Source organism: Pinus tabuliformis, chromosome 8 (genome assembly GCF_031772625.1).
Source record: "Pinus tabuliformis cultivar Carrire ecotype Pingquan chromosome 8, CPIR1, whole genome shotgun sequence".
Lineage (NCBI taxonomy): Eukaryota > Viridiplantae > Streptophyta > Pinopsida > Pinales > Pinaceae > Pinus > Pinus tabuliformis.
This window is the reverse complement of record NC_142294.1, coordinates 942,859,414-943,003,592: the sequence shown is the minus strand read 5'-3', so window position 1 is coordinate 943,003,592 and position 144,179 is coordinate 942,859,414.

Genomic DNA, 144,179 nt, shown 5'->3' with positions numbered 1-144,179 from the left:
TCGATAGACCACTCGATTCCCAGGAGCATGGGATATGAAATGTTGTCATCAAAAATCTCTATCACATCAAAATTGGCCAGCGCAGTCGTTCCTTCTATATCTATGGTCACTCCATGCAATCACCCCATAGGGATAATCTTCTGTTGGTTTTACATCCTCATTTGAATCGGAGACCACTGTAGCATAAGTCTCCCCATTATTTCCCAAGTTTGTTTAGGAAAACCATTCGCATCCGACCCCAGATATAAAATAACTTGGTCCATCTCATAGTCTCCTATTTGCGTGGTGAGTCTCATCTCGCGCCCTATTCTCATCTTGTGTTTGCCAGTTTTTCTGACTATGCAGTGTCCTTCAAGAGCACCTTCCTTACCAACACACATATTTATCAGTTCTTGTAACCGTTTTACATCATTGCTATCATGCAACAGCTTCATACAAGTCTCCAAGAAAGTAGTAAGCATGGAGGGGTCAACCTCTTCAGATAACTTGTCCTGACTTCTTGAGGTAGAGGCCTCAACAAAGATTTTCTTTGCTTCCATGAATGTTTCCTTCGCATGCTTCAGATCAAACCCAACTTCTTTTTCTGGAGCCTTGTAGACCCATCCACTTTCTTCAGGTTTTTTCCCTTTATCATCACTAGTCATCATTCCACTTTGCAGCACAATATTCACATTGGGATCCTCTTCATGGGTTTCGACCCTAATCATTTGTAAATTTTGGGTAGGTTGCTAAGGCTACACCTTCTCCTACATCTTAGCTATCAATATAGGGCATTCTTCTATTGTGTGGTCAAACTGAGTACAATATTGACATGATGGGCATGTCTGGCTCGTACACTCCCATGCATAGTGTCTTGGCACTCTACAATTATAACAAATAACTTGTCCCTGACCTCTACCAAGTCCTCCTCCTCCTCGGCCTTGTCCACACACCTGATATCCTTTGCGCGATCCCCCAACACCCTAATATGGAGGTTGAGTTTCTACTTGCATTTGATACGTAGGCGTCCTGTCCATCATCAATTCATAGCTACGACAGTCACGTACATTGTGCCCACCCGATTTACATAAATTACAAAATAATTTTTGTGGTGTTTGTACAAACTTTTGTAGCAAATGAATATTATCTGTAACATGTTTTCCAGCCACCTAACAAATAGCACACCATAGTGTGGGCCCTGTACTTGGTCTTGCTGAAGCTTCCTGCCTCAGAGGCATTGGCCATCCTCCTGTAATATAATTTACGAAGAGAGGGAAATTATTTTTATCATGCCCCTAGGTTTTACATTTGAGGCACCAAACTTCTTCGTGCACCTTCGTCTGAGCTAATTTTTCCTTTTTCAAGCTCCGTAATTCCAAGCAGAGATTCTGCGATTTCGCGTGAATCTGTTGAAATCCCAAAGTAGCATCTTGAATAAGTGTTTCATGCAATCTCATCACAATTTATAGGGCTGCCACCTGGGTCCCTATCTTTTGCTACGATAAAACAACCCTTAGGTGGGGCAGGAGCGAGGCTAAAAACTGTTCGCGGTGCTGACTATCGGGAAAATTCATATTATCTTCACGGATCTAGCACTTCAATCTTTGATCTAATACCCTGGGCGTTTCTTTGGGCATCATCATGCTTTCCTTGAATCCAATGACTGATTGTGATTCAGACTTGGGATTACCAAATTATTTGTTTAGAGCGATCTGAGTGTCTACTAATGATGCCAACGGTTATCGGTGTAGTACTTAATGTACCATGTCAGCGCGCGATCCTGTAGAGAGGTAACCAACTGTGCCTTCTTTATATTATCATCCATAATTTGTTGTGTTGTCAATATAGCCTTTGCACCAAACCAAAATTGATCTGGATCCTCACTTCCCAAGCCTTTGAAAACTAACAACTTCATCGTATTCGACATGTTGACCAGTAGTGGTGGAGGTGGCAGTGTGGGCAAAGGTGTATGTTGTGGAGGTGAAGGTGGAGGTGGTGTGGATGGATGAGGTATTTGCGGAAAACCTTGCCTTGTTAACTAGACAATGCTCTATGGTGAAGCTTGTGTTTCTCCCTCGTCGTCACTCAGATGAGGCTCGATCAACGGGCTATATTCAGGGCATATTCTCCCTCTATCCCTGAAGAACTTTCCACTTAACGTAGCTCCAAACATCAAGGTAATGGCATAACTTGCTTTTCACACAAGAGCATCTTAATTCAAGTATTCAAAGATCTCAATTACTTACCTCACGGTCCTTTAAAGAAGTGTTTCTCTGCCTCACTGTAACTAACTAAGGTGTTGACTGCGAACTCTATAACAAATCCTCCGATGACTCGATCAAGCCAGTGTTCAATTGCGTTCGTGATCTTATCTTCAAAAGTTTCCAATCTTCGCACGAGATCCAGATTCCATGCTATCAGATCATCAAGCCTCCACCTTCCTTGGCCATCTTCCAATTTGGAAATCCACTCGTATAGTTCAATCAAGATGGAGCAAAAGAAGATCTCATGTATTTCTGTGTATAAATATCTATCCAACCATTGTTGTTTTGTCAGGTGTGGATTTTTGTTTTTCTACACCACGAATTCCAACCACTTCTCAATTTATTTCTTTGTCATATTCCAGTGATGCGACATCATACATCTCTTTATGCGGAGACAAATCCTGACAACAGAACCATTTGTTGGCTTAGTGGGTCCTAACCTAGGTTCAGAGTTAAATGTGCCAAACAAATCCTTACACTACTCGCCCTTTCGGCATCAATCCGTGGAGTGCGGACTGAAGTCTCACCCGAAGTAGTATGGGGGGATGCTAGAACCAAGTTTTCGCACCCAGAGATCAACATGATGTCGTTTTGCAACCTAAATTTTCCTTCGCGTAGATCGATAAGCCCTTATGGATTATCAATGGAAATTTCTTTAATCAGCCTGTAGACTCCGCCAAGGTCTACGACTGGATTTTTTGGATCCTGAACAGGTGAATTAACTACTTACGCACATCGAAGATTATTATTAAACCAATATTTACTTAGATATTCTTAAGTGTTTGATAACTCTAACATACAATGATATAATATCTGCATAAACCCTTAACATCAATTGCATTCATATAACAATATAGATCGAGTAAAGTCGTGCATCAATACAACATTATTTCATAAACCCATCATTCATCATAGCATAAAGCGCATTCATACATAACAAAAGTAAATAGATGAAACATAGGAATTTATGTAAAAATATTCTTTATTGATATTTAGTTAATGCTTACAGACTCAATACTTCCCTGCACAGTCAGCTGTAGGGGTTTGTAGGCCTAGCTGTGGACTCTATTGTAGGCCTCTGCGCACACAGCTATAGAGCCTTCCATATTACTCTCTGCACTAATTCTCTAGACTCTTTTCATAGACCAAACTCCTTACTTGCCTTAGACATCCCTAAGACACACCTATTTATACAATCCCATGGTCTGCAGATCATGGGTAGATCTTCAAAAAGCCGACTTAACTTACATAAAGAAGGGTAAAACCATTTTTACTCTTTAATTATCTATGTGCTCTGCGACCACAATTTGCAGAGACTTTACATCTTTATACAATAAAACTTGGGATTTTTCCCCAAAACTTGACCCAGGGGACCCCATCCCAACAACAATGTTGGCCACATGGGATACTACAAGAAGTAAATCAATTCTTATGCCCAGATCACTGTGTCAATGGAGAAATTGGTAAATAAGGATACAACTCTCTTTTGGGATGAGCAATGCCAACAAAGTCTCGATGTGTTAAAAGAAAAGATGGTGAATGAGCCCATCTTAGTGTTTCTAGATTGGACGAAAGAGTTCCATGTGCATGTATATGCCTCATGTATTGCACTAGGTGAAGTATTGACCTAGCCGGGTGAGGGTGATATTGATAATCAAATAGAATTTGCAATTACGAAACTATCAAAAGCTGAAAAGAACTATTCCACTACAAAGCGTGAAGATATGGCTATTGTCTACGCGCTTGCAAAAGTTTCGACATTATTTGTTGCGTGCACATTTCAAAATATACATAGATCACTCCACTCTCAAATACCTGGTCAATAATCCTGTGTTGCAGGGGAAGATTTGTAGGTGGTTGTTGTTTCAGGAATATGATTTTAAAGTGATTGTGAAGCCCGGACGGTTGAATGTGGAACCATATCACCTAAGTTGAATCAAGATAGGTGAGGAACCAACCAATTTGGAAGAATGATTTCCAGATGCATGTTGCAGATGATCATTTTGTAGATGTAATTCAGTTTCTGACTAATGTAACAGCTCCGAAAGGATATTGTAATCAATAGAAGAAGGAACTGGTAGTCCGCAATACTGATTTTTTTGTTATAGAGGGACATTTGTATAAGATGGGAACTAATGAAATATTGTGCAGATATGTTCCAGAGTTTGAGCACGCTAGTATCCTCGTCGAGGCACATGGAAGAGTGGCGGGGGGACATTATGCAGGGAGAGCGACCGTGCAGAAGATTCTGCGTACAAGGTTATGGTGGTCGACAATGCATAAAGATTCTAAGGCATTTTGTAAAGCACGTGATGCTTGTCAAAGGATAGGAAAGCCTTCGCATAGAGATGAATTGCCCCTAAAACCCTCAAGTTTTGCTACAAGTATTTGGAAAATGGGAAATTGACTTTGTAGGTCCGATACAACCAATAGGAAGGAAGACATGTGCATGGTACATTATTACTGCAATGGAGTACTTAACTAGATGGGCAGAAGCATAGTTGGTGAAGGATTGTACTACTGCTAATGCTGCGAATTTCCTATTTGAGTATGTCTTAAGGCAGTTTGGGTGCCCTAAAGTATTGATGAGTGATAGGGGTATGCATTTCCTAAACGAAACAATCACCGCGATGCTCAAAGAATTCCAGGTATACCATCATAAGAGTACGCCCTATCACCCCCAAGCCAATAGTATAGTGGAAGCATTCAATAAGATTTTAGAGAATGCGTGGACAAAGGTTTGTAATGCGAAGAGAAATGATTAGGATGTATGCATCCTAGTGGTTCTATGGGCATACAAGACGACATGCAAGAAGTTGATAGGACAAACCCCATTCAGATTGGTCTATGGGATCAAGGCAGTGATTCCTGTGGAATATATTTTTCCAACCTTGCGCACTGCAACTTTGACAGAGATGATAGATCGCGAGACCTTGGAGGAACATCTCATGTAGTTGATGGAGTTTGAAGAAGACCGATTTCTTGCAGGATTTCACCAACAAGTGCAAAAGGAACATGAGAAGGATTGACATGATAGGCATATTAAGCTACACACATTTAAGATGAACGATTTGGTTATGCTCTATGATAGTAAGTTCACAAAGTTTTCAGGTAAATTTCAAATGCACTGGTTGGGACCCTATGCAGTTAAGGAAATCACGGATGGTGGCACAATTCAGCTCGTGAAGCTAAATGGTGAATTGTTACCGGGAAGGGTGAATGGAAGTTGATTGAAGCTGTATACAGGGGATCCTACCCCTACGCAATTACTATATGGTAGTAGGACAGTCTTAGCATTCTAGGCAGCTGCAAGGGGGAGAAGGACTATAAAATACACTACTCGATGAAGAAGAACCCGCAGTATGGAGGCTGCGCGATGGATGAAAAGCTACGATAGGAGATACTGCGATAGATGAAGCTGTGACAAAAGATGCTGCGATGGAAAAGCTACACCATTGGGGTTGGTGCCACCCAGCCAGGTCCAAAACTAGCCGTTGAAGTCACTGTTCATGATTGGATAGCAAAAATTCCGTTAGGAGGAGCTGGTAGGTGACATTTATGACAAAAATATTTGGAGATCTGCAGCCAAAGAGGCATTTATGATCATAAAATGGAGGGAATGGTAAGATTTGAATTCAAAATCACCTATAAATTTAGCAGGTTGGTTTGCTGAAGTACACTTTTCCTTCTAAGAATTGTGTATGAGCTCTATTGTCTTTGCTCTATGAATCGTCAGAATTGGGAGAATTTCATTGCAAGCCTGACCTTTGCAAAACTACCTGAGGAGAACCAGAAGCTTATCCTTGAACAAATCTTTGATCCAATAAGTTCCGAAGCCACTATCTCTCAAGAAGAAGCCCCTGAAGTTGTGTCCATGGAAGCTACGCCCTCTATGCCTATGAAACCGAGGTCGCATAGGCCAAAGAAATCAGCTTCCTAGGAGAAGGAAAAGAAATCACAATCTGTACTGGTGAGGCAGTCACCAAGAAAAAAACTGGAGGTTCGACAAAAAGAGAGGGAAGACAAGGCAAAGTAGCCAGAGGAACCAGTGGATTTGGAATCAAAGGAACTCCACAACAGAGTTGAGGAATTAGATGTTGAGGAGGGTAAGCCTATCACAAGGCTCCCAGCCTATAACCCTCCATGGAAAGGGAAAGCAAAGGTAACCAAAGACCCAGATTTGGGAAAATTCATGGTCTCTATTCCACTATTACTAGAAGAAGTAGTTTTTTAAGGCATGCTCTTAGCATGTATCCCGGTGTTAGAGATGGAGGATTGGGATCTCACCGACCACGATAAATTCCATCACTTTTCCACCAATAAATACATGACCAATATTTACTATGAAGAGACTGGGGTCACAAGGCTAGAACCGATGAAATGGGTAAAAGGCGTCGAGTAGGCTAAATTGTTGTATATGCCATGTGTGCCACACGTCCATCAATCAATTATCAATACTTTTTGTGTGTGTCTGTCGTTGGGAAAAGTATCTATTCAGAACACCCCTATCCCACTCTAAGGTGTGACAGTGCCTTAGCAACAAACAAGGAAAACTGCTTGAGTATTCTTCTTTATGAAATGTAAATGAAGAGGAAGGATGTAACTAACTTGTGTCTTTCGCTAGTTTGTTGATCCAATCGCTCTTCCCTTTGTTCGCTTCCCGCTGCCTGCTCCCTTACTGGCCCAGTTTCACTAAATTCCTGCAAGATCACAAAAGAGAGAAACTACACGAAGATATAGATTTACATTCATAAAAAGCTCAGGATCAGATTAAGCTAAACATGCAAATATAACAAAACATCACTGATATACAAGCATGTAGAAGAAACTCAAATAGTTTTATTGATATGATAAGAAAGTCCAAGAGGAGATACAACCAAGTGAGTCCTGATCCAGCATCTACCTCCCAGCAAAGGAATCCCTTCCTCACCTCCAACAAAGCATAAATCACCCAATGTACTAATCTCAATCTCAAACCAACAACAATTCTCTGCAAAGTACAAAATTCCAGCCTCCGGATCTCTGGGATGAGGGATCCATATATAGATGTAAGCAGAGAGGATGAGTCAGCTTATGTTTTGACTTGTGGCTTCTCTCTATCAGTTCTTGCTTCCACTTGGAGGCTGAGAGCCTCTTACTCATCCTTGGTCGAACTCAGTGAGGCAAGTGTCATTGAGGAAGATTCTGGAAGCTTCCATTGTCTGTAGACCTCGCAGAATGACACTGCCATTTGGCATTTCCCGCTCAGCGCACCCTGGTAGTGCATTTAGGTGTGTTGCAATGCACCTAGCTAGTGTACTGGGGTGCTTTGCAACGCAGGCAGCTAGTGGAGCACTTGAATTGATCCTGATTTGACTGTTTCTGAGTAGTTTTTGGTGGAGAACTTCTGGGAGAAGCTGTCATTGGTTGACCTTGTTCCTTTAGGGGCAGGAACAACACTTTTAGGGACTTTTGATCCCTTGGATTATGGACATTTCATGCTTAGAGCTGTAAGGCACAAAAATGTCTATAACAGTTGCCCCCTAAAGTATGAGGCCGTTTATCGGGTGAAATGCTTTATTAGGAGGATCCGAAGTTCTTTCAATGTTGGGTGGAGACCTGTAATAAGAAACAATACAATACATTATTTTCATACTATTTTCATGATCTAGCTGAGGCGGGCATTCCCATGCTCAGCTTTATAAATTCATTTTTATGTACACAAGACAGGCAATCGTCTGATGGTAGACTGATCATTCTGATGAAGTCATCATCCTTTTGGTAGGATGATTATCTGTTCTGCAATGCTGTACATGTCAATGTCTTTATTTTTCTTGAATATATATCGCAGCCCGGATGGATGAAACCAGATCTGGGGTCTTCAATCTCGTCCGATCTTCACTATGAGTACAAGTCGATCCATGTGAGAAATGTTTTGAAGTCGAACATGGAAAGACATCGCTTGATTACCAGTCAATGATGTAAACTATTAACAAGCGCGAGAGGAATCACCGATAATGATAATGACCCTCAAGGTACTGCAGTACAATTCACGTGGTGTGAATAAAGGACTTGGCGTCGAACACCACGCAAAATCTTTCGGTCGAAGGTCATTGATGTATACCTGTCGCCGGAAGTGAGAAACTTGCCATTGAGGCATGCAAGCTTCAAAGTACTGAATGGGGTGTTCCTAGATCAACTTCTTGGATAATGAGCTGATGTCGACAAGAAGCGATCCGTCAAAGGAGGGCCTTGATGAATCCCACATCAATGACACGGAACGGAGCAAATGATTTTGATGGAGGTGAAAACGATCTGATGATATATGGTTCAGGGTGGCGGTCATGAAAAAATGAAGTATAATGTATGGTAGTGGATGGGACACGGGTGACTTCTCTGGATGACTTCTCTTGAACATGTCGGCGACACTTATGTGATGGACTGGTAGCATTTACCCCTAAGGTGGATGGTATGGCGAGACCATGGTGATGTGGCTGGTGAATGAAACAACCCAACCCGACTCAGGCACGGAGTGGAAGTGTCATGTTCAAGAGCGACTTGCTACCAATAAAGGTTCTGTGAGTTTCTTCCCAATTTTTCCCCAGTCATTGTTGACCAGTACCTCTTTATTTTTGTCAAGCTTGAGGAGGATAACATATGCTTGTTCTATAATTTGCCCTTCGGGCAAACCCATCTCTATGTTTTAACGAGCCTAGTGATAGTGAAACTCGTTCTCGTCTAAAGACAAGTTTGTCGCTATTAATGTTTTTAACGAGTCTAACGACAAAGATAACTCGGTCCTTTTCATTTTTAGAGAGTCTGAAAAGGTACATAAAGTTAACTCCGAAATTCCTTTTTCGTCATCTAATCCCTTAAGTCCGAAAAAGTATAAAACAATACAGAAGGGATGAATTTTCGATAGTTTTAACGAGCCGAACAAAACAAGCGCTCGATCTTTTTGTGCAATAATCCCTCAGGTCCAAAAAGATTAAAATCTAGAGGAGGGATAGCACTTCCAGTCGCTTTAACGAGCTGGAAGGCCAAAACTTGGCAATCTTTTCATATTTTATGAGTCAGATGAAAAGAGCTTAAAGAAGACTCGTCTTTTGAGGAACGAGTGATAAAACGGGTAGCAGTTGATTCCAGGTAAGGGTTGGAATTTTCCAATCACGGCAGTGTCACAAGGATGGCTAGTGAAATCACTCTTCGCATCTGTTCCTCAAAATGGGTAAACAATCAAATGGAGGTGAATGATCGGCCAATGGAAAAGTGGAGGTGACGGTGCAAACAGGACCAAGGCTTTAATGGCTGATAACGTTACATTCACGGTGGTTATTTACCGGAGGATAGTTCATTTTTTAATGAGCTTAAACGCGGATTGAAACACTTGCTCGATCTTATGTTTATTTTTTAACGAGCATGAACTATGTGCTAAAACTGCTCGATTAATCCAGTCATATGATAAGAATGTCTCATGTAAGATGCCATTTTTTATGGAGCTTGTGCCTTACAAAGCTCTGCCCTGCATCCTTTCGTTATGCAAGTTCGGAAACGACTAATCCTACGAGTTTAAAGGGTTAGCCTACAGGTTTAAAGGGAGGACCTAAAAATTTTAAAAATAAATAGTCACCCCTTGCTTGCACTCCAAAAGGTTTGCATGCCCCCAGGTATAAAATACGATTTCAAGGTTACCCCTCAATTTGCAGACAAAACATTTGTTCTATCAGGAAAGGCCTACCTCTTTCAGGTTACCAAAGATTGTTCTATTAATCTTTCAAACAAAACACTTCTTCGGCGATGTCTACCGAGATAAACAAAGGTGAGTGACAACGAGCGCCACACACATAACTTTGACAAGAGAATCTTATTCTAGAATAACCCCTCTTCCAATCACGGACGGGGTACAGACTAGTCATATTCTCCTGCGGAAACCTACCCTGTACCCGAAGTTTTCCTGCCGAAGCAGACTAGGACGCATGCCCCCTAGGTTCCAGTCATATCCCTCCGAATTACTCGCGCTCATCGGGAGGACGAACCATGGGTTGAGACATTTCTTGCGTGAAGAGACCATTTAGGGATGGTATATGACTATTTGCGATGCGTGATCCGGGAAATGAAAGCTGGTCCACGAGCCTGACCACTCTTCCTTCGTGCGGAAAACACATTACTCTAAAGAGTGAGGAGACGATGGCTCCCATGCAATAAATATAGTCTCATCCAAGGAGTAGGTTATAATCCAAGGGTCCTTGAACGACCATCACATTCATTTGAACAGTCTTCCCTTTCAATGTTATGGGCACATTGGGAAGGATCCCTAAAGGTCGACTGGTTCCTTTATCAAAACCTGTCAAATTTCTCAACTCAGGCAAAAGCGATGGTGAACCAAGCGCTTTCCAAACAGTAGAGGAAAGGATACTCACAGAAGCCCCCTCATCTATGATGGTACCAGCCATGACCATTCTATATATTTGGACGATAATTCTGAATGGTATGCTTGCTGGTAAACGGGGTCTGCCTAGCTGATTCCAGTCGAAGGAGACAACTAGGTTGCTTGGAGGTGGGACCGAGTAGACGGCTGGGTACGGCTCTGACGAACTTCCTTCCTGCGATAAAGGAATGGGTAGGTTGCCCCCGTGTTCATCGGAGTCTGTGTTGATGAAGAGAATTTGGATCTTGTCATCCTTGTTCTCTTCAGTGACTGTGTCATTCGAAGATAAATCCTCTGAAGGCAAGACCGGGTCAACTGTCGCCTCGAACTTTTGACTTTCGTCGGGTATGGATTCAGCTGGTTCATCTTCAATGACCGACGCTTCAGTTGACCACTTGAGCGGGCTAGCTAGATTCTCAACTAACGAAGGACTCGACAAGAGTTTTTTATATCCAGGAGGAAGTCGTAACGGTGAAACCAGAAGATCATCCAAAACTCTTTTAGCTTCGTCTAAGAAGGGACAATGGTGGATGGCGTGATTGCCTTCGCACAGTTTACAGGGAGATCTAGTTCTCCCTTTTTGTCCTGGGACTTCACTTTTGCTAGTTGACGGTGTGCTTTCAACATGGCTATCAGAGGTTGACGCCACCGGATTGTGCAAATGGGGAGACCAGTCCCTTAGTATCCGAGGGATGCAGGGACAATCTCTGTGAAAGTGGTCTCCCTTGAAAATGACACATGGCGATTTAGGCCTAGTTAGTGCAGTGTGTGGATTTTCGTTAGATGACACTCGTTTGCCCCCAGTCGCTTTTGGCTCCTTCTTCTTCTTCTCTTTATTCTTCTTTTCCTTCTTCTCCTTAGGAACTTGACTTCTGGCTTTGCCAGCCCCATCAAGTGAAGAGGAAGGAGGAGAGGAAGAATTAGAGGAGGTAGAAGGTTGGTGGGTAACTCTGGACTGGTCTAACTGCTGATTCGATTGTTCAGGAATAATGGTGTTCTGAACGACATTGGTTGAGAAGAGCCAGACCGGCAAGCCAATTGTCAGTCCTGGAAGTGACAATGTGGCCATATGGGGCGCACCAACATCTACCCAAGAGGAGAAGGGACTAGGATTTCCACCAAGGGGAATTCCTTGGTTGGTAGGCTCCATTTTCTCAACCTAAAGATCAACACAGGAAAAAGGGTATGAATATTCCATTTAAAATAAATTTTAACGACGCTTGGACACAACTTGCTTTTTCAATTTTAAAGAGTCGAGAAAAAGCAAAAGATGACTCTAGTCTCCTTCGATTTTTAATGAGCCTGAAGTGACAAGTGCTCAGATGGAACTTTTCCGTTAAGGAGTCTGAAAAGGAACGAAAGGGACTGATCTGGAGTTCTAGGTAGAGGGTGTGCCAAACCAATCGCAAAACCGCAGAATACTTTTTAAGGTACGGGTAGTCAATCTTCTCGAATGCTGTGTTCAATGCATTGCGATCAGTAGGGCGGCCGACACGGCTTCCTATGGATAAAGGTTTTATGCCTATAGGGGTCTCCCAATATATACTCGACGGTACGTGGGAGCACAATCCGTACTGGCACTTATCGTCTCTCAGGAGGAATCACCCAACCATCAGTGAGGCCGACAGTCACCAGGTTTTACGACGCCGGAACACGTCTCTAGCCTAGACCTCTATGTTGTGCGTTAAGTTATAAAGCGTTGTTAAGTTCATTCAATTTATTTTAGGTTGATCTTTCTTAAAAGTTTGCCTTTTTGGATCACCACGAGATGTAGATGAAATTCCTAAATGCAATCTAAAGATGATAAGCAAGCATTTATCTCTTTTCAACAATGAAAATCCTAGCTACAAGGGGAAAAGAAAGACACAATCTTTTCTCAAAGAGCAAAGAGCACACTGTAAATGCATTTTTCCTAAATCAAACCATACAAACTATCAATATGCAAATGCACAAATGCATGTATTTGTTTTCACTTTCTTAATATTGATGCCTAAAAAGAAAGTTGTTGTACAAATTTGAATTCGATTTCAAGTGAAAAACACAAACAAGCTTCTTTTCGAAATCAAAAAGACGATTACGACACTTTATGATTTTGAAGTAAACACTTGTTTCGACACTAGAAATTCACAAATTCAAACCAAAAGACAAAAGTAAAAGCGCAATCAACTGTCAACAGCAAACAAATTTACTCCTAAGATCAAAACGACACTTACGGCAGGTCTAGATCTAAGGGCGACAGTATGACTAGTCTACTTTTGTAATGGGAAACTGCAAATGATGTAACAAATACACAAAAAAAAATACAGTTTATTTTTGCACAACTGAGGCGGAATTAAGGCAAAGAAAAGGGGTTTTCAGATAGGTACACACACTGATAACAGGCTGCAAAAATCAGAGATAAAACTGAACAAAATGAAACAAAGAACCACAGCTGCACAGGGCAAAGGCTGATCAGTGCACCTGTTGCACAGAGAAACTGAATTGCAGCGCAGGTAGCCCTCTCGGGACCTGCGTTGAAATGCAGAACCTATTCACAGAGCCGTTGAAATGCAGAACCTCTTCACAGAGCCTGCGCTGAAGTAGAAACGAGAATTTTCTCTGGGTTCTAGGTCACGGTTTGCAGTTTAATCTATGGTTTTTGGCCGGATAAAAGCTATCAGTAAGGTACAATTCGAGGGATGATTTAAAGGAGGAATAAGAGCTATCACAAAGGGCAATTAGAGCATTTGTGGATCAGCTGTTCAGATCATAAACAGGCCCAGTGAGTGGACTAGGGTGGCAGATCTCTACTTTGCATTTGTAAATGGCAAATGCAGTTCGATTCGCCACTCCTTAGTTTATGAGAAGAACAACAATAGAAACACAAATAAACTAACTAGATACGATCCCCAGTGGATTCGCCATTCTGTCATTGGGAAAAGTATCTATTCAGAATGCCCCTATCCCACTCTAAGGTGTGACAGTGCCTTAGCAACAAACAAGGAAAACTACTTGAGTATTCTTCTTTATGAAATGTAAATGAAGAGGAAGGATGTAACTAACCTGTGTCTTTCGCTAGTTTGTTGATCCAATCGCTCTTCCCTTTGTTCGCTTCCCGCTGCCTGCTCCCTTACTGACCCAGTTTCACTAAATTCCTGCAAGATCACAGAAGAGAGAAACTACACGAAGATATAGATTTACATTCATAAAAAGCTCAAGATCAGATTAAGCTAAACATGCAAATATAAAAAAACATCACTGATATACAAGAATGTAGAAGAAACTCAAATAGTTTTATTGATATGATAAGAAAGTCCAAGAGGAGATACAACCAAGTGAGTCCCGATCTAGCATCTACCTCCCAGCAAAGGAATCCCTTCCTCACCTCCAACAAAGCATAAATCACCCAATGTACTAATCTCAATCTCAAACCAACAGCAATTCTCTGCAAAGTACAAAATTCCAGCCTCCGGATCTCTGGGATGAGGGATCCATATATAGATGTAAGCAGAGAGGATGAGTCATCTTATGTTTTGACTTGTGGCTTCTCTCTGTCAGTTCTTGCTTCCACTTGGAGGATGAGAACCTCTTACTCATCCTTGGTCGAACTCAGTGAGGCAAGTGTCATTGAGGAAGATTCTGGAAGCTTCCATTGTCTGTACACCTCGCGGAATGACACTGCCATTTGGAATTTCTCGCTCAGCGCACCCTGGTAGTGCATTTAGGTGCGTTGCAACGCACCTAGCTAGTGTACTGGGGTGCTTTGCAACGCAGGCAGCTAGTGGAGCACTTGAATTGATCCTGATTTGACTGTTTCTGAGTAGTTTTTGGTGGAGAACTTCTGGGAGAAGCTGTCATTGGTTGACCTTGTTCCTTTAGGGGCAGGAACAACACTTTTAGGGGCTTTGGATCCCTTGGATTATCGACATTTCATGCTTAGAGCTGTAAGGCACAAAAATTTCTATAATATTGTCAGTTTCTCGCGCTGGTGCGTGATGGGTGTTTATGGTTAGGCGAACACATCCCCATAATAGATATGTTGATTCATCGAATTAAGAAGTTTCCCTATAAAGGGGTGGACCCCACCAAGGAGTTTGGAGGCAAGAAAAAAGAGAAGGAGCTTGCGGATAGGATGAAAATTGAGTTTGGGCTAGTCAAGAAGTCACACGGGTACTCCATCTGCTCAATTACAAATGAAGCAGTGAAGTTTTCCACTTAGATTTTGGCCAGGAAAATCATGATAAAATGTCACGCAGACAAGGTTCCGACACTAGTAATTTTGTTGGTTGAACAATGCGTAAAGGGGGTGCAGTACAACTAGGCACAGTACCTTTGCAAGGAGTTCTTAACAGACTACCGTGAAGCATAGGAGGATAGCAAGGCATTTCAATATTCCTGGATCCTATTGTTGATTGTATTAGTCACATAGCGACTACTAGAGGATACCCAGCTCCCTTTGCAAGAAGAATATTTATCGAAGGTAGCGAAGTTTTCTTTGTTATGGGTGATGAAGGATCTAGAGAGGATCATGGAGTCCAAAGTTTTCTGGATATTAGTCGAGATGGACCTCCGCACAGTGATAAGTTAGAGGTTAAGGTTGTCTCCAACCTTATTTGAGCAGTTGAGAGCCTTTGTGAAATTTAAGGCCAAGTTTTACAATGTATCCATCTGCACAAGGTGAGTCCCTAAGAAGATTTGGCATAAGTTGCCATATTTAGTTATGGAGGACGATGTGCAGGAAATCATGGGACTATGGCCAGCAGAGTGGGGGGAGCCCACAGACCTTGGCACATGAACCAGTAAAGGAGGATAGAGCTCCTCTATGTAGACAACAACTGAGCAGAAGAAGAAAGAAGTAGAAGGAGTAGCACGCGAGAAGGCCACTCAAAAGAAGAAAGACATTTCTGCTAAGGCAACTGCTGAAAAAGAGTGTACCAAGAAAGAGCGTACTGAGAAAAAGCGCGCCGAAAAAATGGACATAGTAGAAGTTGAAGCCTCGACTTTCTAGCATAATGAAGAGCAAGAGAAGTCCGAGCAGGAAGGAGGTGGGGGTGACACACAGACCACTCCCTTCAGGCTATCAAAGTGACAAAAGAAGACAACTGTTGGACCAAGTAAAAAGAACAAATCAGACAAGCAAGTGCGCATTGACCCAATGGTCCTCACAGAAGGGGAACTTGATGAAATTGGGGATAAGGTCAGAGACACGAAGACAGAGTTGTGGACTCAAATTGAGAAGCATTACATGCAGACACTAGGGAGCATCTAGAAGGATCCACGCGAGTTACAGATCCAGACAGGTAGAATTCAGGTGAGTGTTGGAAAAGTGACTGGGGTTCAACTGAGCCTGCAATAAGAAAGCATGAGCACCATGGAACCAGAATGGACTTTGGACCTCAGAGTCATTTCCCTTCTAGAAGGAACATTGCACATGGATTTAGAGGAAGACAACACCTAGCTTAGAAGGGTCAAAGGCATGGGTATGAATTTAACTGTGCTACCACTTCAGACCCTCCACGTGCTTCATCAAGGGGTCTCAGATGAGCTTCAGATAAGAGAATAACACGCGCTCTCATTGATAAGCGAATTTAAAACAAAAAATGAAGAGATCTTCGCGAGAAGGTTTAGGCTCTTAAGGAAAAAGAACAGCTTCCAGCGTGAAGCTAGAGCCTAGAACCAAGAATCACACAAGCGTGTAATGCATTACTGGAGATTCACATTCTAGAGGATGTGACCACAACAACAAAGGTTTAGAAATTTCCCATAATAGTACAAAAATCTAAGGAGAAGGTAGGTAGAGTTACTTTTTATTTTCAGGTGAAGATCTTGTAGCGGAAATTAAAACTACACCCGACTACTCTGCCAGAGGTTAGGGAGCAATGCGGCGCAGCCATCAGGGAAAATATGGATACCTTGGATAGTGCAGTAACAAGTTGCAATTATATATTTGAACATGCAATGGAGTTATGGACAACTTTGCAGGAGGAATCTAACTTGCAGAGATTGGGTATAGAGGTTAGAGAGGTGCAGCAAAAAGTCTATGAGATTAGGGCGAACAAGTTGACTCCAATCTAGTGCTTCATGCGCATATAGGAACTGAAGGTGCTACATGCACAAGTTGAGGAGCTGCAGCACAAAGAAAAATTTTTGAAGGTTCAACTTCAACCATGGGCAAAGGAAGTAAGCCATGTTACTCTAGCTATCCAAGAGAAGTTGAAGACATTCCAAAAGACACAGAGGACCATGCACCTCGTAATGGAGGGGCCAACTACAGAGAAGCTGGTTGAAGAAGTGAAGCAGGACGCAGTATAGAGCATAACAGACCTTGAAGTATTGAAGATGGAGTTCAACGAACTCCACCACAAACTGAAGAATCCAGCCGAGTGAGTCGAGGGCGAGTCACCATATTTGTGTTGGGGGCCTATTGGGATAAGGTCCCTAGGGTAAATTTTTTATAGTTTTTGTAAAAGAATGTAAAGTCTCTGTGAAATGAGGAAACAGAGTGCGAAGCTAAGTAGGAGTCAAAGGGGCATTATCCCCTTGTATGGATAGGTGTTAGGTCAGTTTTGAGACTCACCCATGGTCCGTGGGCCATGTTCTTGTAATGAAAAGGCTATATAAAGAGGATTCATAGTGAGTCTAAGGGGATAACTTTTGATAAAGAATCATTGTAAGGGAATGGTGCTAAGGTAGGAAAAGTCTGTTTCCTGTACTTAGGTGAAAAGGGAATGCTCCTGCAGCTGAGTGCGTGAAGACCTTGGTAAGTCTACAATTGAGTGTGTGGGCCCCTACAGATGAGTGCGCAAGGAGGAAAGAGTCTGTAATTGAATGCTAAATCTAATAAGGTCTATTTTGTATTGAATCTATTGCATCTGTGCCTTGTTCCTTATTTTTGTTCAAGTCTATGCATCTTCATTCAATGATATGTTTTCTATGAATTAAAGTGTATTTGTCACACAAAACTGTGGGATCTATAATATTTATGCATGATAATGTTAATTAACTAACTTCACGAAGTATTAAATAGATCTATTGTAATTAACTATTTGGAAAAGGGTAGATCTATGCGAAGTCAGATCTAGGGATACAATTTGTTGTGAGAAAGTAGTGAAACTGTACCTTTTATGCAAGTGAAGTGCGATTGTGTACCTTCACGAAGACTTGAAGGTCATTTTGATAGATTTGTAGTAGTTGATAGTCGGAAGGAATAGATTTGCATGAAGGCATATCTAAGCTAAAGGACCTTAGGAAAACCATCGTACAGGCCTCTGGATGTAGAAAACGGGTTCTAGCATCCCCCAATACTGCTTCGGGTGAGAGTGTAGCCTACACTACGCATGTTGTTGCCGAAAGGGCCAGCAGTTAGGGATTTGTTGGTTGGAGTGAATCACTCTGAATATGGGTTAGGCCCCCTTAAGCTAATAGGGAGAGCCCTTGAATGTTGACGGGTCCAACAATATCAACATTATTGGTGCTAGAAGGATGAAAACCATATTTTTATGGCTTATAACCTCACCAACCCTCACCATACATATTCCTATCAAGGAAACAATATTCTCAACACCTCCCTTGCTCATATTCCTGAAGTTGGAGGATCTTCTTAGCCTGGCCTTAAACAAACTTGTGAAATATCTTATGAGCACATATGGGCTGCCTGATCTATAACATGTAAGTTTGCAAAGGTTATTAGACTAATTTCCAAAGTACACAATCTGCCTTATTTTCCTACCAGAGTAATGGTTTCTATGGTCGAATATCTAGTTCTCACCACCCTTGAAGAACTAGCATAGACTACAAAAAGTGTAGAGAAACTAGAGCAACCTCCATATTTTAATGGAGGTGACATAGAAAATGTTGTACTCTTAGACGATACTTTCCATCGGTTAGGTAGTGAAGAATAAGAAGAAGAGGAAGATCCACCAGAATCTAACAAAGAGGAGGAGCACATAGACGGAGATATGGAAGACCAAGATTTGGATTGGATGACTCATGTCCCACTTTCATTTTCGGGTGTGTTAGGCAAGATACCGAGTCACTCAAAGAAGTTATTAACAAAGTATGACCCTGAAAAAGTAGTGAAGGTGGAGAACCACTTGGACATCTTCTACCTACATTTGCAAATGCTAGAGGTATGTTTTTTGATGACAAAACTCCTGCCATGTTGTTAAGAGAGATGGGAAATATTAAGATGGAGCACAAAGAGAAAGTGAAATATTTCAATTAGAGGTTTAAATGCATATTGAAAATGTTTCTTACAGGTATGAAACCTGATGAATTCATTCTATCGATTATTATACTTCTGCCTTACCTACAAGCATCGCACAATTCATGAAGAGAACTGCGAAAGTGACTCTTGTAGAGAATTATGAAGAAGTAATCGAAATTGAAAAGGACTTGTGTGCAATTGGAGTCATCATTGATGATGAATTGTCAAAGGAATCCAAAGGCACAGGAAAAAGGTCTTTGGCATTTGTAAGCAAGGCCAAGGAAAAGAAAGCTTCCAATCTTGATAGCTTCACCTGCACTATCAAGTCTCTGTCCAATGAGTTGGCAGAGTTAAAACAAAGGTCAAGTGAGACAACTGTAAGCAGTAAGCCTCCTAGATTCAACGTTTTGAGAAGCACTGCCAACTTCGGCAGTAGCAACAACCATCTGACCAAGTTTGCACAAAGCTCGAATGTTGTGTTGAATTTTGAGAGTATGGGCATCGACCAATATTGTTGATTTCATCAAGAGTATCATTCAGAAAAAAATTCCCACAATGTAACGAAAACATGAACACTCTAGTTTCACATATTATTGATACAATAATTTCTAATGAGCATACTGATCCAACAGAAGAGAAGGAAGAAAGTGATGCATCTTAAGAAACTACGAGTGGTGGGCACATAGTGAATACACTTAGTTGTGTTTACACAGTTGAAAATAAAAGTTTTGTAGAATAGCAACTGAGTGAGGACCCAACCCAAAAGCAAAAAAATCGATGCAACTTGAGAAGCCAAGGGCCAGTCTCTGAGTAAGAGTTGATGAGGTAGAAATTGAAAGAGCAGTTTCTAGGGAAGATCACACCACCTGTCAACTCAACCCAGAACACTCAACGCAAGTATGGAAATGTGGCTACAACAAAAAGTACTTCCGCAAATAGAAAAAGACATTCCACCATTCTAGAAGAAGAAGATAAGGTTACTCCTCCAGACATTTCGACAATGTCTCCCACACTTGATTATAACATTTTTAATGACGTGAAAAAAGCTCACACCAACATATCACTCTTTGAACTTACAAGGATCGTGAGCTAGTGGTAACTGCTTGTTCATGGTCTTGAACAACCTACCTCAGGTAACAATGCTTCTTCGCAGAAGGGATTTGAATATGGTAAGTCTTTTGGTCCCTTGGAATCTATGCTTAATGCTTTAACATTGGATGAAAATACACTCTTCCCTCCATTTTTTTTTTATTTGAAAATTTTAAATACAATGTACACAATTACTTAGTTTATTTTGGTGCATTTGTAAATGTAATGCCCCTATTTGTAGAAAATAAAATTAATGCAAAATGGGATAAGATAGATGCACATATTATTTAGCTAGAGAAGACCTTTGTCCATACTATAGGGGAACTAAAAAATGTGCTTATCCACTGATCATACAATCAACAAGTTCACTAGTATATAAATATACTAATTATGGACATCCTGGAAGAATATGGTGTATTCCTGAGCAGAGACTGTTCCAACAAAATACAAGGTTATTTTGCTACAGACTAGTCACATTTATGGCTTCCGTACAAGGAAGAAATAACCAAATACAGATGAACTCAAACCTTACATGAATCATATTGTTACGCCCTTCGAGGGAAAACAGGAACCAGTTGCTTTCACATATCTAATACTTGGAAATTTCTTTCTAGAAACTAATCTGGGGTGCTATCTTGCCCAACCATCCCTAGTCCCACCTGACACACAGTTGGATCTCCTTCCTAGTCCAACTTGCACAAATGACTTATGTACACTAGATAGTAATAGTAGTAGTAGTACTAATGTAGGGCCTAGCTCTTGTACATATGATGTTTTGATTCTGTACTTTGATGGTTCAAAGATGCAGGAGAGATATAGAGCTGGTTGTGTTTTAGTAGAACCATGATAGAGGAAAAACATGATCTCAAGCCACATGGAATTCAAGTGCACAAACAACATGAAATAATATGAAGCAAGCATATTGGGTTTACAAAAGGCCATTAACCTCAATGTTGGAGTTCTCAAAGCAGTAGGTGACTCTGGAATCGTCGTATGATGGGTACACAATACTATTCACTATGTGTCACCTCATATGAAAGGTTATCAACAAGAGGTATGGAATTTGATTTCTCATTTCCAATATTTTAATATTATATCTGTTCCTAGAATGTGTAATGTAACTAAGGATGGATTAGCAAATGTTGTTTCTAGGTTATCACGCTTAGGTACGAGTTTTCATTTGAAATTATTTATAAGCCTTCTATCCCTGAGAATATCACTAATGTATGTGGTTTCAATGATGACCAACAGATACTGCACTTTATGGAAAACATTGTTGTATTCAAATATGCAACTATCAATGAAGACGAGTGCAGAAAGGTGTTTCAAGATGAAGCCCATGTAAATAAATAAAACCCCATGCCGAAGGGAATGGTATCATTGGAACATATGTATGATTTGCAGAATCACTTTTGAGGGTCAGTCAATGAAAAAATCCATAGTTCAATGCTGTCGTATGAACAAATAAATCTTGTAACAGAAAAGGATCCGAAGTTTGTCAATCTCGGTACTTGCTTCACACCACAAGAACAACAAGATTTCATCCGCATATTCAAGAATTACCAAGATGTTTTCATGTGGACATATGATGAGCTCACAACTTATGACACGTGAATAATCCATCATGTTATCCCAATCAAGGAAGGGTCCAACCCTTTTCAAAAAAGTTGTGAAAGGTGCATCCGACACTTGAGCCCCTGATTCAAAAAGAGTTGAGGGAGTTACTAGATGTTCAGATCATATACAAAGTGTGACATTCAACCTGGGTATCTAATAAATTCCTAGTAAGTAAGAAGTCTGGGGAAATCCACTTGTGTGTTGATTTCTGAAACTTGAATCATGCCTTGGAAAAATATAACTTCCATATGCCATCTATGGAACATATACTATAGACAATATCATGGTTAGATATGTTCTCCTTGCTCGAAAATTATTTAGGTTAAAACCAGGTTTTGGTCTCAGAACCTGACAAACTAAAAAAAAATTCTAAACCAAGTGGGGCATGTTCACATTCTGAAGAATGCCATTTGGGCTAGTCAACGCAAGTGCTACATTTCAACGTGCAAAGGACATCACATTTCGTAGATTGATCAGGTAGAGCATAGTGGTGTATCTCGATAATTTCATAGTGTTCTATAAGAAAAGATATGATCACTCACGTCATTTGAAGAAAATCTTCGAGGAATGTCGGAAGTATGGGATATCTTTTAATCCCCAGAAATTTATTTTGCAGTGTCAAAGGGTAATCTCTTAGGCCACATTATCGCAAAAAGTGGGATTAAAGTAGACCCTGAGAGGGTTAGAGCTATCACACAGATTCCCTTCCTAGCGAATAAGAAATCCATGCAGTCCTTCTTGGGAAAGATTAATTTTCTCCACAAGTTCATATACGATTATGCTAATAGCGTGAAACCTATGCAGGAGATGGTAAAGAATAATACATTATACAAGAGGGACAAAATGGAAAAGGATGCATCTTCTCGTATCAAGTAAGCTATCACAGAAGCACAAACCTTCTACAACAAAGATTTCAAGATTTTTTTTTTTTGCTCTACACTTTTGCTTCTAATATTTCTAATGTCGTTGTTATCACATAAAAAGTACGTTAAAAATAACGAGTCGTCAATATCTTTCATGAGTGCCAGCCTACAGGGACATGAAAATAACTATTCCTCCATTGATATGTAGGCATATGCAATCTACAAAGAGGTAAATCACTTTCAACCCTCCCTCTTGAAGAATCATTGTATTATCTTTGTTCCCAACAGTCATATTGTTGTTTGTTCAACAAGAGCTGGGTGAGAGAAGAGTGAACTAGATGATGGGTCTGCAAGAGTATAAATTAGAATTCAAACCAGTTCACATGGTCAAGGGCCACAATCTATTTCATCTAGTGGTAGAAGCAGTGGATGAAAAAGAAAAATATCCATCTGGATGGGTACAAGAAATCAAAATGTACAATGTTGAGTGGGCTTACCCCACTATTATCACAAAATATTGGTACATGGATGTGCGGCAGTATATTGAGTATTACATAATTCCATCACACTTATCCGCATGACAGAAGAGGGTAATGAGACTAAAATTAGTATCTTATCAGTTGGTGCATGGGGTGCTTTTTGGAAAGAACCATAATGGAGTACTGCTCAGGTGCTTGGAAGCGCATGCTCAGAGAAAGTATTACGTGATCTCCACGATGGAACACCTCAGGGAAACTTTGTGGATGACAAAAAATGCATAAAATTATGTGGGATAGTTTCTATTGGACCACATTATTCAAATATGCTCACGCCTATGCCCGCAAGTGTCTAGTTTGTCAAAAGTGTCTAGGCTAAAACATGATGTCAGCCACCCTGTTGTAGCCTATTATAGTGGAAGAACCATTTCAACAATGGGGCCTAGATGTTATTGGTGAGATATTTCCACACTCACCAAATTAGTACCACTACATTCTCACTGTTACATATTACTTCACACCATGGGCAGAAGCAGTTCCACTAAAGCAAGTGAATGATTAAGAAGTCATCAACTTCCTTAAGTAGAATACCATTTATAGGTTCGACGTTCCGACTTCACTTGTTTTTTACAATGAAACATACTTTTCATTGTTAAGATTATATGATTTTTCATTAGAAAATGGAATTGTATTGAAACATTCAACTAATTACTATTCACAGGGGAATGGTCTTGCTGAGTCTACAAATAAGAACCTTATTCGTATCATCAAGAAGACCATTTTCTCTTAACAAAGGAATTGGAACTTTGCTTTGGTGAATGCCTTATGGGTTCACCAAGTCACACCAAAACCTTATCTTAATACAACTCCTTACTTCTCGGTGTACATAAAAGAGGCCATCCTACCCCAAAACATATATTTTTCTGCCCTTCAACTTTCACAAGAATCCCAAGGAAAACCATGCTTATTGGATCAACGTAGGATAAACACCCTTCACAAGTTGTAGGAAGAAAGACAAAAAGAAAAAGAAAAAAAATTATTTTCACCAGAACCGTATCAAGAGGTGGTTTGACAAGAAGTATGCAGGGAAGAATGAATTTGGTGTGGGTGACTTAACCTTAAAGTGGGACAAATCCCATGAGGACAAAGGAAAACATGTTCAGTACCAATCCCTGTGGATTTGACCATTCACTATACACGAAAATCTTGGACAACACACATATCATATTGAATCACTAGACATGAAGATTTAATCTCTTCCTGTCAATGGCCAAGTCTTAAATCAATATTTTCAATGATGATCCATTGTTGTGCCCTACCCTATGTACATAGTTTCTTGTTTGTTTGTTTGTTTGGTCTTGTTCTTGTTTTCATTTTTTAAATAAAAATCATGTGTGAACATGTTTCCCAATTTCTTTGTGTGGTTGAGTTGAAAAGAGTCTTGTGACACTAGAAAATTTGGCTAAACTTTAATTCTCCCTTCTTTGTGTTGGTTATATACTTTTGGTCGATGATGTTCTAATAGAAAATATATCTGTCCATAAGGAGAGTTTTGTGTTGAACCATGACAACAATATCTATTTTGAAAGCCTTATGCCCGTAATCAGTTCATTATGTTTCAAATTTTTGACACTTATCCAATCAGTAGAGGAGGAAAATGGGAAAAACTTAAACGATCAAACCTAAATTATAGGTCTCTATATGCTTCTTTGAAGGAAAAACCTCTCCTACTCTCAATAATTCAGGATCCCTCTTCTACCCATAAAATGAATAAGTTCTCATGCACAATCCTATTTAAATATATAAATAAAGGCGAAAGAAGAGAAAGGCTTCCTATGCAAAGAGGTGAAGAAAGCAACTCCATCGGGGTACTTTCTTGGATCGCTAGCAGTGGATAAATGTTTGTGTTCATGTAGTGAATCCGTCGGGCTAATGTCCAGGCCTACTAGAAGCAGAGCAACACTAGAGATGAAAAATACACTCTAAAAATATAAATCTCGCAAATTACATTACCCTTTCCAATTCGAAACATTGTGATATTTTTGAATCTTATGATTGTGTTCAAACTGAGAAGGCACAAAGGGGACCATGTTTATCCATGAGGTAAGTGGGGAAGCCAAAGTAATCTACATGATGAATCAATACTCCATGAAGAACTAAGACCATGCACAGAAGAGTCAAGCAAGAGAGAGAACCTGGAATTCTACGAGTGTGCTGCCAAGATTTGTTGTTGCTACAACACCCTCCAAAATTTTGGCTTGCACCAAATTTTAGATCCTACCTTGGTCTTGCATATTGTTGTTGCAAACATTGAAATCTATTGTATGTGTTTCCTCTAAGTGTTTTGGTCCCTTTTGCAAGAGAAGAAAAATGTCATATTTTCGCATGTTAAGTGTCGAACAATATATATGAGATTGTTTTAGTGGTTTCAAGGGGTTACCCTTGTGTAGTTGAGTTTATCTTACCATGTAAACATTTGTCACACTCATTTCAAAAGTCAAAAGCATTTCGTAAGAGTGTCATCACGATTGTTGCAAAATGTCTCTTTTGTGTCACACTTATCGTAAGTCGCCGCACTTAGGGAGGTATGCTGTTAAAGTGTCATGGATGATCTATGTTGTTATTTGGTCAAGTTTTCTAAGTGTGTGATCACAGTCTACTCCTATCATTGTCCACATCAGCTCCATTAATCCCACACTTAGTTAAATTATGAATTCTATCTGACGAAGAAACTTAGCCTCATTCGACCCTCCTGAACTATACATTATGTAGTCTCATCCCTCTAGCTACAACCCTTCCTCTTGATGATACACAATGCATAGTTCCTTCCTCCTAGGACTACACACTGTGCAATTTTAGTTCTTGAGCTCATACCCTAGCCTCCAAAACTGAGCAAATCATCCCTCCAGCCTGGCCTCAACTACACATTGCACAGTATCAAACCTCAAGCCTAGTCCCTGAGCCCCTCAACTGTGTAATTGTTTAGTCACCCAACCTCCTCTACCTTCCAGAACTACATAGTAGGTTGAATCAATGCTCAAGCCCTCAACCTGTCTCACTGAGCTCCTAAACTATGCAATTTTCTTCCTCGGTCTAGTCTAAACTATGCATTGCATTATATCAAGACTCAAGCTTCACCCTTGACTACTTGAGATGCACAATTGTGTAGTCACTAAACCTCTCCCTCATCCCGACACCAAGTTCTGACTCAGTTAGTGGATCAACATGCAACATCTTAGACTAGGGGTTTATCAAACTGACGTTGTCTTGTCATGAGTGAATTGTAGATGTTGGTACTCTATCATACCATGATAGGATGATGAAGAAGGAGATGGAGGAGGGAAACATGCTTGAAGACATATTTTTAGATTACTATGCAAGCTGATCAATCAAGAGAAAGCAAAATGACAGTAGTTTGCGATCATAGATCAAGACCTGATATCACTAAAGACTCCTTACCTCTAAGCCATATGGAGGTGGAAAAAAAAGAATTCCCAAGAAGACACATATCAAGGAGCAACAAGAATGTCTTGACATTTCCATCTCATCAAGAAGTCCATGTCAATAGTGTCATGTCATGTCATGTCATGAGTTTTCATATGCCACATCATGTGGATTATGTAATTTATTGTTTGAAAATGTATTTTAAAGTGGAAGTCCAAAGGACACATACAAAATATGAAGATTCATTTAAAGTTTAAAAGTCATAGGAAGTCAAACAGTCACGAGGGTAGTCAAATTGTTACAAGGGAGGTGAAGCATCATCCCAAAGGTTATATATACACCCTCATTGTATGAGAAAATGACTTTTCACCTTGGCTCCTCCCGCAAGGCATTAGAGAGAAAAGTTAGTTTGTTTGAGGAGCAAGTTATGGCTCCAACACTCCACTATTGGAGCTAGTGAAGTTCGGTGTATACTTGTGTCTTGGGATTTTTACTTAATATATGAATCTTGATGGCTAACACGTTCTTCATCAATGGATTATGAATGTTTGTAGCATTGTTTTGTGAATGTTTATGATTCATGTTTGTTTCCACTTGTACTAAAGTAATTGAACTATTTTTATTATTTTAGTGCTATCATATTGAGAATGTGTTGTAATAGTTGCAATTCCCATCACACCTTCATGGACTATTCCGCTGGATGTTAGACAAATATATCTCATTGTGTGTGTTTCTACCAAAGTGGTACTCTTACCCCTCTCTTATAGGCTCACTTCCTTTTCCCTCCACAGTAGAAGAACCTTGACACACCTACAACTGAACACTCACCAGGCACACTCAATTGCTTTTGAAGGCACACATGCATTCCTCTCTCTTGCTATTAGTTAGAGCCAAGGAAAATATTTAAGAAATTGGCAACCGAGCCATATTCTGGATGGGGCTCCTATCCCAAATAGTGTGAGCTATAATTGGGACCACATATCTGGGAGACCCCTTAAATGTTGGCGGGTCCAACACTGTCAACAGGATGCTAATACACATATATGCATTAAAAAGAAGCAACTATAAAAACAACTATTTGTTGTCACAATAGGAAATATGTTTGAGAAACTTAGGGGAGCCTATGTATTCTACAAGATATATATGAGGTCAAAGAATCATCAATTAATGATTTATGAAGATATCCACAAAGTTGTTTTTGGACAACACAAGGACACCACAAGGTTGTATTTATGACTTTCAGACTGACAAATGCACCGACAATGTTTAAAGTTTCCATTTGATTCATTGCACAAAAATTGATTTATTTGCCATCAGTGGATGCCAGATTAATTTTTCCACCCATTGCTTCTTGTTTGACCATTCTAAAGTTTCTTTTTTTGTCTATGATTTTTCCCGATGATTTAAAAATTCATTAAGTTACTTAGGAAAAAACATTGTTGTTGTTTGACCTCAATCAGCCTGTGCCTAACCTATTTTATTATTATTATAGATATAAGGTATTTTCTCAAAAAAACTTGGAAAAAAGTTTGAAACATTAATGTTTCAAGTTATTTTTTTGTCTTAAAGGAAATATCCTTTATATAAAATTGAAAATAGGTGAGGCACAGGGTGACTGAGGTCAAACAACAACACTGTTTTTTTTCTAAGTTAATGAAATTCTAAACCATTGGGGAAAATCATAGTGGTTCCTTTACATGCCTTACCTTCAAGTAAGGCGAGGTCTTTGTAATTTGGGTCTGAACACAAGAAGAAACCTTAAAAGTGTTGAAGACAAATTAAAAAATGCTCTCATTATGTCACTAACTAATTTTAGGAAACCATTTGAGATTTTAGTTGATGCAAGTTTGGTAATGAGTGTCCTTCTTAAGGGAGAGGGGATATTGGTTTTCTACCATTCCAATTTTTTTTCAAGTGGAATCTTGAACTATCATCCATCACAAAATTTTATGCACTCCTAGAAGCACTTTCTAATTGGCAAGGAAACAATCATCGATAATGTTTTTCAACCTCTTCAATATTTGTACACACAAAGCAAGCTTCAAAAAACAAATCACTTGAAATGGAAAAGGGTCTTGAAAATTTTTCATTTGGCTATCAAATATAATAATGGATTCACCTATTAATATAATAGATATACTTCTATACATCCAATGAAAAAAATCATAAGTCTGGGTCTTATCATGAAACCTAATCCATTCAAACATGGATTATTCCAAAAATAATATGAAGAGTATGAAGAGCTTCTATTACCGAAAAATGTAACCTAGGTCTTGGTTCCTTTAAAGGTTTATGGTATGGAAATGCCTAAGAAGCATGTGGAAAAAATTTCATGTAAAAAGTCATCTATGAGAAGGAGCATGGACATATTTTTATGGGGCCCATCAAGGTGAGCCCTCTACATGATAAGTTGTAGGTATAATTCATGTGAATGATTCACATAGTTTAAAATTTAAAGCTGGTCTCAGATGGGGTCCAACAATTTTTCTGAATTGATGGTTGTTAGGTTATTTCTCATCCTTTGAGTAGAAAAAGTGATCACCAATTTTTTTTTTTGTTATTGTATGGTGGTCATAAAGTGGATGAGGGGCATCACCCATATGGAAAATTATCTTTTAAGGTCTATTTTTGAAAAGATATAAATTTTCAAAGAAAGCTTTAATTCAGGTTCATTTTTGTCATGTTTACAAGGAAATAAATGAAGAATCAAATGGTCTCTCTAACACAGGTTTGAAGCTAGACACAAGTTCACGTGATCAAATTTTTGAATATTTCCATTCATATTTTTTCTTATATGGGTTCATAAAAGCTTTGTATCATACTATTTTATGCTGCTTAAGATCCCTAAGACAATATCTATTTGAAGGTTTTCTTTAGCTCTGTATAGAACAACATATAAGATTTGTCCAGGACAAGATTAATCAACAAAGAGACCTTCCCACACATTTATGTTGCTCTTGGTACGATTTTGGTCATTGTACCCATTTAAAGTGAAAAATACATATGCTATTTTAGATGCATCCTTATGGGATTCATGTTTGTATGTTTTGGGGTTGTACAATCCTATGTGATCTATTGAAAAAGGTAAGAAATTAAAACAAGCTTCCAAGAACTTTTGAGAAATAAAGAATCATTTAGAAGTATCACAAGTTCTATCAACTTAAAGAATACAAGACTATTCAAATCAACCAACATGCAAATTTGCAATCCTGATTTCATTGGTCATAAAATCACTATGGGTTTATGGCAATAATTAGCTAATATTTGAATTCAATGGGTAAATATGGACAAGTTTGGTACAATATATAAGAAAAATAAAGTAGTGAGTCTAAAACTGCTAACGGAGATCTAAAACTACACAAATGACAAATATGGCCACACATGAACATCAAAATACCTATGCAAAAGCCTAACAATATGCTCTTGAATGAGTCTGAAGCACTTCTCAATATGAAAACAAAACTCTTGTGGAACTGTAAGAGTAATAACAAGTTTTATCTAGCAACCAAAGGTTTTGAGGTGCATGGATGGGATACCAATGTTGATAGGATAATTAAGGGCCCTTTGTGAGGTAATCTACACACCACAAGCTTGATATTTCAAAATAAATGAGATTTTACTCAAGTTGGGTGTTTCCAAGGTTTGTATAGATTTTAATCTTTGGTTTTTTTATATATATGATCCATGAATCATGATCCTCTTAGGCATCCCTGGAAGGCATGTTGCTTGTCACCCTCAATGGCTCATGTACCACTTTAGTTTCCACATCGAGAGTTTCTATTCCATATGTTAAACTTTAGATCTTAGTTTATATCTTATTTCCATGTTTTTTACATAAGAGAAACCTTACACATTCCCACAATATATTTGGTACTACTGTACATTGCAGTCCCATTAACATATTTGTGCTCATTCATTGGACACTATTAAAATTATATTATCTTATCCTATTTATGTATATGATTTAATCATTGCAGGAAGTTATCAATAACATATATTGTGGTATGAAAAGAGTTTTACAAGAGGGAAATTTGAGTTTTAGAGGTCACTATTGAAATCTTACTTTAACAATGGAGGTACACTTTGAGGATCCTAAAAATATGTCAAAACACAAAAGGACACAGCAATCTTGATTTAGTTTGAGTTGAATTGATTGGTGGTAATCATTATGATGAAGCCACTAGCAAAGGGGAATATCCAGACATTGCAAGATTATATTGGTTCAATGGAAAAAACATTCCTCACAAAGAGGGATTGTAATTTTTCACCTTAATTCTCCAAACTTGTTCTACATTCACATTCAACTGGATGAGTGCTTGGTGTAGGAGTTAATTCTTATTTACTTTATTGAGAATTCACCATGAGTAACTAGTTCTCACTAGAGATAGGGAAAACTTGGATGGGAAAGGGTTCATGCACAAGGGCGTTGTGTTGAAACAAGATAATACTAACTAGTTTTGGTCCTTGGAACTACTTGGACTAGGAGAGGATACTCATTTCATAAAAATATGTAATGTTGCATAAAAATACAAGTGGGTGAGTTGGCACTTGTGGGTGGATTAAAATATGTGATTTTTCATAAAAATATGTGGAGAGGGTGAGTTGGAAACTGTGAGCATATTTCTACTTACTTGGCACATGTAGAGTGCTCAACTAATGGACCCATTATCCATTTGTATACCTAGTCAAAGATTAGGGTTTTACCTTATTTGTAACTCACTCCTCTTACTATATAAAATGAAGGAGAAGCACATCAATTCATGAAAATATTTGTTTTCTTAAAGAAAGCAAAAGAATACTAAATAGAAAAGAGGTATAATAGCCAACAATTTTTATTCGCTTTGTTTACTTCATGAGTTTGGGAGACACTATCGGTTTTGCATTGTAAGCTTGGGAGACACTGATTTGTTGTTTAAGTTTTGCATTTGCAACTTCAAAATTGTTATTTTGACGTAATGTAGTCATATTTTATTGTCTAATAGAAGCATATGCGTTTGTGGTCCCAAATTTGGCTTGTAGATATACTTTTATGGAATTAATTTTTTGGTTTTTTAGTAAACAACCAAGTTTATGCTGCACTAATTGATCATGATTTAATTTTTATTTTCAAATCTGATTGATGTTGGGCTAGAGTTGAGCAAATTCAATTTTTAGTTAAATTTTTTGTATTGGATGTAGCCCTAGTGGTTGTTGAAATTATCTAACAATTTAATATGTGGTGTCTACACTCTTGAACATTCCATGAAGAGTTTTGTTCACTGCATATCTAAAATTATGGTAGTTGTTTCTAGCAAAATCAATTTCCGCATTAGAATTGAAACATCTATAGTACATACCCATGATCTTATGAGGCGAGAAGTTTAACAACAGTTACTATGGAGAATGAAGTTTTAAAAATGTTTATAAATATGAAATATAAACAACTACACATTTATTCAGTTTTCATTTCTAAATTCTTTTTTCTCAAAGTACCGCTTTGCCTAAGATATCTATTTATGTCATCAATTTTATAAAAAAAAAATCAGTATTTAGTAAATTTCAATTATTTCTTAGTATCTTAGCTAAAAACTAACATGTCAATATCCAATTTAAACACATGAAACAAAAGCATACATATATGAGAAATAATTCCATCATGTCTATGTAATCAATATTATATTAAATAATACTTTGAATAGGGTGTTAGGGAGGTTGTCCAAGGAGGGTGGCCTAGGTCGACAAGGGCCCTTCATGTGGTGTAGTTAAGGACAAGAAGCACCAACCAAAGTACAAAGGTAAATGCTGGAAGGGATGCAAGTGTTATTTATGCAACCATCCCCATACTATCCCATTAATATAAGCATTTGGAATTAGACATTTCCAATGCAGACATTCACTATGGCCATGATGGAAGTAAGTCCTTTGGGTCTCATTACACAAGTTAAATGAGCGGAGTCATGAAATTGTGGAAGCTTGGTTTGAGATTTGGATTTGTGCTACCATTAGAATATGGATGGTCACCAGGGCCAGGGGATAAAAGTAATCCCCTCTACGAAACTATGGCTCTCAATTTTTGGTTAATAGACCCATCCCAAGGGATCTTATGCTAAGTTTTAGGGTTAGTGGTGCATACCTTGTTCAAAGCTTTTTCCTTGTCAGCAACGTTAGTGGTGTTTTGTGCATTGTGACCAGGGGCTTGGTTCTAAATTCATTTCTTGTGCATTGTGACCAAGGGTTTGGTTTTCATTTTATCTCTTCAAAATTGTGATTGAGGCTTTGGAACTCATGGCTTTGATATTGCATTTGTTACTCCTTTAACAAAGCTCAATCCCTTTGTCCTATTGATTTGAGAGTGGCCAGATAGGGTGACCATGTAAGTGTAAGCAAGTTGGAATTTTGGGACAAGGGGAAGTCCAAGGAAGAAATAAGTTGAGCCTTGCAAAGGTTGTTGCAGAATCCCATCATGTTCACTTCTCTGAGAAGGCTAAACAAAATGTGAAAACAATAGAGGAACATGTAAGGAAGAAACACTAATAGAATTCAAGTGCAAGCATTGTTGAAAATCTAATAGCCTAGATCCCCACCTCAGTCACTCCAAAAGTTAAGATTCCAAATATGTGAAAATTCTAGAGTTATGTTGGCAAGTAAAGGGGCTAGGGGCGTTTTCAATTGAAAGTAGATGTAATAAGAGTTATGAAATTTTGTGAAGGCTAGACAATCTTGAACAAAAACATGAGAATAAGTAATCTCATATTCATAACAAGTATGACAACCTGGTCACTGCTATCTAGGGTTGAAAATCTTGTGACTAAGATGCCCAAAAGGTGGAGATGGAGACTACGGTTGGCAAGGTTGGGAGTGCTCTAGATGAAGAACTGCACTAGCACAACTTCCACCCTACAAGATGAAGACACCCACCAGTCATTATAGACTCGAAGGAAAAATCAAACTCCTATGCTCCAATTTGTTCATATTTTTCATTAGTTTTTATCTCTTTGATGTTAGCTATAAACATTACAAGGTCTTTATCATTCAGTTCACAACTAGTAAGTATCTCTTCCTCATGATATAGATATATTTTAAATTGTTATTATCTCTTTTTGAATGTTGCATGATGGATTCTTGGAAAACTTGCATATAACATTGGATTTATTTTGTGAGTACATTTTAATATAGAAGTAGCTAAATTATGAAAAAATCTCTCTCTCTCTCTCTCTCTCTCTCTCTCTCTCTAAGAGAGAGAGAGAGAGAGAGAGAGACAGAGAGAGAGAGAAAGATAGAGAGAGAGTGTGAGAGAAAACACTGACATGATACCACTGATTGAGGGAAGTTCAATTAAATACACAACACACCTAATATTTAGTGATGAAGATATATTAAATAAATATGTATAGTAAAAACAAACAAACAAAATCATATGAAGTTATTTCCCTATAACTAAGGATCGAGAATAAATGTTGTCTAGCAAGCCCAAATATGGTCTAATTTGAAAGCTTAAGCCATAATATTTGAAATAAGAACATATGCGCTTGCAAAATATGAGATGTTGCAACCTACAAACCAAGCTATCCCTTCCCTGTAGAAATAAAAATAGATATGTTTTATTTATGTTGAAAGCTATAAATAGGAAACTTGAAACAAATATTGTCAATCTAATATTACCAAAGAGCACTCAAAGGGCTCATGTTCCCTCTCGGGATAAAGTAACTGCAGCAACATATTCCTAATCAGGAGTGTTTCTTAGATATGAACTACTATAGAATTTCAATTGGAAGAATGTGATCCCAATTGGCAACATTTTCAGGAAAGAAAACCCTAGAGAATTTTAGGAGAGAAATTTGCTCCCTGAAGCACTCATGTGTTCTCCCAGGTCAACTCTATGTATGGAATAACTTTCTCCAATGGATTTTTTGGGAAGGAGTATCCCCCACTCATGCTTCCTTGTAACATTTTATTCAATACAAATTTCGTAATATCACCACCGATGATTCACAATTTTATGTCTTTGATGTTCTTATGCCAAAAAAATTATTGATGTAGATATTCAACACTAGAACATCAAGTACTGGTCATTGTCAAAACATTTATATTTTTTTTGGTAGATATAATTGGGGCTTTCAGAGTTATTCCTTCCAAGAAAAGAAAAAAATTGGTTACATTCAATTAATAAAATGGTGAATTTCACCCCCCTCGGTGATCTCTCTTGGAAAGCCTGTGAAAATGTAAAGTAAATGTGAGTACTAGATATCATGCTCAAGTAACTCGTGGCCCCGTGTTGGAGGGTGGTTTATTTCACCTAGGGGTTATAGTGGTAGCGCTTGGAATTGACCCTTTGTTACGCAAGTACAAGCTCATCCCAATTGTCGATTCCTTTAGAAAATAAAAAAAAATGATGAATTTGACTGCAAATTTCAAACGTGGCTACCAATCTTTTTGGAGGAAAGGAATTTAGAATATATAGTGATGGAAATTTTCACTTTTTATGGCTTGTTAAGTGACTTTGTGATCACAAAATAATTTGTATTTTTGGAGCAAAATTGACTTACAATAAGTACATACTTTGTAGGAGTGATCAAACGAAAAGATTTTTCTAACACATTCCCAATCAGGAAATGATTAAATAAAGCTTCTTGAGTTCAAAATAGATACTCAAAGGGCTTAAATTGATAGAAATAACCTAATAATTTCTTAGTTACTATGGGATATAAATAACCTTGATAAAAGAAAGAATACATAATTCCAAAATGTATAAGGATTCTACGCTTATTTTAATATATATTTAGTACAAAGGTGCCCATTCTTTGTAAAAACATCCAAGCAAAATATTAGCATAATGTATATACACAGATTTCATTAAACTAAACACATGACATAATGATTTTTTCCAAGAGGAAGCATGCAATCTTTCAAGGTATTTGATAGAATCATCTATAGTAAAAATGTGCTCCACACACATGGTTTGGAAAAAGTTGTAAAGGACAAATTTGTAGACTTCCATCTTGAATTGACAAACTTTCGACATACATATACAAGTACACACAACATCTTGATATTAAAAAAGGATTATTAAGATTTGGAAGAGAGGTGTGAAACTATGTGTATCTAAGGCTGATGTTATCTTCATTAAAGACAATTGAAAGTAAGATAAAAAGAGAATCTAATATGATATGCCAATTATTATCTACCTCAATGGTAACAATACATACATGCACAACTACAAAACATTACAATTTTTTTAGCGATATACCCTGCCAGAGTTAAGACGACAGAAAAAATCCCCTGCTTCGCAGAGGATTACATAGAACTACAAAAGGCTTGCTGAAAATGTAGCAAACAAGGTCTTCTGGCTTGTGCCTTATCCAGTGAAGACCTCGATTTTTATTTCTCTCAATATGAGTGTGATCTCATGCGCTAGACTTCAATTAGAGTTAGTTATTTCCAGTTTACTGGAATAATCATCAAGTTAGCATGCGTAGAGTGACAACTTTAGTTAAGTGTAGTCTTCATCAGTTTGACTACAGTATTGGGTGGCATCTATAATTTAGGTGGAAAGAGTTGGGAATTTGGTGATTGATTAAGGGAAGAATGAGTTATGACTCCATTCATGATTGGAGAGAGAACCAGTTCAAACCAGTTAAATTTTCAATACAACTCAAGTTCTAAATTTGGAACAGGGTCTCCTTGCATGTTCGAATTGGGTCTATAAAGGAAGAAAAAGGCACAAGGAAAATCAAAGGTTTTTTTTTCGCAAAGGATTGTGACAAGACAAGAACTCACGAGATTGTGAGAGAGAGCATTGATTGTGGAGAGCACAATGTTGAAGAATGTTTAGCTATGGTCGGTCTTCATAATTATCATTGTACTTGAGAAGAAAAAAAAATTGTTTCTAGCATGTTCTTCATGCTTTTGATTTGGTCAAAATGTGTTATTATTTTATTTTTGTTTTCAATTGGCTCCACAAGTACCAATTCAGATCACAAGATGACTAGTTGGCTTGCCTTGAAACTCACTCACACGGATCACATGATGGCCAATTGGCCTGCCTTAAAACTCTCTCATTCAAATGACATGATCACTAGTTGGCTTTCTTAGAAACACATTCATTCATATCACATGATGGATATATAGAGAGGTTAATTCACTCCCCTTTTCATGCTATTGGAACACACATACCTTACTAGTCGGCTCTCCTATGTGAAGTGATCCAAGATCTATAGATTTTCTCATTACATTTATTGTATGAAATTAGTGATTCGAGATCTTCTCATTATAATTATGAAATCAAGTCAGGTTTGAGATATTTTCATTATACTTATGATATGGAGTCATAGGTTTGAGATCTGCACATTATACTTATGATATGAAGTCATAGGTTCAATATCTACTCATTATCATTGAGATTTGAAGTTCGATATTTGAGATATGCTTATTATTATTGAGATCTAAAGTCTAGTATGTTATACATTTGTGTATGGGTGGTTTGTAAGTGTTGGAATTGATGTCAAACAATGGTCATCATGATGATTTGGTGTTTGGAGGAATCCCATGGCTGGTTGAGTGCTTTGTAGAAAATCATCACAGTAGCAAGATTATTGAAGAAGCCAGAAATTGATGATTATAGTCATGGACCAAATGGAATTCCATGGTAGCTACATGATTCTTGTAGAGAATCATAAGAGTAGTAGGCTTACTATAGAAGCCATAAAATGAACACCATGATGGTTAAGATTTAAGTTGTCCAAGAATGACGTAGAAGATTCAAGGAGAAAAGTGTTGTAGAGGGTTTGCAACCATCTCACAGGTATCAAATAGACTCAAAGCCTACATCAGACCCTATCTAGTGCAAAGATATCTCAATGAGGTTTCCAAGCATATGCAGAAGTTCAAAAATGGATTCCTGGATCAAAATATATGGTTTTCTAATGATCAGTGATGTAAAGCCTTCAGAAGGAAGGAATATTGGAATATTGAAGGGTCGGGATATCGAGGTATCGACATATTGAAGATCTGGATAACAGAACATTGAAGGATTGGTGCAGGTGGCATACCATAGATCAACACATCATAATATCGGAAAGTGGAACCTTGGGATATTAGAACCCTGAAGATCAAGACATCAAGACATCAGAATATCAAAATAACAAAGGTTCGTGACATCGGGATATTGAAAATTATTAACTGTGGTATTCTAAGAAGTTGCGATATCCAGCAGTTCCAATAACATTAAAAAGTGACAAGTGTTGACAAAGAAGATTAAAAAAGGATTTTGTTGCAAAAACAAGGGTTGACGGGTCCTCTTCTCTCTCCTCAAGTAGGACACATGGCATCATGAGATGGTTCTGATAAGCTACATTGCCATACGATGTTAGCATGACATTGCATTACGACATGAAACGTGGCAGACTGATTCAATGATATTGGGTGTCCTTATGTGCTATATCCAGGCGATACATGCCATCACTATAGAGATCCCATGTGGAGTGATGATGTCATATCGAAAGATGAAGATCTCAGAACTCTGGAACAAAGGGTTATGGAAAATTTCTAATGAAGGGGGTTTGCGATATTGTGTTGGCTCTTGGCCATGTAAATCTAAAGGACCAAGGGTGCAAAGTAGTAGAAAAGGAAGATTGTTCCCCAACAGGAAAAAGATGCCTTAGCACCTGAAAGTTAAGCTGCAAGTCACAACACTCGGTCTCATGGAGGAGAAATGCTCAAGGAACTCAACATCAGAAGAGCTAAAGACACTAGGACTAAGGAGCATTGTAGCATTACACCACTGTGAAATTTTTATATGGGGATTCTCTAATAAGGAAGTACAGTGAAAAGGATGTATGGGTCAGCAGTTGTGAAATTGAATGTAGGTATAGAGGAGTTGGTAGTTTAAAATAGGCTAAACCTGCAAAAGACTTTGTAACAAGAAATCAAGGACAACATTTGTAGAAGAGATGAATTCAAGAGAATGAACGAAGCAGTCAACTACTTCATGTGCATGAATGATTGTACTAAATGAGAAAAAAGTGGTCACCTCTAATATCTTTCAAAGATTTGTGGAGCGATAAATGAAATTGTTACTCTAGGAGGAGTGTGTAGGCCACCTAAGAATTAATTTCTCAGCACAAGAGCTCTAAGCAATCAGATTATGAAGAACTGCAAGGTCCATCTATGTCTTGGGTACTGTGACAAGAAAATATCAGAAAATGAAAGAGTGGCAAGGAAATCCATGCCTATGTATATATGTGTAGCTAAAGGAAAGAGTGGAAAGACTCCCTTGCGTAGAGTGCCTCAGTGGAACAAAACCATCACCAACAGTGGAAAATGTGGGGGGAATTGAGAATATGTGTGCGAGTGTTGTGCTGTGAAAGTGTGCATCGAAATAGAGAGGTTGAGACATTTGGGAGGACACTCTGTAATACAATAGCAAGAGTACCAAGAGGGAAGAGTGAAGAATTTCAAGGGTGGTGCTTAAGAGAAGTAAATGAAGAGCCTTTGACAGAGAAGGCAGAGTGCAAAGGAGGTGTTGTAGGGAGTAACAAGAGGAGACCTACTACAAGTGATAACAGAAAGCAGAGCACAGAAGTCAAATCCACAAATAATGATGGTTGGTATTTCACTTCTATAACTATATGCCTCTATTTTCAGTGTGAAAATTGTATGAAATAGTAAAGTAGTGGCAAGAGCAGGTTGGTGCCTTCATAATAAAGATGCCAGTGCCTCTAGGAAAGTTGGTGCTTTCTAACTAAAGGGGGTCGGTGCCTCCTGTGATTGGGTGCTCACAAACAAACATATGTAATTAAGTGGGTGCTTAACTTACATCATAAAAAAACAACAAATTGGTGGTTTTTTCCCTCTAGTTTCCACATGAAAAATATTGTGTCAAATGTGTGTTGCTCATGTGATTGTTGTTTGAACATGTGTGTCTGAAATATTGTTGGTTCACTATTTTTGTGAATGAATTCTCTCAAAAGTTAGATATATTAATTAGGGATTATAAGAATAATAAGAAAAGGAAATTGAATTCCTTAATTACTGATTCACCCCCCTTCTCAGCAATTCCTTATTTCAACAATTCGTATCAAAGCCAAGTTCCTTCAACAACAGTCTAATCATTGGAAAGTAGATCTATAAGGAATTATGTCTAGGCAAGAGAGTCAAGAAACTTACTCAAGTAGAATACCAGTCTTTGATGAGACCAACTATGCCTTTTGGAAAGTGAGAATGGAAGCGTACCTTATGTCCTTGGGAGTAGATGTTTGGACTTCAGTACTAGTAGACTACAATGTCTGTGAGATTCCTCCCACTAATGAAGATGGTAAAATATTATATGGGAACAATGCTAAAGCCAATAACGTTATTATCTTTGGCCTTAGACAATCAGAACTTGTAAAAGTTATGCATTCTAAGTCTGCTAAGGAAGTGTGGGTAAAGCTTAACCAAAGTCATGAAGGAGATGACAAAGTTAAACAAGTGAAACTTCAGACTTTTAGAATGAGGTTCGAAAGCTTGAGAATGATTGAGAATGAAAGCATAGAAAAATACTTCCTTAGATTTGATGAAGTAACTAATATGATTAGAGGACTTGGCGAGGAATTCAAGGAATAGATGATTGTTTAGAAAATATTAATATCTCTACCCATGAGATTTAACGCCAAAATTTGATCTATTAAGGAAATTGCTAATTTAAAGGATCTCAACATGGATCAAATACATGGTACTCTCACAACCTATGAGATGAGAGTAGGAATAGAAAATTTTGAATCAAAGGAAGCAACATTCAAAGTATCCAGAAAAGGAAAGGAGCAGAAAGATCACCAAGATTGCTCTAGATGTGAATCTAATCAAGAGTTGGCTCAACTAGCCATAAAAAAGAAGTGTGGCTCTAGAAAATGTAAAGGGAAGTTGTCCTTTAAGTGTTTTGACTGTGGAATAGTTTGACATTTCTCTTCCAAATTCCCTTATAAAGAAAAGGCTGAAAGGGAAGAGGATCTTAAATTTGGAAATAAGTCTCAGACACATTAGAAGAAAATATATTATATGAAAAAGGGTTTCTACTCCAAAGAGGATAACTCAATACTAGAATTAGACTGTGAAGACTCATCGAATAATGAGTCAGATAAGTATATTCTTATGGCCTTCAAAGCAGACTCCAAGAAACAAGGTACTATGGACTCTGAAGAGGAAGAAGAATAAGGAGTGGTGGACCTTGAAGGGGAACTTTTTCAGTGCCCTCGATGAGTTAAAGAAAAAAAGGAAGAAGAATAAGCAACTGAAGGAATAGTTACAATGTGCAAAGGAAGGTCTGAATAACTCTGATAATGAGGATTTTTCCTATCAACAAGAAAAGCTTGAAGAAGCTATCAAGAGAAAAGACAATCTAGTTCTTCTATTGGAATAAAAACAAGGAAACCGTGAGAGACTCGAAGAGGAGAACAAGTAGTTGAAACAAGAGCTTCTCAAGTTAAAAAGAAAAACAATCTCACAAATATGCAAAGATGATATTCTGTATTTGAAAGTTAAATTGGAGGAGGCTTAACAAAAAGAAGAGGTTCTCCAATATCTAATCCAAGAGTAGGAAGATAATTGTTAGAGTCTTGAAGCAGGGGTTGTCTCTCTGAGGACTGATCTTGAGAAAGCAATGATCACGAAAGGCTTAAATGAAAATTTTTCTTAAGGGACAAGGAGAATAGATAAAATCCTAAATAGTCAAAGGCCCTCAGGAGTCAAAACTAGTCTGGGATACTCTAAAACACAAGAATATTCTATGGGGAAGAAAAAATTCATCTCCACACGATTCTAAGAACCACAAAGCCATGAGAAAAAGCTTCATGAAAGAAATAATGAAGACAAAAGAGAAGAAGGGAAAAGAGGAGATTGTCAATGGAGAATGAACTAACCAGTCAAACGATTAAGGTATTTTCCTGCACAATATCATAATCCTTTCAATATTAGGCATGTGTATTTGTTTTATGGTCACTCTTATAAGTGTCATATATTTGGACATAAATCTATTGATTGTAGAAGGATCGAATTTGAAAGAGATGAGAATATGAAATATAATACACATCAAATTTCTAAATCTCAAAAATCCTCTCTTAGAAATCAAAATGTTTTTTCTCCCTTTGCTAAGTGAAGTAGAATGATTCAAATGTAATAATTTTGGGCACAAAGCCAGTGAGTGCAGTTGCAGGTTTGAATACCTGTCTAAGTCCCAAAATGTCAGACATACAACTATCCAAAAGGATAAAGGGAGCTGGAAATTAAAGACTAAAAAGAGCATGCAATGTGGTCTTTCCTTATCAACTCATAATCAAGAAAACAAATGGTATGTGGATAGTGGTGGATCCAAACATATGACTGAGGAAAAAAAAGTTGTCTCTTAACGAAAAGGATAGAGGAAGCAACGTCACTTTTGGAAACAATGCTCCAACAAGAATCAAGGGTAAAGGTGTAGTTAGTCTTGATAAAAAAACATAAGCACAAAATGTGCTATATGTAGAAGGTCTGAAGCAAAATATGCTTAGTGTTAGCCAAATGTGTGATAATTGTTATGATGTGACCGTTTGATCTAAAGACTATGATATCCGCAACATAAAGAATGTAAAAATGGTGGGAAAAGAAATCAAAACCTATAATAATCTATATGTGTTTGACGATTCCACGGCTAAATTCTATTTAAGCAAAACAAGTGAAGCATGGTTGTGACACAATAGTCTTGGGAATATGAATTTTTATTGTCTGATAAAAGTAAGATAGATGGGAGTAGTGAGAGGATTACTAAGACTATCAAAGCCCGATAACACAATCTGCAAGTGATGTTATTTTGGCAAACAAACTAGGACTCATTTCAAATAGAAAGAATTATCCTCATATAGAGCTCTGGAGCTCATTCACACAGATATTTGTGGCCCATCTAGAGCAAGAACCTCAAAAGGAGAGAGGTAATTCATGTTTCTCATTAATGATTTTAGTAGGGATACTTGGATTTTCCTCCTTAAAGATAAATCATAAGTGTTCAAGAATTTCAAGAATTTTAAAGCTCAAGTAGAAAATGAGAAAAACATAAAGATAAAATTCTTAAGATTAGACAGAGGGGGAGAGTACACCTCAAGAGAATTTTAGGAATTCTGTGAAGAGAATGACATTTGGAGGCAGTACTCTGTGGCTCAAACTCCTTAGAAAAATGGAGTAGTAGAGGAGGAAGAACATAAAAATTCAAGAAATGGCCAGAGAAATGTTAGATGAAGCAGGAGTGTCTCACAACTTTTGGGGAGAAGCAGTCCAGGGAACAATATATCTGTCAAATAGAACACAACTTAGACCTAATAGTAATAAAAACTCCCTATGAGTTGTGGAAGGGAAAACCTACATCAATTAACACCTAAAAGTGTTTGGAAGCAAGTGCTTCATTAAAAGGAATGAAAAGAATCTTGGGAAGTTTTATTAACATGCTGATGGAGGGATATTTCTCAGGTACTCTATTCGAAGCAAATAATATACATGTTACAACAAGTGGACAAGGAATATTGAGGATTGCATCAACGTAGTAGTAGATGAAGGAGGTTGACAACTGGAATCCTCTAAAAGTAATATGAACTCAGATGATGATGAAAGCTCGAATTTTAGGTATGTTGATCTTAATGAAACAAATTTAGACAATGAAGGTGAGGAAGCAGGCATGTCTTCAAGGCAAAAGATACCCTCTAGGTATGTACATAAGGAACATCCTAAGATTCATATTCTTGTGGATCAAAGACATGGTGTCCAAACCAGAAGGAAACTTGTGGGTAGTAAAAGTTATGTGAATTTGGCTATGTTATCACAGATAAAACCCAAGAACCTCTGTAAAGCAAGTGAAGATAAGTTCTAGGTGCAAGCTATGAATGAAGAACTTGAATAGATTGAAAAGAATGATACTGGGGAGCTTGTTCCAAGGTTGAGAGAGAAAAATGTTATTGGAACCAAATGGGTTTTCAAGGATAAACTAAATGAACAAGGTCAAGTAATCAAGAACAAAGCTCAATTGGTCTGCAAAGGGTATGCCCAAATAGAAGGGGTAGATTTCAAAGAAACATTTTCACCAGTAGCTCAATTGGAAGCTATAAGGAGCTTTATTGATCTTGCCATAAATAATAATATCAAGGTATATCAAATGGATTTGAAGTTTGCGTTTCGTAATGGAGGTTTAGAAGAAGAAGTTTAAATTGAGCAATGAGAAGGATTCTACTCACCTACGATGAAGGGCACATATGCAAACCAAAAAAGGCCATGTATTGATTAAAACAAGACCCTAGAGCTTGGTACTAAAGGCTGGATAGGCCCTTCAGCAACAAGGTTTTAAGAAAGGTACAATGGGCAGTAACATTTTTGTAAAATCTGAAGGTGACCATGTATTGATAGTAGTTGTGTATGTGGATGATATAATATTTGGCAGTGATATGGAATAGTTGGGGCATCAATTTGCGAAATGTATGCAAAAAGAGTTTGAAATGTCCATGATCGGAGAATTTTTCTTCTTCCTAGGTCTGCATATTACCCAGTCTCCATAAGGAGTGTTTATATCCCAATCTAAATATCTCAAGGAAATGTTGAAAATTTTTGGAATAGAATATTGCAAACCAGTCAGCACGCCCATGACTACAGGCTGCAATTTGTGCAAAGAAGATGAAACATCACCAGTAAATCAGACTGCATACAGGTCAATGATAGGAAGCTTACTGTATCTGACAGCTTCAAGCTAGACATCATGCAAGCAGTAGAAATTATGGCTAGATTTCAGGCCTTTCCAGAAGAGAGTCATCTTATTGTTGTCAAGGGGGTTTTCAAATATATTCAAGGTACAAAATAATATGGATTGTGGTATGCTAAGAGTGAAGATTTCAATTGAAGGCCTACACGGATGCAGATTGGGCTGGAAGCCTAGATGACAGGAAAAGTACTTCTGGTGCAACCTTCTTCCTAGGAAGATGCTTGGTGTCGTGTGTCAGCAAGAAATAGGCCTCCATTTCTCTATCAACTGTTGAAGTAGAGTATATTTCTTCTTCTACCTATTGTACGCATATTCTATGGATGAAGAAAACCTTGAAAGATAGACAAGTAGATTTGAATGATCCCATTCCAATAATGTATGACAACACAAGCGCAATTAACATCTCCAAAAATCCATTCATGCATTCAAAGACTAAGCATATTCCTATCAAGTTCCATTTCATGAGGGAATAGGTTGCAACCAACACTGTCAGACTTGAATATGTATCCACTAAAGAGAAAATTACAGATATCTTTACCAAGCCACTTGCAAGAGAACCATTTGAATATCTCAGGTAGAAAATAGGAGTTGTGGCTCCTCCTTCCAAATGACTTCATTTTGGTAGGAGGTGGTAGCTACTCATCATGTGGAACTCATGAAAAATTAGACTGTAATGGTTCATGGGGAGTTCTTGAGAATTATTCTTTGCCACTGATGTCAAAGGGGGAGAAGGTTGGCATGAGAGTAGACCATGCTTTTCCTGAGGGGGAGCTTATGGTGTTGCAATCAATGCCAAAGGGTGAGATTGTTGGACATTTGTATACGGGTGGTTGTGTAAGTGTTGGCATTGACATCAAACAATCGTCATCATAGTGATTAGGTGTTTGGGAGGAATCCCATGGTTGTTGGAGTCCTTTGTAGAAAATCATCACCGTAGTAGGCTTACTAAAGAAGCCATAAAATGATAACCATGGTGGTTGAGAGTTCAGTTGTCCAAGAACGAAGTAGAAGAGTCAAGGAGAAAAGTGTTGTAGATATTTTGCAACCATCTCATAGGTATCAAATAGACTCAAAGCATACATCAGACCCTATCCAATGCAAAGAGATCTGGAAGAGGTTTCAAACCATATGCGGAAGTTCAAAAATGGATTCCTAGATCAAAATATGTGCTCTGCTAAAGATAATGGATATGAAGCCTTAGGAAGGAAGGAATATCATAATATCGAAGGTTCGGGATATGGCAGTATCAAAATATCGGAGATCTGGATTTAAAAAAAAAAAAAAAAAAAAAATCAAAGTATTGGTGAAGGTGGCACACTGGAGATCGACACGTAAACACATTGGAATATTAGAGAGTGGAACCTTGGGATATCAGAAACCCAAAGACCGAGACATCGAGACATCGAAATATCAGAATATCAGAGGTCCACGACATCGAGATATCGAAACTTCTTAACTGTGGTATTCCAAGAAGTTGCGATATCCAGTAGTTTCGATAGCATTAAAATGTTAGATCTGAGACTTTTGTGATCCATAATGTAGATATCAGTCTTTCAGATTAATCACATCATTAGGATTTGATTGATTTTTGAACCAACTAATGTGGATGAACCACATTAGTTGGTTCGAAACGTTGAGAAAATCCTAACAATGTGATTAATTCGAAAGACTGATATCTACATTATGGATCACAAAAGTCTCATATCTAACATTATCACCCTATATGGAAGGGAAATGGTAGACAAGGCACCTTGTCCTGAGGATGAACCACATTAGTTGGTTCGAAACATCAACCAAATCCTAATAATTTGATTAATTCGAAAGACTAATATCAACATTAAAAAGTGTCGAGTGTTTCCAAAGAAGATTAACAAAGGATTCTATTGCAAAAACAAGGGTTGGCGGGTCCTCTTCTCTCTCCTCCAGCAGGACACATGGGAACATGAGATGGTTTCAATAAGCTACAGTGTCATATGATGTCAGCATGATGTTGCAGTAGGATAAGACACATGGTACGTTGATTAAATGATATTAGATGTCCTAATGTGCCAGATCAAAGTGACACATGTCAACGCTATAAATATGCCACATGGAGTGATGATGTCATATCGAAAGATGAAGACCTCGGAAATCTAAAATAGAGGTTTATGGGAAAGTTCTGATGGAGGGAGTTTCTGATATTATGTTGGCTCTTGGTCGTGTAAATCCAAAGGACTAAGGGCAGAGAGAAGTAGAAAAGTAAGATTGGTCCCCGGCAGGAAAAAAAACACCTTAGAACCTAAAAGCTAAACTATAGGTCAAAACACTGGGTTTCATGGAGGAGAAATTCTCAAGGAGCTCAGCATCAAAAGAGATAAAGACAATGGGACTGAGAAGTATTGTAACATTACACCACTGTGAAATTTTTATATGGAGTTTCTCCGATAAGGAAGTACAGTGAGTTAAAGGATGTATGGGTCTACAGCTGTGAAATTGAATGTAGGTATAGATGAGTTGGTATTTTGAAAAAGGCTAAACCTGTCGAAGACTCTATAACATGAAATCGAGGACAACATTTGTATCATAGATGAATTCCAAAGAATGAAGGTAGCAGTCGATTGCTTCACGTGAATGAATGGTTGTGCTAAATGAGAATAAAGTGGTCACCTTTGATATATGTCAAATATCTATGGATAGATAAATGAAATTGGGACTCTCGGAGGAGTGTGCAGGTCTCCTAAGAATTAAGTTCTCAACACAGGAGCTCTACGCAGTGAGACTATGAAGAATTGTAAGGTCCATCTCTATCTTGGGTACTATGACAAGAAACTATTAGAAGATGCAAGAGTGGAAAGGGAATCCATGCCTAAGTACATATGGGTAGCTAAAGGAATGAATGGAAAGTCTTCTCAGTGGAATAAAACCATCACCGACAATGGAAAAGGTGGGGGAAATTGAGCATATGTGTGCGAGCACTATGTTGTGAGAGTGTGCATCGAAACAGAGAGGTTGAGGCACCTAGGAGGACACTCTCTAATGCATTAGCAAGAGCAGTGAGAGGAAAGAGTGAAGAGTTGCAAGGGTGGTGTTGAAGAGAATTCAGTGAAGAGCCCTTGATAGAGAAGGCAAAGCACAAGTGAAGTGTTTTTGTGCGCAGCAAGAGAAGCCTTGATGTAAGTGAGCACAGAAGGCAGAGTGCATAAGTCAAATCTATGAAAAACCATAGTTGATATGTCATGTGTATAACTGTATTCCTTTGTTTTCACTTTGAAAACTATATGAATTAGTAAAGTAGTGGAAAGAGCAGGTTGGTGCTTTCATACTGAAGAGGTCGGTGCCTCTAGGAAAGCTAGTGCTTGCTAACCAAAGGGGGTCGGTGCCTCCTATGAGTGGGTGGTCACAAGCAAACAGATGTAATTAAGTGGATTCTTAACTTACATCATAAAAAAACAAAAAATTGGTGGTCTTTTCCTATGGGTTTCCATGTGAAAAACATTGTCTCAAATATGTGTTGCTCATGTGATTGTTGTTTGAACATTGGCATCTAAAATATTGTTGGTTCACTGTTTTTGTGAATGAATTCTCTCACAATTTAAATAATATAAGTAGGTACTGTAAGCATAATAATAAAAATAAAAAGAGTTTCTTAATTATTGATTCACCCCCCCAGGCAATTCCTTATTTCAACATAGTATTTGAGATATAAAAGATAGTTTATGAACCAGCTCACAAAAAGATAGAAATGATAGATCAAAGAATTCAAAATCAACCTCTATGAGGGGGAAACCTCCTTTAAATTACACAGATGAACAATTCTTAGATGATACAAATGAATAAACCTCCTTTATATATATAGGAGTCTAAGGGGTCATAATATAATCAATGCCGACATAACAATAATAATATAAAGGCACAATAATAACAATAGTGGGCTTCTATGGGGCACACTAATAACAATATGTGGACAATAGGGGCACAATAATAACAATAAGGGCTACAATGACAATAGTAATGGGTGAATCACTAGTATTATAGGGACCTAACATTCCTCTATCCTTCAAAAAAGTGTTGTACTTAATGCTTGAGTAGTTCTGGATGCTTCTGTATAAAATTCTCATCCTCCCATGTGGAATCTTCTGTGGGTAAGTTCTTCCATTTGATGAGATACTCTGAAATTGATCGATTTCGTAGCTGTCAAGTCCTTGTTTCTGTGACTGATTCAGGTTCAAATATGATTTTTCCTTCCTCGTCAAGTTCTAAAAATATTGTGTGAACTGGGAGCTTGTCACCTCTAACCTTCTTTAAACATGAAACATGGAAAAATGGGTGCACTCAGGAAGTTGCAAGAAGCTCCAATTTGTATGCCATAGTACCAATATTTTGCAACACCCTGTATGGACCATAGTACTTTGGTGATAATTTATTATCCTTCTTAGGTTTCATGAGGGACATTTGTTTATATGGTTGTAGCCATATGAATACCTAGTCACTTACATCAAAACTTCTTTTGCTGCGATGTTGATCTTCCTGTTGTTTCATTCTATTCGATGCTAAAGTGAGGTTATCCTTTAAGAGTTGGAGAACTTGTTGTTGATGCTCGATGTGATATTCCACTACTTGAACCTTATAATTTTCTCTTAAATATGATGTGATGGATGGTGGATGATATCCATAAAGTGCCATAAATGGGGTCATTTTTGCTACAATATGGAAGGAAGTGTTATACCACCATTCAGCCAGAGGAAAGCATTTGACTCATTATATTTTTTTATCAAAGAAAAAGCAATAGATATATCCTTCCAAACATTTGTTTAATATCTTAGTTTGCCCATTAGATTGAGGATGATAAGATGATACATGAGCTAACTAAGTATCGAGAAAAGAAAATAATTCTGTCCAAAAATTTCTACTGAAAATGGGATCTCTGTCGCTTACAATAATCTTTGGGTTTCCATGTAGAATTTGAATTGTTTCCATAAATACAGTATAAATTGTACTATCTTTAAATGGATGAGATAATGCACAAAAGTGTGCATACTTGGTAAGTCTGTCAACTACCACCATGATGACAATATTTCCTTTGGACTTTGGTAAACCTGTGATAAAATCCATTGAAACCTCCTCCCAACATTGGCCTGGAATGGATAAAGGTTGTAATAGACCTAGGGTCTTAATTGTTTCAACTTTATTTTGTTGGCAAGCCAAACATTCTGCCACAAATGTTTGAGTATTTGATTTAAGGCCATCCCAAAAAATTCCTTCTTAACCCTGTGGTAAGTTTTTAAAAATCCTGAGTGCCCTCCTAAGGGAGAAGTGTGAAATTACATCAGAATCTTTTGTTTGAGTTGGGAATTCTTAAATAGGTATAAGTGATCTTTGTACCATAACAAATCATTTTTCTAGCTAAATGTATCAGATGCACTAGGATCTTGTTGTAACTTTTGAATGAGTGGTCACACTTCTTCGTCATTCTTCCATTCATCCCTTTCTTCATTTATCCAATCTAATTGGATAATAGAAATGGTGCACAAAAATGTTTCCACATCCTCCTCCTTTCTTGAGAGTGCATCTGCCACAACATTTTGCTTCCCTTTTTTATAGATGATTTCAAAGTCATAACCCAACATCTTTGTGACCCATTTTTTCTACTCTTTTGAATATAATCTTTGTTCTAAAAAATATTTAAGACTATAATGATCTATTTTTACCTTGAAGTGTCTTCCCACTAGGTAGGGTCACCATTTCTTAAGTGCATGTAGTATTGCCGACATTTCCTTCTCATAAATATTTGTGTGTAAATATTCTCCTTTGATTGGAAGACTTTAGAAAGCAATGGGTATTTCTTCTTGCACTAAAATAACACCAATTCCATTTCCTGAGGAATCACATTCCACAATAAATTTTTTTGTGAAGTCTGGTGTAGCTAAGAACAGTGCTTGGCACATTGCCTCTTTAAGATGTTCAAAGGCCTTTGTTGCTTTTTGACACCATGAAATTGCATCTTTCTTCAATAATGTTGTTGGAGGTGCTGCTATTATCCCATAATTCTTAACAAACTTGCAATAATACCCCGTCAACCTGAGAAATACTTGCATATGCTTTATGGATGTGGGGATTTTCCATTCCTTAATGGGTTTAATTTTGCTAGGGTATACCTTAACATCTTCATGAGATACAATATGACCAAAATATTCCACCTCTTATACTCCAAAGAAACATTTGGATATTTTTGCATATAATTGTTTCTCCTCCAATAGTTTGAGCACCTTGTCAACATGTTGAACATGATCCTTCCAAGACTTGCTGTAGATTAGTATATCATTAAAAAATACTAACACAAATTTTCTAAGGAAGGGTTTTCATCAAACCTTGAAATGTAGAAGGTGCATTGGTAAGGCCAAAATGCATGACCAAAAATTCATAATGACCCTCATGAGTTCTAAATGTTATTTTTGGAATGTCTTCAGCCTTTATTCTGATTTGATGATATCCTAAATGAAGATCCAACTTGGTGAAATAAATTGATCCATGAAATTCATCCAATAATTCATCAATCATAGGAATGGGAAATTTATCTTTAATAGTGATCTTATTAATCTCCCAATAATTCGAACACATGCGCCATGAACCATCCTTCTTGTGCACCAATACTACTGGAGCGGAGAAAGAACTTTGACTAGGTTGAATTATACCAGCCTTTAGAATTTTTGCAACCATACATTCAATTTCACTATTCTGGGCATAGGGATGTCTGTAAGGCCTACTGTTTGGAGGAACACTTCCTGGAATCAAATGAATAGCATGATCATGATCACAAATAGGTGGGAGGCCTTTGGGAGTATCAAATACCTTGGAATGATTGTCCAAGACTTTTTGGAGATCTAGAGAAATAGATGATTTTGATGTGGGAACCTCTAGCGAACATAATTGTGAAATTACACCTCATTGTTCTTTCTTTAGAAGATTTTTCATTCTGTTAGAGCTGATTACCTTTCCTGGATTCCCTGTGATACCCCTTAATTCAACTTCATTTCCTTCCAAACAAACTTTCATGAAAAGTTATTGAAAATTAAAAGCTATTGTACCCAAGGATTGTAGCCATTGGACTCCTAGTAAAACATCAGCACCAGCCATTGGAATGGAAAGCATTGGGCTATTCAATACATATTCTCCCATGGATAGCTTGATATTATGGAACTTTCTAGAGAAATTTATGGTTCCTCCACTTGCAACCATCACTTGACACTCTGGTGCTGGATATAGGAAGCAATTCAACTCCTTGGCTATCTTATGATGAATAAAATTATTGGTACTACCCGAAGCAATCAACACTATTACATTTTTCTTCTTGATATGTCCTTCTATCTTGTTAGTTTGAGGAGTACTAATTCCAGCCAATGCATTACAAGATATGGTCATATTCATTTATTCTTTCTCTAGGGTTTCTTCCTGGTGTATATCCTCTTCTTTTGATGTTTCTTGTTTCTTTTCTTCCTCCTCTTCAAAATTTATGTAAAATAATTTCTTCTCAGTGCACTTATGACCTTTAGTGTATTTTCTATCACAACTATAACAAAGCCCTTTTGTTATTTTTTCTTCCAATTGTTGTGGTGTCAACTAGGTTGTGGAAGGATAGGGGCAACAATACTTCCATATTTTTAGTTGTGAGTGGTAGGATTCCTAGTTGCCATAATTTTGCTTTCCATTTTTCTTGCCAACCTGAATGCCTTCTCCAATGAATCAAGTTCCCAAAGGCGAACCTCATGTTGGATGTTATCCTTTAAAGTCCCTATGAACACATCAATCCTATGCTCCTCTGGAATATCTTTTACCCTTATATTCAATTTTTGGATGTCCTCAATGTGCTCCATCATTGGCCCCTTTTGTTTGAGATTTATCAATTGTCTAAAAAACGTGTTGCTTTTTGTATCCTCATAATGTGCTATCATTTCTTCTGTAAAAATTGCCCAAGTGACAATTTGTTTACGAGAGAAAAGCCATCGATACCATACAAATTGATTTGGTTCCAAATATAAAGTTTCAATGCGTACCTTTTGTGTGTTTTGCACATTATGAAGATCGAAATGTTGCTCCATCTATAGTATCCATGTTATGGGATCCTTGCCATCAAACTTCCTCATATCGATCTTTGGAACATGGTGGGTCTTCAATCCAATGTTAGAGTCTATGTAATCATGATTAACATTTCTTTTGTTCTCATCATGAGTTTCCTTTACTACCCTTTCACCATTAGTAAACATTTCTTGTAGCAACTTTGTCAAATTTGTCTTCAAATCGTCCATTTTGTCTTCCATCTTAGCTTCTACGTCATTCATCTTAGCTTCTATTCCATCCATATTATATTCCATGCCTTTCTTTAAACCATCCATCTTAGCTTTTGCTACTTTTTGTGAGAGTGAATTTTGTTGCACCTGGTCTCATAATTTTGATATATCATGTTGTATTTCTTCCTCTTCTTCATGGGTCATGCTAGAGCTTTCAGGTTTCTTACTAGGTGTTTCCATTTTTTTTCTTCAGGGCATCAATTAATGATAATTATGCTTCACTGTGCCCTTTGAATTCCTTCAAACTAATTTTTCAAACCAAATTTATGAAAAAAAAACTACACACCTTTTTTCACTTTGTAGGAGCTCGATATTGAATTTGATGTGTTTCTGAAATTTCAGATCTTCAAGGTCTGAAATTGTGCAATGTTTTAGCCCTTTGAGTCCTCTCACAACTAGTCTGATCAAAATTGAACTCTCCAAGAAAGAGTTATGCCCAATCTCCCAAGATGATCGGATTATACACTTTTTCAGTAGAGTGAACTTTTACGAAGTTCCACGTGTCACTGTTTCAACATTCGGACCTGAAAACGATGCACATAAAACTACAATCTGTCCCCTTTCTGTAATGTCTTACAAAATTTCAATTTGATGCTCAGAGGGAAAGTTATGACGAGTTTCCTAAGGTCACCTGTTTGGGAGTAATTCGAGAGCCTGCAAAAACTCTAACTTCCTTAGATCATATATCCAAAAATATAGTGAGCCAAGATTTGAAATCGGTGCGAGGATCATCAGGATTTGGCTCAAATGGGTTTTTTTTAGCATATAAAATGTCGCCGAAGAGAATTTATAGTGATTACTTGTTTGGAGAAGTGAAACCCTAGAATCCAAACCTCTGATACCAAATGTTATGAGCCAGCTCACAAAAAGATAGAAAAGATAGATCAATGAATTCAAAATCAGCCTATTCGAGGGGGAAACCTACTTTACATTACACAAATGAACAATTCTTGGATGATACAAATGAAACCTCCTTTCTATATATAGGAGTCTAAGGGGTCACAAAATAATCAAATCTGACATAACAATAATAATATAAAGGTACAACAATAATAATATTGGGCTTCTATGGGTCACACTAATAACAATATGGCGACAATAGGGGCACAATAATGACAATAAGGGCTACAATGACAATAGTAATGGGGGAATCCCTAGTATTATAGGGACCTGACATGATTATTATCATCGAGACCTCAAGTTTGGTATTGGAGATCTTCTTATTATTATTGTGATCTGAATTTTGGTGTACAATATCTGCTTATTATTATAGTGATCAAAGGTTTGGGTCTGATATCTAAGTCTACATCGGAGTTCTAATATGACAATATTTTGTGATATGATGAGAGGATCAACCTCTCCTTTCTGAAAATTGTTGTACATTCAGTTCTGGAGACTTAACACTTGTGGAAGCCTTCTTGGGTCAGTATAATATTTGTCTTGATGTATCATTCAAAGATCTCTCTAAGAAAGATTTGGTTGGGTTTTCCCCCTTGTGGGGCTTTACCCTAGTCTTTGACCTAATTATGGTGTCTCTTGTTATTGTGCATTGTGATCTCTTCTTTCTCCTTACCTTTCATTTAATTTATGAAGTGACGAAGTGAATTAAATTGTAAAGAAGACCTAAGGCATTCACACGCAATTCCCAGTAGTTCAGAAATTCTCTTCCACTTGGTTTCTCAACACACGGGAATTGTGTCCTAAGAAAGAGGAGGCACAAGTGTGCTAGAATTTAGGAGATCTATTTGTGTGTAGTATTGAGGAGCTGGATCCTAAGAAATAAGAGGCTTCTAGTGCGCAGAAGAAAGCAGGCTTTTTAGAGTAAGTTAAGGAGGAAACAAAAGGATTAATTGTGTGCAAGAATCGAGATCAAGAAGTGATCAAGGAAAGGAAATTTCAACTATATCAGCTAATGTTTGTGTGACAAGCAAGGCTTTTCTTTTTCAAGAGAGAGATAGAGATTTCTTTGTAATAGATCCTAGTGCTCAAGAAAAATCACTAAAATAGCCACATCAAGAAAGCAAGTTTTCCTTGTTGTGTTTCCTGAGAAAAATTGGTCATTTTTGTGAATGTGTTTTTATATCTCTGGAATTTTTATTCTGGTAATTATATGTTAATAAATTTTGTGTCTTGGTGAAAGGAAAAGTAGTTTTCAAATTGTTCATTCAAGCAGTTGCAAAATTTTCATGGAAAATTAAGAAGGCTACATTGCATTGCCTCTCAACCTAAATCATAAATATAGTGAACAAACATAATCGTGCTAAAAATAAGTGATATAATTCAAAGGTAGGCCGTATGATTACCATTGATGTAGAATTATTCAAAGTATTATAAATATCCACTAAATAGGTTGCAGGAGCAAACATTTGACACAAATAGGTACGGTATCATGTGTACTTTTAATAGAAAATAAAAAAACAAACATTGGAAGTCTATCATAATAAAATTTACTTCTTGAAAGCAAGCATTTATAGAAGATGGTGAACGAGTCCACAAATCATCCTCCTTTCAAGTAAAATTGAAAAGTTCAAATTTGTAACAGAATTCTAATAAAATATTTGTTGTTCAAGTAAAACTAAGTAGATCACTCAAACTGGTTTTCATGGCAATGTGGATCAAGCCACTCTCTAGGGGAACCTATTGATTTCATTTTCGGGCATACATGGTCTTTCAAACTTACAAAAAGTGAATGAATGAATGCATATGTATTAAATTCAAACTAGATGGATTTATGCTTGCTCAACTAGTGGCATGGGTGATAAACTATGCATAAGTAGAAAATAAAATGAAACTGTAATAGAGATCCAAAAAGAACCAATTTTATTTCCTTGATCGAATTTAAGAAAATATGGGAAATTATGGTTCTAATGTCACGTGTTGAGGAGAATATTTTAAGTCCTCTATCTCTGTTGCATCTATTTTTGAAGTACCAGACTTCTCCATTTTTAGGCAGAGTATCTCAAACCCATCAACATCTATACACACAAATCACTATGACCAATGTTACAACAGTTAATGTAGAGAAACCCAACTAGATTTTTAGAAATGCAAAGAAAATACACCACTTGGTGTTGTTTCCATACATTCAATAATGCTTCCAATTTGCAAGAGTTCAAATTTTATGAGGAACACAATGAACTGATGGGATATGCCAATTCATTGGCCTTTCGCTCCCCAATCCCTCGACCCAAAAGATATTAACCATTATAATATTTTTTATTGCCCCCAATATAATGAAAATATGAATGCAAGAGTCTAGAGATTCTAGCATGGAAAAGATGCCAATCAGTAAGGAATCATTTTGATAGAGCTATTCATAAAAATAAATCTAAAGCACAATATTCATTGAGGGCTAATTTGCACAAACCCCTAAACTAATATATGTTTTGAATGCAATTACTATCATTTTACACATGGTTATATTATTCTTGTTTGTTAAGGGAAAATTTCATTGGACCTCATTAGTTTTTACAAATTTTGGTACCTTCTTAAAGAAAATTTAATGTATCCACATTTAACTAATTATCTGAAAACTAGTTTAAGCTAACTCAAAAAAATTGACACATGCACAACAAAATTCAGAATATATCAAAAAATGGAAAAATTAAAAAGAAAATGTGCATCCCCGTTCATTCATTTCTTTTAAACCCGACTTAAATAAACTCGGAAAAAATCAGCGCACATCAACCCTTATACTGCGTGAATGTGAAGAGTAAAATAGGGAAATTTTCAACCCCATTCATTCATCCAAAATGGAAAAAAAGTTATTTTTTTTGTCCCCCATTCATTCATCCAAAGTTACCAACATATTTAGCCAATAAAAACACTACAATCGTTAAAAAAATATATGAATCAAAGAAAACATTTGCATGCAAACTATACACAATCTCCTTTGAACATATTGATATTCAACTTGATGATATCAATATTCATTGAACTTGAGAAAACTATATTTATTCAATCATTTTGAGTTGGAAATATTGAGAGGTCCAACTTAACTTCATGCTTATCAGGAACACATTCTCAACAATCTCCACTTCTACAATTCATATTCGAAAATTCAATCATCTAGATTCAACCTCTTGGAAATTTTCAGATTCAATGGGCAGGGACATTTTTCCAGTCATCCCTAAAAAATGCCAATGAGTGAATCTTGACCTAACTATACTAGTATGGGTGTAGTTGCACTTTGACAAGTAGGTATGGATGTGGGTAAACCATGGTTAAACATAAGAAGAGTACCTATGCTAATGGTATACCCAAACATTAAAAAAAATTCACAAACACTCAAAATTGAAAGTAAAATGTATACAAATACAGACCAAAAAATGAAAGTAGAAGGTGCAAAAAGGATTAAGGTAGATACCCCATTCATTGTATTCTAATGTTCAACCATTGAAGAAGGTTGGATTGAGTTTGTAGTATCCATGGGTTGTTAAATCTCATAGAATTGGAATGTGTAAGGGCGTTCTCCCACCCAATAAGAAAAAAATCATCCTTTCTTCTCACTTAAGAAGATGACGAATAAACCTTCTCCAACCCCATTCACTAAATTTAGTTTCTACATTGCTCGCTTCTCATATACGAATGAGGAATACCCAAATATAATTTGTTTTATTGGTCATCCAACTCAAGCCCAAATGCATCCAACTGACACTAGGGATGATTTCTGACCCTAAATGAGGGAATGACTTACTAAGTTTAATTTTATTATTTATTTTTATTTTCTTAATGAGAGGTTTTTTTTTTCAAAGGGAAAGAGAAAAAAACTTTTTAGATAGAGGTTGGTTGTTTTAAAAAATATTTAAGCAAGCTTCCTACCTTCAAAGTATGCAAATATATAATTGTATTGTAGAAAATATTTAATATTTAGGATAATTTGTAAAGGAGTAATTTTATTTAATAAGCGTTAACTTATTTTATTTCTTAAATGTAATAAATATAATTAAAGATAATTATAAGTATTATAGTTGCATTTATCAATTCTTATTTAAAATTTCAAAATATTGAAAATAAAGTGTATGATTTAATAACTAAAGTTTAATATAATAGTTAAATTGTTTAACATTAGTCTAGATTCATTTTAACTCTAGATCTAGCAGGCGCAAAGAGGGATCAAATCTCTTTTGCACTTAAAAAAATGTTCGCACCTTGAGAGATTTGATCCCTCATCCAGAATTAAGATGGATCTAGGATGGCTTAATTTCTTAAATATATGATATGGAAAATAATATTTTAGTAATTTTTAAAACATTCTCCACCAAAAAAAGCAACATTTACAAATTTTGATTTTTCACCCAACTTTACCAAAGTACACATTTAGCTAGATTCTTTCACCCAATGATGAGATTACCCAACGTTATGAAAGGACACGTTTACTTGGATTCTTTTATTAGGGATGGAATTTGATGGGTAAATTTCCCAGGGTGATTTTCCCATAAAATACAAATATAAAATTTCCCCACCTGTCAAGATTTTGTGATAAAATGATCGAGACTAGCATTAGAGTGGCAAAAACTATCAAATTTGACGAATGCTTCAGATATGAAATTCCTACATAGGCTATATTCTACATGAATACCATGGAAAAATATTGGGTTCTATATTGTATAAAATTGTTATAATTTTAGCATTATAGATGGATTTATAAACCCCTTTAAGGGGGTTTTTGAATCCATCTACCTAAATTTTAACATTACGGCTGGAATTAGAGGGGGTCTCTAAATTTTAACACTACTGTAGATGGATTCAAAGACCCCTTTGTCTCTAAATTTTAACACTGCAAATGTATTCAAATCCCCACTTATAAGGGCCTCCGAATCCATCTACAATGTTAAAATTTAGTGAAATTCAATACTTCGGTATCAAAATTAAAATTTTCCATTTCAGGAGTGACGCAATTTAAAATGGCTAGCATAAATGACTAATTCATATACTTATTGTACTTGTTAGTTGGTCATATTTTTATTCATGGACTATAATAGTCATTTATGTTAGTCATTTTAAAATTTTTCACTTATTATCATGTCATATATTTTAGTCCTTGACTAAAATATCATTTAAGTTAGTCTCTCTTATTTGGGTCACTTATTATCTAGTCGTATATTTTGTCCCTAGAATAAATTAATAATTTTTAGTTAGGTTACTTAAAAAATTTAGTAGTAATTCACTTGAAATAACTGCATTGACTAACTTTTTTAGTCTTGTAGTCACTAATCTCTCATTTTGTACTGATTTTTTATACATGCTTTGATAGGATTTCCCCTATTGAAAGTTGGTATATTAATATTTATTTTAACCCAAATATTTATCTTATGGTCATAAATAAAATATGCTGACATATTCTCATTGTCTCCTCTACATCAATGGATGGAATTCCAAGTATAATCTAGCTTACATCACTAAATCTATATTTACCTTTTCACATTCACCTAATACAATTATGAAATTATGATACAATTATCAAATAAAATATTACATTATGTGAATACATAAGTTTATAAAATGAATGGTTGTGCTAGAACCATCGATTTTAAAAGGGGGGAATGATGATGATCGACATATACCAACCACCTTTATTGATGTGGTTGTGCTAGTATATCAAGTAATTCTTAACACTTCCAAGATTATGGGTTTCAGTTTTTTTGGCTCTTTCATTGGCCCATGTATTCATTGTTGTGGGTATGTTTTCTTCACCTCTAGGATTTTTTTGCTAAGATGGGAATTACATATGGTATTTAAGCCAACAACAACACTAGGGCCTATTCCACCTGCATGCTCACCAATAGATTTATGTTTGCATGCAATTTTCAAATGTGGTAAAGAAATTTACAAGCCAAACATGCAACATTCTCTTCTTAATTGTATTAATAATTGCAATTCTAAGTGTAATTTGGTTTCTTTGCAAGAGAATGGTTATGTTCATATCTATAGGGGAGTGTAAAATTTGAGATAAAAATTATTCCAAAGAATAACCCACAAACCACGCCATTTCCTATTTCTTCTCATGCTAAATGTTCATATAGTTTTAATTCTTATATGGATGTGACAAATTGTTTTGTTCATGAATGTGTTGAAGTAATTGCAATTGATGAAATACACTAGCATGGATATGGATAAACACAACTTGAGGATATCGACTCTATATTTTTAACATTCCACTGTATAGGAGACATAGGACCATTCTCACTACATGTTTCTCTTCAAAGGGATGAAGTTTGGATGAATTTTGAACTCACATATATAAATGCATCACTAAAAAACTATTGTATAGCAAGTGCTGGATCAAAATAACTATGTAAATTTTTTTGAGTCATAACATTGAGTAATTAATGTGTGTCTTGTATCCTTTGAAAAGGTAGTATTCACTGGTTTTCATGTAAAAATATCCTTAATATAGTTATATGATGAATGTGTCCATATAGTTGTGCCTCATATCATAGATTATAGTTAATTCCATAAACGTGCAACCTTCAGGTCACCATGTTTATATAATGTAACCAGTATCTTGTTGGAATGAATTCCACATAATTTGAATTTTAACTATCTTCTTGTAACAACTAGTCTTGCTTCCTTTTACCTTGTTTGGCTCATTACTTTCTTGCATTTATTATTATTATATTTAAATTTCATTCCTACACTCATACTTACCATACCCATAAATGTATTGGTGAGAACACTAAATTCTTATTGACTGATTTATAAACTTTTGGTATTGTTAACTTCAAGACCTCATAGAATCAATGCCATTGTGATTTATTGTGGGAATATTGTTCATCAAAATTTTGAATGTGATGTATGGGAATATAAAAAAAGACTATATATGTCTTATATTTCTAGAACATATATGAATAATAGTCTAAGTTGTTGTCTAGAATTGTAGAGGGGATATATCTTAATGATTTATGTTACCTCAATGGGGAAATTCTTGGAGTTGTCCCTTTTATATTGTTGTTGGATTGTTAACCACTTATACATATGGAAGGGTTCCTCCTCAAGACCTTAGCAGATGACCAATGGTTGCAATGGAAAATTGTAGTTTTAACCCCGTACAGAAATTACCTGCATACGAATTCTAAAAAACAGAAAATAAATAATGCGAGAGCAAAACAAATAAAACACATATACACAAATATTTCCCTTGGATCCCAAAACCAGGACTACCAGCTTGATTTTTCATTAGGTTCCTTTCAATGTTATAATACATATTTATACATGCCGAAGCATCCAATAACATGGACCGAAAACCATCTCATCCAATACCATAGACTGAAAACCATCTCGTCCAAAAAACATGTGCGAAAATCATGCACAAAACCATAGGTGGGTCTGCCCAACCTAACATAGGGTCCAAAACCAAAATTTTCTGGGGCGCTGCCCTGGACCCCATAAAGTGGGGTTACGGGTGCCCCTCAAAACCCCTGTTAACTACGTGGAAAGAATATAACACAACCCAACATTATCCTACTTGTTTTTTTCTTTCCACAGGGGGCCACAAGAGAGCTTAGTCATTTTTCCAGCCTTGAAATGCCCATCGTCTCTCTACACCAAGAGAACTTCTCAGAGCTCACAGATTTTGTCCATGCATCTGCAGTATTCTTCAAAGTGTCCACCTTTACTAGCAACACCTTTTTGTCTTCTATCATATCCCTCACAAAGTGATACTGAACATCAATTTTCTTTGTCTTTGAATGATATGTGGGGTTCTTTGCCAAGAAAATTGCACTTTGGCTGTCACAGTCTATCCTTATAGCTTCCTGTACTAACCCCATACTTGAACACAATCTCTGCAACCAAACTGCTTCCTTGCTTGCATGAGTGGTTGACATGTATTCTGCCTCTGTAGTTGACAGTGCCACTACAGATTGTTTCTTACTCATCCAACTGACTGCACCTCCAAATAGGTTAAACACATACCCACTTGTAGATCTTCTCTGATCCAGATCTCTAGCCCAGTCTGCATCAACAAAGCCATGAATATCCAACACTCTGTCCAATCCTGGTCTTCCTTGGTAGCACAAACCATAATCACTAGTGCCACGTAAATACCTGAAAACCCGCTTCACTAATGTCCAGTGCTCCTTCCTTGGTTTTGACATAAACCTACTCAATACTCCCACTGCATGTGCAATGTCTGGTCTAGTACAGACCATTGCATACATCAGGCTACCGACTGCACTTGCATATGGAACACGGGACATGCTCGCTTCCTCTTCTTGTGTCTTGGGACACTGTTTAGCAAATAACCTCACACCTACAGGAATAGGAACCTTCACCGGTTTACTATCCTGCATATTAAACCTCTGTAATATTGTCTCGACATACTTCCTCTGGTTTAACCATAGATTCCTCTTTGCCTGATCTCTTTTAATTTCCATGCCCAAAATATAGTTTGCAGCACCAAGATCTTTCATGTCGAATTTGGAGGACAATTGGGTCTTCAAATCCTGGATAACTTCTTTATCATTTCCAACCAACAACATATTATCCACATACAATACCAGGTAAATAACATGGTCACCAATTAATTTAAAATACACACAGTGATTTGCTTTGCTTCTGGTGAAGGCAAGTCCCTGTATAAATGTATCAAATTTCTAATACCACATCCTTGGTGACCGTTTTAACCCATATAGAGACTTCTTTAACTTACATACCAATTCTTTCTTACCCTTCACCGCAAAGCCTTCAGGTTGCTTAATGTAGATCTCCTCTTCCAGATCCCCTGAAGAAATTTTGTCTTTACATCCATCTGTTCTACCGCAAAATCAAAAGCAATAGCAACAGATAAAAGTAATCTAATAGAAGTTACCTTGGCAACAGGAGAAAAAATATCACCAAAATCAATTCCCGGCACATGGGAATAACCTTTTTCTACCAATCGAGATTTGTATTTCTCCACTTTTCCTTCTGCATTTGTCTTCTTTTTGAACACCCATTTGCTACCAATGGGTTTCCTTCCAGCCGACAACTCCACCAGATCCCAAGCCTCATTTTTGTGCAAAGATGCCATTTCATCAACCATGGCCTCTTTCCAGAGTTTTCCATCCTCTGAATCCACTACTTCCTTCATAGTTCTGGGATCATCATCAGTAACAAACAAAGCAAAATTTGAACAAAAAGCAGATGGACTATACCTTTTTGGATGCCTTCTTTCTCGAACTAATCTTCTCACGACCGGAGTTTGTGGCTCTTCATCTTCTAATTCCTCCTCTGCTGTAGAGTCTAATTCTTCCTCCTTTAGCTCAAACTCTATTTTCTCAGGTTCCTTTGGTTGGACTTCATGTTTAATAACATATTTCACCTCTTTGAACACCACATCTTGGTTGTACATAACCTTCCTTGTTACTGGGTTCCAAAGCTTATAACCCTTTAAACCATCTTTATACCCAATAAAGATGTACTTTTCAGATTTACTATCCAACTTTGTTCTTTTCTCCTTTGGAACATGTACATATGCATCACATCCAAATACCCTCAGATGTGAAAGAGAGGGTTTCTTACCAATCCATACCTCTTGTGGATTCTTATCCTCCAATGGTGATGAAGGTGACCTGTTGACCAGGTAACATGCAATATCCACCACCTCTGCCTAGAATTCATGTCCTAACCCGGCACCCCTGAGCATGCTTCTTGCCCTTTCCCTCAACATCTTGTTCATTCTTTCTGCAGCTCCATTTTGCTGAGGTGTATATGGAGTAGTCTTCTTCCGTGCTATACCACACTTCTTGCAGAATTCTTCAAATTCCTTACTGTAAAACTCTCCACCATTATCTGTCCTCAACACTTTTATCTTCTTCTCTGTCTGGTTTTCCACTAGAGCCTTAAATTCTTTAAACCTATCAAAGACTTCAAATTTCTTCTTAAGGAAATATATCCATGTATTCCTTGAGAAGTCATTTATAAATGATACATAGTACACAAACTTACCCAGTGATGGAACCTTCACAGGTCCAAACAAATCATTGTGCACAAGCTCTAATATATGTTTCGCCCTCTTACCACCAGAGGGGAAACTCACCCAACTCTGCGTTCCGTATACACAATTTTCACAAAAATCAAAATCAAGAGAGCTATTACTCATACCTTCTACCATATCTTTACCATGAAGTATTCAAAGGCCCTTCTCTCCAATATGTCCAAGCCTTTGATGCCACAACATGGTCTTTTCTCCAGAGACCACTAGATTTTCTGCTCCACTTTCAGGAACCACGGAACTATTGCACCCATCAACAACAGTGATACCTTGCAGCTTGTACAGAGTTCCAATCCGAACTCTGGTGGGCTCCAGTATTGTAGCAACAATGCTACAACTCCTGGGGCTTCCTGTCTCTTAATTTTATCAACCTGGTAGTTCGTACAAACTTGGAAGCGGCGGTGCTATATGCACAAGTACTAGCTCTTGTTGCAGCTGTCACTTGGTCAGCTGGCACAAGTCCGCTAGGGCTCAAGCCAACTTCTATAGGCTCTCAGAAGAAGCTTGCTAATTGATGGACGAAAGCTAATCTCAAAGGAAAGCTACTTTACTTGACAAAAATGAACTAAAAGCAAATCAAAGCATGTAAACCTAGGAAACCCTAATTCTACCAACTAGTCCTACTGATGCAAGAATGAGAATGCAAACTACGAGAAGAGATGCCATTACTTCTAGGAAGGTAAAATTCATGTTTCTACGTTATCACTATCTGAAGAAAACATCTTTTTGTATTTTTGACTAAGTTGTTGAAATTAGCATGCATGTGCTTCTAACTAGTTTTCCACTGTGCAGGGATGGATCAAGGGATGAAATGCTTTGGGAAAGGTTGGGATGGTACAGAGAGGGTCTAAGGGATACCTGACATTCTCTCTGAGAGTTTCACAAAGTTTGGATGACATGCAACCGTGTTTATGAACTTCTACAGGAAGTCTGCAGGGGTTTCTACAGGATAGTCCTGTAGGTCTTCTACAGGATGTTCTGTAATTCTTCTACAGGATGTGCTGTAAGTGGAAGTTTGAGGATGGATGGTTGATGGAAGATGCATGGATGGTTGATGGAAGATGCATGGATGGTTATGGAGGTAGGATGGGGGTCTGAAGTGATCCAGGGGCTGATGGATGGAGTGGTGAGATGATGTGGAAGGCTGACTTGGCTTGAAGGTAGTTGAGACAACAATGGAGAAGAAGGTAAGGTTACTTGGCAAAAGAGAAGATGGGAGATGAGGGAACAGACTTGGTGATAGAGGAGCTGATCTAAACGAGGCTCAGATGAACAAGGAGGTGATGAAGATGATAGAGATGCCCTGCACAATGCTCATTTAAATGAATCAATGAATTCTTGCAAACAAACCAAGTCCTAGCTAACTTAATCTAATTGTCAATGAAATAAATGAATAGCAGCTTTGTTTGGAAGGAGAACCATGTACTTCACGTGAGAAAGAGCATTCCAAAAGATCTAAATGCATAACAAACTCCTACCAATCGATTCTAAGCATAAAAAGCTACGTTACCCATCAAAACCAACTACCATAACAAAGCAAGATCTAAAGAGCAGATTTTTATTTCAAGAACGTAGCAAACACATAAATATACACAAGGGAGGTACTGGGCGCTTGAGATGGGCCCAACCCCAAGAGCTACAGCCTCCCAAGAGCGATTTAGAGCTGGTGCAAAGCTGGATCCATATTTATTAATCAAGAAATGAAAAGTACATCAAAACTGTCCATAAGGAGAGCTTGAGAATGAGCTGAAAGCAAAGCTAATCCATGGCCTAAAAATCGAACTACAAGCTAGCTAACTAATGTCTAAAACAAAATGACTAACTAGTTACAAAAATGACTACCCACTAGCTACCAAAAATGACCAACCACTAGCTACCAAAAATGACCAACCACTAGCTAACCCAAATGAGGGCCCAAGCCTTCTTATTTATACAATTTGAGGACCCAACAATCCTCCTAAAAGTTAGGGACTTGGCTGCCCAAGACTTGGAGTTAACAGCAGTCCAACTTGACTGGCTTGGCTGCCCTTGAGCTCATGGATTTGGTGGCCTTTGAACTCCGAGCTGATGGTGGAGAATTCGAGGTAAGGGTCCATAAATGAGGGGGACACCTTCCTACAAATCCTCTAGCTTGTTCTCCCACGAATTTGGCTGCCAAGTGCTCATTAAGACCTTCAATTTTGTCTCCAAGTTGACCAACAAGGCTACACAAAGCACCCATTAGACTTGTTGGCATAATGACTAACCAAATTCACTCTATTAACATAAAAATAATCAAAAACATGCAATAAACAAATGAGAATGGTGGATTAAGTCAAATTAGGAGGTTGAATGAGCCCAAATAATTGTACATTTTTGGGGCTCATCAAACTCCCCGCATCAATACCAGTGCTCCCTGAACCATCTTGCAGGTATCCTTCTCAAACACTGTTTTTACACCTGCATCATCTAGCTTACTAATAGAAATTAGATTTCTGGCTAATGCAGGAATATGCAGAACACCCGGAAGTGTTCTAACCCTTCCACCTTGCAGCTTCAACTTTACTTTTCCATGACCAATGATTCTAGCCTTCCTTTCATCCCCCAAGAAGACATCACCACCATCATATTTCTCATACTCACAGAACCACTCTCTATGGGGAGTGAAGTGAAAGGATGCACCTGACTCAATCAACCATGCCTCATGATCTACATGTGTACTTAAAGAAGCCAAGTACACATCCCCACCTTCATCTGAGGTGGTTTTCGCCTCTGCAGAAAGAGCCTCATCAGATCCCTTTCCTTTGTCAGGAGCTTTAGATTTACAGTCCCTTTTGAAGTGGCCTTCCTTTCTGTATTTCCAACACACCACCTTTATAGGTTTTCCTGGAGATTTAGATCTCCCTCTAGATTTATATCTCCCACTGGATGAATTATTTTTGTTTTTGTTTTGGGACCGTCCTCATACAGACAAGGCATCACCATTTTGGCTCTCCATATTTTTCCATCTCTTCTCCTCCGTCAGCAAGGTTGAGACTATTTCATCAAACTGTAAGGCAATTGCATTGCCACCTATTGCAATAACCAGACTATCCCATGAATCTGGTAGAGAACACAACAAACCGATGCACTTATCTTCTTTTGAAATTTTAATATCAACAGATGCTAACAGACTTACCATAGTATTAAATGCGTTCATATGCTCTGTCACCGAGTCTCCATCTTTCATCCTCAGGTTATACAGCTTTTTCCGCAGGAACAGTTTATTCACCAGAGACTTAGATTGGTACAAAGTCCCTAACTTGTCCCACAAAGCCTTTCCTGTAGCTTCCCCTGATACATTCAGTAATACTAAATCTGAGACACACAATCGTATTGTGCTCTTTGCCTTCCGATCCAACTTCTTCCATTCTTCATCAGACACTCCCGTTGGTTTAGTACCCGGATCTACCATGATCCACCGATCTTTATCCACCAACAAATCCTCCATCTTGATTTTCCACAACTCAAAACTCTAACCATTAAATTTATCGATCTCTATCTTTCCACTGCTTGCCATCTTCTTTCACCACCAGAATCAATCTCACAGATCTCCCACTGAACAGGGTCTACCACAGGTCCGAGCGAAACCCCTCAGCAACAAAGGCGTCCCCTTGAATCCAAATCTGCTCTGATACCAAATGTAGGTTTTAACCCTATATAGAAATTACCTGCATACAAATTCTAAAACACAGAAAATAAATAATGTGAGAGAAAAACACATAAAACACATATACACATAGATTTCCCCTGGATCCCAAAACTGGGACTACCAACTCAATTTTTCATTATGTTCATTTCAATGTTATAATACATATTTATACATGCCGAAGAATCCAATACCATGGACCGAAAACCATCGCATCCAATACCATGGACCAAAAACCATCGTGTCCCAAAAACATGTGCAAAAATCATGCACAAAACCATAGGTGGGTCTGCCCAACCTAACATAGGGTCCAAAACCAAAATTTTTGGGGGTGTTGCCCCGAACCCCATAAAGTGGGGTTACGGGTGCCCCTCAAACCCCCTGTTAACTACGTGGAAAGAATTTAACACAACCCAACAAAAATTACAATTTAGCTTAAAATATTTTGTACTTCTAGGTATCATTAGTTAATGGGATAGCGAATTTTTCCCCAAGGTCCCTTACAGATTTTTAAACTGAATTCACATAAATTTGTATCAAATAGATTCATAGTTGGGGTCAAATAACTAACATAAAATGCCTTTTTCTTTCAATATAACATTTTGTTTCACTTCACAAGTTGTCAACATCTAGTTTCTTCAACTCATACATTAATTCATCTCAGTGTCAAGAAATTTATATTCGCTAGGAAAAGATGCTTAGCAAACTTCATGCACTCATATAACCATGTTCAATAGATGTCCTCATCAACTCATATATATTTGCAAAATTGTTTTGAAATTACGTTATTACTATGAAGCTATATTGTAGATAGTAGATCAATAGTAGCATGTATTGTTAATTATCATACTAGAATAAGAAGTAAACACCCACATTCAAGTTGTAGGAATAGCATTCATTTTGTGGACATTATTTTGAATCTCTAGTATAATCTAGTTACACTTCATAGAAAATACCTAGCAATATTCTATTTTTGGAGTGGCTGTTGTTCATTCTACCAAAAAATAGAGCATTCATAAAAAAAAGTAGCATTCTAGTTTTCTATCTCGTGGATATTCACCAAGTTACATGTTTTAGAATAAGTTGCAAAAAAACAAAGAAAATATCATACAAAAATTCAAATGACAGTGACCATAGCTTGATTTAATCAATTATTTCCATAGGTAAAGAAAATATTCTTGGAGTTGGACCACTTCTTATTTTGTAATCTTGCATGTGCTTTCATCCATATCTAGTCCAATCTTTGAGAGGGAGTTTCCTTTAGTGTTATCATGGAGATAGAAATGTGCAAAGGAAATGTTAGTGAAATCTGATTTTAGGAGACAATTTTTGATATAAAAGGAGAACAGTATAATTTTGAACATGAGAAATTCCCCTCATCCATTGATAATAGTCATTGAGTCCCCATATACATGTAACGATTATATTCCTTGCTCTATTTCCATCTAAAGTATTAGTTTTAGAGAAAAACATTGAGCATAATTATTTGTTTCTTATCCAACGTTGGTGGAAATATGAAAGGTCAGAGAAGAATCCACATTTAAAATACCTCCAACTCCTCCTATAGAGGGGGATTTCTATGCTTCCCCATCATAAAATGACCAAGAACAACAGGTATCAATGTCATCTTATGTTTGTAAAAATTGAGGTGAATTTTCTTGAGGAGTCTTCATGTTGTGTACAATATCTAGGCTGTTAATAACATATCTAATCAACAAGGTAATTTTGTCGTAAAAAAGGAGTGGTTCCTTTCTAGACGTATACCCCAGGATACTAAGAGGGGAAGTGCCTTGTATTTAGGAGAAATGTTGGATTGTAGCTATATTTTTAGATTTTCCTCAATTGAATTTGCTTTCCAAGAGAAGGTTTATCCTTCCATTGTATTTATTTCCCTCCATAGAGATTTTGAGAAAGAAAAATATATGGAGAGATGATAACTTGTTTTAGAGTCCAGCCTGCAAATAGGAGATATGATTAGCCGTTGGAAATACATTTTTCTATAGGATATCCCAAGTAGGGGCCTTATTTTTAAGAATAATCCACATGAACAAAATGGATTTTCGAGGATAATTTAACTTTCGTAGTTTTTTCCTCCACCAAGGAAGGTTATTGGGGTTCAAAAGGTCCATAAGTATTAGGTACCCAAACCTTGATGAATATGTCCCCTTGGGTTTAGGGACCAAACAAGATTGTCATTTTAATATGAGAGGCAAAGGAAAATTTCAAGGCTCGAGCATAGGATTTCCATGCCTCAATGATGTCACCTTCAAGGATAATGTCCTCTGTTGTGGCCAAATTTGGATTTCCCCATTGATCTAGGCTAATTGCAACATGATTTAATGTGAACCATACTCTCCCATTGAAACTATTTGTTAAGGGCATCGACAATCTAAACCTGTTTTAATTTTCTATACATGGATACATCCCTATATTAACTTTTATTCAATTCCAAATTTTCCAATAGACGTGTTCCCTAACAACATGGAAAATTTTAGTGATTTCCTTCTAGATGATTGACTGATCCTTGGAGAAATGTTTGTGAGTTAGATCCAATCTAAGAGTGAAACTGGAATGATATCTTTATGATGAATTACCTAAGCCTATAAACCTCCCCCCCCTAGGAGCTTCCATAATACTTTTATGGTGGTATCTTAGGAGAAATAGAATAGGTTTTATAGCTCCCATCCTCCATAGTCATTTGGTGTGGTGAATTTTTTCCATGAGGCAAGGGAAATGCATGCTTGTCATCTCTTCCTTGTGCAAAGGAAGTGTGTGATAGAATTATGAATTATCTAAATTATTCCTTTTGGGATCCAAGATAAGGAGGCCCAAAAAACCTAGATAACTACCAGAACTTCCTTACATAGGAATAGTTTGTCTACCCTCGAGAGCTAGTAGTTGCACTAGATTTTGATGTGTTTTTCAATATTTTCCAACGTCCATTTCCAATCAGATTTGAGATAATTGATAATATTTAGAAGACACAACATATATTTCAATCTTGTAGACAATGATAAAATAGAGGTAGATTATATATTTTAAACAATGGATTTGAGACCATTTGAGATCCTCTATCCAAGTAAAGATTATTTTTCCATATTAATTTTCATTCTAGTGGCCTTAAAAAATTCTTTAGTAATTCATGTAGAGAAATAAGGTGGGGAAGGTTCCCTTCAGAGAAGATTGGAATATCATCTATGGATTTAAGATGCGTGAGGTAGCAGTCTGGAGAAATTATGATCTCCCTAAAGCCTCCTCTCAATTTTACATTCAAAATTATCTTGTTGAGGCCTTTTCATACTAGAAGAAAGAGGAGGGAAGGTAATGGGATATCCTATGTTAGTGCTTTTTTTGAGTGAAAAAAGGGTATGCTTCTCCATTAACTAGGATGGAAAATGAGGAAGAATTTATGTAGTTCCAGGTAACAAATTCATGACAAAAACTGAGATGCACCAACAAGAGTCTGAGGTATAGCCATTTTACTTTATCAAATGATTTCAATAGGTCCCCTTTGTATATTATTTCTTTTTGTTTCCTTTTGTGTATAGAGTGTAACCATTCCTAGGCAAGGTCAATAGCTTCATGAAATTTTCAATTCTTCAGGAATCCAAATTGCTCACTTGAAATGTGGTATGATAGAATCTCATTTAGTCTTAGAGAAATGAGTTTTGAGATGATTTTTTATATGGAATTACATAAGGATATCATACAAAATATATCAAAGGGGGAAGGGGAGTTTGATTGAGGAATTAAAGTGATGAAATTAAAATTTAATGGAGCTAGAATCTGAGGTGGATTTGGAGTATTATACCGCAACAAGGAGGTCATCTGTAGTGAACTTTAAACATGCAACGTAAAATTCAATTGGAAGGCCATCTAGAACTAGGCTATTCACTTTTTGAAAGTTTTGAATAACTATGGAGATTTCTTTTGTGACCTCTACCATCAATTAGGAATTCCCATATTGATTGTTGAAATAAGGGAAAAGGGATGCCACTTTTAGGATATATTAAATATAGGCTTGATGAGGGGAAGAGTAATGTCCCAGAAGTAATTACAACCTTCCTTATAAATATCCTTAAGATAAATGGAATATGAGTCATCTGACCTTTTTATTTCCAAACTTGTATTTATGAATTTGCAATTCTATGGAAATAATTTGTATTCCCATCACCCTCTTTTAACCAAATGGCTATGCTTTTCATAGTCCACTCTTCCTTCTCTAGCACAAGTTCCTTCCTTTTTATTTGCAATTCCTTCATCTATATTTTCCTTTCCAAAGTAATATGGGAAGAAGGAATTTTCTCATAATATAGATGGAGTTTTAATTCAATGTTGACCAAGGTTTTTGAGTTATCTTTATATTAATGTTTTTCCCATTTGATGATCAAATCTTTTTCTAGTTTCATATTTTGTTGGAATTATGAGGGGAGAATCAAGGTAGGATGTGGAAATGTCATTTATCATGGAGGGATGCTCTATCCAGGCCCAATTAAGCTTGAAAGGGGACAATTTTTTTGATGGAAAAGGATCAATTCAAAGCAATATAGGAGAGTGATTAGAAACTCCCCTAAACAACAAAAATTTGATTTATTGGAACTCCAAATTCATCCAATATTCAGAGATGAGAAAATAATTAATTATCTTTGCAATGTGATCCTAACCAACTCCATTATTTGATCAAGTAGGAACTAATTTGGGAGGCATGATGTCCAATATCCTTAGGTTTTTCATGATATTCAGAAAAAGTGAATAAGTGGGATTGTTCGGGTCGAGGGGCCCCAAATTTCCATTGCTCCCAAAGATAAATTTAAATCCCCTCCCAATATGAATCTGCTTAAGTCCAGAAGATGTAGCTTATTGAACTCGTTCTAGTATGCCCGACGATCAACAAAAGGTCTATATATGTTGATGCAAATAAGGGGTTTGAAAAGATATATTGATTAGAGGTCAATGGGTAGGACATAATTGAATGGCTAGGTTAAAGATAGTATGCACAAATTTGTATCCCAACTTGTAATGAGACCTCTAGTTCTACCTGATACATTAATAGTTAGGAAATCCAAAGTTGAGAGGAAATATTTTAGGAAGGAGCGAGCCTTCAAGCCCTCATCCATAGTTTCTTGTAGGAAGCTAATTTCTAGAGAGTGAATGATAACTAGGCATTGGATAGCTTGTTTTTTTGAAGGGTTCACTATGCCATTGTAGTTGAGGGAAAGGATTTTCATTTGGGAAGGGAAGCAAGAAATAGGTCTCTAAGGTCCTGTATAATGGGATTTTCTTTCTTATATTTTATTTAAAAATGAGAAATACATTGAGCTATAGATAGAGAGGATTTCCCACCTCCTCTTCATGCTTTCGTAATGCCTCTAGGGGGTGCCCCTAGTCCACCATCAAGTTTTTGGGTGGAAAATTTTAAATAAGTCCAATGAGGTAGATGAGAGGGGGAAACATATGAGCAGGTATTGTACCCAAGGGGGGGTGGGTGTAGGGGGCACCAGATGGAAGGGAGGGGGGAAGCACAACCATAGAGTAGAGTGAGGACACAACAATGTCCAGGGGTGAATCCAGAGGAGGGGAACATCACACAAATAGAAGCTTTTTAGGGAGAGGAGAAATGGGCTCACCGACAATGGGATTTTGAATATCAGTAGAAAGGGACAAGGGACGAGAGATAAAAAAAAAATAGAAGATAATATATTTACGATAAAACTATAGGTTAGAAGGGATTCTGAGAGCTAGTTTCATACCTTTGGAGGAATGGCCTTCTAGATATGAAGTAGATAAGGCTCCAACATCAGTGGTATCCATTCTACAAGGGTCTTGTGAGCTTTGAGTTTATATAGGAGGAGCAAGCACATATTTTCCCATGTGAATCGTCAATCCAGGAGTTGAAGTAGTGGGAGAAGCATTGGTCTTGACCTGTAGTTTTGGAGGAGAGACTGAGAAAAAATGATATTTCCTGACCTAGTGCTTTGAGATTCTCTCAAATGTATATTCCTTACTAATACTTTTATGTGCATGAAAACAAGAACATTTGTAGGCCACTCCTTCGTAGTCCAAACTCTGTTGGTGTTTTTAGTCTCGAGTTGATAGAAATTGAAGTCGAAAACCATTTTGTCATATTCAGACCCACCAATATTATAGCCATTCCAATATAACCAGTAGACATATAGGAGTAGTATGTGTCATAGAAAAATCCAAGGGTATTTTCTATTTATTTTAAAACATCCACTAACCAAAATGTTAGGGGGAGACTAGGAAGCCTTACCTAGATAGGCATGATGACCTATTTTTCTAAATTAACACTAAAATCAACCATCCGGGGTTTTATATAGAGGCCTAATATCCATAGAAACAATGAAATTATAGTATTTTATTTACATATGTCTCCTCACAAATGAGTCAAACCATTCATCCATTTTCTAGGATTATGCAGTTTGGAGGGTATTTCAAGAAGGGCTCAAAATCTTACATTCAAGTAGCAGTTGTGCATTGCAAAGATGATATTGCCAATCTAGGGGGAGTGAAGGTCCTCATCCCTATTGCAACTAAAATCAAGATGCCATTTCTAGAATAAAACCTTACTAGAGAAACCCAATAATTCTTTGGAGTCATGTTATGTTGACCAAGTGTGTGTGTGTGTGTTGGAATCAATTATGTTACATTGACCTAGTGTGTGTGTTTGTGTGTTGGAATCAATTATGTTATGTTATTAATAGTATAATTGCATTCCAGGCACCAAACTAAATAAAACTAGCATTATATCAAATTATTTCAATAGTAGGACTAGTAGGCTGGCATTATGTATACTAATCTAACTAAACCTAGCATTATTTCAAATTATTTCAGCATTAGGATCATCTCTTGTGGCTTTGCATTTTGAATATGAATACAATATAAATTATTTCTTCCTCAAAAATTTATTTATTGTAAGAATCCCTTCATACTTGTGACATTTTTCTTGGTTTTCTATATGTTTGGCTATATGGAGTTTATGAATCTTGATCTTAGAACTTGTATCTTCAACACCTAATGTACCTAGTTTACATCCTAGTCAATGCCAATATGCTATAACATATTTGTAGTTGCTCAGATTTGTTTAGTGTTTATTGGTCAGAGAAAGTTATATATCGTTTTTCCTTTGAAGTTTAGACATTTCTAAATATTTGTATATTAGAACAATTAACAATTATGGTACATGCAAAATTTTAAATATGCAGGAGGTTAAATTTAGTTTGAACTTGGAAACAAATTTGACTGCATTGTTAGATATCTTTAAAATGACAAGACATGTTATTTATCATCATAAAAGGATGGTTCTAAGGGATTTTAATAATCAATATACGGTAATAACTATGGATCTAGAATACAAGTATAGATACATTGTGTAACATTTAGAAGCTCTTCCTCTAGATTTTAGATATTAAAAAATTGTTTTAACCAAATAGATGACCATCCTAGCAAATTCCCTATGAAACACTTACCAAGCATATGGAAAAATCCTTGGATAATTTGGTGTTTCATTATTTAGTACCAATAGTGACAATATAGGGAATTTATAAGTAAATCAGTTGCAAATAAATATGTTTACTATCATGGAAATCGTTATCTTTAGTCATATATTCATCACAACAAGAATATTGTTTGATACTGTTGATGATGCTGGAAATCCATCAACCAAGGGGGTCTCCCCAATGTGAAGTCCCAATTAGACCTCACACCATATGGATTAGGAGCCCCATATAGAGTATCGACCTGACTACCATGTATCCTTATATATTTTCCTTGGCTACAAAGTTAAAAATGTGAGAGTAATACACAGGTATTTTTAGATCAGCAAGTGAGTATGTCTTGCGAAATGTTTGGTTGCAGAAAGTATTAAGGTCCTTCTACCAAAAGGGAAGAGGAGAGTTGTCCCTTTAAAGACAAGTAATAGTACTAATATAGAAAATGAACATGATAATATACATATGAATGAATCGTTGATCAACTAGCGAAATAGTTCACAAGGAAGCAATGATTTTTAAAGAAAATACAACATGTCTTAAATAATATAAATACCAAAGCCTCCGAAATAGTTCAATTTCCTTAGTATATATGAAAAAAACATACATAAAAAACATTCAAAGAATTGTTTTACAATATTCATGAAACCGTGTTGGCTCAACAAGCTTCTAAATTAAGTAAAGTTCCAAGCTACACCAAGACAATGAACCCTACTAGATCCAATAGTGGAGCATTAGAGGAGTCACTTTCTCCTAAAAAATGACTATCTTCCTCTCTAATGGTTGGTATGAGGAGCCAAGGTGAAAATTCCTTGACATGAGCAATGAGGGTGTATATATAACAAATGGGTGATCATTCACCTCCCTTGCGACTCTTGGACTACCTTCATGACTGTTTGACTTCTGTATGAACTCTCGACTTCCTACCTGAAGTTTCACATTACATGGGTGACTCTTGGCCTTACAATTTACATTACATTTTCCAATATAGAATTCAAATATTCCAAAAAATGATGTGGCACATGATGACTTGACAATTTGACAAGACATGACATGACATTGACGATAGGGACTGCATGATGACATGGAAATGTCAAGCCATTCTTGTTGTTGTTATATTTAAGTCTTCTTGAGAGATGGTTCATGCTATTCTTCTTCCTCCTTGATCTAGCTTTAAATTTAGGAGTATTCAATGTTGTCTTGATTTTTGATGTTTTGTTGTCCTATCATGTTCATTCATCTTCTCTCCTGATGATCATCTCATCTCTTCAACTCGACAGTTATCTTCTAACATGGTATCCTTATCTGTTTCCTCCATCGTCACCTTTTCATGATAAGATAGGGTACCTACAAATTAAAACCACTCATAAAATGCAGACATAAGTCTAAAAAATCCAAATCTAACATGTTTCATGAAATCACTTGTTAGAACTAGAACTAGGTGATTAACATAGGGATTACATACTTCCAAAGGCCAAGGTTTGGGATTGAGGCTTGAGACTGTGTAATGTGTAGTTCAAGATGACTAGGGTCAAAGGATTGTGTAGTTGAGGGGCTCAAGAGATCAAGGTTGATGATTGAGGCTTGAGGTTTCCCAATGCACAATTATGGAAGAACAAACCTATGGAAATGTGTAGTTGAGGGACTCAGGAGGTCAATATTGAGGCTTGAGACTTGAAGTTTACCAATGTGTAGTTTTGAGAGGCTAGGTTAGGTGATTACGTAGTCGAGGGGCTCAAGAGCTCAAGGTTGAGGCTTGAAGCTTGGAGTTTCCCAATGCACATTTATGGAAGGAGAACAAGCTAGGATATTACGTAGTTTAGGGGTTTAAGGGATCAAGCTTAAGGCTTGAAGTTTCCCAATGTGTATTCCTAGAGGGAGAAAAATATGATAGATTGTGTATTTGTGTAGTTCAAGGAGTGACATTGGAGGCTTGATGCTTGACACTGCACAATGTGTAGTTGAGGCTGACTTGGAAGTAATGATTGCATAGTTATGGAGCTCAAGGGCCAAGTCTGGGCACTGTGACTGTCTAGTGAATAGTTCCAAGAGGCAAGGTGAGGGATTCAGGGCTGAGACTATGCAATGTGCAGTTCAGGAGGGATGAGTGAGGTCAAGTTTCACGGGATTGGATTTTATGGATGAGGCTAAGTGTGGAATCAATGAGACCAAAGTGAAGAAGGATAAAACTTGAGCATGATAAAACACTTACAACAGTTGAAGACACAACATTGATCACTCAAAATATATGAACAACATACTTCCCTCAATGCGACGACTTCCCCAAGTGCAACACTAAATATACACTTTGTGACGACAGTGACGACACTTGTGCGATGATGCATAAAATTTTGGGAATGAGTGTACAACATTCCTACATAACTAGAGGGACTCATCAACACAAAATTTACCCTTTGAAATAGGCCAAAACTCCAATTTACACAATAAGTGACACTTCCCATGCCAAAAGACAACATTTTCTATATGAAGAAAAAAGTACAAATGACACTTAGGATATGTAAACAACGGTGAAAGAAACACATTCAAGAGAAAATATAACATGAAAATGAAAATAATTATGGTGAAATAAATCGAAAGCGATAGTCAAAAACATGAAAGCAGTAATCACGAAAGCAAAGGTGCATAAAAGAGATAGTTTGAAAAACTCACCAAAATAGAAGTACAAATGCAACCATAATTGAGATCCTGCCAATGAAAGCAGAAATAGACTGTCGACATAGGTTGATCATTACATAAGCATGGTCTTGATTGAATTTTCTATTATTTTTCAAGCTTATGTAAAATATTGCATTCATGAACTTGTTGCAGACTGAGCATGTGTGACAAGGTGACTTTGACACTTACAATCAAAGAAGAGAGCTGAAAGACTTAACAAAGCATCAATCGACCAATAATTTACTACGAAATGAATGATTGCAAGATCCACAATAGGCTCCAAAATTCAAGTGTAGGAAAAATTTGGGAGGGTGTTTATCTCTACAAGAACACTTGGAAACACACTAGTAAAACTCCAACTTCTCTGCCTTGGTAAATATTTATGTAGGGTCTAGTTCTTTAAGGAGTATTGATGCATCATTTGGATCACTAGAGCTTCCTCACTTACTCAGTATGTAAATGTGGTACCATTCATTCCTTATCGTTTGAACACAAAAATAAGACCAACGATTTCGTAACGTTTCAAGAGAGGAGAAGGGTAATGTAGCATCTGAGCTATATATTTTTGGAGTATATTTTTTCATGTCTGGTGTTGCTTCACCTTTGGAAGGCCTGGAAAGCACCCCAACAGTGTCATTTTAGGAACAAAAATATCACTTTTATACCAATGATCTTAGATAGTACCTTGACGGAGATGCTTGCTTCACCTCCCTGTGAAAGAAACTTTTATCTCCTTTCACTCTTTATTATGTATTTTGTATATAGGACTATGCATAGACACTTATTCATTTCATAGGCGGAAGAGGGATCCTGACTTATTGATAGTATAAGAGATTTTTTCCTTTAGAGAAGAATTTGCAATACCTCTAATATTGGTTTGATCGTTTATATTTTCCCCTTGTCCTTCTCTACTTGATTGGATTAGCATGGAAAACACTGAAATTTAGATAACCAATCACAGGGATGAGGTTTATAGAATAAACATGGATATCATGAATCAACACAGAAATTTCCTCATGCAAGGATTACATTTTCCATCAGAGCATAATCGACCAAAGGATGACCAGGAAAAAGAAGAAGGACTAAAGGTTAGCCACATTGTGAAGTATTATTAAACAAAATATGAAAGAAGAGACAAGACACAATAAGAGAACCAAAATCAAAAGGATAAAATAAATGGAGGCTAAATAGAGAATATGATGCAAGCCAAAAGCTAGAAAATGAGTGAGGGTGAGTGCAAAAAGGGGGAAACTAAAGTGTAGCTAGACCTACTCCTAACCTAACTAGATAGAAAATTAGAGTCAAGTGCAATGAAACTTCCAGTGAAGTCAACGTAGTTGTTCTCAACTTGCAATAAAAAAGATACGACCAATTAAAAATGATACAAAGAAATGTGCAACATAAAATATAATATCTTGAAGAACTTGCATAACAAATAGAAGGTATTTCCCATCGGCATAAATATGTGTCACAACCACTACTTCTAACTAGTTCACATTCTTATCTTTTTGACAAAAACCATAGTTAAACAAACCTCATAAGATTATTGCGAACATATCTTCATCTACATTGTACTTCTTAGCAAGCATAAGGAAAGATCAAAACTTGTTATTTGCGATAGAGATTTACAAGTAGGATTGATGCAATCATTTAATGATTGGATCATAAAATTCAAAATAGTCCTCTTGATAACCCTAAAATGTTTGAAAAGGTGAATTTCCAATTATAATCACGGGATCAAGATGAGAATCTTGTAAGGGAAAAATGAGTCTGATAATATTCAGAAGGATTGTCAAGATACTGGGGGCCTGACATAATCATTAGTGAAGGATGGAGTGCCTCAAATTCTTGACAAGTACCCAAATAGTGAGATAAACCATACAGATTATTCAATGTAAAACAAATTTCATCGAATATACTTGTGGTAAAATGATAAAGTGAATAATTGTTAACATTATGATCAGATGGACTATTTGTGGCATGAGACGTTTGATTAGAAGATAAAAAAGATAGATCAGTTTGAACAACTTCACAAATGAATTGAATGATAGAATCATATTTTTCGCGAGTTGAATGTAAAAAACCATTTTCTTATAACTAGTTACACATTACACTAGCATCATAATCATCCAAAGAAGTGAAAAGGAATGCGAGTATAGAAAACACATGGAACTATTGAGGATACAATGAGTGAAGAAGAATTTGATTCGCCAGATAACTCATGCATTCACTAGCACTCAAGAGGATTTCAGGTGCAAAGACGAAAAAATATCAACAATATAAAATTCACAAGAAAAAACGGGAGCTAACTATTCTAAAATGCATCTGATGGAAATTATTACTTTGGCCAAAGATAATTTTTTAAATGATACACTTCGCAGTTCCATCATTCCATGAGATACACACTCTAAACCTGAGTTAAGTACAAGAGCTTTGCATGGGTATGAATCAACTGAAATAGAACCTTGAATCCGATGAGAGTTTGAATCTTGAAAGTTAGAAAGACTAAATCTGAAATACCAAACTTCTTCCAAGAAGGAACTCACATCCAGTGAAACCACAAAAACAAAATAATTTTTTGATAAAACCATATCTGAATTAGTTTGGGGATCTTACCAGAGTTGCAAGATCCTAACATAACCATCAATGGGAGTTGAAGTGCCTAGATTACTTAACAAGTCCCATAACTTTCAAGGATACTAAAATCACATTTTGAAGATTGAATTAGATCATGCATGGTATGTGGGTAGCTACTACCAATAATTTCAATAGGATTACTATTAATTAGATAACAACCATTTCTATCACTGATTTGACCAAATTTTATAACTTTGACAACCATATTACTCAAGTCGAAATATTCTTCTAATTGAAAATCTAGAGATATATGAATCGAATAAATTTCATGAGAAAGATGATTTGAAGAGTTATCTTCATGCAAAACAAGAGATGATACGGGATGGAAAGGATACTCAATGATTTGATTATTTTCTCTTTCATTATGGAAAAACTCACTACCTTATGTCAATTCAGAAGTAAACTCATCTAATGAAGAAATTGAATAGCATGGAGTATCTTCATTGCATGTATATGCATCACAAACAAGAGAGAATAAGATATAGTGGGATGAAGAGGAAGTTTCAATAAGAACATTTTATTTTATTGGATCAAATTCCAAATCTAATTCTATCAAATCAACATCTTATAGAGGAACTAAAATATTATTTGGTGCACTTGGGAATTCGTCATCGCATACATTGACGAATCCATCATCATCATCATGATTGTTTCCCAAGACTAAAAATATGAACAAACTGTTTTCATTTGATTCACTACAAATATTACAAGATTAAAAATCATTCAATAATGTAAGAGCATCATCTTGACATGGGGGAATTTGAAAAAGAGAGGAAATATAGAAATAATTTTCACCTTCCTTCTCCTCTACATGCGAAATGTGACTACCTTGCACGTGTTTATTTCTTGGATTTGGAAGAGACTAATTAGGTAGATTGAGGGACAAGGGGTCATGAGAAAGAGATAGTAGAAGATGACAAGTATCCAAATCACATTCAAGATTTAAATTCTAACTAATAATATCATATTGAGGAATGGAGAAACTAGTATTAACCATAGGATTCATGAACCATTCTGTGATTTTCTACATGGGATCTAAATCATGAAAAGTGAAAGGAGGATGAGAACATGGATTAGGAATTTGATTTGCAAATTTCCCAACTTTATGATCATCACAAGAAGGCACCCACATCAGAACCGAAGGAGGAGAACAAGGAACAAAAGGAATAGCAGGTCCCTCCTCTAAAATTAGGGGCATGGCTGATAAGATTTGGGGAAGGAGAAACATCAAGAGGTTTAGATCCACCGTGTAAAGAAATATGAAACAAACGTTCAAAAGTTTGTTTAAATAAATCCCAATCCATGTCTTCTTCAGGAAATTCATAATAGAGGTGAAGGAATTGATTAGAAAAATCCTCAATTGATTCATTATTATTCATTCTTATTTGATTAATCCTTTTATAAACATGTCGATAATCATACATATCAAATACGAAATGAAGTTCCTTGATGAGGTGTCCAAGATAATGAATGGAAGCAAGTGGTAGAGTATGACACCATCAGCTAACTCAGCCTTCAAGTGTGAGGCAGTAAAGAATAAAAGCCACATATTCATAGTCAATTTTGTAGTATTCACAGAACTGAAGGAAAAGAGATGCATGCTCAACAATGGATGTATCACCCTCACCATCAAACTTGAGTTGAGACAAGTCATAAAGAGGCTCATTGGGGATTGGAAGTTCACCAAGGGATAGGTTAAAAAAACAACCAGGGAGTACAATATGAGGATGATCCATATAAGATAAGAGATTCAAAACAAAATCAACGAGCACAACTTCTCATCTCGCCCTCCTTCTAGCACCATTTTTTTTACGGTGCTGGAAATCCATCAATCAAGGGGGCCTTCGTGATGTTAAGTACCAATTAGACCTCATACCATTTGGAGTAGGAGCTCCATCCGAAGTATCAACCTAGCTGAAATGGATTGTTATAGAGTTTCATTTTCTATAAATTTTAGTGCAAGAGAGTAACACACAAGTATTTTAATATCAACAAGTGAGTATGCCTTGTGAAATGTTCAACTGCGAAAAGTATCAAGATCCTTCTACCGAAGGAGAGAGGAGAGTGGGCTCTTTAAAGAAAATTAATAGTACTAATCTATAAAATCTACACGGTCATATACATATTAATGAATCATTGATCAACTAATGAAATAGTTCACAAGGAAGCAACGATTGTTAAATAAAATAAAACACACCTTCAACAAGATAAGTACCAAATCCACCAAAATAATTCAATTTCCTTAATACAGATGAAAACGACATACATCACAAAAATTCAAGAATAGTATTACAATATTCATGACATATGCATGAAATCATGTTGGGTCAATGAGATTCTGAATTAAGCAAAATTTCCAAGATACATCTAGACAGTGAACACCACTAGCCCCAATAGTGGAGCATTAGAGGAGTCGCTTGCTTCTCCACAACAACTATCTTCCTCTCTAATGGTTGGTAGGAGGAGCCAAGGTTAAAATTCCTTTACATGAGCAATGAGGGCGTACATATAATAAATGGGTGATCATTCACCTCCCTTGTGACTCTTGGACTACCCTCATGGTTGTTTGAATTCTATGTGACCTTTCAACTTCCTACATGACTTTTCACATTACATGGGTGACTCTTGGACTTCCAGTTCACTTTAAAGTTTCCAATATAAAATTTACATATTCCATAAAATGATGTGGAACATGATGAAATCACTCTTTTACAAGACATGAAAAGACATTGATGACATGGACTACATGATGACATGGCAATGTCAAGCCATTTTTGTTGCTGTTATCTTTGAGTCTTCTTGAGAGATGGTTCATGTTCGTCTTCTTCCTCCTTCATCTGGATTGAAAGTAAGGAGTCTTCAATTTGATATTGATTTTTTATTTTCTATTGTACTATGGTGTTACTTCGTCTTCTCGCCTCATGATCATCTTATGTCTTAAGCTCCATAGGTATCTTGTAGCATGGTCTCCTTCTCCTTTTCCTCCATCATCACCCTGTCATGATAAGATAGAGTGCCTGCAACTGAAAACCACTCATGAAAAGCCGACATCAGTCTAAAAATTCATAATCTAACATGTTTCATGAAAGAACTTGTTAGATATGGAACTGGGTGAGTGATTGAGTGATTGAATTAGGGATTGTGTAGTTCCAAAGGCTAAGGTATGGTACTGAGGCTTGAGACTATGCAATGTGCAGTTTAGGATGACCAGGGTCAAAGGATTGTGTAGTTGAAGGGATCAAGAGCTCAATGTTGAGGCTTGAGCCTTGAGGTTTCCCAATGCATAGTTATGGAGGGCCAAAATTAAGGAACTGTGTAGTTGAGGGATGCATGAGTTCAAGCTTGAGGATTGAGACTTGAAGTTCCCCAATGCGTAGTTCTTAGAGGTCAGGCTAGGTGATGATCCGGATCTTGGGGGGAGGCCCCCAAGATCTAAAAAATTGAAATGGATCTTGGGGGGAAGGTCCCCAAGATTTGAAAAATTGAAATGCTAGAAAGAAAATGAGAGAACACATAGTAAATAAAACCAGAAAGAATTTTTTTATTAAAACGAAGAATAACTGCAAAAGCTACATTGTGGCGGACAAAATGTCCTTTTACAAAATGCGACTTGTTACTTATAGTACTTTTCAGTTACAATACCATGGTCAATTCCATGGGTGAGTGAATACCATGGGTGGATGTCACAATACCACAGGTCAATTTCATGGGTGAATGAATACCATGGGTGGATGTCACTTACAATACCATGGGTGAATGAATACCATGGGTGGATAAATATCATGGGTGGATGCCACTTACAATACCATGGGTAAATTCCATGGGTGGATGAACACCATGGGTTGATGCCATTTTCCATTTGAATCATTCCTCCCTCCTTAAGAAGCAATGGTCCCCATTGCGTGAAGTTCCCTCCTATGAAGCCTTTGTTGAATATGAAGAGCCACTGAAGAGAACGGATTTATGTGGTTAACCCACAACCATGATGAATGAAGGTCTGAGGATAGATATACCATGTAATGCTTGTGACCAACTGTGATACTGACAGTGTGCAGCCTAGCAAATGGACTTCGATGAAGTGTGGACTTGTTGATGACCCATAACCATGATGAACGAAGATCTGATGATAGAGATACCCTATAATGCTTGTGACCAACTGTGATACTAACAATGTCTGGCCTAGCAAATGGAGTTCGATGAAGTGTGGGTTTGTGGATGACCCATAACCATGACAAATGAATATCTGAGGATAGAGATACCCTATAATGCTTGTGACCAACTGTGATGCTAACAATGCGCGGCCTAGAAAATGGACTTCGATGACAAGAATTTTGTGCGGTTGACCCATAACTATAGTGTTGGTTGTTGATGAAGTAGAAGGTGCTTACATAGCCTGAGGTGGGAGGGAACTTCTCCAAAGAACCCAAGCCGTATGATGCTATGATGAAATTGATGAATGTGAAGCAGGTGCCTACTAAATCGGAGTGGGAGGGCATGTCTCCAAAGGGAACTTGTTCTAAATGTTTCTCCTGAGTTAAAATGGACATAACTTGGTCAATATAACTCAGAATATCTATTATAACCTGTTTCTGGAAATAGAAGGATCATTTTACATCTTCCCATGTGTTGGAAATCCTTATCCTCACACTTTAGAATCTCATATTCTTGTTGCAATTTTTTCCACCGTCACAAAAGTTCTGAAAAAATAGTTGATTTTAAATCAGCGATATCTCCCACATTTGAACTCTGATTTGACCCATTTTTTTTTGAAATTGAATGATTTCTCAATAGGATCTCAGATCTACAATCTGTTTTCTGAAATTCTGCACAAAAAACTTGAAAAAATTATAGGAGATTCGTCGTCCACCAGTTGTCGTCAAGAAAAAAACTCTACAACATAGCTGATTTTAAATCAGCGATATCTCCCTCATCCAGACTCCGATTTGGTCGGTTTTTTTTTTGGTATTTTTTCGAAAGGAATCTAGATCTGTTATTTTTTTTTTATAAATATTGCACCAAAAATTTCAAATCTGATCTACAAACTCGCCACCCAAAAAAAAAAATCCTACAAAAAAATGAAAAAAGAAAAATTGTTCTTGCTTGGCCCAAGAAAGTGCTTTTTGGAGGTTGCATCACGTGCCTGAATTTTATTGAATATTTTTGCAAAAATTTGAAATTGAAATATGCATGAAAACCTCATTCGCATGGAATTGTAACCTGCTCGGATACCACTGATCCGTATCTTGGGGGGAGGCCCCCAAGGTCTAAAAAATTGAAATGGATCTTGGGGGGAGGCCCCCAAGATCTGAAAAATTGCAATGCCAGAAAGAAAATGAGAGAACACACAATAAATAAAAACACAAAGAATTTTTTTATTAAAATGGAGAATAACTGTAAAAGCTACATTGTGGCGGACAAACTGCACTTTTACAAAATGCGACTTGTTACTTATAGTATTTTCCACTTACAATACCATGGGTCAATTCCATGGGTGAATGAATACCATGGGTGGATGTCACAATACCACGGGTCAATTCCATGGGTGAATGAATACCATGGGTGGATGTCAAAATACCATGGGAAAATACCATGGATGAATGAATACCATGGGTGGATGTCACTTACAATGCCATGGGTGGATAAATATCATGGGTGGATGCCACTTACAATACCATGGGTAAATTCCATGGGTGGATGAATACTGTGGGTTGATGCCATTTTCCATTCAGATCAGGTGATTTAATAGTTGAGGGGTTCAAGAGCTCAAGGTTGAGGCTTAAGGCTTGGAGTTTCCCAATGCATAGTTATGGAAGGAGAAAAAGAATGGAGATTGCATAGTTGAGGGGTTAAAGGTCTCAAGCTTGAGACTTGAGGCTTGAAGTTTCTCAATACTCATTCCTAGAGGGAGAAAAATATCATAGATTATGCAGTTCAAGGAGTCAAGCTGGAGGCTTGATGCTTGACATTGTGTAATGCATAGTAGAGGCTGACTGGGAAGAAAGATTATGCAGTTATGGAGCTCAAGGGTCCAGGCTAGGCATTGTGACTATGCAATGTGCATTTCAAAGAGGTAAGTTTAAGGATTGAGGGCTAAGACTGTGCAATGCACAATTCAAGAGGGTTGAGTGAGGTCAAGTTGTCTGGGAGTGGATTTTCCAGATGAGGCAATGTGTGGAATCAATGAGACCAAAGTGAACAAGGATAAAAATTGAGCATGATTACACACTTAGAAAAATTTAATACAAGACATTGATCACTCATAATACATAAACAACATAGTTCACTCAATGTGACAACTTTCCCCAAGTGCGACACTAAAGCTACACTTTGCAACGATAGTGAGGACACTTGTGCGACAGTGCATAAAACTTTGAGAATGAGTGTAAAACATGTCTACATGACTAGAGGGACTCATCAACACCAAATTCACCCTTTGAAACAAGCCAAAACTCCACTTTACATGATAAGCGACACTTCCCATTCCAAAAATGGCATTTTCTATATGAAGAGAAAAGTGTGAATGAAACTTACGATATGTGAACCATGGTGAAAGAAAGACATGCTAGAGAAAAGATAACATGAAAATGACACTAATTATGGTGAAATAAAATGAAAGAAACAATCGAAAAGATGAAAGCAACACTCGTGAAAGAAAAGGTGCGCGAAAGTAACAGTTTGAAAAACTCATTAAAATAGAAGTACAAACATAGCCAGAAATGAGAGATTGTCATTGAAAGCATGCACTAACTATCAACATAGGTTGATCATTGCATAAGCATGGTCTTGATGGACTATGCTATGCCTATTCAAGCTTGCGTAAAATAATGCGCTCATGAACTTGTTACGGACTTGTTAATTTTTCTTAGGGCTATATTGTTCTTTGCTTTGATAATTGCATTTGTTCCTTAACACATTACATTCACCCCATAACATCATAGCATTATTCAAAATTGCATCATTATTCAACAGCATATGTAAGTATAGAAAGAAAAACATCATCATCATTAATGCAACAAAACATAAAGGAACAATAGAATAAAAGCATTCAGACATAAAGACACCAGGATTGGTCGAAGACCATGGAAAAACCCCACAAGGGGAAACCCTTCCGAATTCTTATTCTTATTAGATTTTCATCAAATGATTCAAAAAAAGAGATTGCAATGATCCATATCTTTATCTATGCAAATATCCAAAAAAAAACTACAACATTCATGAAATGAACCCAACAATGCTTATACTCAAAATCCTGATTTTGAAGCCTGTAATGAACTATCATTGTGTGCGGTTAACGACCGAACATTGCAATCACTGAGTGAAATATTTGGACAACTAAAATTCCATCATTTAGGTCCCAGTCACATGGAGGAGGAAAAATGCGTGCGACTATGAATATTCTAGTAACTCTCTGGAGCATACAAGCAAGCGATTATACTCTACAACCTAGACTGTGAAACTATAACTCCCAGTCTCATGGATGAAGATTTGTTCATGCGACTTGGACGCTCCAATTGCACATATGAGATTTTGTGTGAGTGATTTTGGTCAAATTATTTCCATGATGTGCGAATGATTGAGGCCCAAAACCCTAAAATTGAGATGTGAGCTTCAGACCCTACAATTTCACCTCAGAGCGAACCCATTCCTCCGCGAACCTGCCTCACACCTGTGCGAGCCAAAAAAATGAAAGAGAATAGAAGAATGTCTCATGATGATATCCAATTGAGGTAGAGGTCACTTGCATTTATAACCTTCTATTGTAGCGGCTACAACCACCCTCCAAAATTTTTCCTTAGCTTCATTTTGGAGCCTCCCTACCAACCATCCTAGCTACATGTCTTGCACTATCAAGTACATAGGCTTCATTGGTTTTTCAGTAGACTTCTAGCCTATGCATGATAGTTTTCTTCACTCCCCTCATAGGCTACCACTCCAGACTTGGGCTAGTTACTGGTTGAGCATCTCCCTCAGAAAATTGCACAATTCTGGAGGGGAACCAACCTTCCCCCCAGAAATTGCGCAAATGTGTTGGGCAACCTACTGGGCTCAGAAATTGTGCAATGCAGTGAGACAGTCTTCCTTGGGAAAATTGCACAATTTGGCTCAGCACTGCATCTTAGCCTAAAAATTGTGAAAATCAGTTGGATAGAATGTTGAGCTCCAAAATTGTGCAGAACAATCATATAGGCTTCCTTGGAAAAACTATGTAATCAGGTCAACAATGTAGCTCAGCCTAGAAATTGCAATTTTAGGTAGCAGTCACCTGCTCCTCCCAGAAATTGTGCAATCCCTCTGGGACAACCAACCAATATCCTCCCAGAAATTGTGTAATCCCTTTGGACAACCAACCAAGTTCCTCCCAGAAATTGCAAAATTATGGGCAACAGTCACCTTCTCCTCCCAAAAATTTTGCAATCCCTCTGGGACAGCCAGTCTAGTTCCTCTCAGAAACTATGCAAATCCCTCTCTCAGTCAAGTAGGCTATCGTATGTGCCTTCAGGTTGACCGGTTCCCTTCGTGGCTAAGAAAAACTGATTTGCATGCATGGGTTGTTGTTCCCGAAATAGAAAAAAGGTAGCATGCAAAAAGCATCCCTATATTTAGGGATCTATTTTTAGCAGTTGGAGGTTACATGCATAGATCATTTTAGAAACCTCTCGCCAAGTGTCGCTTTTTCCTATATTTGTGGCATGCACGTCATAGCCTCAATCTTATCAAAACTCATCAACCAGACACTCCAGAGCTCATTCCTCACATCGAACTTGCAGCTCTGACACCCCACATTACATCCAAAAATCTTCAATACTTTTAGCTTAGTTTTTTTAGGGTAAGTCTACTTTTCATGTCATGCATTGTGTTTCTATCACTTTTTGTGTTTTGCTTTGTGTGAGTAATATCTACTTTATTTTAGTGAGTGCTTGCTATCGTTTTGATATATGTTAGCTTATAGAAGGAAATTTTCAGTTTTCATTCACATCTCACTGTTGTTGCATTTATGGAAGTGAAGGCTCTACCTTCCCTCTAGAAATTGGGCAAGTCTAGCCTAGCATTGACTTCGGGGCTTGCATTGCACAATTCAGGGAGGCAATGCCTTGTTGGCCCTAGATATCACGCAATGCACTTTGCTGGTTTGCACGTCACTATTGACCGAAATTGCGCATTGCGCAGTTTTAGTCCTCAGTAGGCCAGGCTGGAATTTGCATTGTGTAGTTCTAGTAGGCAGTTAGCCTCCTGATAGCCTAGGTTGTGCCTTGAGTAGTTTTGCTAGTCAGTCTCCCAGCCTCCTGGTGGAAATTGCGCAATCTTCACAGGCAGTCCCACAGGTATGTTGCATATCAGTTCTCCAGTTTGTTTTGGTTTTCAACTGACAGATTGATGTCATGAGTGTTTCTATGTCTCCTGGTATCACAAGTGTTTGTCTCCCTATCATAAGTAACACAGGTACAATGGCTTCCAGGAGAGCAGAGTCAAAGACACTGTTCAGAGCACAACTGGGGATGCAATCAATAAAGTGTCTATGAACTTGCCTATATATGAAGACATCAAGTTTTTCATGGAAAAGGATATCAAGATGAAATAGCAACAATGTCACAACAAGTAACACCTTCAACAGTAGGAGAAGGTAGCACACCTGCATGCGGCAAATGTAAGAAGAAGGTTTTTGATAGCGCAGAGGTGAAACACAGTTGCAAGCTAAAGTAAATCCACTTGTGATGAAAGCAGCTTTGCAGATTGAGGCTATGAGGCAATGGTGTGACAAGAGGATCATGTGAAGGTAGAGAGATAAATAGAGAAGGAGTTGCAGGTGTTGAAGGAGCAACTCAAAGAAGAACAAGAGCTACACCGAAAAAAGAAAGAGTTGCAGTGGGAATAGGTACAACAGGAGGCACAACATGCACAGATTAATGAAACTATGCTTATACATGTTATGGACCCATCCAACAATTGGCATGGAGAAGACAGGATGAGAAGTGTTGACGATTGCATGCAAGGGTATTCAAGAGCATGGATGTCATTATGTGCATGCATGCGATCCCACCCATTTGGCACACTCAATGAGGCGAAGACAAGAAGAAAGTTCGACTGGAGATAAACATGTATTTCGAAAAGTTGATGTGCATGGTCACCATAACACACTTGGAGATTAGTACAGACACTATGCATCAGTATTTTGCTGGTCCAGATGCACTCAAGATGTTGATGTGCATGTTATCAGACAAGGTTGATAGAGGAGCCATATCAGTGTACTCGGATGCAACAGAGGTAAGAGTTGACTTTCAACAATATGTCACATTTGAGTGCATGGAAACCATCATGGATGAACAATATTGGAATCCATTTGCCACCATTGATCATCACAAGCATGTCGAAGAGTTGGTCTTCCCACAACTGTTCAAGTCTTAGTGATGTCCTGCATGGATTTCTCAAGCCTATTTTGTCTCACATGGGTACATGTGAAGATTGTATGTAATGTCTTGTCAAGTGGAAGTTTAAGTGTCAATAGCTGAATGTAACAGTCATAGAGTAGTTGAAGAGTCATGAGGGTAGATGAATAGTCAACAAAGGGGAATGTCAAGGGTCACCCCGCCCTTTGCTATATATAGTACCTCATAACTCATTGTAGAGGCTTTTGGTCATCCAAGCTTTCGATAGGAGTTTCTTAGAGAAAGCTTGGAGAGTATTGTAACGAGCCTTGTCTTCTCCAAAATGTAGATCTAGTACATCTCTTTGGAGGAGTAGGTGGCAATGACAATAACATTCTACTATCGGAACTAGTGGTTCGTCATGGTTGTACTGTATGATTGGAACTCTCACTTCTTAATATAACAGAGCCAACACATTTCATGCATATGTTGTATTGTATTTCAATTATCTTTCTTACTCTAAATGATATATGTATATGTTTTCTTACACATGTGTGTATAAACTCTTTATGTATATGTATGAATTAATCTTACTGAAATGTGTTGTTGGTTTAACCATCACTTTGGATTATCAGCTTACTTTCCTTCCAGTTTGTGATGCATCCTTTCTCATGTGTTCGCTTCTTAACAATGTGCTTTCACAAGTTTCCAAGGGGCACACTCACCTCACTCTCCGTGTGATAGAACCATTCATACACCTTCCTTAGCTTGTTGCGCATGTCACACCCTTGCTACCAACAGGGACATATTACTTGCCTTAGTGCACAACCACGGTCAAGGAAATACCGTACGACCCACTGCTGGGACTCCTACACGAAATGATCTGAGGTCTAGTTGGGAGTTCTTACCGGGGAGATCCCCTGACATGTTGGCAGGTCCAGCACCATCAACATTTTGGTGCTAGAAGGAGGGCCAGATGACATGTTGAGTCCTCATCATCTATTTTGAATCTTCGCACATCTATCATGGAGTTTGTTATAGTTCGTCCTCTGAAATGTCTATCCAATAGACATATCTTTCACATTGAGAGGGAGTTCTGGAATCACTTGTCACAAATAACGTATGAAAGTGAAGGTGAAGTGGCCTATCCTGAGCACTTGAATGACTTCCATGCACTCATGGAGGGCATGGAAGATTTTAATGAAACAGAGGTTTGTTCGCCGCTCGCACACACACTTCACGAACACATATTGTAATGGTGTGGCACGCTACCTCATAACTCTGTGCAATCATTCAATCAGTTCAGTGATCTAATCAAATCTGTTTTCCACCATTTTGATCCTGAAGTACTCAATAAAAAATTGTTAAAACAATGGAAGGCCCCACACAAATCATCTATGGAGTTTTCGAAGCGCTACCATCTATTCATGTTTGAAGCCCCGAAAAGTTAGATGAAATTTTAGTATCTGATGGATAGATTTGAATATTTCCTCATCAAATTTGTCAATCCCAAGAAGAATTTCAAGATCGAACCCCGCTCAGCACACTCCGGTGATGGAGCTAAGCAACCATAGGTGGACATGGTCACTGTCACAAGTGATTTTTCATCGTCCTCTCGTCAAACATCTCCACCAGTGTAGATTGATGTGGGAGAACATGCACACACATTCGTTCAACTGTCACATCCTCCCAACATCACTTCTCACAATTTTTGCATAGATTTGGTTGCGAATCCCATGGGTTGTCACATATATTTCGTACCTCAACCTCCCTCTTCATATTCTAATGATCCTCCAGATTGCACTGTCTTGTGTTCTTTCATTCGGACTCTACAACTATTGCAAAAAAGGATCAAGCCATTGACGGAGTTGGTGTTGCACAACCAACCTACGTTGTTATTCATGAAGAGTATGACTGGGAGCTTAAGCATCAACCCTCGGTGAAGGATGACTCGCTTCTGTCAGAGCCTCCTCCATTCTTTCCTGATATATTTGGTGATTCTTCCATCCTTGATTTCACATGTGCATCTCAATCTACAAATGGACCCATTGTTGATCATTCATAGAACACACGGATGCCAGTCCATTATCTAACAACAGAGAGGATAAATCACTCATTAAGCATCTACATGATTATTCATCTACTTTTTCCAGGAACGCAGAGGGTGAACATTCTTGCTTCTCATCCACCCCTCTATGTGATTCATTGAATCATGAGGATGCTGAAAAAAATAGTGACTTTTCTGATCTTGGTTGTCGTGATCTCTCTACTTCTTCATCCGATCACGATGTTGATTCAATTATTCTTAATATGTCTAAGACATTGGTCTACGATGATCTATCTGTCGATGAAGTCGAAACCCCGTAGACTATTGAGGCGCTTTAGCTCGAGCTAATGGTTATGTTAGGCCCTCGCTATCTTGAGGTTGGTTTCACTTCCGATCATGAAATTCTTCAAAAATGCAAGGCTCCTCATCACTCATCTATATGCAATGAAGAACAATCTAACACTGAGATTTTACTTCCTCCACTCGAACTACACGATCCCTTCACTCATGCATTGGAGGAATCTTACACAGCAAGCGCGTGTGCATGACACAAATTGTCTTTATTTCTTTCATTTGCTTGCATGTCATAGTCAAGAGTGTGCGTATGATTAACATCTACACATAGTGTCACACATCACCATTGTAAGTCCATGGACCACATGTCATGCACTTGCACTCACTTATGTTCTATGGACGAATTTAAACCCAAAGTGTGTTTGGCTCCACTATTAGATCTTTCATGTTTGCTAGTTCACACAGTTGTCTTGTTCGTGAACCATGCCTTCACCAACATGGGTCGAACAATGTGCCAGTTGCTACATTGGAAGTATCACTTCACATGAGAAGACCCATGCACCATTATCTTAGGAGTAGGAGTAGTGTTTGCTTTTGGTTTGTTTGCTTGCATGCATGTTTACTTCTTACTTTTCATGTTGTTTTCTTGCATTCTTGTTCACTTACTTTCTTTATACGCATTTAATTCTGCTTCTACTTTGTTTTGTGTTTGTTTGCTTGTTTACATTCATAGGTTAGTTTCGCATGAAACTGTGTGCGACTCTTGAAACAAGCTGGGTAAAGTACAAGAGGACTTGTGTAGTTATCATAATTGATTATATGTTGTCCTGCCTCTACATGAAGAACTTTTTGTCTTCAGCCCATGATGCATCAATGGAAAATACATATTGTTCGAAGTGAACCTTGGTGAAAATAAAACATTTGTGCACTAACTAGTGTCACCTGCTCTAGTCAATTGTTTTTGGGTTAATCTGTGTCAGCTCAGTCAAGTAGAGTAAGGTGAGGTGGAAAACCTTAACAAGCACATCAGAGGTATGTATAAACTACTTCTCTAAAGTAACAATCTCTTCTTCTCACAATAAGTCGAGATCCCTCTTCTGCCTCAGAAATGAATAAGTGTTATGCACAGTTACGAAAAATGAAAAATGAAAAAAATTAAAATGTGATTTTTTTTGAAAAAATGAAAATGAATAAGGTGAAAGAAGAGAAAATATTCCTGCACATAGAGGTGATGCAAGTAGCTCCACCGGGGTACCGACCAGGCTCGCTGGCAGTGGAGCAATGCTTGTGTTCCTGCGTGACTCCATTGGGATACTGTCTGGGCCTGCTGGCAGTAGAGCAACACTAGAGATGAAACTAAAACTTTGACGACCATACTGCTTATGCACCAATATACCCCTCATCCCTAATTGAAACAACTGTGTTGCATTATATTTGAATGTGTGTCGACCGACCAAGAGCTTGGCAGATGCTACATCTTATAATCAAGAAAGTGTGGAAACCAAGACGAACGAAGAAATGAACAACACTTCCGGAGGTGTTAGACTTTCTTTTCACAAACAAGGTCCATTCAGAGAGTTGGATTTCTACCAGTGTGTCGCCGAGTGTTGTAGAGACTATAACCACCCTCCAAAATTTTCCCTTAGCTTCGTTTTGGAGCCTCCCTACCAACCATCCTAACATCATGTCTTACACTATTAGGTACATAGGCTTCATTGGATTTTCAGCAGCTTGCCAACCTATGCATGATAGTTTGCTTCAATCCCCTCATAGGCCACCACTTCGGACTCGGGCTAGTTGCTAGCTGAGTATCTCCTTGAAAAAATTGTGCAATTGTAGAGGGGAACCAACCTTCCCTCTAGAAATTGCACAAATCCATTGGGCAGCTTGCTGGGCTAAAAAATTGCTCAATGGAGTCAGACAGTCTTCCTTGGGAAAATTGCATAATGTAGCCCAACACTGCATCTCAGCCAGGAATTGTGAAAATCAACTAGATACACAGCTGAGCTCCAAAATTGTGTAGAACAGTCAGTTTTCCTTGGAAAAACTATGCAATATGGCTAGTATTGCAGCTCATCCCAGAAATTGTGCAATTCTGGGCAGCAGTCATCTGGTCCTCCTAGAAATTGTACAATCCTTCTAGGATAGCCAACCAAGATCCTCCTAAAAATTGTGCAATTCTGGATAGTATTCACCTACTCCTCCAAAAAATTGCGCAATCCATCTCGAACAACCAACCCAGTTCCTCTCAGAATCTGCGCAAATCCCTCTCTCAGTCAAACAGGCTGTCGCATGTGCCTTCATGTTGACCGGTTCCCTCCAGAACCAAGAAAAAATAATTTGCATGCATGGGCTTCTCTTCTTGAAATAGAGAAAGGTAGCATGCAAAAGGCATCCCTAGATTTAGGGATCTATTTTAGCAGTTGGAGGTTACATGCATAGATCATTTTAGAAACCTCTTGCCAAGTGTTGTTTTTTCCTATATTTGTGGCATGCGTGTCATAACCTAGATCTTATCAAAACTCATCAACTGGACATTGTAGAGATCATTCCTCACATCGACCTTGCAGCTCTAACATACCACATTGCATCCACGAGTCTTCAGCACTTTCAGCTTAGTTGTTTCAGGGTAAGTCAGATTTTCATGTCTTGTGTTTTGTTTCTATCGCTTTTTGTGTTTCGCTTTGTGTGAGTGTTGTCTTCTTGATTTCAGTGAGCGTTTACTGTCATTTTGATATATGTTATCTTGTAGAAGCATCATTTCAGTTTGCGTTCACTTCTCACTGTTGTCGCATCCATGACACTATTTTTGCACCGACGATCATCGTTGTGGTGACTCGCTTCACACACGTGCATGCTTTCCTATCTTCGGAATCATGCACTTACTATTTTCATGCATGATCATTCAATCTTGTTTACACTCAGTATCACCATGCATTCAGACTTCTCATGTTTTCAGTCGCCCGTTGGTGAGTATGGGCTGCCTTAGCCTAGACCTTGCCTTACCTGGATAACATTGTGCATTTTTGGAAGTGAAGGCTCTACCTTCTCTCCATAAATTGTGCAAGTCTGGCCCAACACTAACCTCCAGGCTTGCATTGCACAATTATTGGAGGCAATTCCTTGTTGGCCCCAAAAATTGCACAATGCAGTTTGCTGGTTTGCATGTCATTGTTGAATGAAATTGCGCATTTGGCATTTTTAGTCCTCAGCAGGCCATGATGGACTATTCATTTCATATTTCCAATAGTCAATCCACCTTTAGACAGCCTAGACTTTGCCTTGCATAGTTTGGTAGTCAGTTTCCCAAACTCCCGGTGGAAATTACACAATATTCATAGGAAGTCACACACGTATGTTGCATGTTAGTCCTCCAACTTTTTTTGGTTTTCAACTAACAGATTACTTGTCATCAGTGTTGCTATGTCTCTAGGTATCACATGTGTTAGTCTGCCTCTCAGTAGCAACACAGGTACAATGGCTTCCTGGAGAGCATATTTGAAGACACCGTTCAGAGAACAACTGGGGATGTAGTCGATCAAGTGTCTATGAACTTGCCTATCTATGAAGACATCAATTTGTTCATGGACAAGCATATCAATATGAAATTGCAACAGCATCACAGTGAGTAGTACCATCAATAGTATAAGGAATCACACCTGCATGCAACAAATGCAAGAGGAAGGTTGTTGACATCGCAGAGATGGAACAAAGTTACAAGCTCAAGCAGATCCACTTGTGATGAAAGGAGCTTTGGAGATTGAGGCTATGAGGTGACGGTGGGACAAGAGGATTTCTTGAAGGCAGAGAGAGAAACAAAGAAGGAGTTGTAGCTGATGAAGTAGAAACTCAAAGAAGAACAAGAGCTACACCGACAAGAGAAAGAGTTGCAGTGGGAACAGGCACAACAGCAAGCGCAACATGCACAGATTAATGAAACTACACCCATACAAGTTATGGACCTATCCAACATCTGGCATGGAGTAGACGATGTGAGTAGTACTATTGATTGCATGCAAGGGTATTCAGGAGCATGGATGTCATTATGTGCACGCATTCAATCCCACCTATTTGGCACACTCACCAAGGTGAAGAAAAGAAGCAAGTCCGACTGTAGTTGAACATGTATTTTGATAAGTTGATGTGCATGGTCACCAACGCACACTTAGAGATTAGCACAAACACTATGCATTAGCATGTTGCTAGTCCAACTGCACTCAAGACAAAGATGTGCATGATATCAGATGAGTTGGATAGAGGATCCATATCAGTGTACCTGGATGCAACGGAGGCAAGAGTTCACTTTCAACAGGATGTCACCTTTGAGCACACGGACACCATCATGGACGACCAAGCTTGGCATCAGTCTACCACCATCGATCATTGCAAGGATGTCGAAGAGTTGGTCTTCCCACAATTGTCTGAGTCTTAGTGATGTCTTGCATGGCTTGCTCAACCCTATTTTGTCTCACATGGGTACATGTGCAGATTGTATGTAACGTCTTGTCAAGTGGAAGTTCAAGTGTCAATAGCTGAATGTAACAGTCATAGAGTAGTTGAAGAGTCATGAGGGTAGATGAACAGTCAACAAAGGGGAATGTCAAGGGTCACCCCACCCTTTGCTATATATAGTACCTCATAACTCATTGTAGAGGCTTTTGGTCAACCAAGAATTTGATAGGAGTATCTTAGAGAAAAATTGGAGAGTATTGTAATGAGCCTTGGCTTCTCCATATTGCAGAGCTAGTACATCTCATTTGAGGAGCATGTAGCAGTGATTGTAACGTTTTGCTATCAGAACTACTGGTCAGTCATGGATGTACTATATGATTGGAACTCTCACTTCTTAATATAATAGATCCAACACGTTTCATGCATATGTTGTATTGTATTTCATCTATCTTGTTTAATGTAAATGATATATGTATATTTTTTCTTACACATGTGTGTATAGACTCTTTCTATATATGTATGTATGAATCTTACTGAAATTTGTTGTTGGTTTAACCATCACTTTGGATTGTCAGTTTTCTTGCCTTCTAGTTTGTGATGCATCCTTGCTCGTGTGTTCCCTTCTTAACCACGTTCTTTCATAAGTTTCCAAGGGGCACACTCATCTCACTCTTCATGTGATAGAACCATTCATACACCTTCCTTGGCTTGCTATGCATGTCACACCCTTGCTACCAATAGGGGCATATTACTTGCCTCTGTGTGCAACCACGGTCAAGGTGATACCATACGACCCACTGTTGGGATTCCTAACACCAAACAATTTGAGGTCTAGTTGGGAATTCTTATGGAGGAGATCCCCTGACATGTTGGCAGGTCCAGTACCATCAACACCTTCCAAGGGTGTCCAATTTTCTTTAGGGCTGACCTTATCAAATATGCACATGTGGGATTTTCTTCATAAGTAAACTTCCCTTATCTTATTTGGGTGATATTTAGGTTGATTTTGGTCCCTCCAAAAATATGAATTCAATGCAATAATTATCTCCATCAAATGAGTTGTCCAAAGTGGAATTTGACTGCAGTTGCATATTTTAACACTCCCTCTCAACTAGGGAGAATTCCACCTACATTATGTCACATGTATCCTGTCATAAATCATATGCAATCACAAGTATCTCATCATCACTTATCATCATTGTTCATCTTAATTCATCTCTTTCTTATTCCTGTTTTACTCTTGATTGTCCCTACTGATATGATGAACATTCTCGAATCTAAAGGAAGTATAATTTGTTATCAGAGGGGATCTTATTCTAGAACCCTCTATTCATTGAGAAGCCACTTCTACCACTCGAAATCACATCAGCGGGGAGTCAATTATATGACCCGCATTATCTTTAGAGAGCATATCATTAGGGATCACATCTCAACTTAGAATGACATTGGGAAGCACATCTCGAATCTCATGGGGGAGCTATACATATACAACCCCATATCGAGTAATAGGATATCCAAACACAAAGGAGATCACATCTCAACCCTGGAATGACATCGGGGAGCTTATTCTCAACCTGGAAATACATAGGGGTGAAAATATCAATCCAATCCTATTTCCTATTGAGCTTCTCATCGATGGATCTAAGAATCCATGTGGTAGAACACCTACATTATAATCCAATCTTGGATGAGATACTCGACTTACAAAGAGGTAAGGATCACATGCCTCCAATCCTCCTCAATCTGTTGGCTAGACAGGGAGGGACAATCCCAACAAGATCTGCTTGTGGGTATGATGCCAACTAGGGTATACTCTGCAACAACCAAGGTGGGGGAAATACCTAACTTGTAAAAGTGGACAAGGATCACACACATCCCACGTGTTAAAAATATGGGTGATGCTAATCTAAACTTATGCATGAAAACAACAAAATATAGATACAAACATAAAAACCAAGATGCAATATGAATAAAACTTCATTTCATTAATATCAAAGAACTGAAATATGCTTATATACAGAATGGAAATAAACTAGCTCTAATGATGGTAGCTTATCTTTGAGAAGAAATGTGGTGGATACATGCCTCTGAATTATGTTACATTGAGGATTGAAGGTCTCTTTATTATTGAGAAATAATGGAAAACCCTAAACATCCAAAACTTTAACCCTAGGAGATGAAGCACCAAAACTTTGGGCCCCTTTGGGTTAAGCTAGTACATCAAATTCCTAGCATTGTAACTTGGGAATACGATCTCCATTTGACATGAATGATTCCTTGTTAAAAGGATCCATCCAAAGACTACAACTTTCAGCTACAAAACAATGTTGTTTAGGGCCTCAAAACAACTCCAGAAGTTCAGGACTCGAGAAACTACCAAAAATTAGTAAATTGTGCTACAATTAAGGAAACTGAAAGAACTGAAAGAAAAAATGGTTAGGGTCCAAGTAGAATAGGTAGGTGGCCACCAATATCCACCTAGATTAGTCCTCCCCATTTAGGAAGCAATGGTCCCCATTGCATTGAGTGCCTCCATGAGATGGGGAAACTTTTGCTGAACTTGGTCCCTGGTGAGCCACTTGCCTTGGTGCAGGAGTTCGCCAGCTTTGAAAACCCGATACAGTTGGATATTTTGCTGGTGAGTGTTCTTGATATGTGTTTCCATGATCCTATCAATTGTGGTCTACTCCATGCAACTTGGATTGATATATGTTGGTGTTAACTTCTTAGAAATGTTTTATGTGTCCAACAATGGGGGAAAGTATGGCCGCAACCAGTCCACATTGAATACTGGGTGTAGGACAAGGAATGGTGGAATGTTAAGCTCAAAGTAATTGTCCCTTATAGCCTTAGTGATGGTGTAAGGCCCATATCAGAGTAGGCAAAGCTTGCGGTAGGCCCCAACAAGGTGCTACTTCTGCAAATGTAACCAAACTTTGTCGCCCACCTAAGACTTTTATGACACCCAATGTTGGTCATGACGTTGTTTGTACTTAGAATTTGCTCTATCTAATATGTCATATACTGGCTGGTAGATTTGCTGAATGTGCTAAATGAATCTATTATCTTTGTCAGCTTTAGACTGGACGTGAGCCGAATCTTTGTAAGTAGTTGCAAGTGGTATGGAAACATCAACGGGACATAGTGGTTGGAATCCCAGTCCCACCTGAAAGGGGCTGTGGCTATTTGAGATGTGGAGAGCTCTATTGTAGTTGTGATAGACATAGGGGAGGATTTCATCCCATGTGCATGGATTCTTTGAGTTGTACATGTGAAAGATATGCACAATCATCCTATTGAAGACCTTTGTCTGGCCATCAGTTTGGGATAGAACATCGTGGACTTAGTGAGCTTGGTATTTATCAATGACTAGAGGCTTGACCTGAATGCACTTAGGAACCTGCTATCCCAATATGAGATAATGGATTGTGGGATCCCAAAGTGTACCCACACTCATTCAAAGAAGAGTTTGGCAGTGACTTCTTCTGTGATACTCTTCTTGCAAACCTCCATAATGGCCATCTAAGAGACTATCGACGACTACAAAAACACAATAATTTCCATGATTGGTAGAAGAAAGGCCTAACATCTAATCCATGGAGATGGATTCCCAAGGCCGGCTAGGAGTAGGAAAAGGAGTATACATGCCTTGCTTCTTGATTGTAGGTTTGGAAATGGAGCAGGCAATGCAGGATCTAATTTACTTCCCAACATCCTGTCAAAGGTTTGGCCAATATCAATACAAATACATATGTAGTGCTACCATTGTCTTTTCTATCTCAAAATGTCTAGTGACTCAACTGTAGTGTGCCTCCCAAATCATATTGGCACACTCGCTTAAAGGAAAAAATAGGTGTCCCAAGTGGCATAATAGCACATCCTAGAGGTGAAAGTTTGGAACTTGCTTACCTTCCAGGAACATCTGATATGTGGTGCCAAATTTTGGATCACTCTTGCAAATATATGTCCTTTCCTATGTCTTATGTCCCCAAGAGTCAAGCACAATGGTCAAAACCATGGCCGCCGATCGATTAACGTAGTATGCAAAATTATTGGTGATTCCCTTCTTGTACTTAATGTTCAAATGGAATCATTGCAGTTATGTGGACCATATCTGATGATGATCATTCTACAACTTTCCTTCTATCCGTATGAACTACAAGGGTCATTGGTCTGTGTGGGTGACTATTTCATTCCCCATAATGTAATGCTTTCATTATCGGTAGACCTCCACAATGGAATACTTCTCTTTGTCATAGGTGGTATACTCTTGGACAGCTTCTGAAAGTGTCTCATTGTGATATGCCACTGGATGCCCCTATTGAGTAATAACTGCACCAATAGCATAGTCATAGACATTTGTCTCAATATCAAATGATTGTTGTAGGATTGGTAATGTGAGCACTGGTGCAGAGCAGAGGCAATGCTTCAACTTAGAAAATGCCTTTTGTTTGGATTCAGACCAAAATAACTTTTCTTTCGCTCCACCCTTGGTGACTTGAATAAAATTCCAAGTGATATAAGAGAACCCCAACATGACCCTGCGATAGAAATTAGTAAGACCCATAAATCCATGGAGCTCTGTTAGAGTGGTTGGGGTTGACCAATCCTGAAAAAATTGTATCTTGGATGGGTCCACATGGAAACCCAACTACTTCAATGATTTACCCTAGATATTGAACCTCGATTATACCAAAAGTGCATTTCTCCAAATTTTCACACAATTTGTGTTGTCACAGGCTTTGGAGGACATGCCAAATATGGTGGAGGCGTTCTTCCCAACTCTGGATGAAGATTAGGATGTCATCCAAATACACTACCATGAATGAGTTTATGAGGGGCTACAAGATGTCATCCATCATCCTCATGAAGGTTGTAGGGGAATTTGTTAACCCAAACGAAATGACCAGCCATTCAAAAGGGCCCTCCTTAGATTTGAAGGCAATCTTCCACACATTGGGGGGTTCGATTGGTACTTGTTGATAACTAGACTTCAAGTCAATCTTGATGAAATATTTTCTCCCATTGAGCTATTCCAAAAGGTCATCAATCCGTGGGATTGGATACCTATTCCAAACAATGATCTTATTGAGTGCCTAATAGTCAATACAACTCCAAGTGCCGTCTGTTTTCTGTACCAACAACATTAGGCTCCCATAGGGTGATGAAATTGTCTTGATGTGCCCTTTCTACAAGAGCGTTTGAATATTATTCTTGATTTCATCATTTTATAGAATAGAGCATCGATAAATTGAGCCATTGGGTAGTGACACGCTCAGGGTCAGATCAATGGAGTGCTTGACCTAACAATGTAGGGGTGCCCCTGTGGGTGAGGTGAATATGTCCCTGTATTCCTCCACAAACTTGTCCATTTGTTGTTATCATGTGGAGGATCCCTTCTTGGAGGTCATGGATGTGGCCAAAATCATATTCTTACCCTGAGGGTGAATCATAAGGAAGAAAAATTTTCAGGTATGGGAAATGATCTTATTGCATTGCTTCGTAGAGATTAAAGAGATGGTGGTAGGAGGTGCTACCTATGGTATCTTGTGTAACTTATTTCCAAAAGAAATAATAAATGTGTAAGGCCTAGAATCATACACAACATGACACTTCCACAAGTATGGTTGGCCTAATAATACATCAAAAACTTCAAGAGGAGCAACATCACACTATACCTCATATGTGAAGGGCTTGATGTTGTAGGGAAGGTGGCACTGCTAGCTGACACAGAGATCTTGTCCTTGGTGAAGCCACCCAATGGTGTATGACTGCGGGTGTGGTGTGGTTAGTGGGCCCAACTACTTCATGATATCTACTAATATGAGGTTATTTTAGATTCTGTTTCCGACAATGAACTGCAACGGAGAAGCCTTCACACACATCTGTGAGTGGAAGAGTCGCTCCCACTCCTTTGGATCTTGGGGCTCAATATTCTAGATCTTAGTGGTGGAAACACTGGAACTAGGTTCCACATCAATAATATGCTTCCCTTTGTCATTCCCCTTGTAGAGTTCTAACTCAAAGTCAGAACATGCATCTGATTCGAAAGATTCCAGCTTGCCCACGAGTGACTACTTGTCTTGACACTCACTTGTGTTGTGAGTAGGGCTCTTATGGAACTCACAACATTTCCCTATGCCCTTCTTCGTCTTCGTGTTGTTGTTATTTTCTTTTGGCTTCGACGGGTTTTCCTAGGTCACTTCGCCTTGGCTTTGTCCTTTCTTTTGCAGTTTGGGGGTACCCTTCCATTATTTTGGATTCACAGACCCAAAGTCTCGCTTATTTTTTTTAATTTCTACTCGATCTTGACAATGTATTGATAGGCGATGCCAAGCGAGGAGATGTCTACAAAATCCATCTCATCCTAGTTATATTAGTGTAGACAACCACAGTACTTGAGTACCAAATTCCGCTCAGATTCATTGATACCCAACTTCATGCGAAGGGTATGAACAAATATTTATGAGCTCTGGCATGTCTTGGTCCCTTCCCTACCACAATGTGGTCTAGTTTATGTATTTATATTCATAGCTCTCAACAAGGTAATATTGTTCCTTGATGACAGCGTCTCGAAAAGAATTCCAAGTGGGTGCGGCTGAAAATAGTGAGGGGTCCCTCTCATCCATTTGCTCACAGTAGGTTTCCCACCAGTCCTTGACATGGGAGATAACTTCGAGGAGTGCAAAAGTAATATTTTACTCATTGGAAAATTCATGAACCGAAAAATACCCTTCCAACAAATTTAACCATATATCTATGACATTTGTATCTATCTGGCCTTCACATATGGGAATGTAAAAGTTGTCTTGTACCTTAAAGGAAGTGGCACCTCTAGAGTGGTTGTTGGATGAAGATGCATCATGTTTGGGTAGTTGTCGAAGGATTTGGGCAAAGTTATCATCATTGCATTCCTATGTCACTCAAGGGTTTCCTTGAGAAATATCTTGAAAGTATCTCCTTCTCCCTTGTCTTTATTTTCTTCCACCATGGGAGGCCGTCGGGTTTTGCTAGGCTGGTATTGTAAAGGTTCAACCATTTCAAGCCCTAATTCCTTATACCTTGACCTCGTTGGGTACATGCAAAGAAAAAAAGAGAAAGAACAGATTGCTCTGATACCACTGATCTTGACTTATGCAAGAACACAATAGAATACATATACAAACATAAACACCGAGATGTAGCAAAAATAAAATTTAATTTCATTAATATCAAAGAAATTAAATATTCTTACATGAAAAATGAAAATAAACTAGCTCAGACGATGGTAGCTTATCTTTGATAAGGGATGTGGCATCTACATGTCTATGAACTGTGTTACAATGAGGCTCAAAGGCCTATTTATTATTGATAAACAATGTAAAACCCTAAACATCCAAAACCCTAACCCTAGGAGATGAAGCACCAAAACTATGGGCCTCATTGGGGTGATTTGGTACATCAACTTCCCAAGGTCATAACTTGGGAATACAATCTCTGTTTGACATGCATGATACCTTATTATAAGGATCTATCCGAGTACTACAAATTTTTATTGCGAATGTTTGTCAAATTGACATGCTTTTTTATTTTCCAAAAAAACATCGTTTAGGGCCTCAAAATGACTCTGGAAGTTGAGGACCCAAAAAAATGCCAAAAATAGTAAACTGTTCTACAATTAGGGAAACTAAAAAAACTGGAATAAACAATGGCGAGGGTGCAAGTAGAATAGGTGGGTGGCCACCAACATCCACCTGGATCAGATACCCTATTGTCCAAAGATTCATCAACCCTAGGAGCCCTCCATCTCAATTGCACACCTTGGGAGCTCAACAGGGAGGAAGAGTTGACTCAGTGTCCTCGATCAATGACGCTCTTTGTAGATCAACAATATATCACCTTGCTCATATTTGGTAATCATCATGTCTCAATATCAACTGTCTCTTGTTCATATAGGAAATCAAATAAAATATCATATTAGAACATAAATAATCATATATATCACAAAAAGGATACCATAGTCATCGTCCCTCTCAAGGAGGTGCCAATCACATGCCTAAGCTTTTCTCATACATCAAAACTGTCTTAATATATGAAAGTATTTCAGTCCCATCTATATATGGGATTCTCTTCCAATCGAATTCCAATTTTTTGCATCGCAGTGTATCCATATCATAGCTAGAACTTTCTCAAACATCTCTCCAAAAAGCTTCTTCATCCTGCCTCATAGTTAGTCATGCCAACAACCATCGTACTCAACCTCAGTCATGTTTAAAGTTATGGAACTCTCATCCAAAACATCATGGAAGAATTTATATGCACTCATCTCATCAATAATGATCCAAATCATTATCAATACATCCAATTAGTCACATATCATAGGAAAATATTTAATCCCATGCAAATATCTTGAAGGGGACTCGGTGGCAAGTCAATGTGTATGAAGCAACTCAATCATGAATCGACTGAAGTTATATATATATATATATATATATATATATATATATATATGAACGAATTTTCAAAAATAGACTATCAGTTGCCAAGTCAAGTTCAACAACATATCTTCACAACTTATTGAAATTCAATTAGAGTGTCCAAGGATTTGCATTTCCACTTCTTTAATAGCTTCACAATATAGATTTTATTTATCCAACTTCATAATTCAATTTATCATGCCATGATTCATTATTTTGATCTTCATAAGCCATCTCCCTCTTAATTAGATAGTCATAGGCTCATTATTTGTCAATAGTAGACTGTCATCATATAAAACCAAAACCAAAAAGAAAATTATACCTTGGAACACTTCTAAAGTAGAGGTTTGGATCAACACATCATCCTGGCTTCACCAAATAACTGTCAATGTGGACACATCAATATGGAGGAGCTTTCTTCATGCAATGCTCTCTGCAAACATAAGACTTTTCCAACCCAGTTTAGTCTTACATAAATCAATATTGTACAATCAAATCAACTAAGTCAGCTTACCAAAGTTTATATTCCAGATCATAACTAATATCAAAATCATCAATATCATAATATCATATTCTTTAGACTAGGTGATGGGTATAACTCTCATCAAGTCATGACTTCATCTATTAATATTCCAACAAGTTGTCATTAATTATCAAACCAAGATTCATCAAGTCATCCTCATGATCATAATATAAGTCACTAGATGCAAATACATATACTAATAATAGGTTCCATCCATTTATTTTGATATTACTTCACATTGAATCACAACTGGCGATACTTCAATCATTGTGCTAAAAACCATTATCGAATACCAATATTAGTCACTGAAATTCACTATGCCAATATAATATTGTTATCAAGGAAAATCATTAGTCATTAAATCAAATCAAATTTCTAAGTCATTATCATGTCAAAACTCCAAACACTACTCATCTATATCAATCAACCAAATCTAGTCAAACTCTTGTAGCACAAATTTCAATGGTTAAATCAAAATGACATATCTATATGCATATCTTGGTCATGTGCAAACACAAGTTCAATTTACATATTCATATTATAGTAAACATTCAAATGTACCTACTCATATAATTTTTTGTTATCTGCTTCATGTCTATAGAATTTACATCCTTTAGATGAACATCTGATTTCATGCACAAATCTTCAATTTTGTGTCTTGCAGGCATAGTCGCTCCCATAGGCCTTCTTTTGTGCAATTTGGGAGACTATAGTCACACCCTTGACCTTACTTCCATGCGTTTGAGAGGATACAATCACACCTGTAAGCTTGAATTTGTGTGTCTGAGGCTTAGAGTAAGGGAAAAGTCTCTCTTCTTAGGTCAGAACTTTGTTGCAGACCAACAATATCACATATTAATCTATTCATGACCATAAATCATATTTTAACCGTAAATAATCTTCTATCATATAGTAAAAATGATAATAAGAGTAAGGATATTATAGAGATATTCTCCCTCTAAATGGGAATCCACTTCAGTCATCTATATTCATGCCGTCAACCTATCTATAATGATATCATTCATTAGTAGATCTGTTAGATCATAAAGTCGGACTATATCACATATTCATCATGGTCATATATGTTAGCATCAACTAATTCACCATTACATCATGACATAAATATTTCATCAAGGGTTAGTGTCAAACAACTAATAGGAGCATACTTCAAAAGTCATGATCACAAAAACACATCAAAACATAACCATGGTCGACAAAATATCTTGAATATCAATATCATTGTTATACTTTCTGTCATCATGGCTACGATGCTTTTCACGAACAATATCAATAGTGTCAAGTACCATATACTAGAATCAAAGGTGCTAGCCTTCTTTATGGGATCAAGATATTCAAAATGATAGATGTTAGCCAAACATCAATTGTACCAATACATTAGAAATCAATATTTCCAAATTGCTCCATAGAGTCAAGAAATTCATTATGTCTAAAAGGTAAGATATTTTTTCAATACCAAGTGCATCATTTCATCATAAGAATCATGAATCCAAATCACTTTCATATGCATGCAAGAGACATTTGAGAAGGAGATATGCTCATCATACCTTAGGACTTACCTTGCCATCGATATTGCAGTTGAAACATAACATTAAAACAATATACCATGCATACCTTGTAGTATTCAAATACCTATGCACCTTCTTATTTTACATAGGCAACTTGTATTACTTCGTCACCTTTTCATCAAGTGCCTATTTACCTTTTCCAATGCTAGTTCTTCTCTTCTTTCCCTAGCCATGATCCTCAAGAATGATCTACTTATAATATCTCATCGAGAAGTTAGAAGCATCCACATACTCAAATATAGAATGTAGGAAGTATAAGTAATAATCAAAAAAATAATCAAGTCCATAAGTCAAAAGTAAAGATATAAAATAGTATCATAAGTCAGAAAGTACTTATGTTAAATGAGAGGTGATAATCTCCTTCTTGAACCAGCCTTCAAGAGCCATCATTATCCATTAATCAACTTCATCATCAACCAAACCTAAACATCATAAAATTTGACACAAGTTCTTGAACTTTGATCTTTCTAGGGTTTCTAGATTTTGTATCTCACATCATTTTCATAAACTAGGGTTTCTCTCAAACCCTAATAGACAAATTGCCTAAGGTATTCTTCAAACCCTATAATTATTTTAGGTCTCCACCATCCTCTTCTTGTATCCATCAATGGTGTCATCATAGGGGTGATATCTATGACTGTTTTTCAACCTACCTTTGATATCATGTTAATTTTTCTTAGGGCTATATTTTTCTTTGCTTTGATAATTGCATTTCTTCATTAACACATTAAATTCACCCCATAACATCATAACATTTTTCATATTTACATAACTATTCAGAAACATATGCAATTATATAGAAATAACAATATAATCATCATCAATGCAGAAAAACATTAAGGAACAATAGAAGAAAATCAGTCACACATAGAGACACCAGGATTTGTTGGAGACCACGTAAAAATCCCAAAAGGGGGAAAACCATTCCAAATTATTCTTCTTATTAGATTGTCATCAAATGATTCATAAAAACAGAGTACAATGATCCATATCTTCATCTGTGCAACTATCCATGAAAAAAAAATACAACATTCATGAAATGAAGCCAACAATGCTTTTACTCAAAATTATGATTTTGAAGCCTACAATGAACTATCAATGTATATGGTCAATTTTCGAACACTACGATCATTGAGTGAAATATACAGACAATTGAAATTCCATCATTTAGGTTCCAGTCACATGGAGGAGAGTCATGCATGTGATTAGGAAGCTTCCATTTTCTCTCTGGAGCCTACACGCGAGCGACTATAGTCTGTAACCGAGATTTTGAAACCCTAATTCCCAGTCGCATGGATGGAGAGTTTTTCGTGTGATTGGAAGGCTCTAGTTGCACTGATGAGCTTCTATGTGACTGAATTTGGTTGAATTATTCCTGTGGTGTGCCAGCTACTGAGGCCCAAAACCATAAAAAGGAGATCCAAGCTTTGGAGCCTGCAATTTCACCTTGAAGTGAACCCATTCCTTCGTGGACCTGCTTCAGACATGTGCGAGCCAAAACCAAGAAAGAGAATAGAACAATGTCTCATGATGATATCCAAATGAGGTAAAGGTCACTTGTATTTATAACCTTCTAGGGGTGTCCAATTTCTTTAGGTCCGACCTTATCAAATATGCACATGTGGACTTTTCTTCATAAGTACACTTTCCCTTATATGATTTGAGTGATCTTTAGGTAAGTTTTGGTTCTCTCGAAAAGAGGAATTCAATGAAATCACTATATTCATCAAATGAGCTATCCAAAGTGGAATTTTACCGCATTTTCATATTTTAATAGAACTGAGCATGTGTGAGTAGGTGACTTCAACACTTACAATCCAAGAAGAGAGCTCAAAGACTTAACCAAGTATCAAAATTCCAAGAAGTGACTTAAGAACAACCGATTGCAAGATCCACGGTAGGTTCCAAAATTCAAGTGTAGGAAAAATTTGGGAGGGTGTTTGTCATAGAGACAAAAAATACTTAAAAGCTTATGTAAAATTCTACTGAAAGCTAGTAAGGTTCTCATGGTGAACTCTTTACAAATATTAGGAGTGATCTTTGAAACTAGTGAATGAATCTATAGATTTGACATATTTAAGTTTTGTTTGTGATAGTTTCCATAAGTTGTTTGAACATGTATGCGATGTTTTCTTCTTGAAACTAATCACATGTGCTCTTATAATCAACAAGAATTATGTGGGAAATTGTAATTTCATGCTTGAATATGTTGGAAACTTCAATGTGGTAGCTTGTTAATTCGAATTTTAATTAACCTTAATACTTTCTTGTTAAATTTTATTATTATTATTGTGTTTATTTATTAGATCCTTATCATCAAACAAATATCAAGAGAAAACCAATAAAGATAGTGGATGCAAATATTAGGCTCCCAACCAGGGAAAAATACCTCTATGGCGAAAACCCAGAAAACTCTTCTCTTCTTATAGAATATGATTCAAATGAGACAATAAAGACCTAAACCCTAGGCCAAGTCCTCTTCCAAGTACTAAGTAAACATTTCCAACATAATCCAATCACCACAACTCAACCATGCATCCACCATCTTTTAGTTGTAATTTCGACCATAACTTCAACCCTATGATTTTGTCACACAACTACTACAGAAACCCTAATACAACTTATTCAAGAGATCCTTATTGGAGAAAGACAAATCCTATCAAGGTTAATGAGATAAAAAAAAAGTATTTCCTCTCCTAACAACTTGATACAACAACCTGTCCTACTGCAACTTGGACCTGCAATTTTAGCCTCCTTTTTAGCTACAAAACCCTTAGAATTTTGCACGTGTGATAGAGATAGAGCCCAAAAACAAGTTTTTCCTTGAATTCTTGGATTCCTCTTTCCCTCTAGACCTTCGCTCCTCCTTCATTGCCGCTTCTAGCCTTAGATCAAACTTCCTCCCTTGAGATTTAACTTGTGAGTGAGTGAGTTCCAAATGAGATCGAATATGTTCCTTTATATAGCCTTTCCAATGGGTCGAATTCCCTCCTTTAGCCTGAATTGAACCTATCAATGTTGACTTGTACTTTGGGGGTTTCTAGGACTTTCTAGACTCAAAATACATTATTTTGCAAGATATATTTTTCCTAAAAGGGTCTTATAAACATTATGTTGACTCTCTTGACTCGTGATAATAAATCCTATGACCTAAAAATCCATAGAAGCATGCAGAACATAGCTTTTCCTAGAAGATCATCAATAAAGAGCATGAAACCCATGGTTTAGAATAATACATTTTTTCTTTCATTTGTTTTGTTACATAATATACATATTGAAATGAGTACAACAACAATTATGAAGATAAAAACTAGTTACTTTCCAACACTCCCTCTTAACTAGGAATGTATTGATAATTGTACAAACAATACAACATTATTCTCAGAGTGAAGAGTTTTCATAAGAAGTTTCGTATTAATAAGCCAACTGTAAGCATCAACATTATGACCAACACTATCTTTGAGGCCTGACTAGACAAACTCATCTTCATTCAAGAACATTATGCTGGGAGGCTTTACATGTGATACCACACTGCCTCTACAAAGCACATACCCCATCCAAATGTTAACTAGGTATGTCCTTTTACGCTTATGCTTATCTTGGATTTCTAATCCCAAATCCTCGAAGAATATTGGTCCTCTTCGACCACTCTTATGTTCGATACCTATCCCATCCTCAAAGAGTGTTAGTACCTTTCCTTTCTTGGATTTTCCATCTTCACGGAAACCACATATTCTTATCCAATCCTCCACCATTCTCTCTTCATTACCTTTACTTAAATTTATGGTTTTTATTCCTAGTCAAGTGCATGCTACATGAATAAGAGAAATCAAAAGTGATGTTCATTATCACTCCCTCTCAACCAAAGAGGAAATCCCTATTCCTTTTTTGATTGGGGAATAGACTATTTCTCCTATTCAAGGAGACTCCTTTACTCCCTCTCAAATATAGAGGAAATTACAAACTTCCTTTCAATTTTGTAAGTCAACACCACAAGTCTTATAGCTTATTTCTATAATAGTATTAGCTATTTGTTTTATATAGCTGCATGGATCCATCTTTCCTTTGCGTCTCTTGTATCAAAATTGCTTTCTTTCGAGGTATCATGGAGCCATCTTATTTCTTATGACAGTTTATGGGTTATCTATGTTTCCCATCACTTTCATATTTTCATCATCAAAGAAGGAATTATATTGAGCCTTTCCAAACTTCAATCTAATTATAGCCTCCTCATGAAAAGGATCTTCGTGTTGTTGTATGAACTTGTCCTTCAAGTTATCTTCTCACACTGATACCTTTCAATCCCAAGATGAAAAACAACTTGAATTCATGATTTCTCAATATCATATGTTGATCTTTACCTCAACATTCTTCATATATTTATACAATAGCCTTCTAGGTAGAAAAGAAATATGTAACCCGATAAACAAAAATAATCATTGATACTAGAGTTACCTCATCATGATGACCTTATCATCAACATCCTCATGTTCTATCTCCACACGATTCTTCCTTCATGCATCAGAGTGCCCAAGCATAAAACTTGATTACCATTTACAATTTTCTTCTGGAGACTATAGTGGATGTCGATCATTATTCTATATAATCTAGGTGAGAAAGTCTTAATCTTTTAGAGTAAGTAAAATTATTTTGTAAGAATCATATAACCATATGAACAATTCATTGAGCATATTTTATGACCAACTTATTTCAAGAGTTAATTAAAATGTGCATTTTTATGCTTTCATTTAATCATCTAGCTAGATTCCCTCTAATGATCTTGCAACTTGACCAGTAGCATTCTTCTATCCCTTGAGTGTATTATTTCCATGCTACATGTAGTGTATCCTCACCTTCTCATAATTCTTCCTCCAAGAACCTTCCAAAATGGTAGTTCTTATAGGATCATGATGATCCAACTTAGAAAAATGACTACCTCTATAATATTAGAGAATTCCTGAATCAATAATAATATGCACAATGGTCCAACTTTAAAGAATAGATGATATATAAAAAACAATAGACTCTAAATATGATCTCACATGTTTCTATCTATGATGCCATACAAAATCATAATTATTCTAGAGTTAAACAACAATGTATACTATCCTAAAGGAAAGACCAACTTCACAAGGAACTTGACAGAGAGGATGCATTTTTCAATAGTAAATATATTTGACATCTTCTACCTGGAGCTTCTTCTCGGGTTCTCCCATTCATTTAGTTATGTGAGCCTCACTTATTTCCTTTATTTTGTTTTTCTACTGCCTTGGAAAATCCCTCTTAAAGTTTCCATATTCATTACACTTAAAGAATTGAACCTTGGAAGTATCTTTCTTCTTGTAATTCCAAAAATTTCCCTTCTTTAGATTATTTCTTGCAATAAAAGATTGAAATTGTTCATCTGATCCAATGTCATATTTTGCCTTGATCCTCGTTTCTTCCAAGATACACTAAGCCCACAATTCATCAAAAGTAGTTGAATATTTCTTGGAGTAGATGTGTTACACAGCATTTTGTCACTGTCCCTGTACTCCTCGTTCCATGATCCTGGAGGACCTCTACAGTGAACCCTGCATGCTTCTCCTTCATGAAGAAACTCCCATTGTGTCCCTCTTCATGAGCAGAATAATTCCCTTTTCCATCATTTCCCAAAAAATCTTCTGTTTTTCCTACTTTACAATACTAGTGCTAATGACCCTTGTTCTCCTCGCGCCAATATGCAGGGATTAGAACTATCCCTAGTGTCGACCGGAGTGATTGAGCCTTGTTCCAGTTGTGCCGATCCTCTTTTGGAAAGTTTTTAAAATAAGGAGCCGAAGCTTCCAGCTCTAGAAGCTTCGTAACAGAAGTCTGGTAAATGGTTGAGCTGGATGGAGTTGAGGATGCCAGTTTGGGCTCCTTTCCCCTATAAGAATGGAACCACCTCAAGAGATAATACCTTATCCCATGAGAAGAGGAACCATCTCCCATCCATTCATGCTATATAAACCTCCATTTTTCCCAAGCACAATCTAGTGTTAATGTTGGTGTGATAGTGCTAATTAAGTCTGGAGTAAACAACAAGCTATTCATAGTTGTAGCTCTCTAGTTGTATGCGAGGAAGAAGTGTGAATTTGGTTTAGTGTGAAGACTAAAGGGAAGAGACTTAAAAATATCATTCTTGAGGCCATCATGGAATGCTAACGGAAGTGTGTGGGAACCTGGTTTTGTCAGAGGAGAACAACAACGTCAATTGTAATCTCTTCTTGATTTAATATATATGCAACTACTGATTGATTTCATACAAAATGTGTCATCCCACATGTTTATGGCTTAATGATTCTTGACTTGTTAAGTAGGTTGAATTACAATTTGTCTATTATCATGGTTGTTGTTTGCTATTTTTTACTTGTTTCAGGTGTTCAAATAAGGAAACGGGAGATCACTGGAGCGAGCAAGCAAGGCCATCACCAAACGGGATAAGCGTACTAAGAGGTAGGCCCTCTTAATTGGTTATAACCTAAGGAAATCTTCCATAGAATGTATTTTTTGTGGCTAGACCAACTATCAGGCTAAAGGAATTGTTTGTGTCTTCACTTAGAATTTTACTTCACCACAAATTGGCAACTCTGCTGGGGATCCAATCCTTCTATTTGTTTTCTTGGAATTTCATGGTTTTGTGTGAACTTTTCTAGTTTCGCCATTTCCCTTTAGTTTTTTTTGCTTTTCTTTGCTTACTACTCCGGGTTTGAAATTCATAGTAGTAAGTCTGGTCCCAACTTTTGAAAAAAAATATTTTTTTCTTTGCATTCTCGCTCTATGCGCTTATTTCGCTGACAATCGCGTCGATCAGCGTGATATGCTGAGAAACAGTCGCGCCGACCCCCTTCTGGTGCTTGTTTCTAGTTAGGAAATCATGTTGATGCCTGTAAGTAAAGATTAGGGTTCCCCCCAGATCTTGGCCAGTGTTTTTTGCTCTCATGATTTCTACCTTGTAAGCTATTTAGACCGTCTTTTCCCTAACTAGAAAGTTGCTTTCATTTGATTTATTTGCTTGTTGATTTTTCTTCTTGTCGCTTGATTTCTTGGGTCATTAGATGGTTAATGGCACTAGGGCATCTAGGTTATCATCCATTCAGCTGATTATGAACTCAGTGAGTCAAGTCGTTGGTGCATTTATTCCTTGCATTTCATTTATGGTGCTCTACGACTTTGACCTCCATTACACAAGTTTGAAAAGTTTCATTTTCTTGTCTAAACATCTCTTTTCTGGTATAGATCACATTTCTTGTCCTGTTTTTGGTAAATTAGTTGTGTCATTAGTTTGAAAGAGATTCTCTTTTTGTGTTTTTCATTTGCTTGAGGATCGATTGTCTCGAAACTTTTTCATTGAAGCGTTTTATGAGAAATTCATTTTTTCATTTCATGAAAAGTACAAAATTCTATTTTGCTGCATCAATATGTTACAGTAGTTAGCATCATTGAAGACTATCATTGCATTGGCATTTGAAAAGAAAAATAATTCTATTTGCTTTTGAAAGGACTATTCGAGTGTACTTATTAGGAAATTATGAATTGGAATGTAATTTTCATTGGTTTATTTTCTCGAAAAGTGAAGTAGTGAAAAATAATTTTGCTTTCGGTTGCTTGGTTGTTTGAATTTGATTGTGTTTCCTACCCTCTCTAGTGTAAACAATTCATCGAATTGAAAGGATCTTATCTCATTTAGCTACATTTAGGATTTTTTTAGTCGCATCGCTAAGGCCTGAAAACTAAGACATAATTCAATAAACTTTAAAATGAACTCAATTAACCTAAGGCACATTTGAAACCTAATGATCACATCTAGAAGGTCTATGCTAGAGATGTGTTTTGATGTCTTTAAACCTAGTAGCTGTCATTAGCTTCAGCACTAGACAACGCTAGTACGGACTTCTGCTCCCTGTACCATCGAGTATATAACGGGAGACCTCTCTAGGCTGCAATCCTTTATCCATAGGAAGTCGAGTGTGCCGCCTTGAAAACATGATACACTGAACACAACATTCAGGGAGATTGCCTACCTGTACTTCTTGGTTCGCCAGGAGGTATTCTGTAGTTCACGGTTGCTTGGTAATACTTTTTACCTAGATCATCCATAGTAGTCATTTGATCTTTCTGACTCATTAAACTTAAAATATCATTCAAGTGCTTGTCCTTTCGAGCTCGTTTCCAATCGAAAGTGATATATTCACCTTTGTTTCTTTCTCGACTCTTAAAACATGGAACAGAACCAGTCTATTTATGCATCTTAAAAAAATGTTGCCCACAATCTTATAACATCCTGTTAGTCTTTTCTAGACTAAATTGTGACTTTTCCCTAAAGTACATTTTCAAGCCTTGAAATTTATCTCTCTTTTCCTGTTAACTAAGACAAGTTGACCGTGGTTGAACCATCTGGTTCACCTAGTTCCTCTTCCTCTCCTCCATCTGAAAGATTGTCTGAGGAGCCTTTTCCTAAATTACCAGAGTCACTCGAGGACCAAGTCATTGAACTCGGAATCATTCTGAGCATTCAACCTTTGTCATCTCATCCTCCACCTACTTTAGATACTGGGTCAGCTATTGATATTGACCTAGAATCCTCGGACATTCCCATCCAGACTCCTTAGAGTTTGCCGACTACTGATGGTCAACTTGGATTGGTTATATGTCCTCTGAATCCTTTGTTCGACCCTGTTGTGATATCACCGTAGCATACATACGGTCCATATGATCAACTGGGTGTTCCTTTGGAATTATCCCCTCGTACATCTTTGATCATTCATCATTGTTTTTTCCTAGCTATGGAACCCGAAGGCGACGCTCTAGTTACCTCTTCAAATGAATTAGAAGTTTCTACTCCACACATTGTCAAAGAGGTGGAACATCAATTTCCTCTTGAAGGTTTCCCCTATACGGGGATCATTCCTGGCAGTGTGTATTGGGATCTTCCACCTAACTATGTGACTTTAGCACAATTGGTCTCAAGTACACCTAATGCCTCATCAATTTATCACAACCCTGTTTGGGCCTTTGGAACCATGCCTACTACAGGTCCATTCATTGTGAACCCAACCTCCCAATAGGACATTACCTCAGTCCTGCTGCAACCCACCATTCTAAACCCTCTTGTCTCGTCCATTCTAGTCACCCGTCCGGTTTAGTTAATAGTCTCGAAGAATGTTACTATCAATCCTTTGATCCCTCCAGTAAGTGGACAAGCTGTGCCACCACCTGTGGGGAAAATCTGAGTGTTTCCATGATGTCAGGCACAACCAATGTGAGTAGCTCATAGGCTCACATGGTTGGGATGAACCAACCTTCTTCTAGTGTTATCCAAAACCCTGCTGGTCCTGTCGGATTGAGCAATGTCCAGTACCAACAGGTCCAAAATCCCATTGGTCCGTCTGGGTCAAGAAATTTCCAGTATCAAAAGCCTTATGAGGCTCAGGTTTAGTACCAAGCTCCTTATGTTCCATATGGTTCTCAAGGAATGGTCAATACGCCCTCTGTCCTTCAGTCTGGACAGTATGTTCAGCCTGGTTCATCCACTTTTCATGGTGGCTATGGCCAGATACACTTTGGAAATTTCCCAGGAACTGTTCAAGTACCCTTATAGTAGTAAGGACAGCCTCTGCAGCAACAAGGGAAACCTTTGTTGCAGCAAGGGTCGTCCGCGCAACAGGAGGGGTAGATGATACCGCAGCAAGGACCACTGCAATAACCGCAAGGGAAACCCTCGGAACAGTTGCAGCAAACCATGCAGCAGTAGATGCAATACACTCTGCAAACCTCCCAGCCTATGTCTTCACAAGGCCAACCTCTGCAGCCGAAGGGACAACCTTTGCAGGCACAAGGTCAATCCTTGCAGCAGTAGAGCCAACCCGAGCAGTAACAAACCTTATATACATATCAATAGGGTCACACCTTGCAAGGACAAGGCCAAAGTCAAGTCTTGCAACAGTAGGCCCAAAATACTAATGTCCTGGGGCAACAGGTACATAATCCTTTTGTCCAAGGGTAGCTTGTCCAAGGGCAACAAGTGCAAAATCCTTATGTCCAAGGACAGCAGATCCAAAATCCTCTTATTCAGGGGCAACAAGTTCAAAACCCATATGTTCAGGGACAACAGGTGAAATATCCATATGTCCAAGGTCAATAGGCTCAACAACATCTTAACCCGTATGTTTCTTATCAACAACCTATGAATTAGCAGTTCCAAGGTGTTCAAGGTAAAAATCCTCCCTATGGCTAAGGTAACCTAGAGTGGGGGAAGAATCAAATGCCATATGGCCAAAACCCTCCTTTATGGGGCCAAAATCAATAGGGATGGGCTCCTTCGGTTGGACCCACTTATCGACCTCCAGTTCCTTTCAATACTCAATTGTCATTCTTGGCCATACTAGAGTTGCCAGATGTGTCTCAACTCATGAATGATCCAATTCTTCATTCGTCATACTGGCCTCCAGTTCCGTCCAAGATCCCGAGCGATTTTCCTAAGTTCGATGGAAAAGCGAAAGAAGATCCTCAAGCCCATGTGATGACATATCACCTCTGGTGCTCTTCAAATTCCTACGTTGATGGTTCTATTCGTCTTTGTCTTTTCCAACGAACCCTCACAGGTGTTGTAGCCAAGCGGTACATCGAGCTCCCTCAAAGTAATTACCATGACTTCAACTCTTTAGCCATGGCTTTCCTCACACATTTCCAGTTGTTGGTCACTATGAAACTGGCACCTATTTTCTTACATCGTTTAAGCAAGTATTGCGATACACATCTCCGATCACATCCATGAATGGAGACGTAGATGTCGCCTGATCAAATTTTAGATTGTTCATCAGTTGCTTACCGAATGGTTTACCAAGTCATTCGTCACTCCAATTGCTCATGATATAGCTATGGGTGGATGTGTTAACGAAGAACAAGCCATTGCTCATGCCTAGTACTTAGATCTCGTTTATTCTTAGTCTGGCACTTTGTATGAGTTATTACCCGATGCTCCATGGCCATCATCTGATCCAACGACATCAAAGTCACAAGCTACACCTCCTGTTGATGGAGTAATTGGTTCAGTGTCCCATACCCCTACCAAATATTCTTCCAAACAGAAGTCTGTCTCAAATACTATTTCCAATAATTCCTCCAAGAATCCATTTGGCACTGGTAAAACCTCAGAGGTCCACGTTGTCCAGTCTACCATAGAAAACAAATCCTTGAAAGGTAAGAAGAAAGGAAAAGGCAAGGGTAAAGCTGATGCCCCAAACAGGGTCCTCCCAAGTCGCCTACTAGTGATTCTTCACAATAGAACTACGTATCCATGCCTCATTTTCGAGGAGGATCACTATACTAAGGATTTTCCTTGATGGTCTGAAGTTAGTCGTTTGTTCAAAGGGACCCCATTTGTCTTGAAATATTCATTTCCATCTCAACAGACTCAAATGGTAGACCAACCTCAATCATCTGCTTCCTTAGGATCTCAAGTGTTCATGATGAGTACGCCTATTAATGTGGCTACTAGATCAAAATATTATCAAACTCCTGCTCTAATAGCCAGGAAAGAGAAAGAGGCCACCTCTTCTTCTTGTGCCCCGAGTTCTAGCCCTCTTCATATTGAGTGCCCTAACCTTGATTCTGCCATTCGACCACCTTCTCTAGGTTTTCTAAGGAAATCCTCGTACAATCCCAACGCTCAAGCCACTTAGCACTATAATATTGTTGATGATTTGGCTCAAGCTCCATCAGCTTTGTATGCTCTTGAGGTACTCCAAAGTTGTCTATCTCATCAGAAATCTTTGTTGTCGGCTATTGGGGGCATTGATCCTACCGATTCCAATTTGATATGTTTTGATCTAGAAAACCACGTTCCACGCCTCCCTCATCAAATTTCCTTTCTCATTTAGGTAATCATCAATGAGAAGAACATTCATAGGACCATCATCAATGAAGGTGCTTCTACCTGCATCATGTCAGTTGCTTGTTGGAAGGAAATTGGTTCTACTACTTTGAACCAATCCCCTAAGACTTTGGAAGCTTTTGACTGGTACAATTCGTGACCTTCCGGTGTCTTACCCAACCTTTCCATTACTTTGGAGGGCAAGACAGTACACATCGAGGTAGAGATTGTTGACGCTAATCTCAATTATAATCTTCTATTCGAATGGAGCTGGACCCATGCCATGCATGCTATAGCCTCCTCCCTATTCCGCGTGATTCGTTTTCCCCATCAAGGGAAGATCATCACAGTCGACCAACTGTCCTTCTTTGCCTCTTCCTCCTCGAATAGAAATGCTTTTTATGTCAAGCACACTGGAGCTCCTTATGAGCATGTGGGGGAAGGTATTTTTAAAGATTCTTCCTTGATAGGAATTTTTTCGCTCCCACGTCCTTATGTTTCTTTTGTCAACATGATCGCGATCAAATCTGATCCTTGGGTCATACCTTCACCAGATCTTGTTGATACTTGGGGTGAGCTTATGGTACTTAGTCTCGCTGAAATAAGTTACGTGGAAATTTTTTTAGCCTCAAGTTCCGTATGCTCTGATTTTCCTGTTGCAAGAACTTCTCTCGATACGCATTCTCAATCCCCATGTCTTGGTGCTTCAGAATCTCCTGATCCCTTAGTCGAGACTTTTCTTGTTGACGAGAGTATCATGGAAGTGATGTCTCTCGAGGAACCACCTTGGAATGAAACTCATCATCATTCCTTGTACCTGCCTCATCTGATGGTCATGTCTACTCGTCTCGAGGATTTCTCTTCTCAGTTTCCTTTCCTCCCACTTTTGGCACTTATCCTTACTTATGAAGTATGGTCAAAAGGAAATTTGGGTAATATTACCCAAACGATGCCAATTGATATTTCCGTCAAGCCTCGTATCATTGAAAATGTTCATGTCAGGGTAACTTGTTCTCGGATGAGATCAAGATCCATACTCGTCTATTTCAAGAATTTCGTGATGTGTTTGCATGGTCATATGAAGAAATGCCTAGCATTGATCCTAGCATCGTTGTGCACGAAATACCAACTTATCCTCACGCAAAGCCCATTCGCCAACGGCTCTGCCCATTGCATGCTAAGAAAGCGGTTGTTATCAAGGGTGAAGTCGAAAAAATTCTCAAATCTAGATTCATTTATCCGATCCCTCTCACAAATTGGGCGTCAAATATTGTCCGTGTTTGCGTCGATTATCATGATCTCAATCATGCCTGTCCTAAGGATAACTACCCCACTCCCTTCATTGATCAGATCATTGATGAATGTGCTAGGAGTGAAATCTTTTCCTTTATGGACAGTTTTTCTGGTTACAACCAGATTAACATTGCACTGGCTGATCAAGAAAAGATAGCATTTATCTGTCCGTGGGGTACTTTCGCGCACAAAAAGCTCCCTTTTGGCCTAAAAAATGTCGGGGCTACATTTCATAGGGAAATGTCCTATGTGCTTCATGATATTCACAACATCGTTCAACCTTACTTTGATGACCTTCCCTCTCATTCTCATAAGTGCCAAGATCACCTTGACCATCTTCGATAGATTTTTCTTCGCTGTAGAAACTACAACATTTGGTTAAACCCGCATAAATGTGTTTTCTGCATTGAATCTAGATGAATCCTTGGCTTTATTGTGTCTGAGGCTTAGAGTAAGGGAAAAGTCTCTCTTCTTAGGTCAGAACTTTGTTGCAGACCAACAATATCACATATTAATCTATTCATGACCATAAATCATATTTTAACCGTAAATAATCTTCTATCATATAGTAAAAATGATAATAAGAGTAAGGATATTATAGAGATATTCTCCCTCTAAATGGGAATCCACTTCAGTCATCTATATTCATGCCGTCAACCTATCTATAATGATATCATTCATTAGTAGATCTGTTAGATCATAAAGTCGGACTATATCACATATTCATCATGGTCATATATGTTAGCATCAACTAATTCACCATTACATCATGACATAAATATTTCATCAAGGGTTAGTGTCAAACAACTAATAGGAGCATACTTCAAAAGTCATGATCACAAAAACACATCAAAACATAACCATGGTCGACAAAATATCTTGAATATCAATATCATTGTTATACTTTCTGTCATCATGGCTACGATGCTTTTCACGAACAATATCAATAGTGTCAAGTACCATATACTAGAATCAAAGGTGCTAGCCTTCTTTATGGGATCAAGATATTCAAAATGATAGATGTTAGCCAAACATCAATTGTACCAATACATTAGAAATCAATATTTCCAAATTGCTCCATAGAGTCAAGAAATTCATTATGTCTAAAAGGTAAGATATTTTTTCAATACCAAGTGCATCATTTCATCATAAGAATCATGAATCCAAATCACTTTCATATGCATGCAAGAGACATTTGAGAAGGAGATATGCTCATCATACCTTAGGACTTACCTTGCCATCGATATTGCAGTTGAAACATAACATTAAAACAATATACCATGCATACCTTGTAGTATTCAAATACCTATGCACCTTCTTATTTTACATAGGCAACTTGTATTACTTCGTCACCTTTTCATCAAGTGCCTATTTACCTTTTCCAATGCTAGTTCTTCTCTTCTTTCCCTAGCCATGATCCTCAAGAATGATCTACTTATAATATCTCATCGAGAAGTTAGAAGCATCCACATACTCAAATATAGAATGTAGGAAGTATAAGTAATAATCAAAAAAATAATCAAGTCCATAAGTCAAAAGTAAAGATATAAAATAGTATCATAAGTCAGAAAGTACTTATGTTAAATGAGAGGTGATAATCTCCTTCTTGAACCAGCCTTCAAGAGCCATCATTATCCATTAATCAACTTCATCATCAACCAAACCTAAACATCATAAAATTTGACACAAGTTCTTGAACTTTGATCTTTCTAGGGTTTCTAGATTTTGTATCTCACATCATTTTCATAAACTAGGGTTTCTCTCAAACCCTAATAGACAAATTGCCTAAGGTATTCTTCAAACCCTATAATTATTTTAGGTCTCCACCATCCTCTTCTTGTATCCATCAATGGTGTCATCATAGGGGTGATATCTATGACTGTTTTTCAACCTACCTTTGATATCATGTTAATTTTTCTTAGGGCTATATTTTTCTTTGCTTTGATAATTGCATTTCTTCATTAACACATTAAATTCACCCCATAACATCATAACATTTTTCATATTTACATAACTATTCAGAAACATATGCAATTATATAGAAATAACAATATAATCATCATCAATGCAGAAAAACATTAAGGAACAATAGAAGAAAATCAGTCACACATAGAGACACCAGGATTTGTTGGAGACCACGTAAAAATCCCAAAAGGGGGAAAACCATTCCAAATTATTCTTCTTATTAGATTGTCATCAAATGATTCATAAAAACAGAGTACAATGATCCATATCTTCATCTGTGCAACTATCCATGAAAAAAAAATACAACATTCATGAAATGAAGCCAACAATGCTTTTACTCAAAATTATGATTTTGAAGCCTACAATGAACTATCAATGTATATGGTCAATTTTCGAACACTACGATCATTGAGTGAAATATACAGACAATTGAAATTCCATCATTTAGGTTCCAGTCACATGGAGGAGAGTCATGCATGTGATTAGGAAGCTTCCATTTTCTCTCTGGAGCCTACACGCGAGCGACTATAGTCTGTAACCGAGATTTTGAAACCCTAATTCCCAGTCGCATGGATGGAGAGTTTTTCGTGTGATTGGAAGGCTCTAGTTGCACTGATGAGCTTCTATGTGACTGAATTTGGTTGAATTATTCCTGTGGTGTGCCAGCTACTGAGGCCCAAAACCATAAAAAGGAGATCCAAGCTTTGGAGCCTGCAATTTCACCTTGAAGTGAACCCATTCCTTCGTGGACCTGCTTCAGACATGTGCGAGCCAAAACCAAGAAAGAGAATAGAACAATGTCTCATGATGATATCCAAATGAGGTAAAGGTCACTTGTATTTATAACCTTCTAGGGGTGTCCAATTTCTTTAGGTCCGACCTTATCAAATATGCACATGTGGACTTTTCTTCATAAGTACACTTTCCCTTATATGATTTGAGTGATCTTTAGGTAAGTTTTGGTTCTCTCGAAAAGAGGAATTCAATGAAATCACTATATTCATCAAATGAGCTATCCAAAGTGGAATTTTACCGCATTTTCATATTTTAATAGAACTGAGCATGTGTGAGTAGGTGACTTCAACACTTACAATCCAAGAAGAGAGCTCAAAGACTTAACCAAGTATCAAAATTCCAAGAAGTGACTTAAGAACAACCGATTGCAAGATCCACGGTAGGTTCCAAAATTCAAGTGTAGGAAAAATTTGGGAGGGTGTTTGTCATAGAGACAAAAAATACTTAAAAGCTTATGTAAAATTCTACTGAAAGCTAGTAAGGTTCTCATGGTGAACTCTTTACAAATATTAGGAGTGATCTTTGAAACTAGTGAATGAATCTATAGATTTGACATATTTAAGTTTTGTTTGTGATAGTTTCCATAAGTTGTTTGAACATGTATGCGATGTTTTCTTCTTGAAACTAATCACATGTGCTCTTATAATCAACAAGAATTATGTGGGAAATTGTAATTTCATGCTTGAATATGTTGGAAACTTCAATGTGGTAGCTTGTTAATTCGAATTTTAATTAACCTTAATACTTTCTTGTTAAATTTTATTATTATTATTGTGTTTATTTATTAGATCCTTATCATCAAACAAATATCAAGAGAAAACCAATAAAGATAGTGGATGCAAATATTAGGCTCCCAACCAGGGAAAAATACCTCTATGGCGAAAACCCAGAAAACTCTTCTCTTCTTATAGAATATGATTCAAATGAGACAATAAAGACCTAAACCCTAGGCCAAGTCCTCTTCCAAGTACTAAGTAAACATTTCCAACATAATCCAATCACCACAACTCAACCATGCATCCACCATCTTTTAGTTGTAATTTCGACCATAACTTCAACCCTATGATTTTGTCACACAACTACTACAGAAACCCTAATACAACTTATTCAAGAGATCCTTATTGGAGAAAGACAAATCCTATCAAGGTTAATGAGATAAAAAAAAAGTATTTCCTCTCCTAACAACTTGATACAACAACCTGTCCTACTGCAACTTGGACCTGCAATTTTAGCCTCCTTTTTAGCTACAAAACCCTTAGAATTTTGCACGTGTGATAGAGATAGAGCCCAAAAACAAGTTTTTCCTTGAATTCTTGGATTCCTCTTTCCCTCTAGACCTTCGCTCCTCCTTCATTGCCGCTTCTAGCCTTAGATCAAACTTCCTCCCTTGAGATTTAACTTGTGAGTGAGTGAGTTCCAAATGAGATCGAATATGTTCCTTTATATAGCCTTTCCAATGGGTCGAATTCCCTCCTTTAGCCTGAATTGAACCTATCAATGTTGACTTGTACTTTGGGGGTTTCTAGGACTTTCTAGACTCAAAATACATTATTTTGCAAGATATATTTTTCCTAAAAGGGTCTTATAAACATTATGTTGACTCTCTTGACTCGTGATAATAAATCCTATGACCTAAAAATCCATAGAAGCATGCAGAACATAGCTTTTCCTAGAAGATCATCAATAAAGAGCATGAAACCCATGGTTTAGAATAATACATTTTTTCTTTCATTTGTTTTGTTACATAATATACATATTGAAATGAGTACAACAACAATTATGAAGATAAAAACTAGTTACTTTCCAACACTCCCTCTTAACTAGGAATGTATTGATAATTGTACAAACAATACAACATTATTCTCAGAGTGAAGAGTTTTCATAAGAAGTTTCGTATTAATAAGCCAACTGTAAGCATCAACATTATGACCAACACTATCTTTGAGGCCTGACTAGACAAACTCATCTTCATTCAAGAACATTATGCTGGGAGGCTTTACATGTGATACCACACTGCCTCTACAAAGCACATACCCCATCCAAATGTTAACTAGGTATGTCCTTTTACGCTTATGCTTATCTTGGATTTCTAATCCCAAATCCTCGAAGAATATTGGTCCTCTTCGACCACTCTTATGTTCGATACCTATCCCATCCTCAAAGAGTGTTAGTACCTTTCCTTTCTTGGATTTTCCATCTTCACGGAAACCACATATTCTTATCCAATCCTCCACCATTCTCTCTTCATTACCTTTACTTAAATTTATGGTTTTTATTCCTAGTCAAGTGCATGCTACATGAATAAGAGAAATCAAAAGTGATGTTCATTATCACTCCCTCTCAACCAAAGAGGAAATCCCTATTCCTTTTTTGATTGGGGAATAGACTATTTCTCCTATTCAAGGAGACTCCTTTACTCCCTCTCAAATATAGAGGAAATTACAAACTTCCTTTCAATTTTGTAAGTCAACACCACAAGTCTTATAGCTTATTTCTATAATAGTATTAGCTATTTGTTTTATATAGCTGCATGGATCCATCTTTCCTTTGCGTCTCTTGTATCAAAATTGCTTTCTTTCGAGGTATCATGGAGCCATCTTATTTCTTATGACAGTTTATGGGTTATCTATGTTTCCCATCACTTTCATATTTTCATCATCAAAGAAGGAATTATATTGAGCCTTTCCAAACTTCAATCTAATTATAGCCTCCTCATGAAAAGGATCTTCGTGTTGTTGTATGAACTTGTCCTTCAAGTTATCTTCTCACACTGATACCTTTCAATCCCAAGATGAAAAACAACTTGAATTCATGATTTCTCAATATCATATGTTGATCTTTACCTCAACATTCTTCATATATTTATACAATAGCCTTCTAGGTAGAAAAGAAATATGTAACCCGATAAACAAAAATAATCATTGATACTAGAGTTACCTCATCATGATGACCTTATCATCAACATCCTCATGTTCTATCTCCACACGATTCTTCCTTCATGCATCAGAGTGCCCAAGCATAAAACTTGATTACCATTTACAATTTTCTTCTGGAGACTATAGTGGATGTCGATCATTATTCTATATAATCTAGGTGAGAAAGTCTTAATCTTTTAGAGTAAGTAAAATTATTTTGTAAGAATCATATAACCATATGAACAATTCATTGAGCATATTTTATGACCAACTTATTTCAAGAGTTAATTAAAATGTGCATTTTTATGCTTTCATTTAATCATCTAGCTAGATTCCCTCTAATGATCTTGCAACTTGACCAGTAGCATTCTTCTATCCCTTGAGTGTATTATTTCCATGCTACATGTAGTGTATCCTCACCTTCTCATAATTCTTCCTCCAAGAACCTTCCAAAATGGTAGTTCTTATAGGATCATGATGATCCAACTTAGAAAAATGACTACCTCTATAATATTAGAGAATTCCTGAATCAATAATAATATGCACAATGGTCCAACTTTAAAGAATAGATGATATATAAAAAACAATAGACTCTAAATATGATCTCACATGTTTCTATCTATGATGCCATACAAAATCATAATTATTCTAGAGTTAAACAACAATGTATACTATCCTAAAGGAAAGACCAACTTCACAAGGAACTTGACAGAGAGGATGCATTTTTCAATAGTAAATATATTTGACATCTTCTACCTGGAGCTTCTTCTCGGGTTCTCCCATTCATTTAGTTATGTGAGCCTCACTTATTTCCTTTATTTTGTTTTTCTACTGCCTTGGAAAATCCCTCTTAAAGTTTCCATATTCATTACACTTAAAGAATTGAACCTTGGAAGTATCTTTCTTCTTGTAATTCCAAAAATTTCCCTTCTTTAGATTATTTCTTGCAATAAAAGATTGAAATTGTTCATCTGATCCAATGTCATATTTTGCCTTGATCCTCGTTTCTTCCAAGATACACTAAGCCCACAATTCATCAAAAGTAGTTGAATATTTCTTGGAGTAGATGTGTTACACAGCATTTTGTCACTGTCCCTGTACTCCTCGTTCCATGATCCTGGAGGACCTCTACAGTGAACCCTGCATGCTTCTCCTTCATGAAGAAACTCCCATTGTGTCCCTCTTCATGAGCAGAATAATTCCCTTTTCCATCATTTCCCAAAAAATCTTCTGTTTTTCCTACTTTACAATACTAGTGCTAATGACCCTTGTTCTCCTCGCGCCAATATGCAGGGATTAGAACTATCCCTAGTGTCGACCGGAGTGATTGAGCCTTGTTCCAGTTGTGCCGATCCTCTTTTGGAAAGTTTTTAAAATAAGGAGCCGAAGCTTCCAGCTCTAGAAGCTTCGTAACAGAAGTCTGGTAAATGGTTGAGCTGGATGGAGTTGAGGATGCCAGTTTGGGCTCCTTTCCCCTATAAGAATGGAACCACCTCAAGAGATAATACCTTATCCCATGAGAAGAGGAACCATCTCCCATCCATTCATGCTATATAAACCTCCATTTTTCCCAAGCACAATCTAGTGTTAATGTTGGTGTGATAGTGCTAATTAAGTCTGGAGTAAACAACAAGCTATTCATAGTTGTAGCTCTCTAGTTGTATGCGAGGAAGAAGTGTGAATTTGGTTTAGTGTGAATACTAAAGGGAAGAGACTTAAAAATATCATTCTTGAGGCCATCATGGAATGCTAACGGAAGTGTGTGGGAACCTGGTTTTGTCAGAGGAGAACAACAACGTCAATTGTAATCTCTTCTTGATTTAATATATATGCAACTACTGATTGATTTCATACAAAATGTGTCATCCCACATGTTTATGGCTTAATGATTCTTGACTTGTTAAGTAGGTTGAATTACAATTTGTCTATTATCATGGTTGTTGTTTGCTATTTTTTACTTGTTTCAGGTGTTCAAATAAGGAAACGGGAGATCACTGGAGCGAGCAAGCAAGGCCATCACCAAACGGGATAAGCGTACTAAGAGGTAGGCCCTCTTAATTGGTTATAACCTAAGGAAATCTTCCATAGAATGTATTTTTTGTGGCTAGACCAACTATCAGGCTAAAGGAATTGTTTGTGTCTTCACTTAGAATTTTACTTCACCACAAATTGGCAACTCTGCTAGGGATCCAATCCTTCTATTTGTTTTCTTGGAATTTCATGGTTTTGTGTGAACTTTTCTAGTTTCGCCATTTCCCTTTAGTTTTTTTTGCTTTTCTTTGCTTACTACTCCGGGTTTGAAATTCATAGTAGTAAGTCTGGTCCCAACTTTTGAAAAAAAATATTTTTTTCTTTGCATTCTTGCTCTATGCGCTTATTTCGCTGACAATCGCGTCGATCAGCGTGATATGCTGAGAAACAGTCGCGCCGACCCCCTTCTGGTGCTTGTTTCTAGTTAGGAAATCATGTTGATGCCTGTAAGTAAAGATTAGGGTTCCCCCCAGATCTTGGCCAGTGTTTTTTGCTCTCATGATTTCTACCTTGTAAGCTATTTAGACCGTCTTTTCCCTAACTAGAAAGTTGCTTTCATTTGATTTATTTGCTTGTTGATTTTTCTTCTTGTCGCTTGATTTCTTGGGTCATTAGATGGTTAATGGCACTAGGGCATCTAGGTTATCATCCATTCAGCTGATTATGAACTCAGTGAGTCAAGTCGTTGGTGCATTTATTCCTTGCATTTCATTTATGGTGCTCTACGACTTTGACCTCCATTACACAAGTTTGAAAAGTTTCATTTTCTTGTCTAAACATCTCTTTTCTGGTATAGATCACATTTCTTGTCCTGTTTTTGGTAAATTAGTTGTGTCATTAGTTTGAAAGAGATTCTCTTTTTGTGTTTTTCATTTGCTTGAGGATCGATTGTCTCGAAACTTTTTCATTGAAGCGTTTTATGAGAAATTCATTTTTTCATTTCATGAAAAGTACAAAATTCTATTTTGCTGCATCAATATGTTACAGTAGTTAGCATCATTGAAGACTATCATTGCATTGGCATTTGAAAAGAAAAATAATTCTATTTGCTTTTGAAAGGACTATTCGAGTGTACTTATTAGGAAATTATGAATTGGAATGTAATTTTCATTGGTTTATTTTCTCGAAAAGTGAAGTAGTGAAAAATAATTTTGCTTTCGGTTGCTTGGTTGTTTGAATTTGATTGTGTTTCCTACCCTCTCTAGTGTAAACAATTCATCGAATTGAAAGGATCTTATCTCATTTAGCTACATTTAGGATTTTTTTAGTCGCATCGCTAAGGCCTGAAAACTAAGACATAATTCAATAAACTTTAAAATGAACTCAATTAACCTAAGGCACATTTGAAACCTAATGATCACATCTAGAAGGTCTATGCTAGAGATGTGTTTTGATGTCTTTAAACCTAGTAGCTGTCATTAGCTTCAGCACTAGACAACGCTAGTACGGACTTCTGCTCCCTGTACCATCGAGTATATAACGGGAGACCTCTCTAGGCTGCAATCCTTTATCCATAGGAAGTCGAGTGTGCCGCCTTGAAAACATGATACACTGAACACAACATTCAGGGAGATTGCCTACCTGCACTTCTTGGTTCGCCAGGAGGTATTCTGTAGTTCACGGTTGCTTGGTAATACTTTTTACCTAGATCATCCGTAGTAGTCATTTGATCTTTCTGACTCATTAAACTTAAAATATCATTCAAGCGCTTGTCCTTTCGAGCTCGTTTCCAATCGAAAGTGATATATTCACCTTTGTTTCTTTCTCGACTCTTAAAACATGGAACAGAACCAGTCTATTTATGCGTCTTAAAAAAATGTTGCCCACAATCTTATAACATCCTGTTAGTCTTTTCTAGACTAAATTGTGACTTTTCCCTAAAGTACATTTTCAAGCCTTGAAATTTATCTCTCTTTTCCTGTTAACTAAGACAAGTTGACCGTGGTTGAACCATCTGGTTCACCTAGTTCCTCTTCCTCTCCTCCATCTGAAAGATTGTCTGAGGAGCCTTTTCCTAAATTACCAGAGTCACTCGAGGACCAAGTCATTGAACTCGGAATCATTCTGAGCATTCAACCTTTGTCATCTCATCCTCCACCTACTTTAGATACTGGGTCACCTATTGATATTGACCTAGAATCCTCGGACATTCCCATCCAGACTCCTTAGAGTTTGCCGACTACTGATGGTCAACTTGGATTGGTTATATGTCCTCTGAGTCCTTTGTTCGACCCTGTTGTGATATCACCGTAGCATACATACGGTCCATATGATCAACTGGGTGTTCCTTTGGAATTATCCCCTCGTACATCTTTGATCATTCATCATTGTTTTTTCCTAGCTATGGAACCCGAAGGCGACGCTCTAGTTACCTCTTCAAATGAATTAGAAGTTTCTACTCCACACATTGTCAAAGAGGTGGAACATCAATTTCCTCTTGAAGGTTTCCCCTATACGGGGATCATTCCTGGCAGTGTGTATTGGGATCTTCCACCTAATTATGTGACTTTAGCACAATTGGTCTCAAGTACACCTAATGCCTCATCAATTTATCACAACCCTATTTGGGCCTCTGGAACCATGCCTACTACAGGTCCATTCATTGTGAACCCAACCTCCCAATAGGACATTACCTCAGTCCTGCTGCAACCCACCATTCTAAACCCTCTTGTCTCGTCCATTCTAGTCACCCGTCCGGTTTAGTTAATAGTCTCGAAGAATGTTACTATCAATCCATTGATCCCTCCAGTAAGTGGACAAGCTGTGCCACCACCTGTGGGGAAAATCTAAGTGTTTCCATGATGTCAGGCACAACCAATGTGAGTAGCTCATAGGCTCACATGGTTGGGATGAACCAACCTTCTTCTAGTGTTATCCAAAACCCTGCTGGTCCTGTCGGATTGAGCAATGTCCAGTACCAACAGGTCCAAAATCCCATTGGTCCGTCTGGGTCAAGAAATTTCCAGTATCAAAAGCCTTATGAGGCTCAGGTTTAGTACCAAGCTCCTTATGTTCCATATGGTTCTCAAGGAATGGTCAATACGCCCTTTGTCCTTCAGTCTGGACAGTATGTTCAGCCTGGTTCATCCACTTTTCATGGTGGCTATGGCCAGATACACTTTGGAAATTTCCCAGGAACTGTTCAAGTACCCTTATAGTAGTAAGGACAGCCTCTGCAGCAACAAGGGAAACCTTTGTTGCAGCAAGGGTCGTCCGCGCAACAGGAGGGGTAGATGATACCGCAGCAAGGACCACTGCAATAACCGCAAGGGAAACCCTCGGAACAGTTGCAGCAAACCATGCAGCAGTAGATGCAATACACTCTGCAAACCTCCCAGCCTATGTCTTCACAAGGCCAACCTCTGCAGCCGAAGGGACAACCTTTGCAGGCACAAGGTCAATCCTTGCAGCAGTAGAGCCAACCCGAGCAGTAACAAACCTTATATACATATCAATAGGGTCACACCTTGCAAGGACAAGGCCAAAGTCAAGTCTTGCAACAGTAGGCCCAAAATACTAATGTCCTGGGGCAACAGGTACATAATCCTTTTGTCCAAGGGTAGCTTGTCCAAGGGCAACAAGTGCAAAATCCTTATGTCCAAGGACAGCAGATCCAAAATCCTCTTATTCAGGGGTAACAAGTTCAAAACCCATATGTTCAGGGACAACAGGTGAAATATCCATATGTCCAAGGTCAATAGGCTCAACAACATCTTAACCCGTATGTTTCTTATCAACAACCTATGAATTAGCAGTTCCAAGGTGTTCAAGGTAAAAATCCTCCCTATGGCTAAGGTAACCTAGAGTGGGGGAAGAATCAAATGCCATATGGCCAAAACCCTCCTTTATGGGGCCAAAATCAATAGGGATGGGCTCCTTCGGTTGGACCCACTTATCGACCTCCAGTTCCTTTCAATACTCAATTGTCATTCTTGGCCATACTAGAGTTGCCAGATGTGTCTCAACTCATGAATGATCCAATTCTTCATTCGTCATACTGGCCTCCAGTTCCGTCCAAGATCCCGAGCGATTTTCCTAAGTTCGATGGAAAAGCGAAAGAAGATCCTCAAGCCCATGTGATGACATATCACCTCTGGTGCTCTTCAAATTCCTACGTTGATGGTTCTATTCGTCTTTGTCTTTTCCAATGAACCCTCACAGGTGTTGTAGCCAAGCGGTACATCGAGCTCCCTCAAAGTAATTACCATGACTTCAACTCTTTAGCCATGGCTTTCCTCACACATTTCCAGTTGTTGGTCGCTATGAAACTGGCACCTATTTTCTTACATCGTTTAAGCAAGTATTGCGATACACATCTCCGATCACATCCATGAATGGAGACGTAGATGTCGCGTGATCAAATTTGAGATTGTTCATCAGTTGCTTACCGAATGGTTTACCAAGTCATTCGTCACTCCAATTGCTCATGATATAGCTATGGGTGGATGTGTTAACGAAGAACAAGCCATTGCTCATGCCTAGTACTTAGATCTCGTTTATTCTTAGTCTGGCACTTTGTATGAGTTATTACCCGATGCTCCATGGCCATCATCTGATCCAACGACATCAAAGTCACAAGCTACACCTCCTGTTGATGGAGTAATTGGTTCAGTGTCCCATACCCCTACCAAATATTCTTCCAAACAGAAGTCTGTCTCAAATACTATTTCCAATAATTCCTCCAAGAATCCATTTGGCACTGGTAAAACCTCAGAGGTCCACGTTGTCCAGTCTACCATAGAAAACAAATCCTTGAAAGGTAAGAAGAAAGGAAAAGGCAAGGGTAAAGCTGATGCCCCAAACAGGGTCCTCCCAAGTCGCCTACTAGTGATTCTTCACAATAGAACTACGTATCCATGCCTCATTTTCGAGGAGGATCACTATACTAAGGATTTTCCTTGATGGTCTGAAGTTAGTCGTTTGTTCAAAGGGACCCCATTTGTCTTGAAATATTCATTTCCATCTCAACAGACTCAAATGGTAGACCAACCTCAATCATCTGCTTCCTCAGGATCTCAAGTGTTCATGATGAGTACGCCTATTAATGTGGCTACTAGATCAAAATATTATCAAACTCCTGCTCTAATAGCCAGGAAAGAGAAAGAGGCCACCCCTTCTTCTTCTGCCCCGAGTTCTAGCCCTCTTCATATTGAGTGCCCTAACCTTGATTCTGCCATTCGACCACCTTCTCTAGGTTTTCTAAGGAAATCCTCGTACAATCCCAACGCTCAAGCCACTTAGCACTATAATATTGTTGATGATTTGGCTCAAGCTCCATCAGCTTTGTATGCTCTTGAGGCACTCCAAAGTTGTCTATCTCATCAGAAATCTTTGTTGTCGGCTATTGGGGGCATTGATCCTACCGATTCCAATTTGATATGTTTTGATCTAGAAAACCACGTTCCACGCCTCCCTCATCAAATTTCCTTTCTCATTTAGGTAATCATCAATGAGAAGAACATTCATAGGACCATCATCAATGAAGGTGCTTCTACCTGCATCATGTCAGTTGCTTGTTGGAAGGAAATTGGTTCTCCTACTTTGAACCAATCCCCTAAGACTTTGGAAGCTTTTGACTGGTACAATTCGTGACCTTCCGGTGTCTTACCCAACCTTTCCATTACTTTGGAGGGCAAGACAGTACACGTCGAGGTAGAGATTGTTGACGCTAATCTCAATTATAATCTTCTATTCGGATGGAGCTGGACCCATGCCATGCATGCTATAGCCTCCTCCCTATTCCACGTGATTCGTTTTCCCCATCAAGGGAAGATCATCACAGTCGACCAACTGTCCTTCTTTGCCTCTTCCTCCTCGAATAGAAATGCTTTTTATGTCAAGCACACTGGAGCTCCTTATGAGCATGTGGGGGAAGGTATTTTTAAAGATTCTGCCTTGATAGGAATTTTTTCGCTCCCACGTCCTTATGTTTCTTTTGTCAACATGATCGCGATCAAATCTGATCCTTGGGTCATACCTTCACCAGATCTTGTTGATACTTGGGGTGAGCTTATGGTACTTAGTCCCGCTGAAATAAGTTACGTGGAAATTTTTTCAGCCTCAAGTTCCGTATGCTCTGATTTTCCTGTTGCAAGAACTTCTCTCGATACGCATTCTCAATCCCCATGTCTTGGTGCTTCAGAATCTCCTGATCCCTTAGTCGAGACTTTTCTTGTTGACGAGAGTATCATGGAAGTGATGTCTCTCGAGGAACCACCTTGGAATGAAACTCATCATCATTCCTTGTACCTGCCTCATCTGATGGTCATGTCTACTCGTCTCGAGGATTTCTCTTCTCAGTTTCCTTTCCTCCCACTTTTGGCACTTATCCTTACTTATGAAGTATGGTCAAAAGGAAATTTGGGTAATATACCCAAACGATGCCAATTGATATTTCCGTCAAGCCTCGTATCATTGAAAATGTTCATGTCAGGGTAACTTGTTCTCGGATGAGATCAAGATCCATACTCGTCTATTTCAAGAATTTCATGATGTGTTTGCATGGTCATATGAAGAAATGCCTAGCATTGATCCTAGCATCGTTGTGCACGAAATACCAACTTATCCTCACGCAAAGCCCATTCGCCAACAGCTCTGCCCATTGCATGCTAAGAAAGCGGTCGTTATCAAGGGTGAAGTCGAAAAAATTCTCAAATCTAGATTCATTTATCCGATCCCTCTCACAAATTGGGCGTCAAATATTGTCCGTGTTTGCGTCGATTATCATGATCTCAATCATGCCTGTCCTAAGGATAACTACCCCACTCCCTTCATTGATCAGATCATTGATGAATGTGCTAGGAGTGAAATCTTTTCCTTTATGGACAGTTTTTCTGGTTACAACCAGATTAACATTGCACTGGCTGATCAAGAAAAGATAGCATTTATCTGTCCGTGGGGTACTTTCGCGCACAAAAAGCTCCCTTTTGGCCTAAAAAATGTCGAGGCTACATTTCATAGGGAAATGTCCTATGTGCTTCATGATATTCACAACATCGTTCAACCTTACTTTGATGACCTTCCCTCTCATTCTCATAAGTGCCAAGATCACCTTGACCATCTTCGATAGATTTTTCTTCGCTGTAGAAACTACAACATTTGGTTAAACCCGCATAAATGTGTTTTCTGCATTGAATCTAGATGAATCCTTGGCTTTATTGTTTCCAAGAACGGTATTCGCCTTGATCCACTTAAAGTCGAGGCCATTGTTAATTGACCCCCTCCCCCATCTTCATTGCACCAACTCCAGAGCCTGCAGGGAAGAAAATTTTCTTCGTTGTTTCATACCCAATTATGCTGGGCTAGCTTTAGGATTTACCCAATTCTCAAGCAAGGAATGCCCTTTTTCTGGGATGAGGTTGCCAAAAATTCTTTCGATGACCTCAAGGCTATCCTCGTAAATGCTCCTTTGCTGCATCCCCCAGATTATCATCATGATTACTTCCTTTATTTAGCAGCAGACCCTAGCACTGTTGCTATGTTATTGGTACAAGACGACAACAAAGGCAATGAACATGTTATCTACTACCTTAGTCGCAATCTCCTCGACATTGAAACACATTATGCCCATGTCGAGAAGTTGGCTTTGGCTTCCATCTAGGTTGTTCAGCGCATTCAGCACTACATTCTCTTATGCACTACTACTGTGATTTTTGAATGCAACCCCATGACCTACATCTTGACTTGTCAGTTGCTGGGGGGAAAGTATTCTAAATGGATTGTCATCTTGTAAGAATTCGATTTGGTGTTTACTACTGCCAAATCTAAGAAATCACTAGTTTTTGCCAAGTTGATTTGCTCCCTTCCTTCTACATCTCTCCCCACTGGTGCAGATGAACAGCTTCCAAATGAGACTCTTTTCCTGATCAACACCCTTGACCCGTGGTACGATGATATCATCGTGTATCTCTAGACGTCCATGTTCCAGTCTGCGTTGACCAAGGATGATCGTCGATGGATTCAGCCTCACTCACAACCCTACCATATTATTGAAGATACTTTATATGGTGTTAGTGTCAATTCAGTTCTTCATTGATGTATTACTCTCGAGGAGGCTAGGAGAGTTCTCAATGACTGCCATTCTTGGGCCTATGGTGGTCATATGTCTGTTTATGCTACCGCTCAAAAAATCCTTCGCGCTAGTTATTTCTGGCCATCCATTTTTAAGGATTGCATCCTTGTTGTTCACAAGTTCCATGAATAACAAATTTACCAACGCAAGATGCATGCCCTTCCCACTCACCTACACCCCGTTATTACTATTGGTCCTTTTTCCAAATGGGGAATTGACTATATGCCATGTAACCCTCGTTTGACCTAGGGGCATGGTTATATTATTGTTGCTGTGGATTATTTCACCAAATGGGCTAAAACAATGCCTACATACTCTGCAGATAGTAAAACGATGACTCAATTTCTTTTCAATCACATTATTTCCAGGTTCGGCGTACCTCAAACCATTGTCACAGACTGATCAGATATTGATCCAAGACTTTAATGATAGCTCAAAATTCAAAGTGTTTGAAAGAGTGTTGAACCTAAACGACCGGATAGATCTCGTCTTCCTGATTCTAGCGCCATGAACGGTTCGAAAAACTGACACTGTATGAAGAAGTTATCGCCATTTTAAAAAGTCCAGTAAACTGCAATTTCCAAGAATAATTGATTTTTGGGAAATATTAAAAAATGAATATTCCAATGAATATTCTAAGGAATATTCCCCAAAATATTCTTGTTTGGTTGACCAATCAGGTTCTGACATGTGGCAAACCCGGAGGCCGTTACATGGCCCTAGATTGGCATAGTAAAATTTGTTTTGGGTCCGATGGAATTGAACCTGTGACCTCCGACAAGCTAGCCTAGTGTGCTACCACCTCCGCTATGCATTGTTTCTTAACAGTTATGGGTTGTGGTTTATATTCAAGTTGTAACAGCCATAGGTTTGGGGGTTAGGACCACCAACGGTCTTACTAGCTAGCGGTCCCCCGAGAGTGTTCACATGCCCACTGATTGACACAAACCACACAGTTTTCATGTTGACCGTAGAGCCTAACCATATTCCTAACCACCGACAGTGATATCGGTCACATGCACGCCAGAGGTAACGGTAACTGCCAGCACAATGGTCTCCTCCCTAACCGCTGGTGTTACCATCCATGTGCACGCACCAATGGTTCCGGTAACGGCCAGTTCAACAGTTAACTTGGTGGAGCAGACAAAAAAGGCAGATTATGCCAAATTAGTTACATTTAACTACAATTAGCCAAAATTAGTGGAGTATTTCTAGGAGAAACTGTCTAAATGCACTCCATAAGTGATTTTTGACCTAAGAGAGTGAACCAAGAGGTTTTCTAGGCGAATTGAGGCCTTTTGAAGCCAATGGAACAGTCTAGAGAAGTTGAAGAAGCCATCTTCAAGGAGATTTTCATCCAGGGAGATTTTGGAGCTTAAGGCCACCAGAGGTTGGAGGCAGTTGCAGGAGCTACCAGTATCCATTCTCAGTGAACCAACAGTAATTCCTAACTATAATGAGCCTTCTAAATCCATTGTAAGGGTTTACAGAAGCATATGAACACTTCTAAAGGCCAATATGCTACAAGGAAGTTTGAGGTAGCTGAGTGCCGGCCATGGAGGAAGGCTTAGATCGGGGATGCAGTGCTCATTTTGAGAAAATGAATAGTCTATTATTTATTTCGCATATGTGTTGGAGATAATAGAAGAGGTTTCAGACACATTTAAAGAATTTTGAAGGAGTTTGTGCCATCAAGAAGCTCAGGAAAGCTCAATGCACCGATTGAAGGAATCAAGTATAAGGGATCTTAGATCTATTTGCAAAATGAAGACAACCATGACATGGATATAGATGGTTTTCTAAGCCCATTGGTTCATTCAATAACCATTGGAGTTGAGTGTGGATCTTGTAAAAGAATTGAAGCCATAATCCCAAAGAGCCAAGTCAGATTGACAGAAGCTGAAGGAGACGTAGTCCACGATATTCGGGTGAACTCCTAGATTAAATTTGTTGTTATGTGTTGATGTTTATTTGATGCATTATATGGGTGTTATGTGTGTCTAATATCAGCGGGAAAAAATCAACTTAAAGCACTTAAACAGTTAAAAACGAACAAAGACATACACCTATTTCAAGTACTTAATTCCGCAATTGTCAACATAAGCTAGATCAAATAATTGTTAAGCTTTGGAATGAGAGGTTCTTGTAAGTATGAAAAGATGCTAAACACTCATTTCAGATTAGGTGGTATCATAGTAGGATGCTTGATTGATAGAGCGGGATGCTTGATTGACAGAGAAAAATTTTCTTGTTTGACTTGATAGGTGTTTAAACAGTACAAAGGATTCTATTGTTTGATTGTTTGTAAACTGACTATTGCTTGAGTTTGAAAAGGTGAAGGCAAAGCTACTGATAAGCTAAGTCGATGAGAGGAAAAGAAGGGCTGAAGGCATTCTCCTTATCCTAAGGACCTCAAGGAAATCCTTGAAGCACAAGAGGGTTTGTTTGCAAAAGGCTGCTTGAATAAGAATTTGATTCCACTATCATCTAGTTCAGAAATTTGTCATTAGTTCTTTGAGAGATTTGTGAATTTTGTTGAAGTGATTTTGTTCATTTTGATAATGACAAATTCTACAAGTGAGTTATCCAAATCCTCCTCTTTCACAAGATTATTTGATGAATACATGAGGCAAGATTTGTTCATCATGATGGATATAGTGAGAGAAATGAGCACCAAACTTCAAGAGCAGTTGAATTCCATGAAGAAAGAGAAGCAGTTTCTTTCTGACAAATTGTAGGAAATGGAGAGACAACTTCATATTGCAAATATGGATCTGGAAAGGATGCATGAGTTGGAGACACAGCTCCTTGTTTCCAAATAACCCTTAGTCAAGTATCAACTTGAAGAAGAGTCAAACAATTCTAGTTTGTCTTCAATTTCCTCTAAAAATGTTTATGTTGGTTCTTTTGAAAAACATACAAGAGGCATAGGGTCCAAGTTAATGTAAAAAATGGGCTATGAAGGAAAAGGATTGGGCAAACATGCACAGGGTATTGTTGAGCCAATAATGCTTGAGGAAAGGCCTAATTATTTGGGTCTTGACTATGTACAATCCTCTAGAGAAAGTTCCAAAACAACCATGAAGGCAATTGAAATAGTTCCTAGAAGGAGTTTCATTTCAGGTTCTCTACCTCAAGTTTGTAAAGATTGTATTCTTGGGGAATGCAATTGTTTGAAATATCATTTGCAGGAAGAAGGTGTACATAAGCATACACTTGAACCAGAAAGTGGTGAAAGCTCTAAAAGCATTGAAGAGATTGATGGTGTTCGAAAGGGAGCTACTTCTTCATTTGATTCACCTCCTCATGAAGGCAATGAAGGTGAAAGAGAAAGGTATAAATCTGATTTCCATCACACTTCTTTTGATTATGTTAAGCATGGTAAATTTCCACATAAGCATTGGAAAAGGATTGCATGCTCCTTTTGTGGTTTGGTTAACCATAATGTTTCTAGATGTTGGAAGAGAATGGCCACATACAGGAAATTTTTGAAGGAAAGAAGGCAAGAAGCCAAAGGTCCATTGGACAAGGAAAATTATGCTATCAAGAAGATGAACATGCGTTGTACTTATTTCCATAAGCAAGGACATATTGTTGAAAGGTGTTGGAGTTTGAATCCAACAATTCTTCCATGAAATTTGAAGAAAGTGGATAAAGAGTATGGTAAGAATAGAAAGGAATTTTCCATAATTGATGTGTTCCAGGATGATCCACATGTTGATGTTGATGTGTGGTTAAAGGAAGCACCTTTGGTGTGGATTGGTAAGAAATGGTTAGAGATCTTCTCTAATTAAAGTTACATGTCTTTTGATGAGAAAATAAATGTGTCACATCTATTTGCATTTCTTTGCTAATGGAATACAAGTTGCAGGATGGAAAAGTTGAGTATGTAGACTCACTTTATTGCAAAAAAATTATCTTCATTTCAGATTTGAAAGTACATGTACATGTGATCGAGGATCTTGTACTTATGATTGTACTTAAGAGAAAGTTGAAGAATCAAATACATGCATGAGGATGGAATGCATGAACACAGGGATGTTAATGATTTCCTTATATTTGAACATGTATGTAATTGACTTGATAGAAAGCTATAAACCATCATATTGTTTTGTTTAAACATGCATGTAATGTCATGTCGACTTGGAAGAGTTGATTTGGTCTCCAATATTCTAAAATGGAAATACTGATGAAGTGCTTCATCTTTGTAAAAGAATTTTTAGAGTTATTTTTGTACATGCTTGACTTGAGGGGTCAATTGTTGACAAGGCATGATTTTAGTTGACTTGTGATTTAGTCGATCATTTGTACACAAGATGTAAATACATGATGATGATTCACATGATGTGAAATTTGTTTCTTTTGATGGAGCAAGAATTTTCATGTTGTCAAGTTATTTACTTGTATTTTGACATCGTCTGCTGAAGGAGATTTGCAGCAGCAAAGGTCACTATGAAAGTGGCTTGGAAGCGATGTTCAGCTACCTTCTGTACATTCAGAATGAGTTCAAGGAAGATAGCTATTAATAGAAGAACAAGCACATCCAGGAAGGGAAGTGTCGACTACCTTCGAGTTTTGGTTCAAAGGCACCTGCCATGTAGGAAAGTATATGGAGGCTGAAAGAAGAGGGTATTGTACTCTCATCTACTGTTCAGATTAGTATATCAATCGTTTTGGGTACAAAAGATTCACAATGGGGAGGACTGATCAGATATTGATCTAGGACTTTAATGACAGCTCAAAATTCAAAGTGTTCAAAAGAGTGTCAAACTTGAATCACTGGATATATCTCGTCTTCTTGATTCCGGTGTCATGAACGGTTCAAAAAACTAACACCATATGAAGAAGTTATCACCATTTGAAAAAGTCTAGTAAACTACAATTTCCAAGAATAATTGATTTTTGGGAAATATTAAAAAGAGAATATTCCATGGAATATTCCCCAAAATATTCTTGTTTGGTTGACCAATCAGGTACTAACACGTGGCAAGCCCAGAGGCTGCCACGTGGCCCTAGATTGGCATAGTAAAATTTGTTTTGGGTTTGGTGGAATCAAACCCATGACCTCCGGCAAGCTAGCCCAACATGCTACCACCTCTGTTATGCATTTTTTCTTAACAGTTATGGGTTGTGGTTTATATAAGTTGTAACAACCAGAGGTTTGGGAGTTAGGACTGCCAGCGGTCCCCCGAGAGTGTTCACATGCCTTCCGGTTGACACAAACCACACGTTTTCATGTTGACCACAGAGCCTAACCATATCGCTAACTGCCGGCGGTAATACCGGTCACATACGCGCCAGAGGTAACGGCAACCGCCAGCACAACAGTCTCCTCCCTAACTGTTATAGACATATTTGGGCACTGCAACCCCAATCATACATGTCCATAAACCAAGGGCTTCTAAGTCCCCAAAAGTGTTGTTTCATACCCTAAAGGAGCAAGGTCATCGGATTACATCATCTCCCAGAAGTTCTCCATGAAAAACTACTCAGAATTGGTCAAAGCAGGACCATACAGACTGCCCAGTGCTAAAGGTGTGATGCATCTCACCTGCCACATGTAAAAAGTGAAATGCATATTGGAAAGCCCTTCTATAGGGTGCGATGAGAGAGAGCGGACAAATGGCACAAGCAGTTTGCTAAGTGGAAACCCAGAGAATCTTCTAGAAACTGCTCATTTGACACTTGCCTCTCGGAGTTCACCCAGGGATGAGTAAGGGATCTAAAATCTCCATCTGGAACCAAGAACTGTCAATGAAATGACACTAATCAAAATCCCAGAAGCTGAATCACTCTCCTGTAAACATCTATATATGGATCCCTCATCCAAGGGATCCAGAGGCTGGAATTTTGTAATTTGCAAGGAAGTGATGTTGGTTTCTCTTTGAAGACATTGTTGGGTGATCTTGCTTTGTATGAGGTGAAGAGGGCTTTCATGCTCGGAGGATGGCGCTGGGTCAGACCAAGTGGTTGTAATTCTCTCTTCTACTACTTTTACTAATAAAGCTATTTAAGTTTTCCTCCATAGTGTTGTGTATCTCTGAATATTGTGTTGATATATGCATTTGTATGGTCAATATATATCTGATCCTATATTGTTTACAGTGATAGATCTCTATGCTTTGATGGTATTATGCTGTTGTGAATCTACAGGTGATCTTTGAAGTGGGACAAGTAAGGAAGCAATGGTGAGATTCTGTCAAAGGAGAAAGGAAACAAGCAAGGAGCCAAGTGGAAGACTGAGGTTGGTACTTTCTGCTTCTTTATCATCTCTCTCTCGTAAAGGAAAAACAAGTGACTTTAATCTATTTGTTTCTAAGATAGCTACCCATCTTAGTGGGACTAGTAGCTCTGAATAGACACTAGATTTCCCGATAACAAAATGGCGACTCCACTGGGGAGTGATTAGTTTGATTGCTTGTCTCTATTTTTTTGATTCATAAACCACAGACGAAGCCTGACGTCAAGCCAGCTAGCCTTCGAACTGCATTTGCTATGCAAGTGCAAAGTAGATCAACGCTACTTCAGTCAATCTATGGGTTTGTTTATGAACTGAACAATTGACTTGTAAACATCCTAAGTGCCCTAGAGGTAGCTTGAGTAACCTCATTAGATCACCCCTATACTTTGTAGTTACTGACTATCATTTTCTCAGCCTAAATCCCTGAACTAAACTACAAACTGTGACCAAAAACCAAGTTAAAGTCTCGTTCTTGGACCATCACACCCTCTCCTTTAGGCAGACTAGATGCATCGCACCTCCCATGTGTAGTAGGTGAGATGCATCCCTATTTCCTTGTGTTATAGGTGCGATGATCAGGTAAGACTATTTCTGCCTCCAGATTTTGGTTTTTCTTCACTGTCTTGAGTTTTATTCAGGAGTTTTGCTGTCTATGATCAGTAGACCATTGTAGAAACCCCCTTCCTTTGCTTCATTCAACCTCCATTGTACAAATATTTGTGAATGTTTTTATGTATTTTTCACCACTCAAAGTTCTCATTTACAAAATAGTAGCTTAATCGAACTGTCGTCTTTTGATTTGAAAGTGTCGCAAGTGTCATTTTTCAGTCAAAGAAAAGAATACTTCTATTTTTGATAGTCGATTACATTGTTACTCTTGTATTTGATCTGAATTTATAAGTGTTTCAAGTGTTGAAAGCAGTTTTCAATTCAAAATCGCAAAGTTTCATCTTGCCTTCCTGTCGTTTTTTGAAAAGAAATCATTAGTATTGTCACTTTGAAAGAAGAGATAATTCAGATTTGTATTTAGCATTCTTTTTGTCATTCACACATTAAGAAATCGGAAAACAAATGCATGCACGTGCATTTGCATTTAGACTACTTGTTGATTTTGATTTAGGATAGTGCATCTAGTGTGTGCTCTCTGCTCTATGTTGAAAGGATTTCATTTCTCTTTCCTTAGTAGCTAGGATTTTCATGGCAAAAAGAAGAGTAAATGACTGTTTATCATCTTAGATTACATATTTAGGAGTTGTTTATCTACATCACGTGGTGAACCTTAAAGGCAAACTTCTTAAGAAAGATCAACTGTAAAATAAATTCAATGAACATAAAAACGCTTTGGAACCTAACGCACAACATCTAGAAGTCTAGGCTAGAGATATTCCGGCGTCGTAAAGCCTAATAACTGTCG